We start from the raw sequence: 144,179 nt of genomic DNA, 5'->3' as shown, positions 1-144,179 counted from the left end.
GCAAAATCCAAGACCCCTCTCTTGGGGTCTGGATTGGGACCTTTTCCTATAACACATATGTGAGTATACTAATATCCTCACAGAATAAATTGGAGTTGTTCCATCAAAGAGTATAAAATTATGATAAATATTTTCAGCTATCCTCCATATGTGTTGTATCAATTTATACTTTCTCAAGCAATATGTGAAGTGCACATTTCTCCCATATTCTTCATAACACAATATTATCAAACTTATATATCTTTATCAATCTTTATAGGTAGGTGAGAGAAGTTATTTCAGTGTAATTTTATGTTTTCTTTTTCTCCTTATGATTGAAGTTCAGCACCTTTTCATATTTTTCAGAGTTATGTGTATCTCTTTTTAATGAATTATCTGTTTATATAATTCTCACTTTTTTCTACTAGGTAATTAGTCTTATTTATTTATGGAAGCCTTTTACATATCGGGAAAATTAGATCGGTTTGGTTGCTATATCAGTTACAATTTTTTTCAGTATATGCTTTATCCTTTCTGACTCTGCTTATAATAACCCTCTTTAGTTTCTAGTTGCTGTAGGGGAGAAAAAATAATTTTCCTTACCTTTCATGTTTCTCAAGTGGGACTTCCTCTAACAAAAGATACATTAATAGGAGAAAAACAAACAAATGTATTAACATGTATATTTTTATATGAGACACCTGGGAAATGAGTAATTCTCTAGAGTAGATCTCAGAGAAAAGCATTTAAACTTCAGGCTTATATACCATTGTTCTCTGAAACAAAGACAGAAGGATGTGGGGAAAGGCTTGGTTATGATGAGATGACCAGGAAAAGCACCTTAAACAAAGGTAAGGTTTGTTATTCAGATTTAAGTCAATATCTTCTCCAATTACTCATCCCTTTCTTCAGGGTGCAGAAAGGGAGACACTCTTACAAATAGCGATTTTCCTTATATATGTCAATTTTCTTACAATCAACTTTTCAGAGCTGCTTTTATGCCTGTAGTTTCTCAAAATGATCAATATGCCATAGAGGCATATTTTAGAGTTGCATATTCTGGTCTCTTACAATCGTATTTTGGGATGATGTGTTGTGAGCCCCATCATTGCCTACTTGTTTTGTAACCACCCAACTTGTTCTTCTTGCCTGCTGCCTATATACAGCTGATTTATCAAGATGGGGAAACACAAGACAGAGTTTAATACACATAGAGCCAGCTAAACAAGAGAAAAGAGTTTTATTATTACTCAAAGCAGCCTCCCTGAAAATTTGGAGGCTAGGGTTTTTTAAAGCTAATTTGTGAGGGTTGAAGCTCTTCTTTTGCACCGGTAGGTTCTTGGGTGGGGGCAACAATACCAGATGAGTCAGTTCAACAAAGTGTGCTTCAAATGAAGGGACCAACTAAACAAGCTTTGTGTAAGCAATAAGGCTGTTTATTTACTTGGCTGCAAGCAGGCTGAGTCCAAAAAGAGAGTCAGCAGAGGGTGGTGGGATTGAAGCTGGTTTTACAGGTTGGGGGTAGGTAATGGAAAGTTACAGTTTGGGGAGGATTTTTGCAAGCCAGGGACAGGGGTGTTACAGGGTCCACTGTCGCAAGATTGACCCATCCATTGAGGCAGGAATAGTGGTAAAATGTCACAATGTTGGTTAATCAGGCCACAGGGTCCAGTGTCACAAGGTTGACTTATCAGTTGAGGCAGGAACAATGGTGGAATGTTGCAAGGTCATTTAATCAGACCACAGGATCCAATGTCACAAGGTTGACTTATCAGTTGAGGCAAGAACAATAGTGGAATGTTGCAAGGTTGGTTAATCAGGCACTGCAGGAACTAGCTATTTTTCTCCTTTTGCAGGTTTTCCTGTTACCCTAGACTTTCTGGCTCTGGGAGGCCATCTGAAGGTGTATGTGTGGGTTACAGGGGTCACCATAGCTGTGGACTATGGTGCAGTCCATGGTGCAGTCAGCTGAAAGAACCTTGCACAGTCTAGATGGCACTGGCTGATCCATCAAAATGTAGGGCCTAAGAAATACCACAAACACCAATCTTAGATTTTACAATAGTAATGTTGTTTACAGGAGCAATTGGGGAGGTTGGTGATCTTGTGGCCTCTGGCTGCATGACTCCTGAACCATAAATTCTAATCTTGTGGCTAATCTATCAGTTTTACAAAGGCAGTCTGGTTCCCCGGTGAGGAGGTGAGGTGGGGTTTGTATCGGAAAGAAATTGTTGTCATCTTTGTTTCAAAGTAAAAATATAAATGAAATTCCTCCCAAAGTTGATCTTGCCTACTCCCAGGAACAAGCAAGGGCAGCTGAGAGGCTAAAAGCAAGATGAAGTTGGTTAGGTCAGATCTCTTTCACTGTCATAATTTCCTCACTGCTATAATTTTTGCAAAGGCAGGTTTAATTCATTATAGAACTCACCATATTATGTGATAATTCTTTCTATATTTGCTATCAGACTTTGAGGATCTCAAGAGCAGACATCTTATTCAACTTTTCATGCCTTTGTACATTAGCACAATACCAGATACTAAACATCAACAACAAAGTTTTAAAATGAATTACTAATGTTTGCTTATTTTTTTCTTTTGGACTTAAATTCATGTTAAATTTTTAATGACTAAACATGTGTTACCTACATTTAACCACATTTGTAGCACAGCTTCGTTGTGGCGCTTCTTCTTTTTTGTATTCTACTGATAATGAGTAGAATGAACAATCATGTAGCAGACCAGAATATGCCATCCTGAAGTATGACTCCTTAGCATAAGGATTATTTTGAGCTGGTTATTTGAAGGTACTACAGATCCATGAGAAGTCCTAAACCTATAGAGTAGAGTTTACCCTTTTGTAAAGGGAAATTAACATTTATAAAGAAAATCTCCCTTGGTGAGAGTGTCTTCCTCTCTGTACCAGTGGGGAATGGCTTTAAATCACTAGGGATTCTTATCAATGAGAATGCACTGACTTAAATCTGCATAACAAATCTTACCCTTGTTTTCCATGCTCTTCCTGGTCACCTCCACATTATTGGTCCTCCAAGTCTCTTTTTTTTCAGCAGAGGATGGTATTTAAGACTGAACTGAGCCCCTGTCTTTGAGATTAACTAATTTATTTGAATATTTAGAATGCATATCTAAGCAATAAGGGTTAATAAGCTTCTGTTTGTTTTTCTCCTCTTAATCTTGTTACAGAAGGGACTAGCTAAGAACTAGAAAAGGTAGAGAAAAAATTATTTTCTACCTATGCAACAGAAATTATTCAGCAGATTGGTTTTTATTTGGAGTACAATTTTAAAATATCAGCAAGGAAAGATATGTGTGTGTGTGTGCACGCACATGCGCACGCCTATATGTGTGTGTTCATGTGTATGGGGTGGAGGTGGATGAGGTAAGCTCACATAACCAACCATTTAAGGGTCTAAGTTTCTTTTTAATCCGTAAGATAAATAAGTTCCAGAATAAAGCATCCTAGAACTAGAACATACTGAAGATTTCATGCCAAGATCCCTAGTCCCAGAAAGCTATTTAGAAATGATACTTTGAAGTAAATCAATGGAAAATTCAAGGAAATGAAAGACCTGCCCTTCAAAAAAATCCAACATCAATCAGTACTACTGCTGGGTATTCTTTATTTTCCTCCTTACACATTGTACATACAAGTTTTAGGTTACCTTTTGGTAGAAAAAGGGTAAAAATTATTTAATTTCTGTAACTTCAGCCACTTACTCTCATGCTGTTGTTTCTCAAATGTTTCTGTGTTTGAATGAAAACACAGTAACTCCTCTGCCTGTCTTTAAAACAAAGGTTGTTATATGCCTGGTCTGCAGGGGCAGAGGGAAGGTGTGGAATTTCATACTAAACATTCATCCATAATTTTCTCTTTGCTTCAGACTTTGATGAGGAGCCAAGATGGCCTCTTGCTTTGTTTGGTTTTGAGGTCTTCATGCTAGCATGCAATTGTGTAAGAGCAATTTACCATGACTCACCTTCCCTTTTTTTTTTTTTTTTTGCACAAAAAATAAACAGTTTTTCTGTGGTGCTCAATAGCACTCAAATGTGCCAGGGCAAAGATCTCTTTTTTTAAAAAAGAAAAAAGAAAATAAAACATATGGAAGGAAACTAAGAACTCTTGTCAAAATTATTCCACTGTGAAATTAGTTACATTCCACAAGAAAATATAATCATGCCAAGGGTTTTTTTTTTTCAGTGACTCTCACATAAACTACAGCAGAAAAAAAAATCCAGTGTTCAGCTTCATAAGCTGTCAGTGCCATTGGCTACCTAAACCCATTCATATTTGATTATTTTCAGTCCACTGCAATTTCTATAAAGCCCTGGTGGATATTTCCTTGGTTCATTAAATACAACGTTCACATCAATCTATGATTGTGTTGCTGCTGTCCTTGCTATAATTAACATAGCAACAGATTTAAAAAATACTACTTAAAATAACTGGTGTAGAATTCACTTCTAAACAGAATACACATAAAAAAGATTATCCAAGAGGGAGCTGCCAAATGTACTGTGAACTGGAAGAGTTTCAGGATCCTTTAAACACTCGGCAAGAAGCTAACTGAACCACATCTTTGCTGTCAGCAGAGCATGAAACTCTGAGATTTGTTTCAGTTTCCATCTAGTCTCTGCCAGTTAAAACTAAAGACTTCCACAGGGTAAATACATATTTCCATTTTTACTGGCATTTTCTACTTTCTCTTTGATAATTTTTATGTTTCCCTCTCAGTAATGCTCGAGCCCTCTATGAATGTGACATTTTACAAAGTACAGTGGTCTAATAAGCTTTCCCAAATTTCCTCATCATCCTCATCACCACAAAGCTTTTCTTATATGCACACAGTTGGGAGTTGCATTATGCAAAGAAAATCTAATAGACCCTATTCTTTTTCCTATAAGAATATATCATGGAGAACACACACACACACACACACACACACACACACACACACACACACACACATACACTTATCCAGTACCTAAAGGGAGAGAGAGCTAAATGCAAACAGTAAACTCTGCTCAAAATCCTCCATTGGATTCTTGTTTCTTATCAAATCAAATACGATTTTCTCGGCTTGTCACTCAAAGACTTCTACAATATAAGCCTAGATTATCTTTCCAGCCTACAATTTACCAATCTCCTGAGTGTATCTCCTGTTCCTAGTAAACTAGATTACTCACAGTTCCTGTGTTATATGGTGCTTTCCTATTGTCTGATCCTGACCCCAGACAGGCAGAAAATCAAGGCCCTGGAGTCAACTAGTCTGGAGTGTGGGATGTTCCACACCTGGTCAGGGGGAAAGGAGGGAGGAGAATAGAGAAGAGGTGTCCCTTGTAATCTTATCAGTAGGCAGCTGCTGGGGCATTGGGAAGTGATTCAAGTCAGAGCAACTCTCAAGGTTGCTGATGAGAAAAGTCATGCAGGCTATCCAAATAAGTTGTCAATTTAATAAGTGCTACAAAAATGAGGATTCTTTAATGAAGCTAGGCACACCAAGGGAGGACAGGACACATGCTTCAAACTGGAGAGTATGAGATGCAGACTAAAGCTCTGTAAATAAAAGTAGAAATGAAATGACTTTTCCTATTGTCACTGCTTCTTTGGGGTCTGGGGACAGAGTTAAGGATGTGAACAGAACTGAATGCCACCTGGATTCTTAGAATGATACTATTCTTTCTCCATGGAACACATTTATCCTCTAATTCAAATCATATCAATTCTTCCAGACCCATTTCAAATACGACCTCTTCATGAAACCTTTTCTCTGTCCCTCAAAAGAAGCCATGCTTCCTTCATCTGTACTCTATCAGACATTCTGGTACTTTGTGACAGCCTTTCTTACTATTGTATATTACATTCTTACGTTTATTTGTCTTATACCTTTACTATATTATATGCACCTTAAGTGATGAATTTACTCTTTTTCAATAGCAACTGCAGCAACTACATACTGTGACACATAACTTAATAAATATTGTTAACATTACTTTAACTAACATTTGAGAACAGAGAGAATATTTGCATGATTTATGGAAAAAGAAATGGGTATCAGTATCCAAATATACCTTTGGATACTCTCCCAGTTGGCCAGTATCATTGGCATTTCAATATGTTTTATAGAGATAACTAGATATATTCAGCTTACATTGAATATTTATTTATAATCCCTCATGAACCTAGTCAATCAGTCTGATAATTTATCATAATAACAGTATTTACTGTAATCTGATGGCAAGTGAGAGATGCCAAATCAATATTACCACAGAAATATTCAAATGTCCTCTTTAATATTCTCTTCACTTATTGCTGGTACAGCCAGGAGACATCTCATACCACCTAAAAGTTGGACACCAAAACTAAATTAGGTTATGTTTTGATTAATATTTAGTTTGCTTTCATACTTGATTTAACAATTTTCTGTCACTATTTGGTTCTTTTGTTAAATATACCATGTTGGAAATATATATTTCCTATAAGCTCATAGTAAGATGTGTAAAAAAAATCTTACAGTATAAGGAATAAAATCCTTCTTAAATGTTTTCTGTATTAACATTTAGAAAAATTGATGTCAGATTTTCAACCAAGTTTATTAGATATTATATAATGCATTTTTGTTTAAATGTTACTACTAGGTTTACCTTATTTTTCCTATTTATTTTTCTTTAATTTATTGCTTTAAACAAATTGGTACCTTAATCTTAAAAGCTAGCCCCTTTATATATTTTTAACAATGCAGGGTATAAATAATACATAAAATTAAAGTTACTTAATCTTATTTATACTTTAGTATCCTAAGGTCAAATATGTTGCATAGAAATATAGTATAATATTATTAAATGGAAAGGAAATGACCATTTTAGATGGATTTTCCTGAAAATAGAATGATTTCAAAACTAGCTGGAGGTTTTAGGAAAAATCTGTCTAATTTGTTCCTAACACTAAGACAAATCTCCTAATTTATTCCTAAAACTAAGACAAGCCATTTATTCATTTTTTCTCATTATTTAAAATTATAAATACACAATTTATAATAGTAGAAATTTGTGGTGTTCAATATGATGTTATGATTCATGAATACAATGTGGAATAATTAAACTAGTTAAATCATCCATTTCCTCAAATACTTAACATTTTTTGGTGGAGAGAGCAATTGACATTTACTCTCAGAAATTCTGAAATGTAGAATACTCCATTATCAACTGTTAATATATCTGCCACGCTATGCAATAGATGTCAAAAAAAAACCCGTATTGATCATCATCTCCCCATTGTCCCATCCCTCAACCTCTGTAACCACTTTCTACTCTTTGTTTCTATGTGTTCAATTCTTTTAAGAAACCATATATAATTGAGAACATGCACTATTTGTCTTTCTACACCTGTTTTTTTTTTCTTTGAGACAGTGTTTCACTCTTGTTGCCCAGGCTGGAGTGCAATGGCAAGATCTCGGCTTACCACCAATCTCTGCCTCCTGGGTTCAAGTGATTCTCCTGCCTCAGTCTCTTGAGCAGCTGGGACTACAGGTGCCTGCCACCTCGCCAGGCTAATTGTCATATCTTCAGTAGAAACAGCGTTTCATCATGTTGGCCAGGATGGTCTCCATCTCTTGACCTGGTAATCCTCCTGCCTACCAAAGTGTTGGGACTACAGGTGTGAGCCACCATGCCTGGGCAAAAATATTAATTCCTTCAATCCACAAACATAGAATACCTTTCCATCTATCTGGCTCTTTGATTTCTTTCATCAATGTTTTAAACTTTTCGGTATACACATCTTTTATTTCCTAAGTATTTTATTAAATTTATTCCTAAGTATTTTATTTTTTGTCACTAGTACAAAAGGGCCTGATCTCTCACTTTCATTTTCAGATAGTTTGATATTAGCATGCAAAACTAGTTTTTACATGTTGATTTTTGTATCTTACCACTTTCATGTATTTATTCATTAATTCTAACAGATTTTTATTCTTATTTTTTGGTTGAGTCTGTAAGGTCTTCTATTTATAAGATTATGTCATCAGCAAACAGTGACAATTTTACTTCTTACTTTCCCAATTATATGTATTTTATTTCCTTCTCTTGTCTAATTGCTCTGTCAAGGACTTCCAATACTAAGTTGAACATAAGTGCCAAGAGTGGGCATCCCTATCTTTTTCCAGATCTGAGAAGCAAGACTTTCAGTTTTTCACCATGAAGTATGATGTTAGCTGTGGGCTTCTCATGCATGGCCTTTATTGTGTTGTGGTACATTCCTTTTATACCAAATTTGATGAGTGTTTTTATCATTAAAAAAGTTGAATTTTATCAATGTGGATGGAGCTGGACACCATTATTCTAAACTAACACAGGACCAGAAAACCAAATACCATGTGTTCTCACTTTCTTTTTCTTTTTTTCTTTTTTTCTTTTTTTTTTTTTTGAGATGGAGTTTGGCTCTTGTTACCCAGGGTGGAGTACAATGGCGCGATGTCGGCTCACTGCAACCTCCACCTCCTGGGTTCAGGCAATTCTGCCTCAGCCTCCTGAGTAGCTGGGATTACAGGCACGCACCACCATGCCCAGCTAATTTTTTGTATTTTTAGTAGAGATGGGGTTTCACCATGTTGACCTGGATGGTCTCGATCTCTTGACCTCGTGATCCACCCGCCTCTGCCTCCCAAAGTGCTGGGATTACAGGCTTGAGCCACCGCGCCTGGCCCGTGTTCTCACTTTCTAAGTGGGAACTAAAAAATTAGAACACATGGGCACAAATAGAAAACCAGCAGACACTGGGGCCTACTTGAGGTTGGAGGCTAGCAAGAAAGAGAGGATTTTTAAAATATTTAAAAATTAAAAAATATTCTATTAGGTACTATACTTAGTACTCTGTGTACACTGAACCATATGTACACTGAACTCCTGCGACATGCAGTTTACCTGTATAACAACCTGCACATGTACTCCTAAACCTAAAAGTTAAAAAAATTACTTTCATTGACGTATTCTTTTACTAGTTTCCATGCTATTTATTTCTGCTCTGATCTGTATTAATCATGCTAATTTTGAGCTTTGTTTGTTCTTTTTCTAGTTTCTTGAGGTACAAATTTGGTCATTTGTTTGAGATCTTTCAGTTTTGCTTCATTTTATTTTGTTTTTATTTAGACTTTTATTGCTATAAACTTTTCTCTTAGAGCTGCTTTTTCTGTATCCCATGAATTTGGTATGTTTTGTCTCCATTTTTGTTTCTCTCAAGATATTTTAAATTTTTCCTTTTAATTTCTTTATTGACCCATTGATTGTTCTGGAGCATTTTGTTTAATTGCCATGTAGTTATAGTTTTTTCGAAATTCCTCTTACTGATTTTTAGTTGTAGGCTATTGTGGTTGGAAATGATACTTGATATAATTTCAGTCTCCTTGATTTGTTGAGGCTATTTTTATGCCCTCACATGTGATCTGCTCTGGAGAATGTTCTGTTTGTTCTTGAGAAAAAAAATCCATTCTGTTGTTACTGCGTGGACTGTTTCATTTAGGTCTATTAGGTCTATTTAGTTTAAAGTGTTGCTCAAGTCTAATATTTACTTGTCATTTTTCTGTCCAGATGGTCTTTTCTTTGTTGAAATTGAGGTATTGAAGTCCCCTTTTATCATTGTATTGCAATCTGTCTCTTTCTTCAGATTCTTTACTATTTGTTTCACATATTCATGTGTGCTAATGTTGAGTAAATATATTTTTACAATTGTCATCTTCTCTTAAGGATCTGGATTATTTATCATTATATAAGGCCCTTATTTTGATGGTTTTTAACAAAAAGTCCATTTTGCTTGATAGAAGTAATAGCTATCTCTGCTCTCTTATGGCTTCCGTTTGCATGAAATATCTTTTTCCATCCCTGCACTTTTACTCTGCATATGTCCTTAAAATTGAGGTGGGTCTCTTGTAGTCATCATATAACTGGGTCCTGTTTTTATTCAGTCTGTCACTCTTGTCTTTTTATTAAAGAATTTAACTTCTTTAATTTTTTAATTAAATAAATTATAAATAATATTATTATAAATGATTATAATTATATATAATATATAAATGTATAATAAATATAATTATAAATAAATAAGTTAATGTGATTTAATTATTGATAGATGAGAACGTTTTTCCATTTTGTTAGTTGTTTCTAGTTGTTTGATTAATAAGTTGTTTCTCTCCTTCTCTCTTTCTTTGTGATTTGATGGTTTTCAGTAGTAGTATGCTTTGAATTCTTTCTATTTTTGTTTTGTGCTTCTAGTTACCATGAGGCTTATTTGGAACATCTCTTACTTAAAACAGCCTATTTCAAGCTGATAACAACTTATCTTTGATTGCTTAACTTTGATACAACAATAGTGTATTTGACTCCATTTTTATTTACACTCTTTGAGTTTCTTTAATAACTCATTGGCAACTACTGTTTTCAGCAGCTGCCAGAAGCCCATACAGAAGAGCACCAACGGGGGATCCACCTGCATGAGTCACCTCTAGATGGCCTTACTGTTAGGGATTGGATTGAGGTGCAGCTTAATAACACAAGGAGAATGCAATAGTTTAAAAGTTTTTCATACTCACATATCCTAACAGGGTACATAGCATGCCCAAAGGTTCCCCTCTCCATGCATATACACACAGGTCAGGGGCTGTAAGCAAAGGGAGAAAGAGGGACCTGTGAGTCAAGTCCTTTACTGAATCCACAGGATTACCCACACAAATTTCCTGTGGAGAGCTTTAATCAATAGGTTTATAACAAATAGGCACTAATTTCAGGAGTTCACATTGTGATTGAGAGGTGATCACCTTAAGTTCCTGAGCAAATGTCTAAATAGTCCATTTAAAGGAGGTGGGGAAAAGTGGGGGGTCCAGCCTGCTAGATGGGAGAGATGCCTCTATGTTTTTATCTCTTGTCATTGGCTAGAGGCAATCCCATTCAAGTGGGATATAGTATTGGAAACTGTGTCAAGGTAGCCTTCTAGGGTTCTGCTAACTTTTTAACTTTAAAAGTTTAAAAAGTTAAATTTCTATTTTAAGAAGAATGCTGAAGCAATATAAAATTATTAACACTCAGTGCAGTTTACCTCATGGTGTCTTAGAATCATACCCAAAAGTAAGGTAATTGGAGTTGAGTGGTGGAGATCTATTGACTGTAAGGGAAAAGAGTAGTTGTGATGGTTTTGTATGGAGACACAGGGCAAGAGATTGGGAAGAAAAGCTGGCAAGAAAAGCTGGAGGTAGGTGGTGGTAGGAAAAGATATCAGAGAGTGGGTAAGTCCTCTCCCCAGGGAGTCAAAAGGCTTAATGGCATAGAACTGGTGCCTCTTGGGGAAATAAATAGTCTCCCTTAATTTTAGTAACCTGTACCAGAGTTCTCTTTAGGTATAGAAGTGTGAGGAGGGTATTGAACAGAAAAGAAGAAGTATACCAGGATCACAGGATAACCAGACAGTGAATTTAGAAATATATGTAAAAATGTGCTGGGTCTATTTTCTGCCTTAGGAGAGGCACTCTTTGAGCATCACTTGGTGGAGTTTTAGTGTAAAGGGTGAAGTCATCTAGGATATTGAGGTCTTGGGTTAGGATGATGTCATCTGAGGTAATGTCATCTCAGTGGAGAGCAGGTCAACGTCATCTGGAATGTTGGATTGGGTATCCATTTCAAGTGGGTTCCCATTTGGGTTCATGTAGGACACAGTATTTGGCATAATTGGTTGACACAATCATTTGCTGAAGAATTTGGATGTCTGTTGTAAACCAATAAAAGTACCCAAACCTGTAGTAGTAATAAGACCAATACTCAACAGAATAAAAATGTGCAGCTGTACCTGACAAAGCTTTGTTCAGGGTGAAAGTTTAGGTTGAAATAGGTCCCTGGTTATATGAATAGCTATCTGGTCTGTGGGACAATCTTTCATAATGAGTCCTAGGAGAATATGAGTCCTTCATCTGAATTCCAGTGTTAGTGGGATGGGGGCAAGATAAAAAACATATATAAAAGTAATTAAAGCCTGGGACAAACTGGAGAACCTTAGTTTATTTGTTGTCTTGGAATTTGAAAAGCTTTTTTGAGGGCATCATTGTGTCTCTCAACTGCACCAATTATTTGGGAGCTATCAAGGATGTGAAAATTCTATTGAATGTCTTTTTGTTTTGAGATGGAGTTTCACTTTTGTTACCCAGGCTGGAATACAATGGCATGATCTTGGCTCACCACAACTTCCACCTCCCAAGTTCAAGTGATTCTTCTGCCTCAGCCTCCCAAGTAGTTGGGATTACAGGCATGTGACATCATGCCCAGCTAATTTATATTGTTAGTAGAGGTAGAGTTTCTTCATGTTGGTCAGGCTGGTCTCAAACTCCTGACTTCAGGTGATCCACCTACCTTGGCCTCCCAAAGTGCTGGGACTACAGGTGTGAGCCACCACACCTGGCTCTGTTGAATGTCTTTTTCAAAAACCTAGCGAGATATATTTTAATAAGTGAAATTTGTGCATTTTTTTAGTAGCAGTAATGTTTGCAACTTTGAAGGGAACAAGAAATATCCTAGCAAAGTCTTAGACTGTGGCTCAGTATGTATGGAGATTTGTAATTTTGATTTATTCTTTGGGTGCCTATAAATCAAGAAATTCCCAGAGGTTTTGTTTTGTCTTTCTTTCTTTTTTTTTTTTTTTGCCTTAAAGGGCCAATTTTTAAGTAATGGCCTAATAGCTTATAATAAATGTAAAGAGAACCATTTGTTGACCAAGGCATCTAATGCTAACACAATGGCCCGAAGTTTGGCTAAGTGTGTTGTTTCTTGGTTTCCATCCTTTATTAGAGACTGATATGGTGTGAATGTTTGTCCCCTCCAAATCTCATGTTGAGATGTGATTCCCAATATTGGAGACGGCACCTGATGGGAAATGATTAGATCATGGGAACAGATCCCTCGTAAATGGCTTAGCATAATTCCTTTGGTAATGACTGAATTCTCCCCTCATTTAGTTCACATGAAATCTGGTTGTTTAAAAGAGTTTAGGACCTCTCCCTTGTATCTCTTGCTTCTGCTCTCAACATGTGACATTTTGGCTCCCCATCACCTCTGCCCTTATTGATTGTGAGCTTCCTGATGCCTCACCAGAAGTAGATGCCAGCACTATGCTTAATGTACAACCTCCAGAACCATGAACTAAAATAAAACCTCTTTTCTTTATAAATTATCCAGTATCAGGTATTCCTTTATGGCAATGCAAAAATAGCCTAACATTGAAAATTGGTACCAGAAGTGGGATGTTACTATAAAGACAAAGAAAGATGTGCAAGTGGCTTTGGAACTTGATAACAAGGCAGAGGCTGAAAGAGTTTGGAGGACTCAGAAGAAGAAAGAAAGACAAAAGAAAGTTTGGAACTTCATAGAGATTGGTTAAATGGTTGTGACCAAAACGCTGATATAAATATGGACAGTGAAGACTAGGCTGACAAGGTCTTAGATGGAAATGACAAATGTATTGGGAACTGGAGTAAAGGCCACCCATGTTATACCCTAGGAAAGAGCTTGGCTACCTTGTGTACACACCCTAGGGCTCTGTAGAAGGCTGAACTTAAAAGTGATAACCTAGCATATCTGGTGGAAGAAGTGTCTAAACAGCAAAGATGTGCCCTAGCTGCTTCTAACAGCCCACAATCAGATACCGTAATAAAGAGATGACATATTTAAAAGGGAAGCAGAGTGTAAAAGTTTAAAAATTTGCAGCCTGGCCCTGTGGTAACTAAAGAATCCCAGCAGGCTGTGGAGCAACAACCACTTGCTAAAGAGATTAGCATGACTAAAAGGGGGCCAAAGTGCTAAATCCAAGATAATGGAAAAAAGGCTTCTAAGGCATTTCGGAAGTCTTCAAGAAAGCCTCTCCCATCATAGATTCAAATGCCTAGGAAGATAATGGGGCTAGGCTCAGGGCATTGTTGCCTGCTTAGCCTCAGGACACAGCTCACTTTACCCTGGCCACTCCAGCTTCAGCCTTGGCTCAAGGGAGCCCACCAAGTATAGCTCAGACTGAAGCTCCAGAGAGTGCAATCCATAAGCCTTCCCTGTCTCCCCATGTTATTAAGTCTGCAGGTGCTCCGAATGCAAGTGTGAAGGAGGTGTGGCAACTTCCCTCTAGGTTTCAAAGGATGTTTTGAAAAGCCTGGGTGCCCAAAGAGAAGCATGCTGCAGGGGCAGAGTCTCCACTGATTGAATACTGGCAAATAGTAGTGCCATCAGATACCACCTGACCATCTGATAAGAAAAATAAGTCACCCATTCCCAGTGAGCAGATAATGATATTGTATCCAAGCTTTGACTATAATAATACCTTCTACACCAATTGTTTTGAACAAAACCCTTTGAGTTTCTCTATCAGCTTAGCTGATAGCTATTGTTTTCAGATGTCCAGACAGAAGTGCATCACCCGGGGATTTACTTGCATGAGTCTCCTTTGGGTGGCTTCACAGTCAGGGGTCAGATTGCCAGATGTGACTTCAGTGACACAACCACCATATAATAGTTTAAGAGATTTTAGTACTTACAGACCCTGGAGGGTATGTGCATGTCAGGAAACCATACCCATATAGACGTCAGGGGCCTCTGGCAGAGAGAAAGAGTAGGGACGCAGGTGTTGATGCCTTTTATTGGGTCTAGGGCAGTGTCCAGTTTTCCTGTGGGAAGCTATAACTGGTTTTAAAGCAAGCAGTCTTTATTTCCAGGAGGTCATGCTATGACTGAAAAGTAGACACTTAGAATTCACAGGCAAATATCTGAATGGTCTATTCAAAATAAGTGGCAGAAAAGCTGGGAGCCCAGACTGCTACATGGGAGAGACACCTCTAAGTTCTTATCTCTAGTCACTGGCAGAAACTATTTAGGTAAGTATAGTATAGAAAACTGTGCCAAGGGTGACTGAACCCTGTTTGCTGGTAATAAAAAGTTAAACTTACCTTCAAAACTGGATGACAGGCCAACAGATAGTTATAAGCACTCTCCACTCTCCACCATCCCACATACACATATTTTATGTTTTTGATGTCAAAATTTACATCATTTTATAATGTATATCTCTTGGCAAATTTATCTTAGCTATAATTTTTATTAATAGTTTTATTCATTCTCACACTAGGGATAAAATTTTTTACATGTCATCATTACAGAACTACAGTATTTTGAATATGACTCTGCTCTACATATATCATTTTGTGATTTACTATGCTTCATGTTTTTAATTAGCAGCCTTTTGCTTCAGTTTAAAGAATTCCCTTTAGCAGATCCCATAAGGCAAGCATAGTGGTGATGAACTCTCTAAATTTGGGTGTTTGTGTAAGAAAATGTTTATTTCCATCTCAATATTAAAACATAGTTTTACTGGATAAAGTATTTTTGGTTAGCAGTTTTTCCCCAATTCAATACTTTGAATATATCATTCCACTCTCTCCTGCTTTTCAGGATTTCTGCTGAGAAATCCACTGATCCATTGATAGTCATACTAACATTTTTATATTTGATATGTCTCTTATGTCTTGCTGCTCCCCCAATTTTTATGTGTATTTATTATGTGTTTTAATGTACTCAATATAAGATTAATTTAATTGGTGGTCTATATGCTTCCTATACCTGGGTGTTGGTATCTATCCCCATATTAGGGAAGTCTTTATTTAAATATGGTTTGTGGCCTTTTTCTCTTTCTTATACTCCTAATGCAAAGAGTTTGGTCTCTTGACTGTCCCATAATTCCTGTAGGCTTTCTTCATTCCTTTCATACTTTTGTCTCTTTGCTCTTCTAAATGAATAATTTCAAATGTTCTGTCTTCTAGCTCACTGATTTTCTTTTGCTTGTTTGAATCTGCTATTGAAGTTTTCTGTTAATATTTTTTGTTCAATCTTTGCGAATTTCTATCTGGTTCTTTTTATTGTTTCTAGTTCTTTGTCAATCTTATTGTTGTTTTCATGAATTGTTTTCTAAATTTAGTTAAATTTTCTCTTCATATATTCTTGTAGTTCACTGAACTTCTTTATGAGTATTGTTCTGAATTCTTTGTCAATCATTTCATTTTGTTGCAGTCTAATATTTAATTAAATTAAGTAATTAATTAATTTAGAGTTGGAGTCTTGCTCTAACTCAGGTAGCAGTACAGTGGTGCAATCTCAAAACACTGCAACCCCTGCCTCCCAAATTCAAGTAATTCTCCTGCCTCAATCTCCAAAGTAGCTAGGACTACAGGCTCCTACCCCCATACTTGGCTAATGTTTGTATTTTTGGTAGAGATAGGGTTTCACCATGTTAGTCAGCCTGGTCTCCATCTCCCAACCTCAGGTGATCTATCTGCCTCAGCCTCCCAAAGTGTTGGGATTACAGGCATGAGCCACCGTGCCTGGCCATTATTGAAGTTTTGTTAGTTTCTTTTGAAGGTGTCATGATTACATGATTCTTGGTAATTCTTGCCTTCTTGTGTTGTCATCTGTGCATTTGAGGAAATAACCTCCCCTTTTGGCCCTTAAAGGTGTTCTTTGGCAAAAATAGACTTTCACTATTTAATCTAGTCTCTGATTCTGGAAGGGCCAGCTGTAACAATCCCAGGCAAGCAGAGCTTGTTTTGAGTTCTTTAGCTAATGGGATGCTGCCTGCACCCTAATGTTGGATGGGGCTGCTGCTATCTGGTATGACCACTACCTGGGCTCTGCTGTGAGGCAAAGCAATGGTCTGGGTACTACAAGAGCTTTTGGTCAGGGAAGTTACAAGATATATTTCCTGGACAGGCAATTCAGTTATTTGGGATCTACGTTTGAGTGAGTCTGTAAGTTGGGCTTCAAGTTTAGGTGACAGTGCTACTCAGGACAGGCAGGACCAGAGGCTATGTTCCTTACAAATGTGTGACTAAGGATTGCCACTCTCTTGGGGTGGATCCATGGGGCAGGCTTTTGTATGAGCTGAGTAGCTGACCACTCCGAAGTCAAGCCCATCTAGCTCCTTTGCTTTTCTTAAATCTATGAAAGTGAGAGTCTCCCTGCTTGGGAAAGGTCATTGTGTAGATTTATTTTGTATTCTTTTTGGCTAAATGGAGTTCTGCTTAACTTCCTCGTTCAAGCAGAACTATTCTCTGTGTTTCTCTAAAATACATGACAATGGGAGTCTTCCTGCCTATGTAAGGCCATTGGGTGAAATTGCAGCAGAGTGGAGTTGATGCTTGACTTCTAAGGTCAAGCCAGTCTAACCCCTTCACTTCTCTGAAATCCACTGAGATAGGAGTCTTTTTGCCTAGGCAGAGTTTCTGGGTGGTTTTTATGGTTAGATGGAGCTGTTGCTTGACTTTCTGAATCAAGACAGTCTAGTCCCTTTGCTTCTCTAAAATGGGAGGAGGCAAGTAAGCATCTCCCTGACTGGGTGGGACCATTGGAGTAGGCTCCGAGGCAGGCAAGGAGAATAATAGTCTTGAAAATGAAACTTGCACTAGCTTGAACTTCCCACCATGCTTCTTTGGAAGCTTTGTGGCTGGACTATAAGGTTGACTGATGTCTCTGATCAGGCTCTATTGCTGGCAACAGCACAGAGGCATTAGTAAGATCCATGTGCTGCTTACTATGACTTCTGCCTCCTTTATTTCTACCTGACCCCAGGCATTCTAGCTATGCCATTTTCCCTAGTGTACCCTGTGAGATGAGCGTGGGCTTGTAGAAAACAACTCAGAATGCTAGGAAAGCTGGATGACTACCTCTATTTCTCTTTTCCCCTGTAAAAACTGTGAGCCCAGAGAAATCCTCTCCCTCTGGTATCGTGCTAACTTGGGGGAGGAAAAAGGGCAGCACTGTTAGAGTGAGACCATTCTTCTTATCCTTCTAATTCAGATTTCATTCAGTTCTATGGACCACATAGGTGTCAAAGACTTGTTTCCAAGTGTTGAGGTTTTCAAAAGGATGCTCTAATCTGTGGATAGTTGTTAGCTGAACCTTCTGTGATGGGGAAGTGAAGCCTGAGACTTCACCATCTTGCTGATGTCTCCTGCCTTTTGTTCATTTTTATCTCTTACTTTCTACTCTAAATGGTAAAGTAAATAAAATTCTTACCTGTCTACCCGCCTCACTTTTATAATTCTATCATAAAGTATAAAGATGAGAAATCTTGGCTTTCAAATACCTTCTAATATTTACAGAGTTGGAAGATTGTAAAAAATTCGGAGTGGTCATATTCATTAAGAACTTCACTCTCCAAGGCTACAGGAATGCATCAAAAAAATAAATCATAAATATGATACATTGTTGATTATTCAGCACTCGAAAAACTCTCTTTGAGGACTATACTTTAAAAATGTATAGTTCTTCTACTAAAATAAAATAAACTTAGGATTTGAAGCTGATGAACAGCAAAATCAATGTCAATGTAATGAAACTTTGCCATAATGTTTCTTTTCTGGTTCCACTACTCTTTGTATATATAAATAACACATACAAAAAAGTAAATATATATAATATATATATTTTATATAATATGTATAAATAAATGTATAATATATATTTATATACATTTTATATATTATATATATTTGTTTTTATGTGTATGCTATTTATATATAGCCATTTTTAATGAGAATGTTCTAAAAATTAATATTTTAACTAAAACAATTATTAAAGACTTGTACCAAATGTGTAGTTTGTGTTACAAACAGCAAGTCCACTTTCTTTTGCATGATATATGTAAACAAACTCTCTGTGATGCTTTTTATGAACTCGTTATTTAAATATGTGGAAGTGAGCAAATGTTATTGCTGATTCAAAAGAAGGCAAAAGCACTTGCTGTGTGGGCAGAAAATGTTGAAGCTATTTGTGAAGAAAAGAATATGTCACCTAAATTAATGTGAGAGACTTGCCTCATAAGTCATCTACACCACTCTGCTCTACCACACTGCTGGAAAGAGTAGAGGTCAATATTCTACTCATTTAGAATATACAGGGCCTATTTATCCTCTACGGGACTCATATCTCTTCATGTAGTCAGGGTACAATAAGACTCAGGTTAAAAACAACTTTAAGAAATCAATTATTCAAGATACTGTGTCAGCCATTAAGCTTGAACAAATATTTCAAAATCTTGCTATTTCAAATCGTCCTCTGTTAGTGAATGCCATGACTAACTACACATAAATCTACAGACTCAAATTTCAGCACTGTTAAAGACACTCCTACTTCCACTCAATAACGTGTTTCCTTCCTCATATGTTTATTGAATTCTGGTTCCTTTTCTTTTCTTTTTTTCCCAAAATCCTTTTAAAAGTACATGACATTTCTCTGATCAATTAGACTTCATAACTAGATTTTTTAAATGTAGAACGAGTGCTATATTAAGCGTGGTAGCCATGCTCATAAAAAAATAAAATGTGAGGGCAGGAAGTGAAGAATATCAGACTTAAGGAGGCACTGACAGTGTCTAGAGCAAACTTCAAGTGGTCAACATTTTGTTTCTGATTCTCTTTTTGTGGAAAGTAATAAAATACCATATGTACTTATGATAATGTTTGAAGAGCTACTTCTGAAGATTTAGATTAATAATTGCTACTTATAGAAATTATGATTGGTCATAACAATTAAATGAATATTGAAAAAATGGACTCTTCCTATCCTTGTGGGCCAATTTCCAACAGTAGGCATATTCTTGGTACTGTTTTTTTCCCATGGTTGCATAGAATTATACTTTGGTTTTCTTATTCAGGAAATCAGCTCATTCAGTGTACCCATATGGTGCCCTAGATTCTATTGAAAAGTCAATAAATTATGTTGGTGAATGACAGTGGACCACTTGATGTCCTCATTTTCTTTTCTATTATTTAGTTTGAGTTCATTTTGATTGCTGAATGTTAAGTCTCTGTATCTGCTTAGAATGGATGAGAATTATAGGAGCTGAGAATATGGTGGGAAAAGTCAAGAAGCTAAGTCAAAACTTACAGCTGGTGTGATGAGATTTGACCACCTGGGATGCCCATTTTCTAATGCTCCACAGAGATCTATGTACATTTGACCTTTTCTGCCAGTCTTTGTTTCAAAATCAAACTACTTCTTTAACAACTTTCTTTCAGATTAATTTTTTAAAATACTCACTGAGCATCAATTATCTGTGAAGCACTGTGATAGGTTTGTAAAATTTAAAAAATCAAAAGAATATAATTCATGTTTTCAAGGAGTTCAGGATCCTTGGGAAAATCACCATTAAACCTATACAACTAAAGAAAAACTACTGTAACTGGTGGCATGTTATATGTGCAATAGTAAAGACAAATGTGTGTAAGGAGGTTTGGGACACAAGGGTTAAATAGCAAGAGAAACAAGTAATACTTTCTAAAGGAAGTGACATTGGAGGAGAGCCTTAAAAATTGTGATTGTACTCTTTCCTTAGTATATAGGTAGAAGACTAGAAATTGGTATGCCAAAACAATACCTGCACTCCCATTATTCACAATAGCCAAGGTATGGAAGCAACCTAAGAATCAATCAATAGATTAATGGACAAAGAAAATATTATATATAATATTTTATTATATATATATAATATTTTATTTTATATATATATATATATACACAAAATACTAAACTCGTTTTGTTTTTATAAAAAAAGGAAATTCTGTCATTTACAACAACACAGATGAAATAGGAGAACATTATGCTAAGTAAAATAAACCAGGTACATAAAGACAAATATTACTCCATCTCACTTACATTGCAGTCTAAGAAAGTCAAACTTCTAGAAACAAGGTAAAAAGGTGGTTACCATAGGTTGGGGAGGGATGAGTATAGGGGAGATGTTGATCAACAAGTACAAAATTTTAGTTAGACTGGAGGAATAACTTTTAGTGATCTATTGAATTCTGTGGTGATCACAGTTAATAATAATGTGTTGTATATTTCAAAATTGCTAGAGGTGTACACTTTTCATCTTTTCACCACAAACAAAAAAACTAGTTGCTGGAAATGATGGATATGTTAATTAGCCTGATTTAATCTTTCTGAAATTGACATCAAAATATCACATTGTAGCTTTCAAATATACATAATTGCCATTTGTCAATTAAAATACAATTTTTAAAAATTGTGTTTACAAAAAAAAATGTGAATTTGACAGGTAAGATCTAGAGATCACTGCCTTTGCCTCACCAACTAAAGGTACAATGATGAGGGTCACAGTTTATCCTTCCATCCCATGCACTTTCAGTTGATATACATTTCCATTCCATGTATTGCTAGCAGGTTGGTTAGAGTTTTTGTCGCCATGACTCCAACATCCTTGCTCTTCTTTCATTTCTTTGTGACAAAAAACTCAATTTCTATAAACATGTTTTCTCGTGTCTCTTTTTCTATCATTTTGTCATATTTTAGTCTCTTCCTTGACAGTTTGTAAGTTCTCTAAATTTGGTGAAATGTTGCTCTCCAAAGCAAAACGACAAAGGTATCAGATCTGGAGCAAATCAAAGTTGGTTTTACTTTTCCTCTATGATTTCAAAATAAAACAAAACAAAGAAAACCTGGCTGGGTGCAATGACTCATGCCTATAATCCAAGCACTTTCAGAGGCCGAGGCAGGTGGATCACGAGGTCAGGAGTTTGAGACCAGCCTGACCAATACGGTGAAACCCCGTCTCTACAAAAAATACAAAAATTAGCCCGTTGTGGTGGTGTGCACCTGTAGTCCCAGCTACTTGGGAGGCTGAGGCAGGAGAATCGCTTGAACCTGGGAGGCAGAGGTGGCAGTCCATTAAAATCATTCCAATGCACTCCAGCCTGGGTGACATTTCAAGACTCCGTCTCAAAACAAAACAAAATATCTATGAGATAAATCAGCAAAACCTCACCTAAAATGACTTGCAGAGTAGTTCCTCTTTCTTCAGATTCTTGAGGGAACACTATCATGGAGGAAAAAGCAGAAACTCTGAATACTGGGTGTCTCTCCCACCATTTGTTTCTTGTTTGCACATTATATAATGTGGCCAACCCTTTGGCATCACCTGTATTCAAGTTACATCCATGCACTTGTCAATGTCCTCCCTTCAGGTAGAACAGAGAAGGCTAATTTAGTTGTCATGTGGGAAGAAAGATGTTTAGAAGTGGAGGTGTAGAACAGACAAGAAAGTACGGGAGTTTATGGAGAGTTTTCAGCAACAGGAAGCAGAAGGAATCAAGCAGAGCACAAATGTATCAATCTGGAAGATAGTTGCCTCTATATGTTCAGCATACATTCATCACCCTCTCCCTCTCAGCTCCCTCATTCTTCAATAACCACACCCTAGAAATTGACACTATATCACTTTCATTAGTTATATTTTCATTTGTCTAATTGTTCTCAGGATGGTAGAATGACAACGTCTGGAAAAGTACATTCCATCTTCAGTAGTTTCTTGAAAGGCTGATAATAATTTATTCTTATCGACCTCTTCCAGAAAGTCATAGAAGGAACAGCCCACCATCCAGGAGAAAGGCATTGTTTTCTGTGATTTTAAATGTATGAAAAGAAAAAAAATCGATTGCAGTATTGACTATAAGCTGCACAGACAATAAATTGTTTTGAAGATTGATTAAGCTCCCAAGTGTTGCTGTGATTACATCAAAAACTTACTATTCTACTTTACATGTCATAAACAGAGCAATAGTGAAACATCAACAGGCACAACTACATATGGTTATAACTTGTTCAGGTAATCTTAGAAATCTCATGAAAATGGAAGACAAAGAAGGTATTAGATAGTACAGAAATATAGGCTTTCCCATTTTAATTGTTCCTGTACCAGCAGAGATTAATTTCAAATTGTAACATTTTAGGAGAGACTTTGGTTCATTGCGTGTCCAGTTTTAAAAGACAGTTTTCTTATGTGGAAATCTGCCTGCTATTGCTGTAATTTTTTTTTCTCTCTTTTATGTAACTTTGGGGAAAAAAAACAAACACTTAATTTTAGCCCATTTCACATCCTTTATTTTTCTGTCTACTAGAATAAATTTGAACTGAATATTTAATCTACCCACTTTAGCAAGCATTTTCAATCATCAAAAAGCTGATGCGAAGGTAGCTGAATGTGATGTGAAAAACAGAATAATTCAGTAGAATTACCTTAAATGTGTGTCATTCCAAAGTAAAGAGATCAGTTCTGATCTTTTTTACACTTTTTCATATTGCCTAATTCAGTACGTGGAGTATAACAGTTTCTCAGAATTTCTGGGTAAAATTGGATAAAGATGAATATTCTTATGTTATACAGATACAGTAAATTATATTTGTCACCCACTTCTTACAACATAGTCTCTAGGAAAGCAATGGACCATCCAGCTTCTTAGAATTAAGGCTTGAAAACTAGATTTGCTAGGGTAAATGTCAATAAGGTCAGTTGCAGGATCTAAGTGTTTTAGAGTATGAGACCTGGCCAGCAGTTTAAGTGAAATTGTCTCTTCAAAGTGGAACAAAGCATAGCAGAAAAAACACTAGAGTGAGCGTTGGCTAACAGAATTCTGTCTTATGTCACACAGTGTCACATAATTGTTTGTACACTGGATAAACCTCTTAAACATGCTAGATCTCAATTTACTCAGCTGTAAACTAAAGCAAACTGAACCCAGAAATCTTCTATGTATGTCAAGGTGAATTTCTTTTTTACTAGCCTATTACTTTTACTTTGTAAACCAACTTACATGAGATATATAACAGAAGTCTTTAAAATAAACATTTAATAATTATTTCATATTATTTATTGAAACAAAATCATGGCAAAAATGGGTCATCACATTTGACTCCTTGACTGGAGCATTGGTCTTTCTTTATCATTTTTTTTTCCTTCTGCTTTGCGTGCTGTTAGAATACGTGTGTATGTGCATGCCTGTGTGTGGTCCCTCTTGGCTGACAGGGGTCCTTGGCTCCTTGCATTTCTTTACAAGATCCACTGTGTTTGCTTGCACCAGCATTTTCATGATTTCTTAGTGATAATTTCTTCTAATCTTCCAATATTTTCTTTCCAGAGCTTGACTTCCCCAGTAAGCTCCCACACGTATCTGCAGTATAATTTATTTCACAAATTCTAAAAAATCCCTTTCTCCATGCTCTGTTCCCTTTACTGAAAACTGAAGGATACAATGGCATTAGGTAAAATGCTAACCAGCAATTACGGTCTTTTTTGCATTACCTTTAGTCTCTACCATCAGTCTCCTTATTGCTATTTGACTTTGAACTTCCTTGATATACTAAATAAACAGAATAAATGCAGGATGACTGCAGATCTATATACCTATCTTTTGCCAGGCAGAACACAATGTCTTGACAACTGCTTCCTGCTGTTTGGAGAGTTCTTTGTCCATTCTACAAATAAGAAAATAGAATTAGGGGAGATATAGAAATGTTTCTTGGCCGATCTCATTCTGAGACCATTTCTAAAACTATCCCTAAGGAGAGGAAAGAGGTAGAAAAAAAATGGCTATGAGGTGCAACTCCAGCAATTGTCCTTGAGATAGCTGCTCATTTCTAAATTTATCCTTTCTTTCCTAAAAAAAAATTAAGATGAAATGCAGACAATAATAAAAAACTAAAAAGTAAGCATGAAGGTAATATTTCGCAACTGAAAATCAGTATAAGTATGTGTAAAACACATTTAAGAATAAAACCAAATCCACATTTTGATTGAAAATAGATTTCCAATTGTTGTATGACACAGAAGACATAATCACTGCTAAAGGTGAGGGATGATATGACTGTTCACTGCTTAGAAGACACTCTTCGACCTCTGTGTCCTATTGTTTTTTAGACCATTTCTAAATGGCAATGCCCTACCAAATGCAAAATGCAAAATCTAGAGTTCAAATAACTGTCAGCAGTCATCTGAACTCTTTTTTGTTCCATCTTACATTTCTAAATCACATTTATTTCATAATGTTAAACCCAAGCCAGATGAAATCTCTTGACAAAGGAATCAAACAAGTCCAAATTGATCTCTTAAGTGGATCAATAGAAACTTAACTGAAATGGATTGGGGACTTTATCACACTTGATGTAGTAGAACACTAATAACATCACTTCCAATTCACACATATAGAACTAAATTTTCAGCATAAATTGATCTGATTACTAAGGATGAATGGTCACCTTTAATAATGGATTAAGGTGGAAAAGAATTCTTTTTTTATACAAAAATGCTTTTTTAAAAAAAACTCTTAGAGATTGCTTTAACTTCTTATACTGAATTTTATTTCATTCTTACATGGTTTGACTTACAGATTTGACTCTAGAAACATTATAATTTCTGTGATTTTATCTTCTTTTTTGAGTCAGAAATATCTTCTGAAGTGTTTTCAAAAGAACAGTTTGTTAATAGCCAGAGAAGCATTATAATACATTGTACTGCTCCAATAAACCATAACATATCTAAAAAGCTGTTTGTAAAATAATGCAAATAATAGTTAGTAAATCTGTCAATGTGACAGACAATTGCCTGTTTGAAATGTTCGCTTTGTCCATTTTGTGACTATTAATTTGGTAACTTAGATACATGGGTCTTGGGAGATCCGTAACATGTTAGAATTTATTAAAGTTCCTCATAAAATTTATGTATAAAAGTTTACTGATAAATCTTTTATGGGTTTGGTTTAAAAAATTAACACAGTGATGAATAAAGCCTGAAGATTATATTTCTCTAAGAAACCGAAGTCCTAATCTACCTTCCAATCCACTTAAAATATTAGAAGAATCATTTATCCTAAGATCCATCTCTTCATTTCAGTGTGGAGTGACCAGCTTCTGCATTTGTCTGTAGTGTTGGCTACAGAATGCTCAGAACAAGTTTCACTTTTCTCCAACAAAGAGGGTGTTGTTTCAATAAAATGCTTTGATCCTAGGATATCTTATTAACATTGTGCTAGTGAATGCATGTGGCTGCATACTTATTCTGGACCTTTCCTTCCTAAGATTATGCTCTCTCTCTCTCTCTCTCTCTCTCTGTCTCTCTCTGTTTCTCTCTCCTGTATCTCGCTCTTGAACTCTTTTACTCTGTGGAATCAGTCTCTCCTCACTTTCCTTCTGTTAAATAAATAGACTCCAAAGCAAATCTCTTCTCTACGTATTAGAACCTACCACCCAAAAAAAGCCCAGGTCCAGATGGGTTCACAGCTGAATTCTACAATAAAATGTTCAAAATAAGCAGCCGAGGCTTGAGAAACGGCATCTTGCTTGCACTCTCCTTTCCTTACTAGTTGGTGAACTCAGAATTAGAAATCCTCAAACATATTCATACTTCAATAAGAGAATAACAACACAGGACATGCAGGCAGATTTCTTTGCTTCCAGTTTCTTAGGTGTGCTGAGTCCAGGTTTCTGAACTCCATCTAAAATGTTCTTCATCTTACGGGATAACTCACAAGAGTTCTGCATTAGAGTATTCCTAAAGACCTACAAATTCCTATAGTATATTTTCCCTGGTGTTACCTTTTCTGTTCATTTTTACCAAGAACTACAAAAACAGCTGATTTGCCTGGTATAGATTTTGGATATTTGTGGATCACTAAGACCATACCACCATAAGGTCAAACTAACATCTCTCAACATGAGAACTATGGTAAATATACAAGTAAACAAGCCATTATATAGACATTCAAAGGACTTAGAATTATCCCTGTCTTCCCTGATGCCATTCTCCCCTAGTTTTTCTCTTTACTCCTTACTTTTTCTTATATTGCTTTTCAAAATAATTTGATTATATTGTTATGACTATAGAAGTAATAATGTCCTAATTGTGAAATAAATATTTGGAGGATCTGAAAAACTATAAAATAAAACTTAAAAAACTCATATATAATCCCATGAGCCAGAAACAATCATTATTTATGTTTTAGAAAGAACCTACTGTATATTCAATTCTAAAAGTTCTGGAACTAAATAGTTAAATAGGAAATCTCTTTCTACTTCTAGAACAAAGACCAAATAATAGTCACATGTTCTGCCTATTCAAACCAAGATAAGCCCAACTTTTCCAAAGGGAGCAGAAAAATTCAAGAGATTTAATAGAATAGTTATCTCCATTTTTATTAAGAGATAACTGGTCCTATCTTTATTTCAATCACCCATCCTACCTGGCTATGTGGGAAGGAATCCAAAAGGGAAAGAGAAGGCAAATATAAATGGCCCTATCACCTCTAGGAAGGAGCATGATCCAGGCCACAAATAGTACCTAGTACCAGACCACTCTAGCTCAGCACAGAGAAAGCCCTGCCCATTTACAAGTGGATGACAATGCACCTTTGCCTTTGAACAATGCATCTCCTACAGTTTCACTTAAGTGAAATATTTCCATCACTTCTTGAGTAAGAATTCAAGAGGTTGTGTGAGGAGACAGAATTTCAGCTCTTTTAAGGGGCTAACACTATAATATACAAGATATGACATAAGTATAGAGGTTAAAATGGAGTAGCGGTGGAAACTGTTTAATCTGAGATAGCTGAGGGAATGAGAGATGAGTGTTGCTATTTACCACAAGGTCAAATATTATATTTCCCTTCCTGTATTTTCCCTGTAAGAGTGATGTTTCCATATCCTGACAATGTTGAACTTGGAAATAGATATGCCACTTGTTTGAGCCCATGAAATGTTCATAAAGTGATGTGAGTTGATGAGAGGCAAAAGATTTGAGCCTATATGTAGTCTTCCATGTCTCTTCTCTGCAGTGACACAGTTCCAGAGAGAGAAGGCTCCATCACCCTGAGTTCTACAGGGAATGCAACAAGGAATAGAGCCAGAGCTAGCAAGTGAGGACATTACCATGAGAGAGAAATAAACATTTATCATTGTAAATCAGTACAATTTTTGAGTCATTCGTTGTTGTAGTGTGACATACCCTATTCTGATGGATATAAGCCAGATGCCAAATCTTTCACAAATTGATGGAGGACATAACTGATGATGCCAACAAGTAGTGGCAGAGCACACTACAGCTTTAAGGACCGAGCCACAAAAGAGATTTGTTTTTATGAAAGGGTGAAAGGTAAACTTCTTAAAGTTGCATAAATTCAGATTTTTTTATGGTGTGTATGATTTTGATTTATACATTATATTTACTTAACATAGTACTATGAGTATTTTACTTGTTTTAAACATTTTTGGAAAGTATAATTTCTAATATCTCTCTGCTATCCTGTGTAGTTACTTATCATGTCATTGGTAGTTAGTCTCCTATTTTTCATTGTCAATACAACTGTAAAAATTATTTTCATCCTAATGTTCAAATTTTGAATACAAAATCCTGCAACCTTCATTGGCTATTCATTTTTTTTTAATCTTTTTTGTATTCTCGTTTGCATCCATACTCCTTGTATGCACATATGATGTTTATTATTTCCCCTTAATATCCCTTGATATTTACTCCAGTAAATTATGCAGAGCTAATACATAATAATTATAACTAGCCAACAAACCGAAATGTGCTGTGAACATACTTTAACTCTTATAAAGAAAACTAAAAAAATGGTGGAATAATTTCTGAACAGTATTTGCAGCACAGGTGATCTAACTGCATCAGCATCACTTTGTATTTACAGGAGGGCTAATTCTAGCATGTGAACTGAGTTTTATTATACATTTCATATAGATGGCTAGGCTCTCGTCAGAGTTTAGAAGACAATTTAAGAAAAGTGGCAAAACTCAATATTTTAATATATCCAGATTCCTACTTTCTTCCTTATTGAAGAGTGAAAGCTATTAAATACAACAGGAGTTTGCAAAATCAAAATTGTTACTGATTCAGTTATGAGATAGAACATTACTGGGAATAAAAGAAAAACTAGTCTTTCTAATGAGTCATCCATAGGTGATACACAATCTAGGTAATTCTGAAAGGAGGTAAAGAGAGAGAACTCAGCTTCATTCAAATTATTTTGTGTGCAATACAATTAGAATCTAAATGTATCAAGTAAAATGTGTGTACAGGATATAGTGGGGGAGTTGAAAGTGATAACCAAGTCTCCTGACTTGAGCCATAATTAAAAGGGTAATGCCAATCCCTCAGACAGAGAAAACCAACTTAGGTGCTGAGTCAAGAGGAAAGCCTCACGTAGACATGGACATATAAAGAAAATGTGAGGCCAGAGTGTTTAACATGTGTTTCTCCATTTGTTAGTGTGGTGGCAATTTGCTACACTTAACAGCCTCATTGGTACAGTATCTAATCCTACTCATTAGCTAGCTATTTCCTGTGACATAAACTTACAAAAGAGCAGAAAAGCAGTGGAGAAGAAGGAAATGTTTATCAAGACAGTAAAGTAGTGAAAATGAATGCTTACACAATAATATGCTTTAACTCATTTGGAGTAAGTGCTGGCTATTAAATATAGTCAAAACAGATACCATGCTGTGAATTATAGGGTCTTAAACATCTCCTTCACTGATAGTTGACTTGTTAGAGTATAATGGTGGGTGGAGAGAGGAGTATCACAATAAATAATAGAAGACAAATTCTAGGCCTGTCAGCAATGATTTTGTATGTGTTATTTTCACTTAAACACTGAAGGAAATGACAAAGACATAAATAGAATGAAAGCTAACTTAATGAAGTCTTCTTTATACAGTTCAGCAACACTGAATCTAAACCAGACAAGAAAATTTCAGCACTTAAGTCAGACCCCAGGACTGGTTTGGCAGGATCAAAACAGATGGGCTTCTGGAATTGCCCTAGAGTTAATTAAAAGGGTTAATGTCTTTGTGTCATCTAATTTTTGCATTTTTTCAACTTGGTGGTGCCTGCAAAATCTCTTTAGAATTATAAGGTTTACTCTGCAGTTGATGAAAATGTGCTGTAGACTAGTGACTAGTCACTGAAAAGTATTGAACTTAGCAATAAATCTAAAATTCAAAACAATAAACCTCCAAAGGTTAAGAGGCCTCCAGTACAAGCTAGTCTACCTTTTAGCTTCTAAAGATACTTATATCTGAACTGCAGTTGACCTAAATTTACATTGTCATTGCAAAATCAAAACAAGTCCAAGCTTGTGCTGTGTTAATCTTCCACACACTGATAGTTGTCTATGAACAAAAGTTGCTTCGAGAAAGCCAATTGGTATTGAATTAATCTATTCATTTACCCATTTTATTGAGGATCTATTTCATGTCAGACACTATGTCATGCACTACTATAATTCAAATATTAAGTGTATCTTCCTTCCCTCTCTGTCTCAGGGACCTAGGTATATGGCTTGAATCATAAATTCTAAAATAATAGAAAGGCCAAAACCTTCTTGTATAGCCTTACTTGGTGCCATCTACTTCCAGACCCAGCATAGCCTTCTCCCATTTCTTTAGGTCTCTTCTTATATCGCTCTCCTCTTCTCCCATCTTTCTCATGTCTAAAACCTAAACAATTTTTTTCCTACTTTTATAACCAAAGTTTTTCCTACTTTTAGACATCACTGTAACATTTCATTGGAATGTTCTAACTCAAAACTAAGTCTTCTTTCTAGTTCACGGTACCCAATAATATCTCCAGTCTCTAGAAAAAGATTGTTCAACAGAATTTTCTGTAATAATGGAAACATTCTATATTCATATTGTCCATAGACTAGCCACTAACCATTTATGGCTATTCAGCATTTGAAATGTGGCTAGTGTAACAGGACCAACTTTTTAACTTTCTAAAATTTTAATTAATTTAAATTTAAATAGCTACATGTGGCTAGTGGCTACCATTCAGGACAGCACCACTTTATACAAAGTAATTTCTACTAGACGTTCAAGTACTTGCTTAATAATCAGAGCTTATTTGCAACCATATCACCAAGCATATCTTCATAGACCTCATTTTCTTCATATTAAATATTTCAATCTCTTAACAAAAACTACAAAGGACTGAATTATCAAACCAAATTCACATAAATCGGATATTTTCCCCAGTATCAGGTTTTCATGATAATTTTGATTTTAAAATAATTGATGGCACAGGCAAAGCAAAGCGAAGTCTAGATCCCCGGGTTTAGCTGAACTGGTGTCTTCTCACCAGATCAGAACACTTTCTGGCCCTGATTAACTTAGGTAATCTCTAATAACATATGCAACAACACTACTTACACAGAAGACATATCTTTTATCATGCAATGTCTCCATTTTATACCAAAATAACTTTCATAAAATTCCTTAAGAAATGTTGGCCACACATCCATAGATTTCGTTCCTAACAATTGACACTTTGCCATAAGCAATCATTGACAGACCAGGTACATCTGCTCAAAGCATTCCATAGATAGACTTTACCATTACTAAATACAGTTAGTATGTTTCTCAATAGATCTTTAATTAGAATGTGTATAAGACTCATCTGCATTGCTTTTGTTTTTTTCTTGGGTGCATTTTCCAGGCAAAAAAAAAAAAAAAGAAAATAGATTCTACTGACGCTTAACCATTTTTTTCAAGAAAGTGTGTGTTCATTTATGCTAAGTTATATAGTCAATAGTTAGGCAGCTGTGGTGAGAATGTATTCCTGGCTAAGGGTCATCCAAAATGCAGCTCCATGTTTGTACTAAGTTCATTAATTCCAGAGAAGCACTAAAAATCAAATCTTAATATTGAATGCAGGTTGCCTACACTATGTTCATCTGTATTTTTGATGTTGCAGAACAAGTCCCCTGGTGGCCTTGGCAACCCAGCTTTTCCTCCCTTTCTCACTTTACAATGATAATAGAATGTGCTGGCGATATGTCTTGGAATAAGAAGGAATTGACTAGAATAGCTTGGACTCTGTTCTCACCTGATTCTTGCAATGCTTTAGCTCAGCTAGTCAAGTTATCCTTGAGTATAAAACCTAGGGTAGAGTGCCTTTCAGGGTCCCTCAGCTGTGGTATGACATAGGGCACATGCATATGAGGCTTCATTCCCACTGGATAGTGGTCCTGAGACTTAGGAGACTGGCTTACCATGAACCCTAGGCTTCTATTGTCCCTTGCTGCCCATCTATGAGTCATAAAATTGCTTCACTTGTGTGAGTGTTTCACTGGAATCATGCAGGTGGATTGATACCGTACAAGGAACTAACAAAGTGGTTAGAGCCCTTCCCCAAGACTGAGGCCAGTACACAGCAAACCCGCCTCACCAATGTCCAGTATGGTAGCCACTGGCCACATATGTCTATTAAGCACTTGAAATGTGGCTAATCCAAATTGACATGTGCTGTAAATAAAAAATGCACACCAGTACAACAAAAGAAATGTAAAATATTTTGTTAATAATTTCTATATCAATTACTAAGAAAACAATATTTTGCATATATTGTGTTAAATAAAATATGCTGTTAAAAATAATTTTACCTATTAATTTTAATTTTTTTTTTTGAGACTGAGTTTCACTCTTATCACCCAGGCTGGAGTGCAATGGCACTTTTTAATTTTTATTTTATTTTACTTTAAGTTCTGGGATACATGGGCTGAACATGCAGGTTTGTTACACAGGTATACATGGGCCATGATTGTTTGCTGCACCTATCAACCCATCATCTAGTTTTTAAGCCCTGCATGCATTAGGTATTTGTTAGGTATTGGAGGGTCCCCTTACCCCCCACCCTCCAGTAGGCCCCCGTGTGTGATGCTCCCCTTCCTGCATCCATGGAACACCACTATTCTTAAAATTAAGTACATTGAATACCTGGGAGTATTTTACTGTCTCCCTCACTCATCCCACAACAACTTCATAAATTAATAAATTCTCCCAAATGCTTTTTGAACTAGTCCCTGTGATAGATATAATAATGGTCCACTAAAGATGTCCACACCCAAATCTTTCAAGCATGTGGAACTGTTTTCTTAGGTGACAAAAAAAGACTGCACATGTGACTAAATTGAAGCTCTTGAGATAAGGAGATTATTCTGGATTATCTCAATGAGCCAAACCCAATATAATCACAAGGATCTTCGTAAAAGGAAGGTAGGAGGATCACAGTCAGAGAAGAAGAGAAAGAAGCCAGAGGGACTCAAAAATGAGGCCTTAAGCCAAGGAATGCAGGAAAACTGGAAAAGGCAAAGAATCAGATTCCTTCCCCAAAAGTGGCAAGAAGAAACAGCTCACAGCTCTGCAGCTACCTTGATTTTAGCCCCATGTCTACAGCCTGGGTTAGGTGCGTATCATGCTGTAACCACTCAAAAGAGTTCACCTTGCCCACTGCCTATGGAGACCCAATTTATTGAGGCAGTGAAATTGCAATAGAGAAAGAGTAATTAACTCACAGCTGGCTGTACAGGAAACTGGAGTATTATTATTTTTACTCAAATCAGTTTCTCTGAGCATTAGGGGATCCGAGTTTTTATGAATAATTTGGTGGGTACAGGAAGGCCAGTGAGTCGAGAGTGCTGACTTGTTGGGTTGGAAATGAAATGATAGGGAATTGAAGCTGTCCTCTTGCACTGAGTCAGTTCCTGAGTAGAAGCCACAAGATCAGATGAGCCAGTTTATCAGTCTGGGTGATGTCACCTGATCCATCAAGTGCAGGGTCTGCAAAATATCTCAAATACGGTATTTAGGAGCAGTTTGGGAAGGCTCAGAGTCTTATAGCCTCCAGTTGCATGACTTCTAAACTATGATTCCTAATCTTGTGGCTAACTTGTTAGTACTGCAAAGGCAGTCTAGTCTGTATGCAAGGAGGAGGTTTGTTTTGGGAAGGGCCTGTTACTGTCTTTGTTTTAAACTATAAACTAAGTTCCTCCCAAAGTTAATTCAGCATGCACCCAGGAATGACCAAGGACAGTTTGGATGTTAGAAACAAGATGGAATAGGTTAGGTCAACTCTCTTTCATTGTCTCAGTTATAATTTTGCAATGGTGGCTTCAATGTCTTGCCTAGAGCAATTGCCACAAACTCTTTATTGTCACCCTCCTTATGTGTTGATTCTCTATAATCTACTCTGTTCAAATACTCAGGGTTTTCATAGAGCTTTTACTTGCTTGTCACCCAAAGAAATCATATACAGATTCCTCACCAAGTCCTATATGCTATCATCTGACCTGGTCTTTGCAGCCTGTCTCTCCTCTCTGCCTCTAACACTGCTTAAGACCCCTGTACACTTTGTAAAATATTTTCATTCTGACTTTGCACACATAACCAATACGTACAACACCTGGAATACTTTCCACAATTCAAATCTCCCATATCCCTTTGCCTGGTTAGCTTTTAATGCCTTGTTTATAAATCATTCCCTCTGGAATCTCATCTCTATGCTCCCTAAGTAGGATTAGGTATTACTGTCATGCCTCCACAATGCCCCATTCATGCCTCTATCAGGCCCTTAAAGCACGGTCTTACATCTGTTTACAGATCTCTCTTTCATAGACTGTAAATTACTTGAGAAAAACTGTTTATGTTTGAATGGACAACACTCAATTTGGGACATAGTAGTTGCTTTTTGTTGTTGAATGAGTTAAACTATTGAATTAAAGTATATGATATGGCACATCTATAAAAAAGATCAATTTCTAGAAAAAAGAAGGGAATTTTTTGAAACAAAAAGGGAATTCTTTAACAGCAAATTAAAATAATGTTAAGAAATAGTGAGAGAAACATGTCATCAGTAAAAAAAAGTTAATGCATGTTATAAAATACCACAATTTATTTAGTTATTGATAATCTGGAAAATCCTTTTACAATAGGAAATGTCATATAGAGCAAATCAGGGTTTCAATGGTAAATTTCCAGTTTAAAGATACAAATTGTCATTGTGTTTGCATAATGCAGATAAGAATCATGTTTGATAAATGAGGGAAAACAAATTTATAGGATAAAGCAATGATTTAAAATACTTATTCGTATTGAGATTCAATGAAAATCTCTGGAAGGATCTTTCATTGCCACATTCATTTTACTAAAAATGAATGGCTAAAAAGTTAATAGGTTCATCTCAAGCCTTTTTGTTGTAGCTTCATTTTCTAAAGCATTAAAGGAAAATTGTGGAGAGTATCTTATTTGAAAATTACACTACCTGGACACTGCAAATTAGGTTATAGATTCTGCCAGAAAAGCTCAGAAGTGAGAGAATCTGTTCTATACTTGTTTTTCCTCAAACCTAAAAAATAGTAGTAAATTCTCTGGACAGTGAAGCAGGGAATTGCAATCCTCTATGGGTGAGACAGACTTGCTAACATGGAAACTAGCCATCTTTCTTTTATTTCTTCATTTTTTCCTCTCTCTATTTAAACTTCAGATGCATAAATAACTGAAGAAGCTGTGCTATTTTAAAACATATGCTGACAATTTTCATGGGTACATGCATTGATATCACAGCCTCTTAGTATTATTGTAATTTGCTGATTAATAACACCCCTTTCTTTCTAAAAACTGACTCTAATGGAATACATTATTGCATTTAATATGTGCACAATTTTTATTTTTGTTAATACTACCAAGCATTTCCTCAGTTCATGATCCTTCCTCTGCTGAACCTGTTCAGTCCCTTACCTGGTTGTGTTGCGCTTTTATTTTGTCATCGTTATTTTCCTCCCTGTGGCCACAGCTCCATTCCACCTGCCGTTTAAATTTCCCTCTAAGAACTGCTTTAGATGGAACCTAAAATTCTGGCTTGCTGTTTTTTTCATTATCATCTACTTCTAAATATTTTGTAACTCCTTTTTCTACCCTAAAGATTTAACAGTTTTTTTTTTTTTTTTTTTTGAGCTGGTATCTTGCTCTGTCACCCAGGCTGGAGTGCAGTAGTGTGATCTTGGGTCACTGCAACCTCCACCTGGGTTCAAGCAATTCTCCTGCCTTAGCCATCCTAGTAGCTGGGATTGCAGGCATGCACTACCTAGCTGGGTAATTTTTTTTGTATTTTTAGTAGAGACAAGGTTTCCCCATCTTGGACAGGCTGGTCTTGAACTCCTGACCTTGTGATCCACTCACCCCAACCTCCCAGTAACTGTTGTATTCTTAGTAGAGATGGAGTTTGGCCATGTTGGCCAGGCTGGTCTTGAACTCCTGACCTCAGGTGATCTACCAGCTTCTGCCTTTCAAAGTGCTGGGATTACAGGCATGAGCCACCACACCCAGACAACAGTATATTTTTAAGATGGCAGATATGCAGGATTTTAAGCTATCCTTTTGTTGTTGATTTATAATTTTGTATTTTATTGCCACAGTCTCTCAGATATTGAATTCTTGGAACGTAATTACTTTTCACTGAGTCCCAGAAGCAATTCAGTTTTTGTGAACAGTCCATGGATATTCAAAAACTATATTTGTTTATTAGGTATTAAACACCTATACTAATATATGAGGTAAATATATATAAATATGTATATTAGTAAGCTTAATGTTAAATGTGTCTATACACATTAAAAACATTCTATACTTTCATGTTTTGTCAGTTTGATCTAAACCATTTTTGAGGGTGTGTTAAAATCTCTAACTGAAATTGGAAATGTATCCACACCTCTCTATTGTTCTGCTCACTGTTCGTGCCACTCCTCACCTGACAAAACAGAAACTTCTGAAACCAAGGGGAAAGGGGAATTGTTAATGAGAAGTAAGTAGTAGCTAGTAATCACTTTTACTAGCTATGAACTCACAGCAGGATTGTTGAAATGAGGCCTACTATTTGACTTGAATTGCTTTACTATTTGCTGGATTTTCCCTTGGTGAGAAAATCTCCCAAATTATGATTCATCCTTAACATCCCCCTACAGCTAGGTGAGGCAAATGCCAGGATGCCCTGTGGCCAATGGATAGCTGAAGAACCAAGTAATATTCATCATCAGTTCTCCCATGATAAGAGTTTCTTCTGTTTTTGTCCAAAAAGCAAAAAAAAAAAAAAAAAAATCAATATTTATGAAAAGATTAACAATAAAACACTTGGTGGCCAAAGAACAGGAATAATTTTAAGAGGCTTTTATGTAAAGGTGTCTAAAATGTGCCATACACTTACTGTGTGCCTATGGACAAACTGTTTAACTCCACCTTGCTTCATTATAGTGTAGACCTCATAAAGTGGCATGAGGGTTGAGTGAGTTAGTATAGTTAGTGCTGAGAATGTGATAAAGTCATATTAAATCTGTTTGATGGTCATTAGATATTATTGGCTGCATTTCACTTTTCATATTCTTTCCACCTTCTTGATTTACTCATGTTTTGTGTAACTGTGTATGTGGGGTGTGTGTGTGTGGCATGTGTGTATGTACCTTTTACAGGCATTATAATTTGGAATGAAATCTTGGAATTTTACTTCTTTAAAATCAGTCACCCATCTACTTGTGCAGGGACCTTAGAACAATTTTTGGACTCTATTTGGAGTGAGAACTTAGCATTTGTTACTGTGACTAAAGATTTGAGTCTTCAAGTTGTTCTGTTGATTGGGGAAGATGTATAGCCTTAGGCATTGCAGAGAGAAAGCCAGTGAGTGGAAGAGAGGTATAATACAGTCACCTAGAGACATGGAGATAAGAAATGGAGAGAGAATAATGCCTGGTTTCATATCATTTTCCATTTCCTGATTTTCAGCCCCTCTGAGGCCAGATGGTGTTCCTGACAAAGGGTTTTTCAAGACATTGCTATATTCTTATATATATACTCTTTTTTGCTTCAATTACTTTTTGGTTTCTGTTATTTGCATCTAAAAGGGTATCAAACAATACAATCTAATAGATCATGACAAACTTGGTAAGGCTGAAAATTGTGTCCTTGACTGCTTCTGGGATCCGAAGATAATACAGTGATCATTGTTTGACATCTTTTCACTCACCACATATCTGAAACACAAAGCTCAGGATGTCTGCCAACCATCCAACTTGAACAAATTTGAGAAATAAAAGATGACATCAATGAAGGTATTCTGAAACTACAATAAATTGTTCCATCATCTAAAATAGACATTCACCTTAGATCCAAAGATTCTTAGTAGATGCCCACTGCTCTATTCCCTTTTAGTTCTCCTGCCTCATTTCATTTCCTACCCAGCTCATGCAAGCTTATTCCGTGGGGCTATGCGCTTCCATTTTTACACTCTCACTGATGGAAAGCCATCAATTCACATCATCTTCAACTGGCAATTTCATTTCATCAAAAAGTGTATGTTGTGACTAATATTTTCCAGACACCCTACTTGAGTTAGGTTGTGGCTACAAAGTGCAATCGGCATGGTTTCTGAACCCAAAGTATCGTCTCTCTGCGGAGTATGCCTAAGTGTGATAAGGTGGGGAAGAGGAGATGGTTCTTTTGCCTTGCCTGTTGCTTGCTTTCATTAAGTAGTACATTTAGGAAATATTCTTGGCCTCTTTCTAGAACAGTAGTGTCTTAATCCTATAGGTGAGTTTGGCAGGAAAAAAAAAAGCCCTGATTTTATGTTTTCTTCTTGGGAAGCAGCCTGACCACAGAGGCCTCAATTCTGCTGGGCATTAATTCACACTATAAGTTTTACAGGGTCAAGGATCCATGGGGAAAAGGTTGAATGGTACAAGGCTGCTTATGGTTGGATGGGCAAATTTTTCTAACCCTAGAGTTCAGTGTTAGAAAGTTCACTTGTCCATAGCTATGAGTCATATTCTCCTATGATAGCTGTATCTACATGACAGTGATATTTTGTTATTCTATCTGCCTTATAATTTAGATGTATGTCTTAATTGATTTATAGACCAAGAGGAAAAGAGTGTTATTGGTAAGCCTCCTCAAGAACATTAACAATGTGTATCCGGAATTCTGTTCTCTCACCTGAGCTCTGCTCTGTAATCTAATAATCAGGGGATATATCCAGATGGATTTTTTTTTTTTTTGAGATGGAATCTGGCTCTGTTGCCCAGACTGGAGTGCAATGGCATGATCTCAACTCACTGCAACCTTCACCTCCTGGGTTCAAGCGATTCTCCTGTCTCAGCCTCCTGAGTAACTGGGATTACAGGTGCCCACCACCATGCGCGGCTAATTTTCTGTATTTTTAGTAGAGATGGGGTTTCACCATGTTGGTCAGGCTGGTCTTGAATTCCTGACCTCAAGTGATCCACCTGCCTCGGCCTCCCAAAATGCTGGGATTACGGCCATGAGCCACTGCACCTGGCCCCAGATGGAATTTTAACCACCTCAAATTCAGCACTTCACAAATGGAAATGTGTGCCAATCTCCAATCATTCCATAAATAAAGGGAAATTAGAAGTGTATCACCAAGCATGCCTGTTTCAGTCACATTCTTCCCTAATCATCAACCCATTCAGCTGAAACCTCAGCGTCACCATGACTCATCCTCCTCCTATCCTGGTAAGTTAGGCAGAGAGTCCTATTGGTTTTTTCTTCAGAAATGTTTTACTTCTCAGCTTTCATCACTAATCTCAATCTAAACATCTTCAAGCCTGTTCATTGCAAAAGCTCATCAGCTGTGTTTTGCTGATTCTAGATTTTTCCTTATAATCTCTCCAGCAGAGCTGACAATACAACCTTGCTCGGTTGGCACTCTTACCACATTATTCCCACCAAAAATACCTTCAGTGACTTCCGTCTTCAGATCAAATTCTTTTTCCTGTTTTAAAGGCTCTGCCCTAAGTGAATATAATACAACCAACTTCTTCATATTCGTTATCCTCTATTCTGCTTGGACTTAACTCTTTTATAAACCAAAAGCATGGTCCACTTTTACTATATGTCTTTACTCAAATTGTAAATCAGACGTATATCATCATCTGAAATCAACTTCCACCCCTCTGTCAATCACCTCCAAATATTTACAGACTCAAGCAAAGCCCAGCATCTCTTATCCATTAACTTATTTACAATTGTAACACACAGTTTCACAGTTAATCATACACTGTATTAAACTGTGTATTCCTGTGGTTTTATAGACTCATCTTTATCCAAGCTGAATTACTGTAAGTTCCTGGGGCTGAAGAATCATGGTATATTTCCTACATCATAAAATTAATTGTTAATCATATAGTATATAAAAAGTAATATTTAATAATTGATTGCCTTATAAATAAAACTAAGTAATTACCTTCACCTAAGAGATGGCTTGATTCAACAGTTTGAAATTTGAGACATTTGATAATCAAAATTTCTACTCTGATCTCTGATTTTTTCTGTTGCTCTAGGCAAGCCATTTCAGTTACTTTGGATTCATTTTCTTAATTCAAAAATGGAAGTAAGACTTGCCATCTGTCTTATTCATAGACACAGGAGAGAAGTATCCTAGTCAATACAAAGCACATAGCTAATACAAAGTTTAATAAAAATGATAAATAACATCTATTATCAAATTGAACCATTGTTCAATTTCTTCTGCCCTTTCAGTTCTTTGATTCAATATTCTTTCACTGAAATCAGAGAGCTTTAATTTGAAAAAGTGTTTTACTAATAATTGTAGACTTTCTACATTAGCATTTTTTTATCATTAGGCACACCTGGATAATATCAAATTATTCTTTTAGGGAAATCAATATATACTAAAAATGTGTAGAAAAACATCTGGCAATAACATTTCAGGTAAGGGAAATTTGAGAATGAGAAAACTACATCATAGAATTCCCTGTTTTCTATAGAAACTTTCTTTAAATAATTTAAAATAATATTTTCTTTTTTATTTTTTAATTCCTGAAGCAAAATTATTGTTCTCTTGCTACAGGAGCCACTTTTCTTTTTACTGTGAATTATGAAGAATAGAAAAAACAAAAAATCATTTTCTGGGTCTCTAAAGAATCAGAAAAAGCTTTAAATAATTTTACTATATTGAAGATTTTTGTAGTAAACTATTAAAATCAAATAAATGCCTTTACTCGAGAGACAATAACTTTGTTAATAACACATCATGTTAAGTAGGTTTTGTTTAGTGTTTTCATGTGGGAAAAAAATAGATTTTAGGCTGGTCATGGTGGCTTATGCCTGTAATCCCAGCACTTTGGGAGGCTGAGGCAGGTAGACCACTTGAGATCAGGAGTTTGAGACCAGTCTGACCAATATGGTGAAACCATATCTCTACTAAAAATACAAAAATCAGCCAGGCATGGTGGCATACACCTGTTATCCCAGCTACTTGGGAAGCTGAGGCATGAGAATCCCTTGAACTCCAGAGGTGGAGGATCACAACACTGCACTATAGCCTGGGCAATAGAGTGAGACTCTTCTCAAAAAAAAAAGTAAAGGCATTTATTTGATTTTAATATTTGCCTCAAGTAAAGGCATTTGATTTTAATAGTTTACTACAAAAATCTTCAATATAGTAAAATTATTTAAAGCTTTTTCTGATTCTTTAGAGACCCAGAAAATGATTTTTTGTTTTTTCTATTCTTCATAATTCACAATAAAAAGAAAAGTGGTTCCTGTAGCAAGAGAACAATAACTTTTCTTTAAAACAGAAAGAGTATTTCTTTCCTAAAAAATCACAACTATTAGAGCTAATAATCTGTGAGTGTCCAACAAGGTAGATCAGATATAACCTAACTTGTCAGAGAGGAGGGGAACATGCTAAGGAGAGATGAAATTCCTAGAAATAAGATTTCCCACATTTCTTAATTATATAATTTCTCCATTTATTTTCTCTTTCCAAATATGTGTCTTAAGCCCATTGCAGTTTACAATGGTAATAAGAATTTTTTAAAAAGAAATACAACTCAAATCTTTTTTTTTTTTTACTATTTAAAAGAATTCTGTGTAGACGTGAATTTTTGCTGAATTAATAAACGAAGCACTAAACTTTGTAGATTATTGAGTAACAAATTGTGAAAGGAACATGGCAATGTGAGAATTAAAAGTGAACTTTAAGTAAGCTGAAGGCAGCATTCAGAACATGAAATAAAAATTTATGTGTTCTTAGATTTCAGAAAACAAAATATATGATCATAAAGATATGTTATACAATTACAATGTTAATTACCGTAACAAAAGTAAAATTAGTTTATCCTGTTTTCAATACTAAGGAAAACTAGAGGGAAATAACTTGCCCAAACATCTCTCAGAATTATCTTCAATTACACTTAGTAACTTATTTTATCATAGCTGGAGAGTATTTCAATATTTTTAGTGTTTAGCCTGCATTAACACCTCCAAAATCCTGTTTTATGCCTTTCAGAGATTAATAAATGTTAGAAGCTAAAATTTGTAAGAAATTGAATCCTAATTATATTTTTATTTCTGAATTCTTTCAAACATCAAATACGTTTTAGATCATAGTTTTAGCCACTGCCCACTGGTGACCAGGTGTTCTTAAGCTTAAGCTTTAAAAAAAAAAAAAAGGCCTGACTTTCAAAGTCAGATCTCTAGGGAGTCTGCAGACATAATTGTTAGGGCATGTAGAGACAAAAGCAACAGTACACTTACCCGCCCCTTCAAAGCCTGCTTGTCCCAGCATGCGTAATCATCTGGAATCCTTATAAATTAGACACTGCCTAAAAATCTAAGAAAAAATGTTTAGATGTATTCTCGGAACAAAAGTCTATCTGAACCTGAACCACCATGTTTAAAGCCTAATGACAGTTTAAAAACAAATTACTAGACATTATATATTTTCTTTCAATACATGTCATATTTATTAATTTTTAAATAAATATATCTACCTATCTCATGGATTGTATTTATTTTCAAAACTGTATACGTTTAATAGGTGCCAAAGTCATTGATTTCTTTTCTCATTGTTCTCCGAAAACATTTTACCAGGAAAACTGTTATTTAGTCTTCCACATTATTTCCAAGCAAAATTTGGTCATCAAAAAGTTTAAGTTTCTTTCTGCTCTACATTTCAGACAATTAATTTTTTTCAAGATATATGAAAAAGATACTGACTCTAGAATTTAGGGACCTAAATAATTCATAATAGAAAATTGACCTGAGTATTTCCTTCATCAGGACCTACCTACCAATGGTGGTAGAGAAACAGAGACCGACTCAAACTTCAACTTCCCGGTCAGCTTGCTTTTGTTCTGCAGGTAGGTTTTATAGAAATTCTATTCCCATAAAATCTAATGGATAGCTTAAATTTAGAAGTAACAAAACCTGCTTCTGTGCTTATCATAAAAAAATCTTACACTGCCATCTAATGAATGGCATTCATTCATTCATGGACTTAATGAATCTATACATTTAATAAACATTAATCGAACACCCACTACGCTTCCATTGGCAAAAGAAAAAAATCAGTAAGTTCAGGCAGAAAAGTGAGTCCAGTAAATCAATGACAGCAGGATACAATGAGATCCACAAAAAGGATGTGCTCCAGATGATGAGTTCAGGCGTCAGGTAGTAAAGCAACCTGGGGAATCTGGAAGAGCTTACTTTTGACTTAATCTTAAATGTTGGGTAGAAGTTATATGTGGAATAAGGAGATGGGAGCGGGGGAGGAAAATATAATCCCTGTAAGAGTCTTCAGTGTGTGAAAAGAAAGAATGGTATCATGTTTTGTTACCGTTGCACTACTGAGAACACATTTAATACGGCTGCCGAGAATGTGGAAAGCTGGAGAAAAAAAGGTGGCAGGTGATGGAAACCCCTGTGTGTTATATGGCGGAGTTTGAATTTTATCCATCCACAAAAAATAAATAAATAAATGTGAAACCATTGAAAAGTTTGACCTGATTTGAGTTTCAGGAAGAACATTCTGGGGAAACATGTGCAAGAGTAAAGAGGAAAAATTCTTGTTAAAGGCATGAAATGAAAAGATTCTGAACTTGTACAGGCAGAAATAGAACGGGAGCTAGATATTTCAGACCAGGGGACAGACAGATATAGACCACGAGAAAGAAGAGTGTTTACGGGAGACTGAATCTGCCACCACTTTCAGTTTTTAGTAAACTGGTGTGAGGTCAGATGCTCCAACAAGGTCATGGAACCAGTGATAAATAAATTCAATCATTAAAACTAAGGCCTTCAATTTACGTGAATATGCACTGCTTGAAAAGAAAGCAAAACATGATATGTATTATGTAAACTATCAAATCTTTATTTAAGTTTCCATTTAAAATATTTTCAAGTAAAAATGTGACAAAAATGGTTATAAAAAGGTTGAAGCAACTAGAAGCATGACAGATATAATACATATAAATACAACCAAAATTCAGTTCAATGCAAAGTTGAAGGACATCATATTGCACCAAAATTTATTCCATACAAAAGCACATGCATCGTTTTCATAAGATGAAAACACACTTATTTCATAGCATCTTACCACTTACACAAATAGCCTGTAAACACCATCTGGCATTGTGATTGCTGCACCAGAACTCTCCCCAGAGGGAAATCATTTAGCTAGAGAAGAATCCATTTTATTTCACATATCACATGCTTGTGCAGGCATCAGTGCCAAGGAACCTTAAGAAACACAACACAATCCACAGATGAAAGTCTCTCTGCACCATTTAACTTCATAAATATCTTAGTTCTCTTAATATGATTAGAATGTAGATGCAGAAAGAAAATGTAGTTTTGCTCTTTAAGAATTTATCAGTCAATATAAGACATTGTATTAAATTTGTATAAAATACACACAACCCCTTTACTAAGTTTCATAATCATAATGCCAGAGGGAAGAAGCCTGCTTGAGTTGAGGACCAGTTAGGATACTGAGGATCACTCTTTCTCACCTGGATCTCTCTGTTCTTTTATTTTCAAACCCATGATGCTCCTGCAATTCTGGGAATGGTATAAGGTCGTAACTAATGCATTCCAGATCCAAGTTAGGGATTTAGCTGGTCTATAAATTACAATTTAAGCACAGATCAAACAGATGGCTGCCAGCATAACCCTCAAGAGTAACCTGAGTTCCAAGACTTTCCCACCGGGCTAAATGGATTCCACTGCTGCAAATTATAAATGCTTGTCACAGGATATGAAAGGTATTTAAATACATCCATAGATAGTACCTAATAATATGTTAATATAAACATAACAACACATATATTATTATTCTACCCCTTATCAACTGAAAATGAAGTTACCATTCCTAGGCCAAATTTTTAGACAAAGCTTTCTAAAGCCATTTCAACAAAGTAAATTCAGATATACTTGCAATAAAAAGACATAAAAGATTCATCTTGAGATGAATTCTGAGTCAATAACTACAAACAATTTCTACCAGTGCATCACTACCACATAATCCATTCTACACAAGCTGTACAAATATTGAGTCAAATCCTGTCAGAAAATTAAGACCCAATAAGTTTGCCAAGTATTCAGTACAAAAGGCTGTTTGTCTTGCCTTTTTCTGACATGTGCATTATAAAATCACAGGTAGCTAACATTTATTATCAGTAAAAAACAGCAACATTTGTTCACCCGTTTTGCATAGGGAGAAAAACAATATATTTCGTAGCATTAAGTGATACACTCTTTAAACATATGATGCTTATGTTTGCGAAGTTCCCAAATGTTGAGAAGTACTACTGAAAACTCATTACTATTGTGCAAAGATAAAAATTTGGGGCCGATCTCTGTATTCAAAATAACCAATTTTAAAGCAAAATATATCCTAATACTACTATAGATTCTAGGAACTGTCCTAAGAGAGTAAAATGTCATTTCCTTTCTGAACATGAATAACATCAAAGGAAGAACCCAGTTCTTAAGGCTTAAGTAGGAAATTTATAGAAATTTGATTTATAGCAGTAGTAATAACATTCATAAGGAAAAACTATTAGGTAACAATTTTCTCCAAGAAGAGGATCAGATTACTCAAAATTGTTGGAGAATTCTGGTGGTCTGTGCAATAATCATAATGATTTACATTGCTTTTTTTCTTTCCGAGCAATAAGAAAAGTCTATGGGATAGCACTTGAAATAATTCATATACATAGTCATTTAACATAGATCATTTCTAGTTGAGTATAAGCATACATTCATGGGAACAATCTGTTTCATTCTTCAAAGTATGTTTCTACTTTGGAATGAAAGAGAAATTCTAGGGAAACATTAATTCAAAAATCCTTTGAAATAAGACAGTTCAAACCTAGGACCAGGGAACCACATTGCATTGCCTCCCAGTGTGATATGACTGTGCTTCCAAGGATGCATCTAATAAAGTTAATTAGTAGGAATATTTGAAGTCTAATTTTATAATTCACATTTAAGTCAGACCACTCACAACCCAACAAATGATACAGCTTTAACCTGAAAAGGCCTAATAGGTTTTCCCACAAGATGCTGTACAAAATACGCTGTCACACAAGGTACTCGAAATACAGTCACCACTGCAAAAGAGATACCTCTGCATTACTCATTTTTTCCCCCTCTGGCTTTCAGCACAGCTTTTTGAGGCTTCCACAGGAGGTAATAAGGACTTAGCAAGCAGGTTTCCTAACCAATATCTTAATTCACTTGAAAGTCATACTTTAAAAAAAATCAGTAGTGTACACGTTGAGGGAAAAGAAGCATGTTCACTTCGAAACAAGTGTGGCCCTCGGTATGGCTCTCAGATGCCTGACACCCTACAGTTTTGTGAGAGAATTGTTAGCTGTAAAGCTGTAAGGGCAGTTATAGTTATACTATAAATGTATGCTTGATTCAAGTACACTGAAACACACACATGTAACAGATAGCTATTAGGAGATCGTAACCATCTTCTGCACATTTTAAGGTCAATAGTAACAGAGAGGAGGGAGAAAAATAACTACCAAGAAAATAAAACTAATTGGTAGATTCACACTAAAAAAATCTGGGTAATCATATAAATTCATTGTTATGAGGTTAAGGAAGGACAATTATCTCACAACATATGGAAAATTGGTGAATTTCCTGTGAGATCATGATTTATGTTTTTGTGAATCTACATCTGATCTAAATTTAGACAAAACATTTATTTTTAGACACCAACTAATTTGAAAATACAAGGGAAGAAATAATTATCTCCCCAAATTGACTATTAAAAATCATTTTTAAGAGCAGTACCAATAAACTAAGGACTACCTAAACATCATGCTCTCAGACATTATTTTAAAATCTTTTTAGGTACTGTACTAATAAAATAAGGGGTACCTAGAGATCACACTTTTAGATATTATATATTTTAACACAGATTAAAAATACTGTTTATGGGAAAATTAAGCTTAAATACATATATAGGTAATAATTATTTTGCCCATATACAAGTAATGTAAACAGAAGCTATCAAGGTGACCCATTATCTACTCTAGTTTATATCCACGATGGGCTTCTTCCCAGTTACACAATGCCATATTTTAACTCCTCACTTTGAATGGTTAAGAAAGCAAAATGTAACTCAGTAAACTTGATCAGCACCAACGTACTACATATTATGGAGGGTAAAGTGAAGCAAGAATATATTCAAGTAAAATAAAATGTCTTGACTGATGGGCATTCAAATCCCACATCTCTCTATGTTTCTTTCCTAACTAAGAAAAAGAGCTATAATTAAAATCCCATTTATTGTTTTTCTATAATTCAGAATCAGCATATAAAATATGATGAAGGTGAAAATATCTCCCTACATACCACATCATATATATGATGAGAAAGCCACTTGTTATATATGGATATTCCAATTAACTCATAAGTTAAATTTAAAAAAATATATCCTCCATATTTATTTCTAATAGAAAAAAGTAACAGAAATTATTTTACCGTACTCATGGGGACAAGGCAGATTTTGTGGGACTAGAAGTGTACACAACTTTGCTGGTCTTCTTCAACAAAATTAATATAGAATTCCTGACGCAAAATTAGTTTCAGGAACTCGAACGGAGCATGTCTAAGTGAGGGGCACTGAAGTTTAGGTTTCATTAGCTTCTTGGGATATCCGCCTATGCACAACGGACAACTAATTTTTAATATTTCTCTGACTATATTGCATAACATTAAAATATTATTACCTTCAGTCACATACTATCTTTCATTTCCTGATTCTCTGAACTTCAGTTTTTTATCTTTCATACCCTATACCTCAGTTATAAAAGATCAACTTTAACAAAGGCCAGAGTTACTCCCTTTCTTAGCAGTATATTCATCTGCAAATCAAGATAAAATAATGAGTTTCCTGTAGACTTATTACAGTTCATGAGGAATTCTGTTGTGTAATTATACTCTTGTTAACCCTCTACTGATATATCCAATAGTAGGGAGAAACAATTTTACCAGACACATAAAACAAACAGCAAATCTGTTTCAATCCGAATATTTTAGTGTTAGAGAAACCACCATGCATTGCAGGTGTAACCTAATAAGCTGTCCTAATTTTGTGTCCACAGGGCTGAGGAGCTACAGTTTAAATGCATATGCATGTTTGGAACTGAAGTCAGTCATCTTCCCTAGGACAAATCTTTACTCTTCTAAAGAAGGAAAATAATAGGGTTTATTTTCAGCTAACCATTTCTAATGGCTCAGTTTTCATTTGTTCAAAGGAATATAATCTAATACTTTTAAATGGGGACAAAACAGTACCATGAGGAAAATACGTACTGCAAATATTTGTGATTGTGTAAAAAGAATCATTCTTTTTAAAATCAAATTGTGTTTTAGCTTTAGCAGTCTTTACTCAATCTTTTAAAATCACAATTAAATATTTGAGACTCCATCCCTACAAAATTGAAAAAATAGTAGATTAGTTATTTTAAACACTATTCATTAACTTTGCTTTCCATGTTATAATAAACCTATGTGTATAAACATTTGAATATGCACGGTATAAAGTACAGGTACAGCACATGTAGTAGTAGTATGTGTGTGTATGGATGTGCATATAATATAAAAATATGAGAAAAATTTTACTTATATAAAAATGTACATATAAATAAATGTGCAGGAGAGTTTCTGAACTAGAATCTGCTTTGCATACTGTTTTGAATGAAAATTATGAATACTGATTTCCTGATTAAAGGAACTCTGTGTTTTGCCATGACGTGTCCTAAAAATAAGCCAAAATACAACTTAATCTCCATCACTTTGTTTCTTAATTACTGATTGACTTTTTTCCTGCTTAAAACGGCATTACAAAGGCAGAGAAATTTAATAATGCAAAAACCACTTTTGAAAGTAAGAGAAAGAATAATTCTAGTTACCTTTTAAATTGGTACTTTTAAAGAGAAATTCAAATCAAAAATTAATTAATTAATTAAATGCTGAGACCAATCTGCCACTGTGAATATAAGCACATTAACCCCAGGAATAGCAAAGAACTACACAAACTTTCCATGAGACTTTACCAGTCTTTATCATTTGGCAAGAAAAAGCTCAGAAAACGTTTCTTGTTTAAATTCTATGAACCTAGACTATGGGAAAAAAATAGAAATAAAAAAGAAATTCTTACCTCAAGCAACATATGATAGGGAGAGATGTAGACAAATGAACAATGTTTGCTGGAAATAGGAATTATAAATAAAATTTTGAAAACTCTGTGCTAAGAAAGGAAGGGGTTGTTATAAATTCACTTAAAGACCCAAACATTTCTTTAGGTTTGGCTAAAGAAATGTCAGTCTTGGATATATATGAAATGTTTTCAAGAGCAAAAATTGAAATTACTGACTTGGAAATGCTCCAAATTGTAAGTCATCATTTCTACTTTGGACAATTGTCTATGAACTCTGTTTGCCTTTAATAATTTTAATTGGTATAATTCTTTCAAAACTCCTTATTTTCAAATAGACAAAAATTAAAGGATGAAATATACTTTGGCCATGACTAAGCATTTTATCTTAGATATTTATAAATTACAGTTTAAATAATTTCATCATTATATTTCTCTCATTTATAAGTTTCACAATATTTTCTTTCCTTTTTTTTTTTTTTTTTTTCTTTTAGATAGCGTCTCCTCTGTCGCTGAGGCTGGAGTGCAGTGGTGCAATCTCAGCTCACCACAACTTCCCCTTCCTGGGTTCAAGCAATTCTCCTGCCTCAGCCTTCTGAGCAGCTGGGATTACAGACGCCTGCCACCACGCCCAGCTAATTTTGTATTTTCAATAGAGACAGGGTTTCACTATCCTGGCCAGGCTGGTCGGTCTCAAACTCCTGACCTCGTGATCCGCTTGTCTCAACCTCCCAAAGTACTGGGATTACAGGTGTGATACACAGTGCCCAGCCCACAATATTTTCTAATACTGGCATAAAAACGTCTTCTGAACATAAACGTTCATCCACAGTTTCTCATCCTTTCAAGTTTCTTCTTATCAATTATCCCTTTTGCAAGTTAAATAATAACTAAGGTGTGGAAATTACTGACAAAGCCTAAATATAGAGGTGGAAATTTTCTAGAATCATCAGTTGTAAGTTCTAGTTAGCAGTAACATTTCCTTCTCAATTTTTATGTCAATATATGCCTTTTTCTAATTAATCTGGACAGTTTCATACGAAGAGATATTTTAACAGAATATAAAATGTATCAGGAAAATGCACAAAGTGTCAAAATTCATCATTATGTAAAAATAGTCATAAATTTAAAAAATTGTTCAGAATTACTAACATTGAATGTAGATATGATTATAGATATGGGACTATTGTTTTGGACATTTTCTTTGTCAGTGATTTCTCTCATGTTGACAATGTAATTTGAAGATTTAAAAGTGCGTAGGTTTAGATATAATTTATCAGGGGTAAATTATTAGTGAAACAGGTGGTTGTTCTTAAGAGGATTTAATACCAAACTGACTCTTCCTCTAAGAAGTGTTACATATTTTCCTGATCAAACTGATTGGAAAAAAAAAGACAGATGACTATAAAACTTTCTGATAATGAAGAGAAAACATCTGACATAATAAATTCTCAAGGATTTTTACTCAAGCATGATTCCTGGATGTGTCTCATAAACAGTATCCCCTAGAAACTCCTCTTTAATGTATTCAACATATCCCCTCTGACCTTTGTTCAAATGCTCTGGGTATAATCCATTAAAGCAGGAGTGTTATCTAAATTGGTATCTAAAGGGAAGCAATGCAATGTCAATGTAAAATAAATTTCTTTCTTTCCTCTCGGCCATAATCATGATGTATCCTTTTTTCTTTCAGAATTGAAAACACTTTTCACAGCATAGTCATCTATGATGTATAAACCATGTTTACAAAGCCCATATACACAGAAAAAATCTCAGTCTTCAATGAGAACTTTCTTTGCCATGCTAAGATATATTGTAGAGAATGACCACATAGTAATTGGCTATTCCGTTAGTCTTTTCTCCTAACCCCAATAGGTAGGTATCAGAGACTCAAGAATTGTGCAACTCATAGAACGGCATATTCGTTTTCTGTAACTACATAGCGTTAGAACTAAATTTCTTCGAAATTAGTTTGAATATGCTGATATATATGAATAGAAATAACTGACTCCTTTAGTTTATCACCAAAGTTAGAATTCCCTGGATTTTCAAAAGACGAAGTAAAAATCCCTATTGTGTGTCTTCTCTTGGGCAGATTGCCAAGATCTCATATTCATCAGTTCATAATTTATCTTCTTCTGGTACAACTTCCAGAATTATTTGCAATGATCTGGTTATTCTCTCTACAAAGAAATAAAGAGGAATTAAAAATGCATTAAAATCAGAAATGCATAAAAACAGCAAACTATGTATTATTTTGGGTTGAATACCAAAACACACAACCGCCTATTTCATAGAACACTTTCAAGAATTATTCACTTCATTAGAATCCTATCATGCTCAATTAATTTGTCACTTCTGTAACTTCCCATGATGGCTTCTCAGCAAGAATAAATTAATATTTTGCAGGAAAATAAGGACTTTTATTCATGAACCAGAAGGCTGAAAATATTTTGAGACAATAGGACCAATATATAAATAAATATTTCAAAATACACTTCATATTCAGTTTAAAATTGATTTATTTTTTTTTCCACCTATGAGATTACAACCAGTTCCTCATAAGAATTGGGAGGAGAATCAGAATATAATTTTCATTCTCAAACTTGTAACATATTATTGAGAATATTATCCTATCTCCTAGGGCCCAATTTGCCTAGTCAGTACAATGAGAGTCTAAATCAATGAGAGTTAAAGTGTGGTTCCCAGACCAACAAAATTAGCATCATTTAACATATTAGAAATGCATCTTTCAAGTTCAATCCTAGACCTACTAAATTAGAAACTGAAGATGGGGTCTAGCCACCTGTAATTCTGATAGACACAAAAATGTAGGAACTAAGGGCATCTTGAGAGAGGCTGGCTCCAGGGTGCAGAAAAAGGTCAACCTTTTTTCCTTGAGAACCACTGGGCTAGATGATTTCTAAGGTGATTTTATCTCAGCAGAACTCTAATACCTTGGTTTCTGGGGACATTAGTTCTTGTTTGCCTCTTTTTTTTTTTTTTTTTTTTGAGTAGGAGTTTCACTGTTGTTGCCCAAGCTAGAATGCAATGTCGTGATCTCAGCTCACTGAAACTTCTGCCTCCCAGATTCAAGCAGTTCTTCTGCCTCAGCCTCCCAAGTAGCTGGGATTACAGGCATGTGCCACCATACCTGGCTAATTTTGTATTTTTAGTAGAGACAGGATTTCACCTTGTTGGTCCAGCTGGTCTCAAACTCCTGACCTCAAGTGATTTGCCTGTCTCGGCCTCCCAAAGTGCTGGGATTACAGGTGTCAGCTACCACGCCCAGCTGGTTTGCCTCTTATCTTTGCGATTAATTCCTACACACCTTTTTCCATGCCCTGCTAGTCCTGGAGCAGTCAGGGCCTAACCTCTTGATGGTTTCAGACTCAGATAGTCTCTCATCTGTACATAGAATCTTTCTCCTCATTCATGGCTTGTTATCCATAATAGCTCCTTTCAAGCCATTTTTAATGACATTTAAAAAGATCTTTTTTTCAACCTTTGCTTTCTGTGTTTGTCAAAGATGTTGTTCTCAACACATTAATTTTACAGTCTACATCAATTATAAAGGGCCCAGCATAGTCCTAGCAAATTATAAGTGCTATGTGAATGTTTCCTAAATAAACTGTGTTTTACACGGCCCACTCATTACATTGAGATGTAAATACAGCATAAGGGAGCACCCAAGAGCAATTAAAGCCCATATTTTCAGAAAAAGGAAATGATAAAATTATCCTGTAAAAATAGGCATTTGTGGCTGGGTGCAGTGGCTCACACTTGTAATCCCAGCACTTTGGGAGGCCGAGGCAGGTGGGTCACGAAATCAGGAGTTTGAAGCCCAGCCTGTCCAATATGACGAAACCCCGTTTCTCCTAAAAAAGCAAAAATGGTGCACACCTGTAGTCCCAGCTACTCAGGAGGCTGAGGCAGGAGAATCACTTGAACCCAGGAGGAGGAGGTTGCAGTGAGCACAGATTGTGTCACTGGACTCCAGCCTGAGCGGAAGAGTGGGAATCCATCTCAAAAAAAAAAAGGCATTTGTGGGAAAAGGAAATATTAATGAATAGTTAAAGAAAATGTAGCTTAGGCAGAGAAGGGGCTAGGGATATGTGAAAGTAGGTTAAAACAAACAAAAAAAAAAAACTGAGAGATTTCGGGCATCTGCAACAGCCAAATGCAAAGCAGGGGTATTCAAGAGACAGCCTCTCCAGCCCTGTCTCCCTAAAGAGATCCTGCCCATAGCCTCCTGATCTAATCTCCATAATGACCGCCCTCCTCACCCAACATGAAAGCCTTTTTCAAAAGTGTCTCTCAATATTCAGGGACCCCAGATGTCTGCTGTCTTAGACATCTTGCTCCCCCATGTCATCACATTGCCTCCATTCAGACAAATGAGGAACAACTTAGATCCTGCTGCTTTCCTACTATGTCATTTCTCCTTCTTCAAAGCTTGGTTTGGATCCCTGATTCAGGAGCACATGGCCAAAGAGTTGCTCTTCCACCTTTGCCCACTTTCTGCTATCTTTCATCTTCTTTTGTGTTCAATCAGCGCTGTTGACAATATCCAATGTGTCTTTCTCATGAGAGCCCTCTTGGAATTTCATGATTTGAATGATTGTCATGGTAATGAAGGCTTCTACGGAGTAATTGATTTTGACCATGAGTGCGTGTTGGAGTCACACCAACTTTTCCTTCTAGATTATCTGACAGCGGTGGACCAGACAGGGGAGCTCAAGAGAGGCAAGTTTGTCTTTAAAGAAGCTGCCAGCTTGCCTGGGAAAACTGCAGAGCATGTGGCATTCAGCTGCCATGTCTACATCCGTGTTCAAAAACAGTCTTTCGGCTTTAAGGGTAATCATCCATGGCACTCTCTCTTTAAATAAAGGTGTGTTAATGAGTCTGCGTTCGGTGTTTTCAGTAACTGTAAGGTTCAGGACCAAATAACAGTTGTAGTATTTTTAGCTTTGCCTTTCATGGTCAGTAGTTATTCTTGAAATAATTTGAAACTGACCCTGCAAAATTTGATCTACTCAACCATACCTGGTACCAATATGGGAACTACAGCAGAAATTGCCTATGTTCGTGATGTAGCACAAGGCCATTTTTTTCTGGATGTCATCACAAGAATAATAGTACTTTTTTAAGGCTATAAAATATTTTCACCAGCATGATCTCATTTTATCTTTACAGTGAAGATAGTTTGGGCCCCTAAGAAATGTGGGCAAGTTTAACTAATTTACATTTTACATCACAGTCTTCGTGAAAAGTCTGTTAAATGCGTTATTCAGCTTTCAGTCGCTTATCATAAATGAAGTTATCTTGACCCACTGTATGCAGAATATGCTTTTAGGACTCTGGAGTTGCAAACTTGCTGTCCACAAAGATGCATTACAGTCATTCCGCTGGTGTTTCCCAGTCTGATTTTTTATAATCAACGATTTTGTTCAAATAAGGCTGTCCTCCATCTCTCTCCCTGAGCAAGAGGGACCCACTTCCAGTCACCGCACTCAACTCTGTATAGAGACAGCCAAGTGCAACGGCTGCTGTGAGTCCTGGCCTGGGTCTGCCGGGTCTCGCTACCTTTGTATATTTACATATGTCATTGGGGTATCTGCCCCTTTTTCCTCCCGTGAGAAGCTTGTGTTTCCATAAGAAAATAAATAATATAACCCACCAGGAGAATTAACCACTCTGTCACAGATGGCAGAAAAAAGCTTTCTGTGTATCTCACTATTCCCTTAAGAGCACGTTTTCTTTTCTCCCTAGAAATGCTATCGAACAAAAAGTGGCTCCATACTGGCATCCTGTGGCTGGAGAGATTTATCAAATCTCTGAAAATCTCAGCTCCTCGGATTCTGAACACTCCCTGGCTGTCAGTACTCAGCAGCCTTTCACCATTTTCCAACTGCTATTTGGTTACCTCTCATTTTTCATGGAAAGAACCTAGGTAAGATGTATTTTGATAGACTATCATTTTCACAGGGCTAATCTACTCGTGCATATCAGGGTAAAAATAAACGATAATATAAAGGTGATGGAATTTTGCCAAATGAAAGGACATGATATTAAATCATTGAACAAACTGCTCCAAGCGAAGGCCATTGGTCTCTAAGTCCGCACTGGGTTTATCTCTAACAAAAAGATCATAGAGTAGCTGGGAGAAGGGTCAGGGCACTGCTTCAGGATTCTGTGGTTTGTGTGTCTGCATGTGAATGTTTTGTTTTGGCCAAAGGCTAAGAAAATACTTCCTATTGCAGCAATAAATATTATGAATTTTCTTTATTTTACTACAAGAATGCTGCCTCAGAGAAAAATCAAACAAAATTACAGAGGATTGTTGGTTTTTGCTACTCACTTTCAAGGCAGCTATAAAGATAAAGAGTTACAATGCTCGCAGTTTAAAAGCAGAATTGCCATGCTCCCTGGTAAGACTTAATGGCATTTCTGAGAACCAAATAACCATTATGGGACTACTCCATTGCTGCTGGTTTCACAAATGGCTAACACTAAATTTGGAGGCCTTGGAAATGTTCAAAACATCATTAGAGACAGAAAAATAGCAAAAAGTTAAAAAAATACAAAAACCTTCAAAATTATATGAGCACCAAAAGACATCAATGAAGGATCACACATAAAGACTGCTTGTTGAGATGAACCGATAGAGAAATAATACAAAGCACACACATGTTTGTTAGCAAGAGGAAAGGACTTCTAGAGTTGGCTGACTCCAAACAGAAGGAACAAAATGCCCGCTGAAATGGGACAGAACAGTGGCTTCGCTCTTTCATCGTGCTCCCTCTCATTTCAGGCGAACTCTAGGACCACCAGCTCTTTCTTCCTCAAGGCTCTTAATTTTCTATGCTGCTCAGGGGTTTTAACAGTCTCGGTTAGTAGGGGAGATGGACATGGAGCCCACAGCGATGAGTGCTAATGTCTCCTAAATGTTAGCAATGAATAAAGCAACCCTAATGCTAAATGTTATTTATTAGGCTCCCTTTTCCCTCAGAATAGGCTCTATATTTAGTGTCTAGAACACAGAAAACTTAAAAACATTCCATAGAAAACTAGTGCGATCTGAGAAGAAACAGAGATTAAATACTCAGTTAAGGCAATCAGTGCGCCTGTGCCAGCCATAAACACCTCATTTGTACAGTAACATTTCTTTGGGGAAACAAGAGCCAGATATAAATAGTAGTATAAGATCTAAAGATGCAAAATTCCAGCTGAAGGCTAATAAAAGGTATTAACAAAACTCGGCTTTAAAGGACTGGCTTCTAAATGAGTCTGCATAGCACACTAGAGATTCGATATGCATATCAAGCTTTTTTGTTTGTTTTTCAGTAACAATGAAATTATTTATTAATAATTTAACCAGAAATCCCCCTAAACTTTTAACTGAAATTTTAAAAATTAATTATGGTAAACTAAGTAAATTAAAACAAAGAAGAAATATGAAAGCAACGTTCTAAACTCCCCAAATTCACCAGCAAGAATAGACCTTCCCCACTGGCTGTATTTGTTACCTAGCTACCCCTCTCTCTCTCCCTTCTACAAGAGATCCAGTCCAGAAAGAGCATGAACTTAGAAGTCAAGCAGATATGGGTTCAAATCCCAGTTCTGTGGTTTAAAATAGTACACTCAAAAGTAAATTCTCCATTTTACTGAGCACTAGTTTTCTCATCTGTACTTGAGAATAACAGCACCTCACACATCAACCTTGTTGAGCATTGGTTGTGATGATCACATGGATCACGTAGGGGAAAGGACCAGGAAAGCCTCTGACAGAGAGATATGCTTTCAACACAGGCTGTTCCTAAGAACCCTTCCTACCTAGTGATCGACTATGCTTTCTCCTCCCCCAATTTAGCTGGTCACCAAGTCCTGTTGGTTTTTCCTTTTAGTATATTTCACTTTCCCTCAGACCTTGATGATACCGCCTGTGTTCAGAACTCCCCTCAATTCTCATCAGGATTGCTGCAGTCTCCACCAAACTCCATATTCCGTCTTCAGCCCCAATCTATTTTAATCCACCCTCACAACCCCCAGCGTGATACTTCTACCTTAAAACAGCCTGCGTTTGAATTTCAGCTATTCTACTTTATATCTGTATGACTTGGAACAAGTGACATGAATTCTCTCATGCTATAATTCAAAGCCTATTAAATGGAGATAATAATTATTCCTGCCTCAGCAGGATATTGTAAGAATTAAATAAAGCCTTGCCCCCTCCCTGTTTCCACGTGTTCTCATTGTTCAACTCACACTTATGAGTAAGAACAGGCAGTGTTTGGTTTTCTGTTGCTGTATTAGTTTGCTGAGAATGATGGCTTCTAGCTTTATCCATGTCCCTGCAAAGAGGAACTAATTCTTTCTCATTCTTTTTTATGGCTGCATAGTATTCCATGGTGTATATGTGCCACATTTTCTTTATCCAGTCTATCATTGACGGATATTTGGGTTGGTTCCAAGTTTTTGCTATTGTAAATAGTGCTGCAATAAACATATGTGTGCATGTGTCTTTATAGTAGAATGATTTATAATCCTTTGGGTGTATACCCAGTAGTGGGATTGCTGGGTCAAATGGTATTTCTGTTCCAGATCCTTGAGGAATCGCCACACTGTTTTCCACAATGGTTGAACTAATTTACACTCCCACCATACCACATGTATGCCTATGTAACAAACCTGCATGTTCTGCACATGTATTCCAGAAACTAAAGTAAAACATTTAAAAAAAAAATTAAAGTCAGACATGTGCACACATATGTGGATGCTGCTATTGTTCTCTTCATTGTTCTTTTTATTACGATCCTTCATGAGTCACCCTTCCTTTCCAGGTAGTGTACAGTCACAACAATTAAGACATTTGCGGCCACTGCCTAACTCCCCAATAAATCTCATGTCACTCATCAGGTTACATGTTATGATATAGAATCACCAAACTGTATTCAACTCAGAAGAAAAATAATTGAGTTAGTAAGGGATTCAAAGAGAGATTAAGTCGTTTAGAGAACTACTGATAAAATTTCATCTAAAACAAAGCTATTTCTCCTAAGAAGTGATTACAGAAGCCCAAATGATATCCTTAAAAGATTCAACAGTGATACCTTAAATGTCTTACCTGCCAAAAAGCAGTTCCAATTAAAATGCAATAGTGTTCTCAAATCATCAGTTGTGCCACTTATATTTTGAAATGTCAAGTATATTATGTATGTACACCTTTGTGGGTTTTCTACATGGTCTTGCACAAGGTCCTGAAAGTATTGAAAATTCTTACCTGACATTATCCTAAACCACCTGGGTTTCTTGTCCCATATAATAAAGAGATAATATGCAGGCACCCCGGTCAGAGTGATGACGAAGCCAATGCCTGTGCTAAATGGGTCCGAATAGAGGGAAAGGGCAACCATGAAGAGGCACGTGAAGGAAAACAAAGCTGGGATGAACAGCGGGATCTGGAACACAGAACACAGAAAAAGCCACTTCAAACATGTTCAAGCCACAGAAGCTGGGTCTGAGATGAGCGTGTCAGTCATGAGACACACTTCAGTGATAAGCTGTAGTCATGTGACCAGGTGACAGGCACCAACGTGCCTCACCTTAGTAGCAAAATCTCTTTCATGGTACACAGATAATGTATCAAACATACTCCTTTAAATGTAACTCAACTTAATTTAAATTTTTTTTAAATATTTGGATAGAACAAAATCTAAGGATAAGAAAGGATATTTTTATTAGAGATGTTCTGTTGGAATTATTTTACTAGTTAAACACCATGACGATTTGTGATTTTGATTGAAAAAGATTGGCTCATTGATAATTATGATTAGAACTCACTTTAATGTGGAGTCAAGAGGACTGGCTGCTTGTTACATGTGAAAGTCTTTCAGTGCATATTGATTTTCTGTTGAGATTCACAATAAGAACTGACAGGAATAAAACAGGCCAACTCCTATTCAACCGCTAATAAAGATGCTGCCAGCATTAGGCAATGAATATTATTAGAAACAACTCCTGACAACATGACTGACATCATTATTTATGCTATTTCCTAAAAGCAAATAAATAGTGAGGTCAAATGGATCCATGAGCGTTCAAGTCTGAAGGAGATGACAAGCATCTTCTCCGGTCTCCAAAACGGAAATGCTTACTCATGGTAAATGGGCATTAGGTGGTAAATTTATAGGTCTTCTCTTTCCCTGTATACTTTACATTCCTATTCCTTTTAGAGTATGTAATATAGAGAAAGAGCATTGTAACAAGTCACAGCATTAAGTACTCAAAATGCCTGTTTTGTACAGCAGCCACCTTTTTGGAATTGGCATTAATGAAGTGTCTTCCTTACTCCTTGTCAGCAAGGCTGTCTACAACCCCAGCATAAAGACAGACAGAAGTCGCCCATACTTTGACTCTATCAGGTCATTGAACACATTCATGAAAACCCAACATGCCAAACATTTATTCATACCGTCATTTTTCAAAAATGTGAAAGACCAAGTTCAGCACATCACATAAAAATTTTGATGAACTATACTTTTCCCAACTTAAAATAAATCCAGTAGGAAAGCACTGCCTGAAAGAGTTAAACATTTTGACTCCGTAGGCTGCTGCCCCCAGCCCAACCTCCCCATCATCAAGTTATGACAATCGGAGGACTAGGTATTAGGTGAAAGATTTATGTAAACCCATCAAGATTGCTGAGGTTACCTTGAAAGGACGATGCATATCTGGGCATTTGTATCGAAGATAAATCAGCCCAGCAACTGCCAGCCCAATAAAAAGCCACCTGGCAAAACTGAGGAAATTCAAAAGACTGTCGAGGTCTCCAGAGAAGAGCATTATCATTGTCAAAGGGTGCTGAGGGGGAAAGGGAGAAAGGCCAAGCTTGGTGAATTCAATGAAAACACAGATGATAAATGACAATAACCTCGCTATGCATTATGATCTTTCTAAATGATTATGTATACTGATAAACCATCATTATGGTTAAAACCTGGATTTGACTCATCTATTTTCTATATTCTGCTGTCATAATCCATTTACACACCAGTAACGTTATGAGAGTGACATCGCCATTACACTTTATTCTAGTGGAATTCTATATGAATGTTGGTTCCTTTTGCATTTGAGAGAAGATCATATGTTTTCAAAGAGTAAAAGAAAGGGTATTTGATGACTCAAAATTGAAAGTCTCAAAGATTGGGATGATTAGTAAATAATCAATAATAAACAGTAAAAGAGACCCAACTGGACGATTTGCAGAAAGCTCTGTAAATGCTCTCTGATGAGCGCTTGGCTATCCACACACAGGAAGCACAGACACTCATAGGTGATTCTGTTGGCTCTTGGCAAAACTTGGCCTTTTTTCCTCCACATGTACTCTCCCCATGTGCTTGCCGTGTGTGACCCTCAAGACCACGGAGAAGAATGAAGCGCAGAGATCAGCTTAGCAATCTCTGCAGCTGCACATGCCAAGGACAGCATGACTGAGAGCAGAGGCTTAAAACGAAAGCCCTCTTCACGGAATAATACATTCTGTTCCCACAAGTGATGTTAACGTCCAGATTCTGCACAGAGAGTACGCATACTTTAAAAAGAAATTTCAAGGAAACATTCTGAAACAAATTAAATGCATGAAAAAAAATGTTCAGGGCATTCTATGGTGCTCCTGACAACAGATTCCAGTTGAGAGAAATGTTACAAAATCATCAGTAGAAATGAATATAACATTGCTAATGGGTATTTGAGGACTTTTACACCTTATACAGTCTTTTGTAGCTCACATTCACAAACACTTTTCTCTGCATAAAGAATTTTGCAACTCAAATTTACATTCTGGTGCTTTTATTTCATCATGATGCTGTGATTAAAAGTGAGACATTTGAGAGCAAATGGTAAAAGACATTCGCTCTCAGATGTCTCACTTTAGATCATAGCATCATGGCACTGTCTAGGATTTTATCCATGCTTTCAGTAATTTTGTGTGCTTTTCATTATAAGGTGCCTAGATCATACCTCTGGGTACTTTTTAGACTGTAGCTTTTTGTTCCACTTTCCTTAAGCAATTGGGATTTAATACTCTACATCATTTTCTGTGAGGTGCTACATCTATGAGAGGAGCCAAGCTAGTCATTTTCCTTAGACCTTACACATTTCTGCAAAGGTGAAAGAGAGGTGATGTGATTTTTGCCCCAAAGCATCAAACAGTCATCAGAAACATGGAGTAAAGAAAAGGGATGGAAGATACCCTGCCTCCCAAACTCCACCACAACATGCATTAGCAATGAATGAGAAGTGAAGTACTATCTAATGTCTGTTTGGAATTCGTTTTTGCTAACCTATTATTCAAGGTTATATCTATATATACTTGTTAATATGCATTACCAAAACAATAACAGCTGGCAGAGGAGTGTGCTTGTGGACATGAATCATGGAGAGAATTTCTGGAAGGTGACCCTCTCGAGACGCAACATAGAATAACCTGATGGGAGAGAAATGTGGTTGGAGTTGACTGCATGATTGATCATTTCAAAGGGAAAAATCCAGAAATCCCAGAGAAAACTTGCATCGTTTTCATACCAAGTTGTTCGGCATTTCTTAGGTGACTGCCTAAGTTTCACTTTTCAAATAAGGTGGAGAAACATCATAGGAAATCTAAATTTGAATTTTACAAAATCTGCCAACATTTTATTATTCTTTGAAGAGAAGGAATAGCAATATCTGACTGGGCATAGCTCTCCCTACATATAAACAGCTGATGGGGAATTTAGTTCTAGAGTCATAGTGTTATATGTGTGTCGTGATTCCAATTCAACAAACACACGCATATGCACATCCACAGGCACACATGCACAGGCAGCATTCGCATTTATCTGACTGGGTTTTGATCTTACATTAAAACATAAAGACTTTTACATCAAACTAAACAAAAGAAATACAGATGGTGGGGTGGTGATTTCTGATGTCTCTTACTTTACTTTTTTGCTGGCATCTTCAGAGAAACAGAAAATTATATTACCAGAAATAAAATGCCGTTATTAGACTCTGTGGAAACACTATTTTTAAAAAAGCCACATGTCCATCTTCCAAATAAACTATTAATAGGCAAGCAGTGCCCTCTAGTGGACAGAATAAAAAAATGCTGTTGATACTTACCAACATTTCAATTTTGCATGTCCCTTTAAAAACAACAGGTTTGGAGGCACTATTTCTTTTTAAAGTTACCCTTATCACATCCAATCTCAAAAACAGAAATGTGTTTCTGAAAATACATGAACTCACTCACCTGGAGACAGCAAACACACCACCATTCATGGAGCCAAAGCAGGAGAGGGCAACAAAGATCGGAACTGCTAATGAGAAATTTCCCAGTAGCCGCTCAGAAAAGGTCTAGTGAAAGAAAGAATGAAGCAAATTAATGCTTTGCCAGAAAGCGGAAAAAAATGAAACAATTTAACCCAAACTTGCTTTATGACTTTCTATTAGCCTGGTGATACTTGGATGTTTTATAATTTTTCTCTTTGGTTAGGGTCAGACTAACTCCGTAGACAATAATCAAAAGCAAGGACCATGGCATTGCTTGCTGCAAAACCATAGGCAAAGGTCTAAACAAGCACCTCTCTCTACTTTCAAAAAGCAATGATCCATTTATTGAATCTTTATCAACTATGATGTGTATTGTCTCTGACTCTGGCAAGTGATAAAAGCTCAAATCAGAAATTCGACTTCTAGAGATAGAAATCTTTCTATATAATAACTTCTCTTTAGCCTGGAAAACCATAATTTCTAGTGAAGTACACGGAGAAGTATTACAGATACGTGTTTCATGTACCACTCCCACGATTAGGAGGTAAATAAGATAATTAATGACTTAATAATTTATATCATATACATGATTAGCTCTGAAAATATTTTTCCCAGAAAAATCACACTAGCTAAACCTCTGTTTATAAAGTCACTCCCTCCCCTTTATGTATCTGTCAATTTCTTTTTGTGGTTTTCTATAAAAAAGCTAGAAAAAAAGTCCAATAAGCCACAGAAACTTAAAAGATAAACACAACTTCTAAAATGTTCTTTTATGCCATGATAGGAGCAATATTGCAAATTTCCATGAACGATGTATTTTCAAAAAAAAAAAAAAAGTGTTGGATTCATTAGTTGTCCTTGAAGCAGCTGGCGCTATGTAATTAGTGGGCTACATTATGCCCAAAGAATAAGTGCTGCCCTTTGTCTTGAAAGATGAGATGACTGACCCGACTTCAATAAGCTTTGTATATTTGATTGTCTGGTAGGACTTAGAGCAGTGGTCAAAGTCTTTTTCAATACTGTGAACTCATACACAGGTTCAAATGAAATGAGATAATTTATTCTCTGTAGATGCTGTTGATATGAGGTAATACTAACTATTTTAAAAGGAACTGGCGTCAGATAATGGGTCCTTAATTTTTCACCCTTCATTGTTATGAGGTCAAGAGTGAATGGTCTCTTACTAGCTAAGTTTTATTCAAAATAAAAGTATGTGTCACAGACTAACAGTCTTATGATCTTTGGGGACAAAGATTGTCCAGTGTCAAATACATTTTGAAAAATACTATAAAATTATAAAATGCTCCACATCTTAGGGAGTTAGAACGCATGTTGATATCTTTATTATTCTGAGTAGTATTATAACAACAATATCTGTTTAACTTTGAATAACCCAGTATTTCCTAAATTTATTAATATCCCAGGACTAGTATTCAAAAGGATATACTAAGAAAACCAAATTTATATGGTCCACATCAAAATTCTTAAAGTGACACTTGGGGCAAGGATTTTGAGTTTGCATTTAAAAAGTTCACAAACAGGAAAGTGTACAGAATAAATTATAATTTGCATATAAAAATGCATTTATTTAGATTCAATAACTGTCCACCTGCCATTAAAAACATGCTGGGAGAATAATGCCTTCTATTCAACAAGCCTCGGCAGATTTTCAAGCATGTACGTGTAAAATTGTTTAATGAGAAATTAGAAATAATGGGAAATCATATAGGAATTTAGATGTATCAGTTAAATAGAATATGCTAAGGTATGCTGTAAATTTTTAAAATATTCATTATTATTCAGGTCAAGAAAAGATTACTGAATTTCCAAACACTTTCTGCTGGAGGGAACTACTATAAAATTGCATCAACTCATTAACCTAAATTCCACTTGGCATTTTCCCAATTTGGACTTACCACTGCCACTGCATCTGAAAGCAACAGCTCCTCAGCATTAATGGTCGTAAAGTAGGCCACATTTGTCAGCACATAGCCAATGGTGACAATGACCATGGATATACATATTGCAAGGGGAATGGTTCTGAAATGCACAAAGGAATCACTTATTTGTTATCTTATGTTAGTCATTCTCTGATACCGAAAAAATAACAGCCTAATTCAAATGAAGAATATAACAGCATCTCCAATAATTATAGGCTCTGTTGGGTATGTATACACATTTCATCAGGGCAAAGAACCACATATTCCTTTGCAACTTAATAAGGTCCATGGGGGCAGATACTTCGTCTGTCTATTGCTATACCCCAGAACATATGGATTTATCTCATTCAAGTACTCCATAAATGCTACAGCAGTGTTTCTCAAACTTGAGATGCATCAGAATCACCTGCAGGGCTTGTTAAAACACAGACTGCTGAGCTCCACCCCACAGTTTCTAATTCAGTAGCATTTGCATTCCTCATACGTTCCTAGGTGATTCTGAGGCTGCTGATCAGACCACACTTTAAGAACCACTGTCCTATAAACATTCTAATACTAATTCACTGCCTTGACACCTTTCTAACACTAGTCCTTAAAAACATTTTTCACATTCAATGTTTTTCCCATCAGTAGCTTCCCTTACCACCAAATAAATACACGCTTTCAGAAGCATGATAGTGGGATACATCTACCTTTCTGAATGTGGCAATACTTTTCTATATAACAAAAGAAAGCACAGAAGTGATCATAATGATGACTTTGCACTGCCCTGCTGTGAGTTCAAAGGAAGCTCAAGATTGTGAGTATCTAATAATGCAACAGCACAGATAATCCCATGAAATTAGAGGTGACGTGCTGTGAAGTACAGACGACCGGACAGTGCTGACACAATGTGGCATCAAGAAGTACCCGACACAAACTCAATATTATGTCTTCATTTAATGCACTGGGAAAGCCGGAAAGTTACTGACCCTAATAATTTGATTCCATGTTACCAATACACATTACTTGCTTAACATAATCGCCTCTTCAGACTCTTTCCAGTTCAGGCAACTTAAAGCTTCAACTGCCTGCACAAAGGCTGATCATTTTTCAGCCATAGTGCTTATCAGCCCTCATGGAGCCTTCACCCTGCTGGGTGCCACTAATGAAGACCTTAGTAGAATTTCTTCCATGATGAAAATGCAGCTCAGAATCGGGGACGGGGGGGAGGCACAGTCTGCCTCACTACCCAAGCTGGGTGTGTGAGCACACTAAGTCCCAGCACATTATTCGGAACAGCGATATCCCCTGTTGAAAACATGCGAACCTCGCCAGTCAGCAACTGTCATTCATTATACTGCTTGGAGCCTGACACTTCCCCGGATTCCCAAAGCCTTCAGCCTTGATGGGGAAACACATTGACCTCTAAATCCTGACATCTTAATATGAAAGTAGCAGATGGTCCCCTTCCCCAGCGTGAAGAGGGTCCTGTGGAATTTTCCATTAACACCATAACATGCATTGCTAGTTGTGATTGATAAATGCTAAATTTAAGTAAAGGAAATCACTGAGCCAATCAAATATAAAAGGATGAATGGCATAAAGCAAATTAAAGATGAATTCTGTCTCTTTGTAAGAAGGGCTATTGTAAATGCAAAGGGGTAAGAACAAGAAGGTGTATACACAGCTTTTCAACCACTCACTGTGTTATTTTGACCTTGAATCCTTTCAGCTCTTAGAACATTCTCGTATGGGGAGTAAATATTTTCTATGGAGGGAGGGGAAGAGAAGAAAAGAAGAGAAAAAGACTGTGTTTTTTGCAAGCATATGACTAAGGTATATGAAAGTTCCATTACTAAATAATGAAGTGACATTGACATGATTAATTGCAGGGATAGTACCGTCACATCACACGACGCTGTGAAAGCAGAAAGAAAGAAGTCTGAACTTTGGGACTGTGGCTCTCCCAGCACAGAATTGGTCTTCCCAGTCCAGCTCCTCCAAGTCAGCCTCTGCCTGTTCCCTGTCTAGATATTACAGTCTCTCTGAGGGCTGTTTCCTAAATTGATCTAAGCAGAAGGGATCCTGGAAAATCTAACCTTCTAGGTTGGTTTCCCTTCATTCTGTTTGTTAATAACAAAAACAACAGGAGCAGCTGCTACCATTGGGCTGCAGTGTGTCTGACATTTTATTAGGCACTTTACAGATGTGTCTCATTTTGTCCTTAGAAAATCCTGAGTTAGGAACCATTTCTGTATGAGAAAATAAAGTCTTCAAGAGCTTAAATAACTATTTAAAGATACACAACCGGTAAGTGGAAGCCCCAGAATTCAGGTGCATGTATACCCTACATTGAAATTTGGGCATTTTGACCACCAAAGTGTATTCACTTTCAAGCATGTGGGTCCCTCAACTCTAGCACTTTTAAGGACAATCATAGTTGTTTAATAAAAAATTTATTAGAGCTCTTATGAAGCTAGTATTTCTTACGTATTCCTTGATGCTACAGTTTCATCTATTATAAAGAAGGGGACAAACTTATTTCATGACTTTTATACCTTCTATGTGTAACATGAACTGTAATGTGAAGTGAATGTTTTCAAATAGTTTCACTGTTTAGAAAATAGAATTTTAGAGTCATATATTATTTAAAATAAAAGAGAAGCTCGCAATAAATTTCTCTAAAAATCATTTTTTATACAAAAGGAGGGAAGGTAAGCATGCGTTTGATAAGCAGAAACAGACTAACAATTTTACTATCAGCCAAATATACTATACAGTGGGAAAAATAACAGCTTAAAATATAAACAAAAGGGAAAGTGTCAATCTTGCTGCAATGAACAGCATATCCAGTAATTTCCCTATAATTATTCTTCTTTAAATAAATGTTTTGTTTTGTTTTGTTTTTGAGACAAAGTCTCACTGTGTCGCCCAGGCTGGAGAGCAGTGACACAATCTCGGCTCATTGCTACCACCGTCTCCCAGGTTCAAGTAACTCTCCTGCGTCAGCCTCCCAGTAGCTGGAATGACAGGCCCCCATCACCACATCCAGCTAATAATTTTTTTATCTTTAGTAGGGACAGGGTTTTACCATGTTGGCCAGGCTGGTCTTGAACTCCTGACCTCAAGTTATCCTCCCACCTTGGCCTCCCAAAGTGCCAGGATTACAGGCTTGAGCAACCATGCCCAGCTGATAATTAGATGGAATTAAGCAATGGCAAGTTGGATGGGGTATGGAAAAATAGCCACTGGCTTCCATTCTTAGGTTCCATTTCACTTTGACAGAGGGAAGGGGGTGTGGAGGCTCTCTTGGCTATCTTGGCATAAACTGCCATTATTGACAGAGAAGAGCAGTTTACTCCTTCAGAAGGGCTTGGCCCCCAGACAGTTAACTCTGGGTTTCAAGTATCAAAGTGTAAGAGCCACTGGGTGAGCTGATAAAAGCTATTAGGCCATGCCAGAGCAATCTTTCCAGAGGCTTTAGATGCAGAGAGCAGATAGCATTGCTAGTAACCCAAGATTAAGGCAAATGGCACTTGATAATGAAAGGAATTAGAGAAAGGAACAAGTGGGCCATGGATATTTCAAAGCTTCTGTGTTCTTTTGAGGTTTCTACCAATCTTAAATGCAGCAAAAGCATTGTTTTTAAGCTGAGTAAAAAGGGACTTGTTTGTTTGTTTATTTGTTTGTTTGTTTGTTTGTTTTGAGACGGGGTTTCACTCTTGTTACCCAGGCTGGAGTGCAATGGCGCAATCTCGGCTCACTGCAACCTCCGCCTCCTGGGTTCAGGCAATTCTCCTGCCTCAGCCTCCTGAGTAGCTGGGATTACAGGCACGCACCACCATGCCCAGCTAATTTTTTGTACTTTTAGTAGAGACAGGGTTTCATCATGTTGACCAGGATGGTCTCGATCTCTTGACCTCGTGATCCATCCGCCTCGGCCTCCCAAAGTGCTGGGATTACAGGGCCTACTCTTAATAAAATTAAGTTCTATTCTTTCTCAAATGTTAGTACATGTTTGTTATGACTAATAAAAACCATTTATAAGAGTTACTTAATCCTAAGAGCTTTTTGTCATATATGCTCTTTTCAATTAACAAGCATTTAAGTATGTGAGAGTCTAATATTTTTATTAGTTGCAAATGGTCTTCAGTCAAAAAGGTCTTGGATACTCTTCTTTTCTTATAGGCTTATTTTAAATTGGCACTTATAACCAGTCTATGTCACACATACTTGCTTTCTTTGAAATTATTAAATGGAAGTCTCCAAAACATGTGCTTAGAAGCACTTTCGTTCCGAATGATAGGTCTCCCCAGAAATGAAAATGGCCCCTATACTGATGGCTGGTGACTTATGTTTGTATAATCTACAAAGCACTGAATGGGCAAATACATCTTACTTTATTTTTAAACAGATGTATGTCATTTTAAATCATTTGTGGAATGAGAAACAGCATGAGCAAACAAAATTTACAACAACCCGTGGAAATAGGAAGTAATAGCCACAATTTTAAACAAGAAAACCAAAACTCAGAGAGGTTAAGTGACATAACCAAGGTCACAACAGCAGCAAGTGGGATGGCTGGAACATGAACCCACATCTTCTTGCTCTAAGTTCCAAACACATGGTGTATCTTGTCATGATGTCATGGCTGCTTTGTACCTGCTTTAACTCTAGGGACAAGGTCCCCAGGAACTTTGCATGCTGACAAACATGTATTATATTTTATATAAATGAGGCGAATATTAGCAGACCAATTGTCAAGGTGTGACACATTTTAAGCCAAGTATATTTTTCTACATGCCTAATAGTAGAAATAGCAGAAAAAACATTCACGCCAAAAATAAACTTGTAAATAATGCAGAATAAGGTGCATTTTTAAAAGTGTGCTTTGCAACTCTACCATGGAGCATCAGAAATGACTACCGCTTCCAGTGCATCATTTTCGCTACAAGTGAAAACGAAAATGAGTAAACCTAGCTTGATTCTCCAGAGAAGTCAAGGAAACCTGAAGGCTAGAAGGATTTCTGACATTCAGACCACATGAGTTATCTAAATTACATAAATAATTCTCTAATCACCTGAATTTAGGATATTTCACGATGATTTTATAACATGAATAAAGTCTTCTGAGATTTGTGCAAGTCCAAACAGATCATATACAATCCCCCGTGTTGAATACATATAATGGAGACCACAGAACTCATAGATCCTGGGGCACCTAACCTTATCTTTGTGCTGTAGGCCTGAGCATGATGATAGGCAGTTCTGTTAAAACCTACTCTTGTGTGTTCTGGAGAGAAATGCTTGATGCCTCACATTTCTATTTAAACATTCTTAATATTTTAACGAACATACTTGGCATTCAGAAAAAAAAGTTAAAAAGAACAAGAAATGGCAAATAATATGTAAGGCGCAAAAAATAAAGGGAAAATGGGAACTATTTCTTTACATACAATTGAAATGGAACTGTAATTTATCTCAACATAAAGTATTTATAATTATATTAAGTACCATTTGATTCAGAGTATTTATTTTCTAATCATACTTGTTTCACATTTTCTTTACAGTGACCCTGCAAATACCTTAAAAGCTATTCTGTAGGACTCATCCAGAAATCACTCAAACATCTCTCACTCCTCTCTTTTTGACCCACTAATTTACTTTTTTGCAGAAGTACTCTATTTATCTTATTACCACAGCTGTTAATTTTATTCTATCCTTCAAACTTCAGTCATGTGTTACAGACAAAAAAAAAAAAGTAAATGCGTACATTTCAAAGAAAAGCTATCTGTATTTTCATTCACATGAGTTTTTTCCCACACATTTTGACATACTTTCCCTAATCTTGCTCACACTAAACTCTCCAGAGACCCCTAGACATGGAACTGTCCTATCCGCCTCTCTGATTTCTGACATTTCTAGCAGGGACTGAATTACAAGTAAGTGTTCAAGAAAACAAATAGTTTTCCAGACATGAAAAAAAATGGAATAGTCAGAAGAACATATATTTCTTTGTGTGTTTTCAGTGATTTTGCCTCATTGTCATTTTGTGTTATGGCTGTAACTTTAGTTTTCTACTGAGTGGGAATTGGGCTATTAAAAACATTATAAAAGCCGTGTATTTGAAGAGACGTGGCGCATAGTTGCAGGGAAGGCACAGGTGGTCACTGAAAAAAATATAGCAAGAGGAAGAAAACATTCAATAAGCCTGTTAATGAACATTTTTTAAAGGTCTATGGTTCATGTTCATCCTTAATGACAATTCTGGGCCAAGGCTGCACAAAGTGATGAGCTGAGCATATTGTTACATAAATGTACACAGTGATCCCACTGATTTCCAGCATCAAACACCTGCCCTCTGCTTCTTACCCAACCAAGGCAAGGCTATGGGTGTTTTCACTGAGAAATTTTACATTTCAATACCACTGATGTCTTATCTAAATCTCACCATTATCCATTGTCCACAGATGAAGAACTCCATAAAAGAAGAGAAGACAGAGAGACCTGTAGGGAGATGTAAGAAATGAACAGACAAAGATTAAAAGACTGCAGGGCTAAAGGAAGCTCGTGGAAAAATGTGCAGAGATGCATAAAGGAAGGAGAAAAGTGAGCAAAGCCACATAGAAAAATGGCCAGAAGGGTCATTCTTGACCACCACCACATAGAACAATGAACTAAAATGAAAACTCACGACTCAGAAATACGAAATAATAAGCAATCAGAAACATGAATATTTGCAATTTTATCCATTCATTACTTTATTTTTTATTCTACGATTAGAATAAATTTATGACTGAATAAAATTATTCAGCAAAATGTAGCTTGAGAGTAAATTTTCATTTGCTTGCATTTCATACACACAAAAAATTTGCATTGTCTGCATCTCATTTTTTCTCATTTTCTAAAGATTTAGTGTGTCTTCCAGATATATTAAAGTTATCCATATTTATCATGGATAAACACAAACATATTTGTTGGCAAGTTCTAGTGTACAAAAACGAAATTGGTTTTAAATATAACATTAGCAACTAAATAACTAAGAAGATAAAATATTTTAATAGTAATAAATTCTACACTGATGTTCAATTCGTATATCTCTTAGGTTGTTTTAAATTGTTAACAAAATTAATTATTTTCCTCAGGATTTGCACTACAGAACACTAAGATAATGCAACATTTCAGTGAACCCTTTTTATAATTGTGTTTCTGAGATTCATATTTACAGCTCAGACAACTAACTACTCACCAAAAGTTTGTTTTCTCTTCCCAAAGTATAAGTTTTTTATGAGAAGCAGCTACCAAAACAGACACCACATTTCTCAGCCTCTCTTATATCTAGGAGGGAAAAGTAACTCATTCTTGCAAACAGAATGTGAGTAGATGGGTTCATTGAGACCAAGGTGGTTAAGTGGGTCACCTTGTGACATCCTTTTCCTGAGTGAGCTAGTTGCAAAGAACCTATAGCATGACAAAGCCACATGAGGGAAGGAATATGGGTCAGAGAATAAACGTGTGAAAGACAGCCTACCGGTAGCCAAGAACACCAACAATGGACTATTACATAATTTTTAAAAATAAACTTTTGATTGTTTAAAGCCATTGAAATTTTGTGGCTTGTCTGTTGTAACAGCTAGCATCATTCTAACTAATGAAAGAATGAAGGACCTCATTATATCAAGACTTTTGTAGCTTTTAGTTAATTAGTCCATACAAGACTTAGAACGGGTCCTTATTAAATTGTATTTTACAGTATGTTATTTGTTTTATAAGAGACAAGTACATGATATAGAATTATTAAAATTATGCTCTAAGTTACCGTATCAAATAAAAACTGATTTTCATCTTTAAAAGCTAGGAGAGATAAGTATTAATTATTATTCACACTTCCCCAAAACAGAGCAAAGATAGACCCCACTGTTTGCTATTTTGAAATTTTAAAATATCTTGTACTTCTGAAAATTGCCACTCATTCAACAAAGAACAAAGTCCGACTGTCCCTTGTTTTGCCCAAGGACACATAATAAGACAAGCAACGTTAAGTAAATATACTCTTATGTTAAGAACAAGGCAACAGAAGAGAAATATATACACTTTGGCATGGTAAATGGGAATGAGAGTCAAAATTCCCTTAGACAGTAAACACGTCTTGGAACTGGCAACACTCACACTATACACACATAAACCAGGTCCCATCACAATTCTGCTGCACAATAAGAAATAAAACAAGCAAACATGAATACCTGCAATCGTGACAAATGAACTACTGCTTCTACCACCCAGAAATGACTCCAACATTTCTGACCAACAATGGCAGGTCCAACTAATATTGATCATTTTGATATCTGGTGGTCAACTAAACAACTTGCTTTCAAATAGGGTGCTCTGGGAATTCGAATAGAAGATGAGCAATGGGATTATAGACTACCCTGTTTTCACTTACTTCAACCACATGAGACCTCTTTTACTAGTTTTACGTACTGACATTCTATCAAAGAAAGATGTGCTCCAGTAGTTGAGGTAGGTTTAAAATCACTGTTTTAGATGCTCCAAAGTCATGTCTTTACATCACTTTGTACTCCAATGCTGGCTTCTTAAAGTATAGTTTAAAAAATATATGAATTGGGCTGGGTGTGGTGGCTCATACCTGTAATCCCAACACTTTGGGAGGCTGAAGCAGGCAGATCACCTGAGGTCAGGAGTTTCAGACCAGCCTGGCAAACATGGTGAAACCCCATCTCTACCAAAAATATAAAAATTAGCCAGGTGTGATGGTAGCACCTGTAATCCCAGCTACTTGGGAGGCTGAAGCAAGAGAATCACTTGAACCTGGGAGGCAGAGGTTGCAGTGAGCCAAGACTGCACCATTGCACTCCAGCCTGGGCAACAAGAGTGAGACTTTGTCTCCAAAAAATAAAATTAATAAAATAAAATATATACAAATTGGTTTTACAAAATGCCTATATATGAATGGTTATATAGGTATGTATGTACATATTTGACTCTAAAATTGAAAATAATTTTTCACTGCAAATCTCTATTCATACTTTTAGAGTAATTAAGGGAAAAATAATTTTGGCAAATGAAGCTAATGTTAGTAGGAAAAGTATAAAGTTGTTAGGAAAGCCAATAGCAATGGCCTGGCTTTAGTCAAAGTGGTAAATCCACATGCCAAGGCCACAGAGGACATGACATAGCAGCTTAATGGAGCAGAGGGAAAGGTGGGAAAGAGAAAAAAACTGTTGATGGGCTAAGCACCCTGCCAGTTCAGAGAGATAATATGTCATTGTCAAGAAACTGGTGATGAAGACTCCTGGTTGGAACAGTTGACAGCTTCCTGAAAAGGTCACAAAGGCTCTCTGAATGGCAAAACCTCCTGTAGCCCTCCCTCTCCTCTCCTCAGGCTGTCCATTTATAAAGATTCATATTCCCTGCAGAAATGGAAATGTTGTGATCTTTTATCTTTTAGCTCAAAAGTTAAAACTTTTGAAAAATAAGCTTTTGTGCATTCATTTTATATTTACTAATGCCTTTTCTTAGACTACAAAGATTCATGTCCCTCTCTCTAGGGACATTTTTCTCAAGTCAAGTACCACTATCTAATGGTTCAGGGACTCTTTGCCCAGGGGAAACAAAAGCAGTTCATACAATCATTCATCTCTTAATTTCTCTTTTCTTCCATCATTTCTCTCAGCTTTATGCTCTACATACCTACAACCAAGAAAAATGTCTATATATACCATTTCAGATGTAAACTGTCTTTTGGCAATATCTTTTCTCTGGAGTTCTGACTCTGATATTTGTCTTCACTTGATTTCATAGAATTACGGAAAAGCATCTAGGTTCCAACCTGAAGGCTAGGTCTAGTCATGTCCCTATCGCTAGCAGAAACACAGATCACCAAATCTCTCTGGGCTTACACTTCCCCATCAGTTGAAAAGGGTATAGAATTAATGAAATCTAAAATTCATTTTTTTGAAAGTTCATTATTTAATAATTTTAGCACATAAAGCTAACCCTAAAGTCTGTTGAACAGAATTCTTTGAAAACTCAGTTAAACCCACTTGCTCAGGTAACAGAGCATCCTAAGGAAATTTCTGTGTTTGCCTTGCTCTGTCATTCACAGGAGAGAATAGAATGCAAACTTTATAATCTCTTCTCCTGTCTTCTGAAGATATGATTCTGTCCTCAAGCAGCAGTACAGCACATCAAAGTACCTTCCATCATTATAACTTCAAAGTGTCAGTCTGGCTGAAAAATAATGATCATTACAGAAGATCATTTAAAGGATAAGTGATCTGTTCACTCTTCTGCATTCTAAAAAGGCTGTCTGTGGGATCAGGTTAGACATCTGGAAGGTCACATACATTGACTGTGTTATCTCACATAATGTCTTCGTAAGTCACTATATTTTATAACGTTAGCTTTTACCAAAACCTATTGCAAGAAATGTTTTTAAAACCATTTAAATTTCAGGAGGATATTTCCCATTGCATTTATTAACATTCTTTATATCGAGTTCATTCATTTAATCAATGTTTGTTAAATATCTTCTATATGCTAGACATTACAATAAGCAAAGGGATAAAGACATCAGCTACACACAAGCATTCATCCTCTCATGGAATCTAACATTCAAACAGGACAAGATATGAAGGACTCTGGCATGTGTAGCTGATGGCATGTTCCCTAGATCTTCACATGGTTGCCCCATTTTTCTCAGATCAAAGTCTCCCTCCTCAGAAAAACCTTACCACCCTCTTCTAAGTAGCTCTCCCACCCTAGGACTCTATATTCCCTATTGTTTTTAACATGAAGATAAACAAAACATATTCGAACTCTTCATAGTCTCTTCAAGTATCTTTATTTATGTATTCATACTCACCAATTCCACAAAAATATTAAGACCAGTCAATGAGCATTACTAAGGGCCCTTGAAGTATTTCCTCTAAATCTCTAGTGCAAACATTTTGAGAAGGGTTATCAGGGCTGCTCGTCATCCTCACGGATAACCCTGGCTTTTTTGTGGCTTGTAACCACATGCAGAAAGGATTTCTGGCCTCTTTGGCTTCTTTCATTGTTGTTCTATTATTATTGTTATTATTTCTTTTTAGCAACCTTTTCTTTCCAAGATATCTCCTAAAAAGAACTGGCTCATTAAAACAGAGAGAGACAATAACAACTGTGGAAACTATAACTTGGGATTTAAAAAATGTAACCATTAAATAAAAGCACACTTCCAATAGTGATGGGAAGACACAAAACTTATCAAGTTTAAATTACTTCAACCAAACTAAGCTATCATTTTGATTCTTCATTTTAAGTTATTTTCATAGCCATGAGATAAATCTGAACAAACGTCCCAAAAGGAGACTTTTAAAAAATGGAAGCAGTGAAAAGAAGGGGGGAGAAAAGGAGGAAAGTTAAAAGGCAGCTTAACAGAGAAAGGAAATGTTTATTCCACCAAATCCTCATGTGAAATCTAAATTATTAAATATCAGAGAATACCTGATTTATGAACAGGATAACACTGCCCCTAGCCAAAATTATTTTTAATAAAAAGCAGGGAACCTCCTGAAGTTCATCTCAGATTTAATATCAAACACAGCAACCACACATGAACATTTCTCCATAAAACATGAAAACAGCATGGTGTGATCAGCTGGCAGCCAGCAGTGGGAAGTCGGGTACAAACAAACGGAGTGTGAGTGCCATGGAAAGGATCAGGCCTCACTAATCTAGAGACACCAGCCAATGAAGAATAGTCACAAACTGAAATAATGTCAACACTCGGAAGGGAAAGGGGCACAAGGAAGACTCACTTCTAAATATAAAATGGCCAGCTCACATTCCTTGTCAAAATACTGAGCTCCCTCACTGACTACTGAAGTTGAAAGAGAAACACAATGTGTTTTGTGGATGCATATTTAGAATATGCCAACTGAGGCTGAACCACCATGGGGGAAAAAGACTTGGAATGAAATAGGCTTACACTGATATTGCCATTTTGGAAGAAAGGTACCAAACATCTCATAAGAGTTTCATTATCTTGCATTGGAACTGAATCATATTCTGAGTAAAGAAGAAAGGAAAAAAAGAGTTTCATTAAAATTTGATTCAAATAGTTTTCTACAGATACTCGGTTCAAAGAGAAGAAAGATGTCAAGGAAAAGATATCTTATTTTTAGACTTCTGAGGTAATGTGTTGATTACCATTTTTATAACATATGCAGTGAAGGATTCTTTCTTAAGATTATATATTCAACTATTTGAATACATATGTAACAATTAAATTTATTCATGTTTAATCAAGGGCAATTTCAACACTTATGAAGATCATAAAGAAATTTTTGCATGTTTCCATTGATACTTCCTTTAATATTTTGGCATTTGTTTTGTTGTTAAAAACTACTTTGGCAGTTACTTTAATTACTTAATATTTTTTAAATCTAAAAGAAGAAAAATAAGTCAATAAATAATAAACTGTAGTACACAGAAAAAGAAATTTTTGGACTTTAAAAGACTCAGCCATATACATGGACTATATCTTTATATAGAACAAATGTTATATGAGAGTTAACACTACCAAGATAATTTGAAACACCACGAGCTTTTAATTTAAAAGCATTATCAGATTCTCTTCATCCACATCAACAGTTAAGAGGAAAAACTACCTCTATGCAAATATAAGTTACACTCAGTGTTGACTTATTCAGAGAAAAATAATAATTAAAAAAGAGTATTATAAACTTTTAATAAAAAATTATATAGTAATTGGTTGATATATCTATAGAAAGGCAAGCGGAATATATTACCTCAAAAAACAACTTAGTATATAACATAAAATATATTAATATCATGACAAGTATCAAGATTTATAATGTACATATTATAAACTAAGGACTAATATAACTGTTTCTTAATACTGGGATATTGAGAAATTTCAGCGAAAGTCAAGAGCCTACATTATATCAGGCTTAAAAAAAAATCCATTCCAGATAAGGGAAAGAGTGGGCTCTAAAAAAGAAACCAGGAAAAACAAACTAACAGAAAATATGGGTGAGATGAAAATGATCTAGGGATGTAAACATTGTAGGATCCCAAAAGCAATACAGAAATTGAAAACTGGTTATTATTTCTAACTACAAATTATACAAACAAAACTATAAATTTCGTAAGCTGGACTCAAAAAGAAAATTGAGTAATGTGAAAAACTGGTATGAACTTTTTACAAATAATACAATAGATAAAGAATCAGTGCCCGTAATATACAAATAATTCTGGTGAATCACCAATATTCATGCTCCAAAATGGTAACCACATGTAGCAACTAAAAATGATGGAAGTACCGAGCCTCACTGGTGATCAAATGAATGCAGTTTCAGACCATGAGGGGTAACTTTTGTCTTTCAATTAACCAGAATTTTAAAAAATAAAGACACTCACCACTGTAAGTATTCTTAGCTACTGCTATTGGGAGAGGAAATTAACATACCCGCTTTGAAAAACAACTTGTTAATAGACAAACTTTTTAAAAGTTTTTTAAAGTTCTATTAAAAAGTTAATATACATACTTTTTTAAAGTTTGTGGCTTTGACATAGTAATTCTCTTCTAGCAATCTATTCTAGGAGAATAATTGGATATATAAAGATTTATATATGAAGTGTATAATCCAGCATTATTATTTTTGCACCAATTTAATACATTAAGAAACATTAGGAATGATTTCAATTTTCAACAAGAAAATGAGCACAAGAATATTGGCACATCCCCCCCAAAGAAATATTATATGACTATTAAAAATGTTCTTTACTAAGATCTTAGTGATATAGGAAAATATAATAAAATGACATGAAATGAAGACAGTGAGACAGATTTATAGCACATAAATACAAAAAGCTGGAGTTGAGCTTAAGATGCAGCAAATCTAAATGGCAAGGCACACTTGGTGGTGCCTTCCAGCTGTTGGGGATACAGCAGTAGTGATACAGACAAGGTTCTGACTTCAGGAACCATACAACAAACAAACAAGTAAATACATTATATAACACCAAAGTTAGGAAGAAAAATGCATACGTACATTTACCTCAATCAATATAGTGCAATACACAGATGCCACACAGACAGTGGGGGAAAACAAAATATCAAAATAATAACAGTGAGTACTTTTATTTGATGTGATTAATATATTACAGGTGATTTAAAATTTCATCATGATTTTTTGGCATTTAAAATTTATCTATTATTATTAAGGAGGAAATGCTATATATTATTACTGAAAATACCACAATCATAAAGGTTTACTTTGACTTCCAATAAGGTACAAAATGCATATAAATTTTCCTTTTTTCATTTATTAAATGGCCATCAACCACAACTACTAGGTAGACATTTGTGTTTCTGTCATTTAAAAATAGAATAAATAATATGTGTCCATTATAAGAAATACTGGAACACAATAATCAGGAAAGCCCGTGTTTCTAAGTGCCTATAGATCAGAGGCAGGGAGTGGAGGAGGCAGGGTTAAGCGGGGAGGGAGTTCCACCCAGGTATTGCTATAGAAATGGCAACAACAGAGCAGAAGGAGCATTATCTTTTAGAGAACAGGAAATACCGGTTTTGCCTAGCACCATAAACTCAATGGTCTGAAAAGCACCTACGTATTCAAACTGAAGCTTTCTCCCTTGCTGCAGTTCAGAGTTCGCGTTATGACTTGGCATAAAGAAAATTCCGTAGCTCAGAGAAAGACATCACTGAGTTCAATTTCTAATGGCTTTCTCCCAAGATTTGCCACTTGATCACTTCTCCTTGGCAAGAGGACACTGCACTATGAGGATTAAATAGCTAAACACTTACATACATTTAAAACACATTTAACCTTTTTCCACAAGACCCAAAGCAGCTACAGAATAGTATCTTAAAATCATGACTTCCACTCGCTGTCCATCTCACTCATTTCTTTTGTCAGTTTCTGGCTGAAAACAAAAGTTAATCTTGCTTTCTATATCAATTTCTCTTTTTCTTGCCTCAGGCCAGAATATAGAAAGTGAGACTTTGACAATATCAATAACAGAAAAATTAAATACTGCCCCCTCAAATGATATTTAACTTATTTTAAGAGCCAGTGTATCTGTAAAGATGTTTAAGACAATAAAAAGCAGCTATTTCCTTATAATATTATAACATTTCAGCATTTCCTAATCATAAAGTTTCTATTTTAATCTTGTAACCAAATGACCTTCAGTAAACGACCTGAAATGGATTACTTACTTCAACTAGCCTAGCACCCTCTTTCATTATCTATTTGAATAACAGCTTTACAAAGTCAAACACAGGCAAATTTTAATGCTCTTACACACTTTTAAAAGCAGTTTTGTTCTATTCTCATATGACATAGAGGTCAGTTCTAATGATTACATTTTCCCCAGCTAATCTCAAGGCTAAAATGTTGCCATAGCCATCCGTCTTAGATTTGTATTCAACAACACTAAGCATTTGGAAGGAGTACTAGAAAAGGATTAGGATTTTAACTTATAAATATAGACAAATTAATCCATCTCTGTGCCTTCTATTTCATTATCTTCACAATAAAAGGGTTGTGAATTTTAATGGTTCCTCACCTTCTATCGCCAACATCACAGGCTTTGGTAATTTATTTTCTCAAGGTCCAATTAACTGTGGCTTTAATTATGACAATGAGTCTAATACACTAAGCCAAGGCAATGTGGGAATAGAATAAGGTAACCAAGTAGAGGATGATTTGTCTACACAGGTAATATAATCATTGAAACCATTTTGAAATTTAGAGACATTACTGTAATAAATCCTTTGCTATTTGTCCCTTAGAGAATGACCATAACAGTAGAATATCAGGGAGGAAGAAGAAATAGCATCATGAAAAGCCAATAAATGAGATGCTTTGGAGGAGGTGAGACTTCGAATATCATGAAAAGCATTGTGTGAGGCGCAGTCTTCCAGGACCTAGAAATGACTTTGCTCATGAAATCACGCATTCTATTCTTTAATACCTCATTTTGTGTTATACGGCTAGATATCGTAAGTTTTAGTTTTTACATAGTATGGCCTAATAGTGCTATAGTACTATGCCATAAACTTGATATCATAAACTACTTTTCACATAATATTGTACAACTTAATATATAAAACAGTGGTCTTTGTACTTAATCACTGCATTATCAGTAATATTTATCAGTATGAGTTATTGTTTAAGCTTTTGTCACAGAAAGATGTATTTCTTCCACTTCTATCATTTTAAGAGAAAGCATATAAAAAGGGAAAGGGGGATAATATGGTACAGCACTAAATAGCCAGGAAAACCATGTGATTTAAAAAACTATGAGCCTGCCTCCTGAGAAAACCAATTATAAAAGTATTATATGTTCTTGAAAAACAACCTCTGGCCTTGGGAATTAGAAATGCTCCAACTCTGAGACTGAGATCATTGTCATTTCCTATGGCCAGGTGTTTCAAGTAAGGGTGTCTTTTCGTTTGTGAGAATGGGTGTCAAAGTCAACACTCAAGCAGTACAGAAGAAAAAATCAGTTTACTCAAGTTCACAAATCCTGATCTGACAATGCCTATGGGTGACAAATGAACTAATGACATGATGTTTAATACCAATAAAAAGCAAACCATCTGCCATTAAATAAGCACCTACTTTGAGCAAAGCATTGTCAGACACAGCCATAAATTATATCTAATTCTCACAAAACTCTTAAGATAAGCATTAGAATACCCTCTTAGTTGAGAAAAGAAATGAATGAATTTACACTTTTGAAAGTCATTTTAAGTCATCCTTAAAATGCACCCTCTCTTTCTTTATGTAGGCAGCATATGGCAAATATATAAATGCAACCCTAACTGGATTATGGGGAATGTCTAATACTGAAATGTAAGAGACCCATCAGAAAAGATTCCTCTCAAATAATTGCCACTATGGATACTTGTGAGCACTCCCCTATGTCTGTGCTCTTGAGAAAAATAATGACTCACATAATAAAACTCTATTATAAACCTTCTGCACCACAGAGAATACAGACCATTTTGTAGCTTCTGTGGGCATATATAGTAAAAGTAGTAAATAGGATTAGGGATTCAACATCATACCACATTAATGGTGCCCTTAACAAGCAATTTTAAAATCTATATTTCTCCTGGTACATTCCGTATGTCACAAGACACTCTACTTGAGGTGATACCATTGAATTCAATTCTATAGATTGGATATGATCCTAGATCTTCAGATCTAATCACTAAACTCTCACTTTGAAAGGGTGCCAATTTGGACTTATTTCATCCATTTACCCATTCAAACTACTTAACATTTTCTGAGACAACTGAGGAAACTTTTGTCATGCCTAATCTAATCATCATGAGATCTGGAAAATGGCATAGAATCTCTTTCTCTTTATTCATCTTCTTGACATTTTTTCTTAAGGGTCTCTAAGACAGATATTCTGTTTCCATTTCCACCCTTTGGCCATGCTCCCATAGTGAGGTACTCTCCTTGTCAAACTAGGTACTCATGTGTCATCTACAAGAATCATAGAACATGCTAGAGTTGAAGGGAGACTCAGAATTTGCTACTCTACCGTTTCTCTTCTGCAGCTGATAACCTCAAGGCTCAGAGAGGACAAAATATGTGGGTAAGGACATAAAATCAAATATTTACAAAACAAGAGCTAAAACTGTAGCCACCTGACTCCAAGTTCAGAGCTACCTTCTCAACACTAGTGTGACTCTCCCTGTGCCTGGCAGTCCCCAGGCTGACTCATATTAAGCACTGGCATTGCTATTTCACTCTCTTCCTTATACCTGCCCTTCACTTAGAATACTAAATGAGTAAAATCAATTTTTTAATACATCTTATTTAAAATATTTAGAAACTCTGACCTAAGATTTCTTTTTTTTTTTTCTTTTTGAGACAGAGTTTCACTTTTGTTGCCCAGGCTGGAGTGCAATGGCATGAACTCACCTCACTACAACCTCCGCCTCCCGGGTTTAAGCGATTCTCCTGCCTCAGTCTCCCAAGTAACTGGGATTACAGGTATGCGTCACCACACCCAACTAATTTTTATAGTTTTAGTAGAAATGGGGTTTCTCTATGTTGGTCAGGCTGGTCTCAAACTCCCCGCCTTGGCCTCCCAAAGTGCTGGGATTAGAGGCGTGAGCCACCGGGCCTGGCCTGACCTAAGATATCTATTTGACCTTACTGTACTCGTAAGAAAAAGAAAAATCTAACTAAGGGTTTCCTTTATCTTACAAGTACATGCCACCTTCTTCCCCTCCCCACCTGAATAAAATAGGCCAGTAGTGTAAGGTGTGCTTCCCCACATTGGTTTCTATATATTCAGTAATCTAAAGAGATAACTATAATCTTTTAGAGCTAGAAAAAAATTTAGGCAATAGTCTATCATGTTTTCAACCTGAATATCCCCCAAATTGTGGCTAAACAATAATCTTTATCTCATTTCGAGAATTCCAATGCCTAACCTAATTCTCATTTCAATGCTTCTGAAATATAAATTTAATTGTAAAATGAGCTATATTCTCATTTAACAAAATTCCAATTGTTCTTTCATTGGCAGGGAAAATAAATGATAGTATCTTTTTCATTAAAAGAAGATAGATCTATATCTTTACATATATGTAAACACTATGTTGATGCATCCTTCTCTAAGCAGTTTAATCCGTATCTTTGGGCTTGGCCAGTGTGGAGATTGTGGTGCTGTTTGCCATAATTTCTGCTACACGATTTATCACATTTTCTGACTTTAGCAATGATGCAGGTGCATGAGGCAATTAACAGAGTTACTTGCTTTTATTAAAAATAAACATGGACGCTGGGCACGGTGGCTCACACCTGTAATCCCAGCACTTTGGGAGGCTGAGGTGGGCAGATCACGAGGTCAAAAGATTGAGACCATCCTGGTCAATGTGGTGAAACCCTGTCTCTACTAAAAATACAAAAATTAGCTGGGCATGGCGGTGTGCACCTGTAGTCTCAGCTACTCAGAAGGCTGAGGCAGGAGAATCGCTTGCACCCCGGAGGCATAGGTTACCGTAAGCTGAGATTGCGCGACTGCACTCCAGTCTGGCAGCAGAGCGAGACTCCATCTCAAAATAAATAAATTAATTAAATAAACATGCAAAATAAGACTAAAACATATCTTCAGGGACTATAGCTTTTTAAAAACTGCTTGTGTGTCACAAGAAGAAAATCGACTACAATTACGATAAAAATAATAGTCTCCAAACACTGTTTCCCATACATCCACAACTTGGAACAGTTTCCCCATCCTCCATTCCATCATTGGCTACTGGATAAGATACAAAATTCTTATAATAGAGGCTAAGAGTGGCTGTATCCCCTCATCTATATCCTACTACTATCTCGATTTTGACTTCTCTTCACAATCCTTTTCTTTAGCCAAAATAGTCTACATATTATTCCCTAAAACCAAGAATTCTTCTATGGCTATATGTATGCTCAATCCCTGCCTGAGACAGCTCCACTTCTTTGTTCTACTCTTCTAGGTTCTCCTCTTCCTCCAACTTTCTCTTCCATAGAAAAATTCTTCCTTAGCTCTTTAACCACCTTGTACCCTCATGGATCAGTATTGTTTTATTTCCCAAAGACCAGCTGTCATGTTAGAAAAAGTATGAGCTCTAGAACCAGGTAGACGTGGATTGCAGTTCTGGTCTTCTCATTGGCTAATTACATGGACACAAGAAAGTACTTCACTGCTCTGAATTTCAGCTTTGTCCACTGCAGAATGGAGATAATATACATCATGTTGTTAAAAGTAATCAGAGGTGCTACTTTTATACTGCAATCAATCTACTTGTCAGAAAACAGATGCTGTTTGTAATTTTAATAATGGGCTTATATTTTTAAATTAAGCAAAAATTCATAAAATCATCTGAGAGTGAACTTGTATTTGTATATTCTTCTGTTTTGTATCAATCCAATAACTCCTTTTCTAGAAAAAGTAAAAATAAAATACATGATGTCAGCCACTCAGATCAAGACCTTGTTTGTCAGATTTCATAAAAGAGTTTCTTGGTAAGATAGCAAACCTAAAACTAGGTGACTTCAGTAGAAACACAAACAGTCCATCCATTATATCAGCACAACCAGCCAACAGTGAAAATGACAATATGGGTGTGAGCATACAAATATTTGGTTCAGAAGGAAGAAAAAAATCTGCCAGGAAGTCATTCTGACTATGATGTGTGAGCATATTATCACATGAGGGAGGTTAACAGACTATAAAATAAACAGCGATTCTCATCATCTTCTGAACCTTTTAACTACTAATAATTGGGCACTTTGCTGATGATGCAGAACAACTTTTCAAGCTGATTAATAGGTCACATATGTAAAAAGGCACTCCCCGCTCATAAAACAATTATGTTAATCCTCTAATTTTTTTCAAAGATTATGAAATATTCTAATCTTTGAAGAATATAGGTTTTGGTTGCAGATGGTGTTTGTATATTACTTGTGGAGCTCATTAACATTTTAAAATTTCACATATTTTATCCTCACAATCCCATGAGAACCATAATATAGGGATTATCATCTTCCATTTAAAACTGGTAAACAAAGATTCAGAAGCAATTTAGAGGTCTATCCAAGGTCAAACAGCTAGTTAAAAAGAGACAGGGTTAGAATTTTGATTTCCTTAATCAGTGTTATTTTCAAAGACTCGGCAAGTAGATGTTTTTACAGGTCTTAGAAGTAAAGAAAATATTTTTTCACTGCAAAGTCTCAACTTCGTTTGGTTCATTTTAGATGTTTACACTGGTAATAATACAGTTTTAGCTTGTGCCTGTACAAATTCAAAAGTTGCTCATTTTCCTGAGTAGATCAATAATCTAAGTCAATGTTTGAATATGACTAGAATAAAGGTATCAAAAATGATTTCAGTGCATGGTGAGTGTAAATATAATAACCTGAATGCATCTTGTCTCTACCCTTAGTGAACTACAAGTGACGTGATTATATTTCAGTGAGAATCTTAAACAACATTGCATCTGCATGAATGCCCAAACAGCAGCAGGTCTTGGACTAGATTTTAGTTGTCTAAGAAGTTTTTCAGCAAGTATGACACAGAATGTAAACTTTACCCATTTTGGGCACAATCACCTAACTTTCAAATTCAGACATAAAGAAGAAAACAAGGGTAGCTTATGCACATACATAAGAATATGGATGAGGGGAGTATGTAAGTGTGGACTCAAAAGCTGGAGACAATCTAATGGCTAACTTAATGCTTCTGATTATGAAAGGTATTTCTTTTCAGATAACAGGATTCTAACTATGGAATCTCTGCTGTATGTTATTTAACTCTCATTTAGGTCCTATCTATTGCAGTCAAAATATTTGACTCATCCTTTATGCCAGTTTGAAATAGTCATAGCAATTAGCAGGTTGCTAACCAACATAAGCAAGTAAAAAACGCTGATAGCCCAGTTCAAGGAAGTTATATTAATTGTTAGTTTCCCAATTCATCATACATTAATTATTGCTGTGTAAAGATATTATAGAGAAGATCTCTGTATCTGGTTAAAAAGGGTTAGATAGTCTTCAAGGTATCCTTTAATTTTGAAATTCTGTGTTTCTATCACTCTACTTGTCATACCACTTGTATTTTGTCTCTGTCTCTGTCTCTCTCTCTCTCCCTCCCTCTCTCTCAGCTAGATAAAGGGGACAGAAACATAGGATAAAATTAGACTAGCCAATGTTCTTGCTCCTAAAATAAGAGTTTATTGTTCTAGCCTCAAAATATAAACTTCAATAAGATTAGAATTAGAACTTTGAAACAACTATTATGAACGAAAGTAAAGCATTGCCCTTCAAATTGTTCCTCATAGTAGAATTGGAATCCTTACAATTAAAAAAAGAAAGAAAGCTAAATGGCTTCCACAAAGCACTTGAAGGATTAATATCTGTCTTCTTTGATTACCCCATGATAAAATATTATAATATAATCCGATAATTTCTGCACCACTTATTTGACACTTCGGCCTTATATGAACAAACTGCCTTTGGGCCAAATGTATTTTTTATGCATATGTGAAGCTGAGAAATGCAAGAATTTTGATCCCAAGGTACATCAACCACATGTTCTATTAGTGAGAAATTTTTAGACTGAACAAAAGCAAGGGAGAGCAATTTTGTGACCTTGTTCTTTGAACACAGAATCATCTCTTCTCTGTGACATCTGGACAAATACTGACCTTTTGTCTGCCTCAGTAGCTCAACTAGCACAATTCTATTTCTACTTTGAAACATTTAAAAACAGATTCACCAAACTTTATGTATATTTTCAAAAGAAAAACAAAAAACAGAAGGATTCTAATGTAGGTATCAATTATTTCAACAATTGAAGAAAAGCAATGTCACATTGTAAGATAATTCTAATAATGTCATATTGTCATTAGTAAAGAGATGCCTCATTTTGCCAAAGGGAAGATCTTAATAAACTTGGAAATAAATTCAATTTCACAATTTAACTCTATTCAGAGACTTCATTTTTAAGAGATGCATTTGGCAAATACTTTTTATAAATTACATCTGTTTTGTAATCCGGATTTTCCTGTATACATTTATTAATAGTGAGGTAACTTTCTATGAAAATCTGTTTACATAACTTAAAAACATATAACTTGATTATTTGTAATAGGAACCTTAGAAATATTCTTGAAAATAATATTTAATGTTGTCTAAGAATGTAGACAACATTGCCTTGTAATATAAAGATTACAAATATAATATTTCTGTAATCTGCACATATATAGTTAAGATATTATATGTTATTTTCTAGTAACTATTAAGTTAGAAAGCTATAAAGCATATAAGGAGGAAGATTTGTCTTTCATGGAAAGATGCAATCTTGGCTGAGCATCGTGGCTCATGCCTAATCCCAGCACTTAGGGAGTCTGAGGCAGGTTGTTCACTTGAGATCAGGAGTTCGAGACCAGCCTGGTCAACACAGTAAACCCATTACTACTAAAAATTCAAAATTAGCTGGGCATAGTGGCGCATAGCTGGGCATAGTAGCCTCCAGCTGCTCAGGAAGCTGAGGCAAGAGAATCGCTTGAACCTGGGAGGCAGAGGTTGCAGTGAGCCGAGATCACAGCACTGTAGTCCAGCCTGGGCAGCAGAGTGAGTGTGACTCTGTCTCAAAATATAAAAGAAAAAGAAAGCTGCATTCTTAAGTTGTTAAAATACAAGATAAAATATTTCAATTAACCTTTAGTCTTTAGTCATGTAACTTTGCTACAACACATTTGGGCAAGATATTTTGTCTATTTTTTTTTCTTATGTTTTTTACTCAGGTTAACAGTTATAAAAGTATCCTACAAGCAATAGGTCTTATAAAACAGTATTGTAAAGAATTACACAATCAATAAGGAATTAAAACACATATACTAAGAATTTCAGATTGCGACATCTGAACTGAATGTAAATAACATGACCGTGGGCCATTTGTAGACCAATCCAGTTGATTACACTGCCTTAAAGGTCTTTGGGCATTTTTCTGAAAGCAAGTTTCACTTCTTCGAAGTTATCATTGGTATAAGGTGTGATGACATTGAGGCATCAATTAATATAAATTGGAAGTAGACAAAGTATTAATTAAACATGACACTCTGATTATTTAAACCTGCTATTAAAGTTGATTATTCAGAGCCTGTTTCTCAAAAATGACTAATGAGATCAAGCTTTACTGACTTCCTCTAAGTCTACTATTTCCAGCTCTTCAAAACAGAAGGAATAAATGAAGTGAGAAGAACACTGGAAAAGGCTAATACACAAACGGACTAATCTCAGACCCCCAAGGTCAAAGCAAGGCAATTCATTTCTTGGCTTTCATCAACACAAGACATGACTGATCAATCTAGGAGCAGGATTACAAACATTATATATCTCAATGATATGTTCTTTGCACTGTGTAACTTTTTGAACAATGATAGATGGCATAGTCACCACAAAAGTCACGTCATAAGGCAAAATTCATTACATTTGCACAAGCACTATGATTTTTTAAAAAATGAATGTACACATTAGCAATTATTATTACTAAGCATGCCATTTTGGGGAGGTAAGTCTTTTAAAAAATCAGATAGTCCTCGGTATTCTATCATCTTCATGGTCCAAACTTCGGACATTCATGTCCCTCAAAATTGCTCTAACACATTAATTTGTGGAGTATGCTACCATGTTATAGATAATTAGTAAAGGCAATATTCTTATGTTATTATAAAAGTTCAATAGCAATTGTTGTGTTTGAAAGATTGCTACTTCCATAAATTCAGAGCTATTCTTGGAGAAGAAAACATTGTAAGAAAGATCACGGGGAAATTACTTAACATTATAAACATAATCACACAAATAGGAATTTTGCCCAACTTTGTCTCTCATTTCATATAACACTTAAGGAACTATCCTATGAAACATACTAATAGCAGCTCTGAAGTTATTCCACAGAGTAATGGTAGATAATTTGAAAGATTTCTCAAAATGAAATTACATGTAAAGTGTAGTCAATTGAGATTATAGAAACTTACGCTGCATTCTATATATTTTAACACACATTAGTATTTTTGCTAATCTAAATTAATTATCATCTTTCTATTAGGTCACAAATTTAGGAAAGTTTTATTGTCTAGGTGGAGGAAGACCGTAAAAGGTGTTGTATCTTCAGTGGATGATTCATTTCACCAGCTGCCAGAAAGTTGCATGTTGCAGCACACCTGGACACATGCATCCATGACTAATTGGGAAACACATTTATCTTGGCACATCACAAAGGAGATGGAATTATAATTATTCTCCCTTGTAACTAAAGGTATTTTGGAGCTGTATCTACCTAAAAAATAATGCAAATTACACATCTGGACTTGGTCCACATAATTTTACCATCTGTGGTTGATATTCACCCATAAATATTTCTGGAAGCATTCTCTGGGTTTAAAACAACTTCAGTAAAGTTTCAGGATTCAAAAATCAATGTGCAAAAATAGTAGCATTTCTATACACTCATCACATTCAAGCTGAGGGCCAAATCAAGAATACAATTTCGTTTACAATTGCCACACAAACAACAACAAAAAATACCTAGAAGTACATCTAACCAAGGTGAAAGATCTCTGCAAGGAGAACTATAAAACATTGTTGAAAGAAAATATAGATGACACAAACAAATGAAAAATGATATCATGCTCATGGCTTAAAAGACTAAATCTCATTAAAGTGGCAGTATGGCCCAAAGCAATATACAGATTCAGTGCTATTCATATCAAACTACCAACATCTTTTTCATACAACTAGGTAAAACTATTCTAAAATTCATATGAAACAAAAAAAAGAGCCAAAATAGACAAAGCAACCACAAACAAACAAACATAAAAAAAAAAAAGCCAGAGGCAACACGTTACCTGACGTCAAATTATACTATAGGGCTACAGTAACCCAAGCAGAATGATACAAATAAAAAACCAGACAAATACACTAATGGAACAATTTGGAGAACCCAGAAGTAAAGTCACAGACCTAGGACCATCTGATTTCCAACAGAGTCAACAACAATAAGCAATAGGGAAAGGACTCCCTATTCAAAAAATGGTGCTTGGATAACCAGCCAGCCTTATGCAAAAGGATGAAACTGGACCCCGATCTTTTATCATATCCAAAACTTAACTGAAGATTAATTCAAGATTTCAGCGTAAGACCTCAAACTCTCAAAACCGAGAAGGAAACCTAGGAAATAACATTCTGGACATTGGCCTTGGGAAATAATTTATGACTAAGTCCTCAGAAGCAATTGCAACAAAAACAAAAATTGACAAGCGAGACCTAATTAAAGAGCTCTACACAGGAAAAGAAAGTATTAACAGAGTAAACAGACAACCTACAGGATGGAAGAAATTACTCACAAACTATGCATCTGACAAAAGTTTTATATCCAAAATCTATAAGGAACTTAAACAATTTCAACAAGCAAAACCCAAATAATCCTATTAAAAAGTGGACAAAAAACATGAACAGACATTTGTCAAAAGAAGATAAACAAGTGGCCACCAAACATAAGAAAAACTGTTCAACATCTGTAATCATCAGAAAATGCAAAACAAAACCACGATAAGATACCGTCTCACATCAGTCAGAAGGGCTTTTATTAAAAAGTCAGAAAATAACAGATTTTGGCAAGGTTGTGGACAAAAGGGAATGCTTATACACTGTTGGTGGGAATGTAAATTAGTTCAGCCTTTGTGGAAAGAAGTTGGCAGATTTTTCAAAGAATTTTTGACAAAACTACCATTTGATTCAGCAATTCTATTATTAGGTATATACCCAAAGGAAAATAAGTAATTCTGTGAAGAAGACACATGCACTCATATGTTCTTTGCAGCACCATTTACAATAGTAAAGACATGGAATCAACCTAAGTGCCCATCAAAAGTGGATTGGATAAAGAAAATGTGGTAATATACATGACGAAATATTATGCAGCCATAAAAAAGAATGGAATTATATCCTTTACAGCAACATGAATGCAGCTGGAGGTTATTATCCCATGCAAATTAACAGAGGAACAGAAAACCAAATACTGCATGTTCTCACTCATAAGTAGGAGCTAAACATTGGGTACTCATGAACATAAAGATGGAAACAATAAATACTGGGGACTACTAGAGTAGGGAGGGCCAGAGGGCAGCAAAAACTGAAAACTATCTACTTGGTACTATGCCTACTACCCAATAGCAACAGGATAATTCATACCCCAAACCTGAGCATCATGTAATATATCCATGTAACAGATAAAACAACTTTTATTTTAAATTCAGGTACTACACATGTAACCCCTGAATCTAAAATTTACTGTTGGTGGGTTATGGAGAGCAATAAGGAGGCTCTCAAATCACTAAAAATAGAACTCCCATATGATCCGGAAATCCCACTGCTGGGTATGTAACCAGTAGAAAGGAAATCAGTATACCAAAGAGGTATCTGCACTCTCATGTTTATTGCAATACTGTTCACAACAGCCAAAACATGGAATCAATCTACATGAAAATGTGATATATACATATATATATGAATACTATTCAGCCAATAAAAGAATGAAATCTTTCCTCTGTTATTTGAAGCAGCATAGAATTACCTGAAGGACGTTATATGAAGTGAAGTAGGCCATGCACAGAAAGACAAATATTGCATGTTTTCACTCATGTGTGAGCTAAAAAAAAAAGTTGATCTTGTGAAGGTAGAGACTAAAATGATAGTGAGGCTAGAAAGAACAAGGAGAAAGCAATGGAGATAAGTTGGTTATTGAAAACAAAGTTAGATAGAATATGTCCTAGTGTTCAGTGGCACAGTAAAGTGACGGTAGTTATCAAAAACATTGTATGTTTTAGATTAGCTGAAAGAGAGCATTTGGAACATTCTCAATACACACACAAAAATGATAAATGTTTGAGGTGATGAGTATCCCAATTATCCTGATTTGATCATTACACATTGTATGCATGCATCAAAGTAGCATAGATATCCCATAAAGGTATTTTATGGATCAAGAATGCATAATAGAGACCAAAACTGCACATTCAGCTTTGACACTGAAAGTCTAAACAGTAAGCTTCAAACTGCTATAACTTTTCACATTGCTTTCAAAAGCTCTGAAGAAAAATAATTGCTTGGAATATTGAATTCTAGAAAACACTATTGTGTGAATAACATTTTACTTTGCTCTAATAAAGTATATAACAATAATAGTAGTAAAGACAAACAAACAATTACGTAGAAATTAAAAAGTGACAGTCACTAATCTCAGCACTTTATGCATATTAATTCATCAATACAGCCCAGTGAAGTATGTGCTATTATTATTTCCATTTTTGAGATAAGGGAATTTCTTTGCAACAGAAAAAAAAAGGCACTAAGTTAATACACTACCATAACCTGTTCCTTAGTATTTGTGTGCACTACATCATGGACATTATCTGTGGTGTGAAACTAAGGCCTTTCAAATAAAGAGAGGAGAGAATCCTTAATTGGAACACTAGTCTAGTGGAATATGTCAGACATTTGGGTTGAAGTAATAATGGCATAAGTGGCTTAAAGATATGCTTAATATGCACAATAATATTACTGTATATGTGGCAAACAAAAATCATGCTTAAACTGTTAAATAATATTAAAGAGAATATGAACTAGATCTACACCACTGACGCATCCTATAATAAATGTAATGTTATAGGTCTTGTCTGCAACCCTACAATTTGCCATTTGCTTGTAAGAAATATTCTCTTACGTTAGATTCTAGTAACTGATGTCTTTAAAATGTCTGTAGACTTAACAGACACAGTTACAAACCATAGTAATTTATTTCCCATAATAGAAATTCAATAAATATTTTATATTACATCCAGTAAGAACTGCCTTTTCTCTATGCTGCCACTTATATACAAATAATTCTCTAAAACTAAAAAGACAGACCAATCCATTTATCTCTGTAATCAATGGGTTTACAGTCATAAGGTAGCTTATCATTTCCAAGTAATGCTTAGAAAGAACTAGCTCTTGGTAAATATGTGTTCTCTACCTACAATTCATTCCAGTTATAAATATGACAATACTGGCATAAAGTGGTCATATTTCTTAATAAAATAGGCTTTCACATGTTTAAATTACATATTGATTTGCATAGGAGTTGAATCAGATACCAATTGCTGGCTTATGTGTTCTAAACTCTGACATTCCTGGTACTTGGTCATATCTAATCAGTTTACCATCTCCCAAGATGCCAGGTGCCAGAATTTCTTAGTCTATCTTAGTGTGAATTGTCAACCTGTAGGCATATCCTTTGATGTCCAGGCTATTTCATACTAATGCACCTTTGTACTTGTTCTTTTTCCTAGAAATCCGTGTGTGTGTGTTTCTCCTCTATCTCTCTCTTTCTCTTCCCACACTCCTCTTCTTTCTCATTTTTACCTAAGGAACACGTACTCATCATTTAAGACTAATTATAAACATCTCCCTAGATTCACTTAAGTATTTCCTTCTTTTTTTTTTGCCAAACTGGAAAAACAATCTGTTTTTGTACCAATCACAGTGTTACATTTACTTGTTCAAACATTTGACTCACTGACTAGTCAATAAAATACTTCAAGACGAGTCTTATGCATCATGAAAGCTGTTCCCAGCACAATGGCTGGAACACAGCAGATGTTCAACAAAGTAAAATGAATTAAATAACTTTATGATTTAGTCTACATTTTATACTATACTCTAGTTCCTAAATTTTCCCTCTTTGCCCATGAATTGATTTTTTCCGTAAAATATCCAATGTTTATGAACAACTCATATGAATAATTCATTTTTCTCTAAGTTAGTTCATTTTGAAAATACTATATAAATCATCATCAAATTATCTACTTATCAAGTTGTTATCTAGAAAGAGTAGAAATTATCCAGCTTCCAAAATTTATAAGTTCCTCTAACATTCTGCAGGTATTTCTAGGCTTTCATAAGTAATCGTCCATTAATTACATTATCCACTTTAATTCAACAGTTATGAAAAAAGATTATATGAATTGTTAGAAGTAATTAACTTTTTAAGTTCAAGCTACCCTGTGGATAGCTGAGAGTCCCTATTAAGTTATATGTATGTGTTTATATGGAATAGGCTACCTAAAATATAACTTTATTCTTTTATGTTTTTAGGTTAAAGACAACCTAGTATTGAATGTAGAATATACAATTAAGCTATTTATATATAATTATGATATATTATTATGTATATAATTTATGATAAAGTCAAATAACTCTTATCTGCCTAAGAGAATTATAGTGATGATGGTGATGTTAAGGCTGACTAGCCCCCACTGAATTTCTTCGTCAGGTCTACTTTTTAAACTACATAATCGTAAATTTTATTCTTCAGGAAAATTTCAGGGTTCATCTGGCTACTTACTTTTCAGGGTTTTCTACTTCTTCAGTTACAAAATTGAGGTAAAACCTAAAAATAGATAAATAAATCACAAACTATTAATGTATTTTGCTGCTATCCAAAGTCTCAAATTTAAATTATTTGAAATTGAACTTAGAATTACAAAAACTATAACAACACTTATAGTAAGATGAAAATAGCTAACCACCAAATGCTCCCACAAATCATTTTTCTATGAAGCCACATTTACGGAGTGCTTCTCACGTCAGAGACATGCAAGTGGTAAGCCCATAGTCTCAGGAGCTCATAGTGCAGAGAATGCCCCACAGAATAGTATGATACAGCGCAGAACCAATGCTGAGCAAATACATGGGAGCCAGAGGGCAGGTCTAGCCCAACCTGGAAGGTCAAAAGAAGTTTTCTAGAGGAGGCATCACCCAACTTGAACCTTTAAAAATTGCTTTCTCTTTAGCCTTGGTGAGGTGGTGTGAGCCCATTCCAGACTGAGAATAGCACATGAGCACAAAAGTGTGGCAGAGGGGTTAGGCACAGGCAAATGAATATTCGCTTAGTATTCTGCAGTACAAGTGTGGCAGATGGATTACTATAGAAAAGAACCAAACATAGGAAGGCAAAGTTTCCTCTACCTTTTCCTTTTATATGCTCAGAAATTTTTTTGTGAAATAAAAAAAATCATGTTTTTAATATAATCTTCTATTATTTTCTTATTATTTAAAATAACTTTTTACATAGGTATGCAGGAGAACAGGTTCATAGGTACAAATTCTCTAAAATCTAAAATCAAGTGGCTGGAATATTAGCCCATCAACTCTTAGCATACTTTAAGTATCTCACCAGTTAAAACAAAGATGAAGAAATCTGTCTTGCTCCATCTTTATCAAACCATCTAAATTCACAAGTAGTCAGTCGATGTTCAAGGTTAAAGTGTCCACAATTTTAAGGACTGTTTTAAGTGGAAACAATTGAAAAGCTGACAGAACAGTAGCAATAATGGTGATCTAAAAAGTCAGGAGCCAAAGATTGTTTTAATGACTAGAAAATAAGTTTCTAAAAATAGAGATTGTAGTTACACCATGAAAGCCAGCAACAATCAGTCCTTATATCTGCAATATGCACTCCAGGAGGGGTTTGATGTGTTTGCTATAAGCCTGAGGCAGTGGAAAGTAGGGGAAGAAAAAAGAAAGAAACACACTCATGCCAAAAAACAAAAACCATCACCAGTGAAAAATCACACACACCAAGAAATATTTCTACGCTTCTCATGTCAAAACTAGCCAGTTCCTTCCTAACAGTTGTTTTAGAAAGTAGTCTTTTCCAACAATGTTAAAGCAATAAATAAAATATTTATGAAAAAAAAAACCACAATTTCAAAATTTTCCGTAGCTCCAGGGAGTAGACAAAAAGGAAGGGCTGGGAGCAGGGTGGTGGGTAGGAAGGAGAAAGCTTCTGGTTTTAGTCTAAACATTCACACATCCTGTGGGAAATCCACCTTTAGGTTTTAGTCTCCAGAAATGAGTCCATGGCATTCCCTTTGGCTTACAACACTTCAAGTCCTCTAGAGAATGCTCATATGATCTATTATTTCAGCTTTTCCGTGATTGTGCATAAAAGGTACTGCAATGTTGGCAATACATTCCAATACCCAACTATGTGAATTATTTTAGAAATAAGCTTATTCTTTAGATTAGATTTGACACAATAGTACAAAATAATCCCAGCAAGTGCTTTAGAAAGACTAAATCCATTGAGAATAGGATTTAAAAGGAAGAGAAAAAGACACTGAAAACTATTTTCTATGGCACAATTAAAAAAAAGAAAGAAAGAAAATAAAAAAGAAAATCCTACCAAGCAATGTTTAGCTTTGGACCAGGATATGGGACTGAGTTCCCCATGGCCACAGGAGGACTGGCAGATGTATTTCTCTGAATGCAGACATTGGCAATGTTATTAACATTGCTCTGACCCAGCTGTGTGACCTGGCTAGGCTGATGATTTCTTTTTCCCCTAACTAAGCTTCTGTGAAGTAGCTTTATCATTCTAGAAAGGTTCTGCATTCTTCAGGGAGAAAAGCCTCCTCTATTCATATTCCCCCCTGGGTTTGGTGGTATCTTTATTCTTACTAGCAGAGCAAGGTCTCCAGGACAACAATGGTCTTGATGCTTTTTCTTACAGGCTAACAGGCTGGGCAGTAAGCTCTAATGACAATAGCTGTTTTGCCTTTGGCTTACTCATTTTCAATGCCGCCACCTTTTAGTAGGGGGCTGTCAAACATTGTCATAGCAGCAGCATAGAGAGTGGAGAATCCTTTACAGTACCCCACTGATAATTCTACAACCCAGGCTTGTAATTATATCTTGAAACAGAAAAAGGTCAGAAAGGCAGGGATCACATTTGGCAAGTGAATAAATGCCCCTCTCTTTGGGAATTCTTTTAGCCTCCATCTTGTTTCATTCACATTCAGTAATAACTTTTCCTCTGGAACTCCACACCAACAGACTATATTTTTTTCTAAACACAGCATCCTTTTTCTAAGACTGATGACCATAGATTAACAGCCAGATTATTTCTGCGTCTTCACTAAGCAGCATTCAGGTAGCACAACAACCTGTTACAGAAACAGTTACTTATCTGTCCCCTACATAAGTCACTTGTATCAGATAACATTCCATTTTAAATCCTGGACCTATTTTTCAATACTGTGATTGAACCTAAAAGGATATAAAGAAATCAATGGTTTCTTGGTCTTTCAAATCAGGAGTAGACATGAGGTTTATATGGGTAAAAGTATTAAATAAGGTTCACGTAAACCCCTTTTACCTTGTAATTAGAGTAATATTTTGGGGTCAGCATCAATAAAGTTAAATATTAATAAGATAAATCAAAATGAAAAGGATCTTCATCCTTGGAGAAATTCATCAGCTCTCAAAAGCCTACATAAATGGGGAAGTTTTGCTCTACATAAAGCAAGTGACCTGAATTTTGAGTTCTGGGTATTGGAAAAGTGAGGGGGTGTAAAAGGATATTTTAAGATTGCATGGGAACAGATCTATGGTATTCACAAGCAAAAGAAATTTCATTCAACAGAATTAATCAAATCTCCCTTGTGACTATCCTCACATTCCACACTCCTGGTTGCGTATTGCTGGGCTCCCAACACTTGGCTGTAGCTGAAAGCTTTCTCTACCTCCCCGCTTTGCTCTGGTGTCTCCCAGTGACCCTCCCAGTAGCTTGGCTGCAGCCCCAGGGCACAGAGCTCTGATCCAGGCTGAACAGCCATAGAACAGTTGATTCTGCTTTAACCCTGTGATCACGCTCAGTTCTTTTGTCTGTCTAGCACCACATTGTGCTTCGGACAAAAGCAAAAAGACTTCAAAAGCACCGAGTGATTCAAACCTGATGCTTACATATAATGGTTATAAAAATATTCTGGGAATACACAAATATTTTACACTGATCTCCTTAGAGCTACAATCTTCTAACATTCTTCAAACATATTTTGCCTCAAAGGCCACGTTAAGGTTTTAAGTTCCCATAACTCCCTAATTATCCTCTAATACTATATTTTCATAATTCAATGAGATTATTAGGGTGAATACTCCATTCGTTTTGAAATACATCTATATTCTATGCCTTAGCTAGAAGGTAAGATCTTAAAAACTAAAGAAACAAAAGGAATTATATTTGTGTTGGAAATGCATTCATATAATTTTTGAGCTAGTATTGTTTCCTAATATTACTTTCAGGCTCATAGATCATTCTCACAGCTAAAGCTGTATAACAATGAGTTTTATAAATAATTTAAAAATAAATATTGCCTTGATTTACCCCATAACAATGAAATTTAATCTTACTATAATAATTTTGATATTTAAATAATACCTCATAGGCTTTCTTACAACGATCATCTCTACTAAATCTTACTAGGTCAATAAAATTTACTGAGGAAAAATCCTACTCTCATCCATAATTACTGTTTTTCAAGTATCTGAACAATACAAGGTACAAATACAAAGTTTTAGTGCCTTAAACAGAACGGTAGGTATCGCAGATGGACATGCATCAAACGAAATATATCTGTGGCATCATGATTTTAATCATCTTTGCTTTTTTAAATTTTCTGATATTGGGGAAATTTTAAGGAGCATATCAGGTCCTTTTAAATGTAACAGATTGTCTAGTAGAGTTGACTGCATTATCTTGGTTTCTCTTTCTCTGCCTTTAGAGTACCATTAACTCCTGGGAACGTCTTACTTATTTCTACATCTGAGTTATTTCTCTATCTCATGAGAAGCTGGAAAAAAATCAATTAATCACTATTTGTAAATACCTTTGGAGCTTTCGCTGAAAAGCCTTTTGACAAGTGAAGTATTATTCTTCAGTACCTTATGGCACTATTATGTCCTTACTGATACATACTTATAAGTAATTTTTATTGGATCTTAAGACCCAGCATTTGTTTGTTTTTTTAATGACATTGGGCTGAATCTAGTAGTTACCTTGACTGGAAATCTGTTACGTTTGCATTGTCATGTGCAAAAGAATTGGCCTGGTAGAGGTGACAATACCTTATTTCTCATTTCATGTAAAGCCTATCACACTGGATTATGGCTATTCACATGTGTCTGGAACCCTGCTTAGCCCTTAATTTGAGCACATAATGGGATTAATGAACTACACAAACTGCCAGATCTGGAGCTTTCAACTTACCAGCCAGCATAGGCATACATTCCGTAATAAAAAGCCAGGGGCAACCGTGTAATACTGGAATCTCTTCCTGAAAAGGCGTCTTTAAAGTTCTGCGTTTGACCTGTAATTAAAATAGACTGATGTTAGGATTTTTCAAAGAATTGGTATTCACTCTTAATCAGAAACATGGGGGTGTGGAGAACCATACTGTTTTAAGTCTAGATTTCTTACTCTGTGTTGATTACCATCTGTATCTATTTCTTGTGCCCATTCTATAGATGGGGTCCCAAAAGAGATCAAAAATTGTTAGTAATCAAAAATTGATCACTAACACTATTTCACATTTCTCTTTTAATAAATTTATAACAAAGATGAAAATGGCATTGAAAAATAATCCTTTGTTTGAGTATGCCTCTATTGTGACCATAAAAGAAGACTAAAGGGTTTTCTGTAAATTATAATCTTGACGAATATGGTAGAATTCTTAAAAGTAAAGACAATGTATTGCTGGGCAAAAAAACACAGAGAGGTATCTAAGGGTCTACCCTTAATGATGAGATGAAAATAAATCTCAGGACCCCTTTCCTATATCATTTACCTTCTGTTTTCTGTTTATCCTGTGTAGTTCATTAGATGCCTACCTCCTAGAACAGAAGTTGGAAAACCCTGAGGACCGTATCTGCCTACCTAAACTGCAAGCCTTTCTTGCAGAGTTTTCTTTATCTATAAGATAAAGATGCCCATTCAGGAAGTACAGACTATGGCTGATTTCAGCCTATAGTAGCAGAATTGAGACTATATAGCTTGGAAAATTGAAAATATTTATCATCTTGTCCTTTACAGAGAAAGTCCCCTCACCCCATGACCCTGTCCTAGAGAATATTTTTTTTCTATAAATATTGAAAAGATATTATAACAAACTCTAAAGTAAATAGGTTTCAACAAATTTTGCAGCAACATGTGAACTGAATGCTTTTATTCCTCACATTTTTCTCTATTTTGTGAATCACAATGGAACTTGTTCCTATATATCTTTTGAATAGTTTTAAAAGTTAGAAATTCAGATTTACTTTAGTCAGTGAATATTCAAGCTTAAGTAGAAACAATGTTTGTATTGCCCAAAGGAAATAGCAAATGAGATTAGCCAAATGGGAAGTGAGAGTTTGTTTTAAAATCAAACTTCATGTAAATAAACAGAAGGGGGCTGGGGGTAGATGATGTGTACAAGGCACTCACTCTCCCAAGTCAAATCTCAGTTGTGTCCTGCATTGTCCAGGCACAACATATATATAAATCTAATATGTGTGAATATGAAGACCAAAAATGGAGAATGCTAAGTTATATATTACAACAATTTTTTCTTCAAAGGAAATGATTCCTAAACAGAGCTCACGTTTTACATGATACGATAAATTCAGAAATGCCCATTTTACTAAAACATCTCTGCGTCCTTCAAGAAGAAAAATATAAATAGTGGAATTCAGATAAAAACATCTGTTGAATATTCTTTTATCATGATCTGTGGTCTCTGGCATAAAGGCACAATATTTCTAAGAGTGCAGCACCAAATAATCAATAAGAAAAACCAAATCCTGTAAAGACTGGGTCACAAGCACAGAGCTTCAAAAGTGCCATTTTGAGAATATTACAAAAAAGAGGCAATTTTGTTTCTAAACTTCAGAAATACTTTGGCTATATAACAGAGGTCTCAGGAAGATTAAAGTCATAATATTCAAAGGAAAGTTCAACAAATCCTCACAAGTGAATATATAACATACAACTACTTTGAGGATATGATTAGAACAAAAATAAAAGCACAATCTATATTAACAAGGTCTCTTACTAGAGTTTCAGATTAATGTGTAAAATGTGTGATCATGTTAGAGATGAAGAAAAATCACAATTTTATAGTAATAGAGCAAATATACCTGCTAACAATGACCTCTAAAATGTCAAAACTTACATTAGATGTGGTAATATTCTCAGGGAATTTCTCTCTTGAGTGAGATCTCTGAAGAAGCCTGTCACATGTAGCATTGATATCATAATTATTAATTAAAGTGTCTCTGTGTTGTAGCCACCAAAAAAAATCTCAAGATATATCATGACCTCTGCTCTCAAGGAATTTGTAATACAGTGACATTTGGGCAACCAAACCCTTCCTCATATACATATATAAATAAGTGGTAAAAATTGAACACAGTCTATAATATTACCTATAATGTCTTAAATTACACCAAAAAAAGAAAATAAATCTTAGTCTCAAAGGATAGCATATCATCTTTTGGAATCTAAACTAGTATCAAAGAGCAGCCAATGACCCAGAGATTCTACACTTTTCAAGTACTGAAAAAACTCTTTACAGAAGACTGAAGCATTAACACAGAAAAATAAAGCACTAACAAAACAGATTATTGTGCCTACATTCCTAATGAGTAAGATAGAATATGAGCAGGCTAGCTCTGTGGAGGCCAAGGCATATTAGAAGAGCAAGCTCCTGTCTTCTCTTCAGTGCAAGCTCTAATGGTCAAAATCTTCACCGTGTTTATCCTGTGTTGGCTGTGGTTGCTGGATTTAATAAAAGCATTTCCGCCAGCAGGGCTCTAAAGTCTCCCACTAGGCTTATTACATGGGCAACAGCAGCTCCCCTTCCCAGCTACAGAGTAGCTGATCTTTCAGTGTTTGTTACTGTTGAATACTTCTACCAACAGTGATGATTTTACCAAACTTTGGCACTTCCTTTTGCCTTGTGTAATTCTTTTCCTGCAGTGTCATTAAATTTCTCTATAAATTCCCTTTCTTGGAACAGACAATATCAATGTAAACATTAAATACTTAACATGCCCAAGTTATGTCATTCCTTTAAATTTCTCCTCACTTTCCTATTTCCTGCTATATTCCTGTTGCTAATTACATAACTCATGTGGATCTCTTTCCTCCAACAATTTCCACCGAGTCCAAGCAACTGCATGTGGCTTCTTTCCTGAAACAACTAAACTCTAAATGATATCACCTCTCAACTTCTTTTTTCGTATTAAATGTTAAACTCTATAAAGCAAATAATCCCAGAAAATGTTACATTTCAGCAGAAATGCAAATTTTACATGAAAAATAATGTAACAATAGAAATTAAGTTTTTACGACTACTTTAATGTGGTAATTTTGGTGTTTAGGAACGCTGTTCTCATATTGACTCCTCTTTTGAGGATATCAGTCTCAATTTAAAAGGAATAATAACCAGAAAGTAAAAGAATTATTGATCATATTTCATTATTTTCCAGATCCCTATTTCTTCGTAATTTTTATTACGATTATTGGACAATTTTAAGGTTAAAATATATTTATCTGTAATTAAAACTAACTGGCAGATTTTTTTTTTCCACTTCAAGTTTTCACTCCAAACCATTATACCTAGAAAATTCACTGATGCCTTATTTTGCTGCTTGGCCCAGTCTTAATCCTCTCGCTGCCATTCAACCGTAAAAACCAACTCACTTAGAATGTAGCAGCCTTTCAAATCAATTAGATGACAATATAGAGTTTAAGTTCCACAAGCAAAGACTAACTAAGGATTCTGCTAGTACAAGCAAAAATTAGTGTTAAAAAAGACCAAAAGCAGATAAGTATTTTAAAAAGCATTTACTTTTCAGTCCATACCTTTAATTAGCTGCATAACTCCAGGGACTATAATTATCAGAATTGCTGTGAGCTTGCAAAAGGTTAAGACAATCTGGATCCGGGCACTCCAGCTGACACTCATGCTATTTAGGACCATCACCACAGCTGCAAACAAATAGATGAAGTTACAAAAGGTGAATCCTCACTGGCACAAAGACCTTTTAGGTCCTTGTTGCTCAAAGGGCAATCTACAAGGCAGCAGTGTTGACGTTACCTAGAAGTGTTTTAGAAATGCAGAATCTCAGGCCTTGCCCCAGACCTAATGAATACAAATCGACAGGTTCTCCAGCTGATTTTTATGCACATTAAAGTTTGGGAAACATGGATAAAACCTCTGGACAATGAGAATTCTTTGTATATAAGAGTGGACATATATTGTAGTACTCTAACAATCATATAAAAATGTCTCCTAACCAAACCCTGCCGCCATCACAGAATCCAATCAAATGGCTGAATTTGACACTCCAGCTTGACGTGGCAACTCTTTTCTATCTCAATGATGGTATGCCTGCCAACGTGGATTACACTCAGTAAAGGACAAGACATTTAGAAGTCGGCCAAGATCTTATCTTTTACTCTCAGGACTAGAGTCAGGCAGCATTTTTCTTTCGGTTTTCTTCTTTCTAATTCGCATATCAAGGGATGACTTTCAACATACCGTACAAATATAGTCTTTCAAGTTATGTTTTAGGGCTTGAGTACAACATTCTAAAAGATGAATACAAAAAATTAAACAGGCTAGGATGCACATTGGGTTCAAAGCCAGCAGGATTTCTCACTCTTTCTGATGCTGTCTACAATTTCCCAAGCAGCAATAACTATCCACCTTCTACACCTTGTGGACCATGAAAACCTCAAGGATAGAGAATGGGTTATTCATCACTGTATTGCTAGTGTCCAGCTCCATGCCTGGTCCAGGTAGCTTAACACATTTTTGTTGAATGAACGAATGAACTGGGTCCTTAGTTAAAACATCTAAGGGACAAGAAAAATGGTGACGTTCTAAAACTTTTCTCCACTACTCTGTTGGATGACAGACGTTATTCTGGACAGTGGATTTCAACTTTATGCTCTTTCCACAACATTATGCTTAGTGTTAAAAATCCAAAACATTACTTTATTCCTGACATTTACAATTATTAACTATAACCTTTATTTTTATAAAGGTATACTCTCCCTAAAAAATGTATATATTTCTCAAAGAATGAAACAAAACTACAGAATTCTTATTATTCAAGTTGCAATTGGAAGATTTCCTTATGTTTATAATGAGTCTGCCTCATAGTTTTCATTGCCTGATAGTTACCAGCTCACTTCAGAATTTAACAATGCAAATGTTGTCAACACGTAATATTAAAAGGCAAAAAAAAAAGTAAAACAGCTTAAAGCCCCTAAAGGAAGACTAATTAACTAATATCATTTTAATAGTTTACAAGCAGCCACTTAAAATTATAAGGCAGTTAAATATTTATCACAAGAAAGGATATTCATGATATATTACTGACCAATATAGCAAGTTAGAGGGATGGAAGGAAGGAAGGAAGGAAGGAAGGGAGGGAGGGAGGGGGGGAGGGAGGGAGGAATAGAGGGAGGGACAGAGGGAGGGAAGATACAGAACTGATACAGAGAGATATAAAAATATCTGGAAATGTATTTACCAAAACATCAACAGCAGGTGTTCACAGGTGATAGAATACTGAATAATTATCAGATTTTTAAATTTATTTTTTGGAACAGTTAAATAAATTTTATAATGAACATATAGCATTTTGGTGACTATACTTCCAAATACTCAATTGTATCCTTGAAATAAATGTTCTCACCACAAAACAAAACAGAGGTAACTAAATGAAGTAGTAGAAGTGTTAACTAACTTGACTGTGATAATCATTTCTCTACAGATAGAAAATCATTACATTGTCCACCTTAAAATTACAATTTTGTCAAATATACATCAATAAAGCTGTCAAAAAATTAAAAAGTAAGTGAAGCAATAAAACACATTTTGTTTTTAAAAAAAATTCCAAGATGAGAAAAATAAGGGATCAGAAGATCTCATACAAAGTGAAATAGGGGGTTACTAATGAAGAAATATTTCAAAGGAGTAATTATGAGAATGCCAAATCCCTGAATAAGCTACAGGGGCACCTAAGAGGGGATATTTTATCTGTGTTGGAAGCTGAAAACATGAAGAGATAGACAGGTCTGTTGTCAGTGACAAAGTACATTATTTTATCTGAGGAATCACAAAAATAAAATTCTCTCTCCCCAATAGAAGGCACTTATATATGGAAATAAGTTAGTGCAACTCTGCTCCCAGCTCCATCATCCAGTGGTTCTTTTCCTTTTCTAAGCAAACGACTTCATGTTAATTACATGATAATTACTGTTTTAATTAAGGAAGTTCAACATTGGCATAAAAGTGAAAAAAAACTGTCTCATGTGGCCACCAGCAACAAAAGGGCAGTGTTTTCTTTTAAATAGGGCTCCTAAAACCCAAAGCACGCTCTATTTATGAAAGTTCTTTCCACAATAGAAAAGAGTTGTTATATAGAGAGAAAGGAGAAAAAGAGAGAGGAAAGGAGAAAGATAAAAAGGAACAGATGCAGGCAAGGAGGAAGGAAAGAGAGAGGCATTCTTATTTTTGTAACAACTATGTTACTTCCATGAAGAATATAAGTACCTAATGCCTATTGAAATAGAAAAAAAAACTGGTTATTCAGGATTTTTAAAAATACTTTGTAAAGTTTGCTTAGGCAAATGGAAGACAAAATCAAACAGGTATTATGAACTGATCAATTCACCTTGCTTTCCTCTCAGCTTTACAAAAATTCTTATTAAGATGCAAGTACAGTGCTAGTAGAAATCTAAATTAGTACAGACACTATAGAAAACAGTATGGCAGTGCCTCAAAAACTAAAAGTAAATCTATCATATGATCCAGCAATCCCATTGCTGGGTACTTGATTGTGGTGATAGTTTCAGAAGTGAATTCATACATCACACTTTATCAAACTGTACATTTAAAGCATGTATGATTTATTGTATGACAATTACACCTGAACAAAACTTTTAAAGAAGAAAAAAGATGAAATTTTTTTTCAAAGGTTTCTCAAAACCCTGCTTTATCTGAGCATCCAGACATTGTACTCATTATTTGGTACACCAAATTCCAGCTGAGATGCACCTGTATTACCCTGAAGGCATAGCTTAACAAGTAACAAGGCAGCCAGTGAGAGGCACAGTGAAGGTTCTCCAGTGGCTATAACTTCTGTTTCATCATGTGTCTTTACGGTGAAATTTATGTCTATGTAGTTGCTTATCCAACAATATTGAAAAGGGATTTGGGATTCACTAAATGCAAGAGCTTTCTGAGTTTCTGAAACAAATAATATATACTTAAAAAAAAATACTACCTACCCTCATTGCAATAATTGAAGAAATCTAAGTCAGGTCTCTGGTCCTAGTTTTAATTCTTTTGAAGAAAAGTTGCTAATTTCACACATGAGAAAACAATTACATCAATTTTGGCAGTTTTTTGTGTGCTCGCCTTAAGTTTTACCAAAATAAAAGTACAGGGACATACAGTTTTTATTTACTTATTTATGATGCAGCTTCCTAAGAACTGAAATGCGGCAATGGAAGCTATATCTATAAATCCTGGAGATAAGAAGTACATATTTGAAGGAAGCTATATTTGAAGAGGATGTTTAAGGGAAAGTTAAAGACTGAAGCTGTGATTTAAGGACTGGCAAGTATTTCTTTCTGCACTCTGTGTAATTCAAGTCTGTCTTTGGGTTTTGAAGAGTGAGATTACAGAGTCTAGATATATTGAGTTTTCTCCCAGGTTCAAGTTCTTCTTGGCTTCTGAATTCTGAGTACTTTGTGCTAAACTGATAAAAATATATGGATGTTGTGTATATATGTTTCATGTTGAGATAAAGTGGGTTGTTTCACTGCTGTTTGTAATGGCTGCCTGAATTCCTTTTATCTTTTTATTAGCATTTGTTTCCTGGATGCATTAATTTTAGAGAAGATATGTAGCAACAAACACTTTAAAAAGTAGGGTGACAGTCTATATCTAGGATTTCACTATTGGGAATAAAAATGTTAAGTGATACATAAATATACACTATTTTGGCAGACATTTTACAGAGACTTTACAAGAATAATGTTATTTAATCCTCACATCTCTATGACATAGTTATTTTATTGGCTTTATTTTTCAGATGAGCAGCTGAGACTCGAGATATTATTTAACTTGCCTATGTTTACACAGCTAGTAAGTGTGAAGACTGGAGCCCAGGTAATGTAACTCTGGAGCCCACACTTCTACCATTAGTTCCCAGGTAACAATGAGGAAGTAGTTCAAAAGACATACGTGATCCCATTATGTTTAAATAATAGTGTACCTAGTTCTTTTAAACTTGTGATGGCTCTTTCCCTCTCTAAAAGGTCATATTTATTAGCTTGGATTTCAGGAACCTTTGATTCCGCATTTTACTTGTCATCTTCCTAAAGTATATGATAGTTGCTCTGCAGTACTTGTATATTTTAATACTATGCGTATTTACCTAAGAATTAATTGTATTGGTAATTTAGTTATGGTAGAAAAGTAGTAGATACAGCTAGATGTCACAAGATTCACACGGAGCCACTTCATATGCTATATTTGACGTCTTAACACAGAAATAGTCCTAGATTTTCTTTTATGTAATTTATTGGTGCCAGGACAATACAAATGTCAAACAGAATATAAAGTGATACCTTTGTAGAACTGGCTAATTTTTTTTTACAATGAAGTTATAAATGTTATTTTGCTTGTTCCTCCCAATTACTCTCATAAGTTTGAGAAATAGGATGGAGCTCTTAACTCATCTATATAAAATAAATTAGCAAGGAAATTGATATTCAACAATTGATGGTGTTAGGGATGGATCTAGGACTGGATCTCATATCTTAAAGAGAATGTTTTTATTATGTTCTGACATTTAAGTGTGTATATAGATACCTATATACTTGAATATATATATATATACACACACTTGAATGTCAGTACATAATACAAACAATTATTCAAGTGTACATCTATATGTAAAATATATAATAACCTTATATAATTATACACTTGAATGTCAGAATATAAAAAAATATTCTCCTTAAGAGAATAATTATATTCTGGGATTCAAGTATATAATTATATTGGTTTCAATTTCAGGAAAACAGAGCAACAGATAAATATTTTAAATATTGAGCATGCTTTAATGCTTATTGTATCTATAAGAGCAGAGAAAATTCATGAACTTCTATAGAAGGTGAAGAAAGTAATTATAATATTGGGATATAAAAGAACAGCCAAATGTGAATCTATAAGATTTTTCATCTAAACATCCATGTACCTGACATGTTTACTGGAATGGATGAAATTTGTATAAACAAAAGCTTTTTATCTTCATTAAATTTGACAGAAATGAAATATAGTACTTAAAAAAATGGGAGTGAATTAGCACTCAGTTAATTTCCACCCTTATCCCATTATCATCTCTCAAATGGTTGGTTAACATTTCACAAAATTTGAAATTCTTTTTTTCTGTGATGTAGCAAGACCCTTCAGGTTTGCTCTGTTTCTACGCTTAACTAGAGATTTCAAATGACCACAAACTGTTTCCTTCCCCAAGGATCACAGGGAAGCAATTCATGCAATTAAACTCTATTTTCTACATCTTGGTAACCTTCCACCCCTAACAGTTAGAAAATCACCTAGACTCACTTTGAAGAAAACAGGATGTGAGAGATTTGCCCCTAGATAAATTTCTCCTTCTCTATTTCCATCTCCACCCCCTGTTGCTCCATTAAAGCTAAATTTTTCTTAAAGACAGTTTGACTTTCCCAGTTAGGGCACTGATTTACATTACCTACCACTGAGTAGGAAGGATATCCAGTTATCTTTTTAGCTGTTGCTGATTATGGGAACACATTTCTTTCTCAGAATTTCAAGCTTGCAGAAGGAACATCAAAATTTAAAAATGAACAGTGTAACTCATGATAACAATAGAAGGAAATGTCTGGGTTCATCTGAGATTTACTCAGGCTCCTTGTTAACTATTCCATCACCAATGTCTGCTACGGAGGTTTTATAAATCCCAACCTAGTTATTCTTTTCCATAACTGTTTTAAAGTTTAGCTTGACCAGTTTCCATTTAATTCCCTGAAATACATATTTTTCCTTTAAAATGTTTGATTGAATTGGGATGAATAAAGAGAGAGTTATATAGACTTACAAAAATATAAATATAGCATTATTCTTCACGTAAGTTTAACTCCAAAGTGACCAAAATTTGTGGATTTATGTTTACATACAGTCCACTTAGTCTTCCCATTATAGTTTTTAATTAGTAACTATTATTGTTAATTTACAGAGCTCTCAAAAATGCCATCCCTGCTCTTCTCTTTTTTAAATGTAATTGTGATATGATTCTGCCTCAGTCATTCAAGGGACAAGAAAATGGTGAATATAACAATGGCTGATAGTCCGATCCCTTAGTGGAACAGTGGACTTATCAAGGACTTTCTATAGGTAAAGAGAAAGACCTTCAAAAATCTGACTTTGATCATGTCTTTTGTGGGAACATGGATGGAGCTAGAGGCCATTTTCCTTACCAAACTATGCCAGGAACAAAAAACCAAATACCGCATGTTTTCACTTATAAGTGGGATCTAAATTATAACAACTCATGAACACAAAGGGGCGCAATAGACCCTGGGGCCTACTTGAGGGTGGAGTTTAGAAGGAAGGAGAGAATCAGAAAAAAGTATCTTGGATACTAGGCTCAGTACATGGGTGATGAGACAATCTGTACACCAAACCTCCATGACACGAGTTTACCTATGTAACAAATACGTAAACTCCTGAACTCAAAATAAAAGCTGAGAAAAGAAAAAATTTAAAAGAATATGACCTTAACAAAACACTGACTTAATTTAATCTTCCTTCAGCCATTCAAGATATTAATAGACTACCTTCTCATAGCCATTTTCCCAATAAATAAAACTGAGGCTTAAATACATTTAAAAACTAGCACAAGATCACATAGTAAGAATTGTAACACCAAGTTTCAGTTTCAGGTTGTTTGCCTCCAAAGCCTAAGCAGTAACCACTATTCTAAAATGGTTAATCTCACAAAACCTTAGGCTGCTAGACCTGAACATCATATGAAGCAATCTATTTCATTTTTACCATTTTCCCACTGCCTGAAAATACTGAAGATATCTAATCCTCCAAGTTAACAAGTAAACAAACTATAAACTTTTCTGCTAGAGAAAAAGTTCTTAGACTTCTCAGAAAGTCAGTCAACAAATACTTATTGAGCACCAACAATATGCTAGGAGCTGTGTGAGGAGCTGGAAATATAGCAATGAATAGGTTGCCAGTCTCATGGAACTTCAAATGCTGTTTCTCCAAAAGTATGAATAGCTACCATTTTGATTGTGTTCACAATAAATTGAATAAAATCATGTGTTTTGTGCATGCAACATGGATGGAACTGGAAGTTGTTATTTAAGTGGAATAACAGAAAAAGAAAATCAAATACTGTATGTTCTCACAACTGGAAGTTAAATAATGTATACACATCGACATAGAGTGTGAAACAATGGACATCAGAGACTCAGAAAGGTGAGAGGGGAGGAGGAGGACGAGAAATGAAAAATTACCTAATGATTACAAGGTAAACTATTTGAGTGATGGTTACACTAAAAGCTCAGACGTCACCACTACACAATATATTCAAGTAACACAACTGCATTGTGCCCCCTAAATCTACTTTTTAACTTTAATTAAAAATAAATAAGTAAATAACAGCCAATATCCTAGGCATTATCCTGTTGAAACTCAGCCATACAAACCAAAAATTCTTCTATGATTATGCAATTCAGTTATTCCTGTGTAGCTTTCTATGTATGAATAGTTAAAACTTGGTTAAATTTGATTTTATTGATTCTTAAGACAGTGATTCAAATAGCACTGAGATTAAGTTATCCTTTCCCATATTTAAGGATTCGGAACCTGGCATCTTTGGGGAGTTAAAGTCATATATGGCTTCATATCACTCATGTAATTTTGTACATGTTCTTTTTGTTTCCTTTTTAAATAAAAAAATATTTGTGCTCATTGATAAAAGATGAACACCTTCTCAACTTGGAGACTATAAGGAAATCCAGTTGAGAAATGCCACTAATAATCAATCTTGAAAGAATACTCTTTGCATGAGCAACAACAGGCAGCTAACATTAAAACACTGGGAGTGACAGCTGCTAGCGCTATAAAATGTATGAACACAACTTACACACCCAGCATATAAATGTAACTCCATTATTACATGAGATATAATTCAATATATAGTTAGTTTCCAATTCAAATAATCTATAAAATAATTGGGGTTCATCTTTAAAAGTCTTATTCATATATAATCGACTTAATATTTTACTAATAAGGTAATTTTTACTATTTAAAAAGATTAGCCATTTGGTATCTATTGACCAAATACACAACTAGCATGGAATACAATATTGGATGCCACTCCAAACCAGTTTCTTTATTTTCCAGCACAGATTTGGAACTGTAAGCAAAAAGAACATGATGTGAGAAGCAATCCCATAACGCAAAACATCTAGAGAAACTTTGTCTTCAATCATTTTTGTGTTATTCTTTCCTTTTTTACATTTATAGCCGTAATACTCACTTATGCCCACAGCTGTAATGAGCTTGATTGCAAGTGCAGGGATTTCACATTGAATAAAAAATGGTTCCAGAATGTAGCGTCCAAACGCCAGGGATATCACAGCAGTAGCTGCAGGGCTAAAAACAATGTATATATTTAGGTTAGCCACAGGGGAAAAATAGCATTTTCATTAATTTTTTTCTACCTTGAGTGTATTTAGCATATGGAACATGGTTAAATATGAAAGTCTGTAATTTTCAGAACCTATACTTGATTAGGTTGCCACAGACCTTCCAAATGAAATGTTTCCTGTAACATCGGTGGCTAGTTTTTAAACTTCATTTATTCTTGGGAACAAGAGCAAGTACTCTCAACTTTTCCCCTGCTCTCCTGTATTTGACTTTTCCTTAAAAATCTGGTTTATTACATGAGATCTAGACAGAGGTAGGCCTATGCAAGTCTGTGCAATTATCTAATTTCTTATGCCAAACTCCCTTTTTAGCTTCTCTTTCTTCTTGTGGTTATACAACACTCATGCTAGATCCATAGATTATCAGAAAACCAACCACCAATGTATGTTCCCAACTTCAGCCAGCTGATACTGGAGAGCAGAATAAGGTTTTCGATTATCTTCTTTTCCCAGACTCCCTTCCATCTTCCCCCAAACAAAATACTATTTTCCTTCATTTATACGATTTTTCATGTATAATTTAAAATCTGGGGCCGGGTGCGGTGGCTCATGCCTGTAATCCCAGCACTTTGGGAGGCCGAGGCGGGTGGATCACGATGTCAAGAGATCGAGACCATCCTGGTCAACATGGTGAAACCCGTCTCTACTAAAAATACAAAAAATTAGCTGGGCATGGTGGCGCCTGCCTGTAATCCCAGCTACTCAGGAGGCTGAGGCAGGAGAATTGCCTGAACCCAGGAGGCGGAGGTTGCAGTGAGCCGAGATCGCGCCATTGCACTCCAGCCTGGGTAACAAGAGCGAAACTCCGTCTCAAAAAAAAAAAAAAAAAAAAATCTGATTATGCCATTTTAGCACTTTCAAAATATGGTCAGGATATGGAAAAATCCTTCCCATTGCATTCAAGTCTCCATCTGGTCTAAGCTCTTCCTCTGTACCTCTTCAGTTAGTTTCCTCCCACTAGAATGATATGAATCTTCTCTGCCTGCAGCCTCTGCAACTGATGGACTATGTTTTATACCCAAGATCTTGATTCAATTTTCCTTTGCCAGGGGAAGCCTCTCCAACCTCTGACTGGGCCAGATCTCTTGGACCATATTCTTGCTGAAGCCCTTAGCCTGTCTTTCACATTGCTTATCACTGTAGCAATTTTATATTTACCTATGTGATTTGTTGATTGATAATGATTTCCTCCCACTTGACTCTGAGCTCTAGGGGTAAAAAATTGTATCTATCTTTGTCACAATTTTACCTCCAGTGTCTATCACATAGCAGAAACCCAATATATACTGAATATACAGTGAATACACAAATTTGATTTAATGACCCCTGCTATGTACTGAGAGGTGGTATTTCTCTCGTTGAAATCTATGTTTTACTGATGATTTTTAGCAATACTGACTTAATCTACAGGTATAATTTTAATGGGAAGAACTTAAGAACTATGGGTATTAGTAAAAAAAGAGGTGTTTAAATACTTAGCTATCTTGTGCCTCTTCATGTCATTGGTTACTCTGCCTATTTAAAAGGCCAACTAAGCAATATGAGTATGTTATGACAAAGAGATATATGAACATATTTTAAAAGCTTCTAGAATACATAGGTACTTTCCTCTTTCAACACACACACACACACACACACACAAGCAGTTTTAACATTTGATTATCAACTACCTGGGAGCAGAAATCATGGCTGATTTCACTTTAGATATCTTTTTCTTGCCATTTACCATTCCGTAGCAGTTTGTGGAACAAATAAATGAATATATGAATATTTTGCCTTTGCTACTGCAAGATATAAGCTATATTTACATGGATTGATCATGCTCATTATAACATCAAGTAATAAGCCAAAGTTACACTACTAGTACATGACTGAAGATGGAGTCAAGTACAACTACATCAAGCTCCAAAGCCCAGCAGCCTGGCAGGCCAGCAGTCTAAATAAGTACTACATGCATTTGAATGTTGAGTATGTCATACTCAATATATGCTAATGCTAAACTTTCAATTACTCATTCAAAAATAATTTAATACCTAACTAAAATTGAGCACTGAATTAAGTAGTATAAGGGTTACAAAAAGATCTTATCTCTATGTACTTGAAATGTTGGCAGTTTTAACAGGGAAACAAGATGTAGACACCTAAAATATTAAGGAAGGATAGAAAATATCATGTTTAATGTCAAATGAGAAGCAGAGACTGCATTTTCCAGAAGACTTCAGAGATGAAAGAAATAACATAAATTAGAATAAACAGGAAATTAATTGTGGGAAAGGTAGGATTTAAGATGACCTTTGAAAAGCAGGTAAAATTAAGATAATCAAAAAGAGCAGAAAGTACATTCCCCATACAGGGATTTTAGGAAAGGAAAGAAAATACTTCTTTATTATTATTTGATTATAACAATTTTGAGTAATGCAGAATTGTTTAAAATGAAAACAGACTTCATGAAGTATTCTGATACGATACATGACACTACTTTGAAGGTCTTTTTATGTAAATTTAAAAAAAGGCTTCTAACATCTTAAAAGTCATAATTAGTGTTAAGTCAATTCTTATTAGCACAGTATTTGCCACTTAGCCATAAAAGCTCACATGAGCTCTCAATCATATATGTTTAATATGAGCAGATTTCCCCAGTAATAGCCATTAAATTCTGTAATCAGAATGGGCATGTCACATTTTATCCCAGTAGTTACCCTTAAGAAACTATGATACTCTGAAATGCTCATATGACATCAAAAGCTTCCCACAAAGTTGAAGGAAACTAGATATTCAGAGTGACTTAGCACTATTCAGTTTGATTTTAAACCAAGACAATCAGGAATGTGAACACATTCTTACAACAACAAAATCAAAAAAGACCTTTGCCACTATAGTTCCTGATTTGTTTAATGTGAGGAAATGAGTCACTTGACTCTGTCATGCAAACTCGGTTTTTTATGAAATATAAGACTTACTAAGTTGTTAGGCACAGAAGTGTCTTCATCACAATGACTAAAGTTAAATGACATAATGGTGTAATCTACAATAAGAAAAAACTCTAATTCCTAGTGTAATATTTAATTTTGTCTAGTCAGTCAAAAGGTATCCAGGTGAACTTTCATGTTCAGATCCTTTCAAGTAACAATCTTTCTCCTAGAAGTGTCAAACAGAATAGCTGAGGGTTAAAGAAAGGTAAATACTTTTAGAAGTTTGGCGAACTGCTTGCTTGACAGTGACAAAATTGCATTACAAATATCTTAATCCAGAAAGGTATTTTATCACAGGCTTTATATCCTCAGGTAAATATGCTTATCACACAGTCACACGACATTCATATTTCTGACCAGTTAAAAATAATCAATGTGATTCATAAGAATTAATTGGTTTATTTTTTCTTAATTATTTCTACTATGCTCTTACCGTATTACGAGCAGTTCCACCCAGACTCGTACAAAAGCTGGTAATGGACCAAAGACTTCCAAAATATATGTGTAATGACCTCCGGATTTCTTTATACTTGTTCCCAATTCAGCATAAGACAAGGCTCCTGTGAAATATTTGTCACAAAACGGTACCAATTTAATACATTTTCAAGAGGCCTAGCATTAGAATTGATACAATAATGTTTATGTTGCCTAAGATGTAACTACCTGCTTTATTCTGAATGGCCTCCTTATTCAAGACAAATAACAGTCATCTAATTGCTAAGACCCACCGTTTATTCTATCTGAACACTGTAATTTTACTTGAAATGGTAAAGACACATGTCTACAATATCATGTGTTCCAGAATTTTGAGCTTAAAACCTAGAAACGGGGCAAAAAGAGAAAAGAAATGCCAATAGTATTGACCTATTTTTAGAATAACATACCTTACACCAAGACAAGGCATTAGTCCAAATGTTTGAGTTAGCTTTTAATTTTTTTAAGTTTTTTTTTTTTTTTTTTTTGAGAACCCTTTTAGTAAGTATGTTCTGTGGCAAATAAAAATAAACAAGCTGTATCCACTCTTTTTTTTTGTCACGGCATCTTACTGTGTCACCAGGCTGGAGTGTAGTGGCACAATCTCGGCTCACTGCAACCTCTGCTTCATGGGTTCAAGCTATTTTCCTGCCTCAGCCTTCCAAGTAGCTGGGACTAAAGGGGAGCACCACCACGCCCAGCTCATTTTTGTATTTTTAGTAGAGACAGAGTTTCACCATGTTGGCTAGGATCATCTCAATCTTTTGACCTCATGATTTATCCTCCTCGGCCTCCCAATGTATCCACTCTTTAGAAAACTAGGGACTCTACGTCTTGCAAGATTTCATTTAATCTGTAGGATATATTTTGTCAACATAATGAATTCTGACATAGTCTGTTTCTATAAAAGGCTATCTTGGATGTTTTTTGAAGTGTACATTCTAAATGGTTGGAATAATATACATTTTTTTTTTTTTTAGATAGAGTTTCTCATCACCCAGGCTGGAGTGCAGTGGCAATCTCCTCTCACTGAAACCTCCGCCTCCTAGGTTCAAGTGATTCTCCTGCCTCGGCCTCCCGAGTAGCTGGGATTACAGGTGCCTGCCATCACACCTGGGTAATTTTCATATTTTTAGTAAAGATGGGGTTTCACCACGTTGACTAGGCCTGCCCACCTTGGACTCCCAAAGTGCTGGGATTACAGGCATAAGCTTCCACTCCCGGCCAGAATATACTTTTTAAAATGAGGTGCAATAATTTATATTTGTGTATATTAGATCAAATTAACTATAAGCTAAATTTTTAACATATAACAATACAACTCACATAAAATTAGACAAATATGCAACCCCTCAAAACCTCAGTTTCACTCTCCGTAAAATAGAGATCGCAATTTCTACCTCATAAGGGAGTTAGTTGCATGCATAAATGTGGCAGTGGGTACCAGAGACAGTACATGGGCTGACACATGGGAAGTACCACATGAAATATAGCTATACTTTATTAATTTGAGTAATTAAAAAGAAAATAAAAAGTATATCTTGTCATTATGTGAAAAGTTCTCTCTGTACTGTCAAGTGCTCAAATGTAAGAACACAATTTTTGCTCAAGCTACTTCTGAAAATAGAAGTGTAGAAAAGTATTACTGACAGAACAGTCCAATATAAATATAATTTGGATATTCAGTGAAATCTTTGTGTCACCTATTTTATATCTGATTTCTAAACTTCTCATGACAACTAAGTCACCTTGGCGTAACTTTTTGTGACTTTTTGAGATAGGGTATCATTCTGGCACCTAGGCTGGAGTGCAGTGGTGCAATCTTGCCTCACTGCAGCCTCCACCTCCCGAACTCAAGCAATCCTTCCACCTCAGCCTCCCAAGTAGTTGGGACCACAGGCCTGTGCTCAGCTAAATTTTTTGGTATTTTTTGTAGAGACAGGGTTTCACCATGTTGCCCAGGCTTGTCTGGAACTTCTGGGCTCAAGGGTTCTGTCTGCCTTAGCCTCCCAAAATACTGAGATAAAATGCATGAGCCACCAGGCCTCATCTGGGAATAATTTTTAATTCAAAAACACTCAAATGAAAAACAGACTGTAATCAAGACAGTATAGATTTTCTACCAGAGAAATTCAAGAATCTCTGTCATTTTAAAATTTGCACAAATTAATTCTAAAGTAACTAGTCTGCAGACTGATATCTGGGGAACACTGATATATTTCCTCCATCTATAACTACTCGTAATTAGTTGCAACTCACTCTCCATGGGGAAACATTCGCCATGTTGGTAGGCTGTCCAGAAAAGGATCCAATATAAAATGTTATTGGAAGGAGTCTTAAGTACCTCAGAATTTATTGTCAGAGAATCAATACCTAGACCTCTGTATGCTTTGCTAAAACTCCAGGATGGTTGCCTTAGGTTTAAACTGGGTTCTGGGGGAATGATTTTCATTTAAAGGTCTCAAGCTTCATAACCATTTTGCCCAGATGGAAAAAGGTCAAAACAAGATGTAAAAATCCATATATTGACCCTTCACTTAAAAATATGCACACAAATATATTTATTTATTTAATTATATAATATATTATATATTTATATATAACCAAATATACAGATTCTTTACACTTGTTCCCAGAGTTCTAGAATCTTTTCAAAAAGAAGGATTATATTTTCTTTACATTTTGCTTTGCCTGCTGTTAGGGAGGCACTCCCGTCCAAAAGCTTCTGGTAACTTACGTGACAAATGCAGTGTAAATATAGATAAGTAGATTAATACAATAGCACACTCCCTGCAATTACTAATCAAAAAAATACCAACTTAAGTGTAATCTTAGCTAGTCTCCTTAGCTGTTTCCTCTTTTTTATGTTCTTTTGAGCTTTTTAAGATGATATATAATATGCATACACATATTTTCATAGCGCAAGTCACCATCACTTTATCTAGTTCAATACTCATAGTAATCTATTTTATTACATCTGAGTAATCCTTTATTATGTGCAAAAAGTGAATCACATAGTAGAAGCTGCATGCACATAAGTATGCAAAGTCTGGTAAACTGGTTGTGGTTCTTCTGATTAGCTGTTGATTTATTCTGAATATATAAAGTGCTCTAGGAAGATTTAAAGGCTAAGGGTGCACAAAGTCATTTAAGATGATCAACAATTAGGTTTCCCCTTATCCATAAATGCATACACCAGAGCTATTTTAATATTAATAGTGGCTAAGGGTACTATTAGAGTTTTTCATACCATATTACTCCAAATTATTTCATAAGAATGGAAAGTAATACTGAGAAATAATACTGGCACACAATTGTTACTTAATATTTAATAAAACACAACTTAGTCATATAAATATGACTCACAAACTCTTTCTTAAAAACACAAAATAATTCCTCTATAAATCTTTCTATACTATGACCTTGTTTTAACAAGTGTTATTTAAAATAACTTCTTCCTAAAAGTGGAATTTGAGAGCCAGGCACAATGGCTCATGCCTGTAATCCCAGCACTTTGGGAGGCAAAGGCAGGTGGATCACGAGGTCAGGTGATCAGGACCATAGTGAAATCCTGTCTCTTCTAAAATTCAAAAAGTTAGTCCGGTGTGGTGGTACATGCCTGTAATCCCAGCTACTCAGGAGGCTGAGGCAGGAGAATCGCTTGAACCCAGAAGGCAGAGGTTGCAGTGAGCTGAGATTGCGCCACTGCACTCCAGCCTGGGCGACAGAGCGAGACCCCATCTCAGAAGAAAAAAAAAATGGAATTTGAGTTCTCTAGATAAGTGTCAAACCAATGATTTAAAATATCACAGGGCCTGAATAGAAAGAATAAATGGATTGGTACACATAGTATCAAGAGTTAGTACGTGTTAGTCCTAGTTAGCGTTAGTACTTGTTAGTTAGACTTAGTCCCAGAGTCAAAACAAAGCAACTTTTAAGTGTAGAATCTTTCCCAAGAAGAGTAAATACATCCTTATAGCATAAATCAAATTTAATATTTTTTTGACAATTAGCCAGTTTTTATCATCTTTACAACAAACTCAGGTAGCTTTCTAGTAATTTGTCTATCTCATAAGGGCCATTTATTTACCTCTTTACTGTTAATTCTCAAATTAATAGATGAGACATAAATTTTGAAGAAAAATTAGTAATTATACTTCTACTAGTTCCCTTCAGATTAATTCATTGAACAGGTGGACAAATTATCTGTGTCTCTGGAGAGCAAGCGAAATATAGATGAAAATAACAGATCTGGGCAAGCACAGCAAACTAACACCCAGCTTTTTAAAACCTGTATTGCAAAAGTGTATGGGTGGTGAGGAGTGATGAAAGGTTGAAAAATAATTTGAAATATGCTCAGGCCATTGCAATATGCCCCTTTATGATAGGGATTGAGTTATGCGCCATCATAATCTCTCCAGGTCAAGGACTTTTGAAAGAATATTAAGATCTGACAAGCACATGAACTTACAAAATATTCTTAAAAAGACTGTCACCCATTTGTTTTGCTATTAAAATGTCAGTAAGACTTCTGCTGAACACTCTGTTCTATGTCTAAATAGCCCATGCCAGGTTCCACTCCATAGGTGTCTCACTCAGCATGCCAGCTGCCAGAATGCCCCAAACTAAGCACAACTGCCCTGCACAGAAACTGTGCGTGTTTTTTACTGGGTCATAAAAGTTAGCCTTTGCTTGCATCACCACGGGTAAAAGTCAGAAAATAGCCTGTATTAGGAAAAGAAAGTACAGCCTGTAGGAAGCAATTTGAGGAGTTCCAGATCACACCAACAGTGGATGTTGCGTCTGGGTAGTTCATGTACCTGAACAAAAATTTTAAAAATGTGGTGTGGCCTTTGCCATCCATTCACTCCTCCAAAATGACCATTTGCTTTCCCAGAAAGCAAGCTTCCCAACCCCACAGCCACGCCCCCCCCAGAGAAAAAGTCGCACTCACCAAACAGTGACAGGACCCCACACACTGTCCAGATGGTCAGAGACATGCCCACGCTGCCTGTGTTCTCCAGCACGCCCTTAGGAGAAATGAAGATTCCTGCTCCAATGATGGTGCCAATGATAATGGAGATTCCCCTCAGTAAAGTGACTTTCCTCTTCAGCTGCACTTTCTCCTTCCCAGGTGGCTCCTTGTTGCCCAGGGAAGGCAGCCTCCCGTTAACATTTCCCTGCAGGTAACTTCCTTTGGAGATGGTGGACACAACAGGCTTTCTGACCATAGTAGGGACACACAGGGTTGAAATAAACCAGAGGGAAAGAAAACAAAACTTTCAACTTTGGTGTCTCTTGGTGTTACTGATTGATGTCTTCCTCTTTGCTTTCAGACTGTCTCTCTCAGAGCTACTTCGTTCACAGGTAACAACTCAAAGGTGTGCTTTGTCCTTCACAGCGATCTAATTACTACTCAGAAACACCTGTGTACGCATCGTGCTCTCAGTTCTCCACCTCCTCGTTCTACCACTCTGCTGCTGCTGCTGCTGCTGCTCCTGCTGCCGCCCTATCATTACAAACCAGCTCAGCTTCCTCATGGGCTTGTATTTAAGCGCCTGCCTGTCACACCAACTTACTACAGCTAAATGATGATGCAAATTCTCCAGGTTTGCATCAGCCACACGAGAAAGCTCCAGCATTACTCAGCCTTTTTTCTAAAAAAAAAAAAAAAAAATACGAAAACAGGAGCAGCTTGTTGCTCAACTGACCTAAGCCTTTTAGAGAACAAAGCACACACTTTAAAGAGATTTTAGCCAATCCAGAAGTAGTAAATTCGGAACAGATCTTCCCAGAGATTTAAAGCAACTCTTAGTGAGCAACAAAAGCTCTTCAACGAAAAGAAAATCAAAACTGAAACAGGAAATAGTTACTTCATTTTAAGGAGTTTCTTTTTTTTAATGCATGTATAAAAACATTTTACACATGACTGTTTTGTGAATAGAAAGTATCCTAAAGCGGCACTGTTTATAACAAACAGTTTGAATTTCATAATTTGTGTAATGCTTATTTTTATTTCGAGTGTCTTTTAAGGCAATACAGTCAAATCTAATATTTACAAAACTAAAAAGATTCTACACTTTATAGCTGCAGTCACATACATGCAACTGTAAGCCTTTCTCAACATTAAAAGACAAAATTATTCTTACAACTAATAATAAAACAGCATTTAAAATCACCATCTGAGTGTGACAAATATAAAATTCACCATGACTCAGGAAAATCGTCTTTTTCTGATTCTTATCAGCACTAGGTGATTTTTTTGAACTAAGTGAAAGATACATATTCTTCGTTGTCATGTTGTTCCTTTGAATTATCAACAAAGATTCTAAGTTCAAAATTACATAATGACAATTATATAAAAATACGCACATAGCAAAAGCCTGTAAAGGAAAACACAGAATAGTAATTACAGAAAGTAATGATATTATGTATGACTGTTTTCTACATGACATAAACTATTGTTATATTATGATGATATATGTCAAATACATTAAAAATGTAAGCTAAGATTAAGATATTTACTTTGCAATAGTCAAAAAGACAAAACATTTTTAAACCCTTCTAACTTTCTCAACCAAGTGCCAAGAAAAAACAAATACTAAGAGAAAAGAAATCCTAGATATCATTTTTGGCTATAGTTATATGTGGTTTGGATTCAGAGAGAAGCATTGAATGTTATCATTACCCTGCAGCTACCTTTATACACACCATTAAATATGCTTCTGAACCTTTGAACAAAAAAAACAAAAAGCCTGTGTGTGAGAGGCTGGCATGGAGAGGGGTCTGAAGGGAAGAAGGGAGTCAAGTACTGTCAGGATGATCAAAGAGAGAAATAAGAAATAGCCATTAGGAAAGCAGCATGGAAAAGGTCAGAACCATTTTCTGTTATGTTGGCACCTGAGAAAATTACACTACCTCAGTGCTTTTCTGGCCAAATAATTGAGGCTACATTTTATTCCTATTTCAATCATCTATCTAAATTCTATATAATTGGCTTCAGCTATACCAACTTGGCTTTAACTTTATACCAAGTTAAAGTTTTTATAAAGCCAAAACAAATGTTTTTTTTTTCTCAGCTGCTATGTCTTCAGAAAACAAAAATAGGTCATTTTCCTCATGCAATCTTGCTAAAACTCCTAAAGAAGGAAGCTAAAGAGATACTCTTTTCTTTCCAGTTCTCTTCCTCCTCCTCCATCTCCTTTCACTCACACAATTCTCCTGATTAATGTACCTAAGGGGGAGAGGCTTTTGTTCCCAATAAGGGAAACATATTAACTCTGAAAAAATGTGAAGTAAACGTAGGACACTTGGAATCTCAGGGAACAGCAACTTTCTCTCTCTAATTAACACAGTGTCACACTTTAATTTTAAATTTTGTTATAATAACTGAACTAACAAGTTGAGCCAAAGACCTCACTCAGTTAGGAAGCTGAATGAATTCTAAAGGAATATCAATATTAAATAACATTGTCTTCCTCACAGTATTTTTTTTAATTGCCAAGAAAAATGGCTGATATTAGACTAAAAACCAAAAGGATTGTACTGTCATGAAAGACAGAGGCTACTGCTCAGAATTTTTGCAACGCTGCATATTGCTACTAAAGACACCAGTGTACCTCTTCTGAGCACCCCAAAACCCGTAGAAAATGCCGTTTATAAAGAAAATGTTGAATTGACTCTAATGTTAATGAACTCTAAAATCACCAGTTCTAAACTTGTAAACTAAGAGTTTGTATGGTCCTCAAATACTTGTGTATCATAAAAATGAGTTCAAAGCAAGTGACTACGTGTTGTTTGTCCTGTGCTAGGCCTTACTTTAAGCATAGCTGTCAAATTATGGGACTATCCTTGTGCTATTCGCAAATACTTATTTCCTGCTTACTGTGCATGAGAAATAGTCCCAGCTTCATCACATCATCTCATAGTAGAAATAGACATAATGTATAATGGTAGCTACCATTTTTCTGGTAACAATTTCTGTGCCACAGTTATAAATATAGGCATATAATCTAGACCCAGCCAAAAATAATCCATTGCTCTGGCTGCAGAGTATTGGAATATTACCTGAGCTGGAATATTTCTAAACAGAATTAGAATTAGCTTTTCTCCTCTCTTGCTGGAGATTGTAAAGATGTGACCTGAGAAAAACAGGTGGCCATGTTCCTTGCCATGTTGCAAATGTCCTCATGGAATAAGAGAATATGCAGAAATAAGAATTCATAAAGTCCTAGTACGATCAAGCCCTATCTTAGTTCCTAAGGTACCCAGATTGGCTCGGGATCCTGAAGATCTTCCTTTGCTTCTTGAAGCTACCTAGTTTCCTTGCTAGGTATGCTACCTAATTACACACACAAAAGTCAATTGCACAAAGATGGTGGAGCTAAATGTGAATGGCGCATCACGCACCCTTCTAGAAATGGGTCACCCAATATGATAGTGATTAGTCACTTGTGGTTATCAGCTCTTGAAATCTGACTAAAACTTGAAGTCTTAAAGAAAAAGAACAAAAAAGTTACTAATCATTTTTATTATTCATATTAGTTTTACCAATTTTATTTTATATTATGGCTACCAAAAATTAAGATCTTATCTGTGGTTCAAAGTTGTCACATACATTATAATTCTAATGGATAGTGCTGATTTAGGAACACGCAGAATATATTTCTAAACTTTGTGTAAGCAGGGATTTCTTAAAATGGACACACAAAGCCCTAATTTAAAAAAAGAGAAAAATCCAGTGTAATATATAAAAATTAAGAATTTTAGTCTATCAAAATATATTATTCGATTATAAAGTGAATCTTAAAATGGGAAAAAATATTGGTAATTTGCAAAGATCTCATATCCAGAATAAATAATGAATTTGAATAAATCAATAGGAAAACGATAGAAAACCCAATAGAAAATGGCTAAGAAATTTGAACAGATGCTCAATAAAGTGGCCAATTCATTTGTGAAAAATCGCTCAACAGTATCAGTTATTGGGGCAATTAAAGCTGAAGCCACAATAAGACATCAGTTCCCACTGAGAGTGGCTCGCATGAGAAAGACTGACAGTACCAGGAGTCCTGAGAGCATGCAGCAACCAGAACTCTTATACTGCTGGTGCTGGGGCACGAATTGGTGCATCCATTATGGAAAGCTGTCGTGTGCTATCTTTTAAAGTCAGACACATACCCTTTGACCAAAAAACCCTATTCCTGGGAATATGCCCAATAAAAATGCAGGGCATCTATATGCCAAAGAGCATGGATGAGAACATTCCCAGTACTTTTATTCATTTGAAAATAACCCGAATGTCCATAAACGGTACAATGGATATATGTATCATTGTATTTATTCAATGAAACACTGCAATGCAATAAAAAATAGGATGAACAATAGTGATACTAAAAACAATATGAATGACTCATATAATGTTAGAAGATAGAAGCAAAAAGCATGGTTCAATTTACGTAAAGCTTAAAAACAAGTGAAATGATTCTATAGTCTGAGAACTCTTCTGGTTATCTTTGGAGATAAAGGTTTCTAGTGATCGAGGGGAAAACAAAAACAATTCTAAAAACCTGGTATTGTACTATTTTATAACCTGGGTAGTAATGACCTGAATGTTTTAACTTTTGACAATTCACTGAGCTTTACATTTATTTTATTTTATTTTATTTTATTTTATTTTATTTTATTTTATTTATTTTTTGAAACAGAGTCTTACTCACCCTGTTGCCCAGGATGGAGTGCAGTGGTGCAATCTCAGCTCACTGACTCCTGGGTTCAAGTGATTCTCCTGCCTCAGGCTCCCAAGTAGCTGGGATTAAAGGGTTGTGCCACCATGCCCAGCTAATTTTTGTATTTTTAGTAGAAATGAGGTTTTGCCATGCTGGCCAGGATGGTCTTGAACTCTTCACATCAAGGGATCCACTCACCATGGCCTCCCAAAGTGCTGGAATTAAAGGCAGGAGCCACTGCACCCAGCCTCCATTTATATTGTTTTATCTTTATGTATTTGTGTCATAACTCAATGATGAAAAAATAAGCATAACAGTTGAATATTTGTGATATTCTTTCAAAAACAGATTGCTCAAGCAGACCAATAAGCAAAACTGTAGAAAATTTGGAGAGAATAATTAATAAGCTCAAGACCATTACTTTATAGAGAATTTCCCATCCACCAAATACAAAATAAAGATTATATTCAAGCACATATAAAACATTAACAAAACTATCCATATTAAAGACAAAATAAGTTCCAAAGAGTTAACATTATGTAAACCACACTCTCTTACTATAAACATGCAAAAAAAATAGAAGTTTATAGTTATAAAACTAATAAGATAAATCTTGTATGTCTGGAAATTAAAAATCATATTACCAGCTGGGCGTGGTGGCTCATGCCTGTAATCCCAGATAAGGCTGAGAGGCAGGATAATGCAGGAAAATTGCTTGAGACTGGGAGGCAGATGTTGTAGTGAGCTGAGATAGCGCCACTGCACTCCAAGCTGGGTGACACTGGAAGACTCTATCTTAAAAAAAGAAACCATACTACAAACTTATCTTTAAATTAGAAAATAGGCCCTGAGAAAAAAGTCACAAAATACTTAAAACTGAATTACAATGAAAACCATATGTTCAAATCTGTTGAACTAGATTAAAGAAAACTTAAAGGAAAACCTAAAGCTTCAAGATACATTTATTAGAAAATAAAAGAGGAAATAAACTCAATATCAAACAGAAAATTTTAAGTAAAAAGAATATAGTCAAAGAAGAAAAAAAGATAATTCCAGAAATCAAAAAATTAAGAACAAAAAGGGAATGGAAAACATCCCCAATTGCAAACTCTAACTATTTAGAAAGAGTAATAATTTAGGCAAAGGTCTGGCAAATGTGAGCAATAAAAAATTAGGAAATATATTAAATGTGAGGTTAAAAAAGAAAATATTTTAGAGAGCTAGAGAGAAATTTTAAATAATAATGAAGCACAGTGATCTACTCTACTGAAAATAATATGAAAACTTAGAACAAAATGGATGCATTTCTGAAAAATGAATAGATTCTATTATGTCACTAGAAAAAAAAAAACAGAAAAACTGAATGGAAGGACAACTGGTCATGGTGTTAATCAGGATATCCTTGGCTCAAAAAAACAAAACAAAACAAAAAACTAGATTTTATCTGTTTTACAGGTAAGACCTACCAAATTTTTATGAAATAAATAATTTCCTCCTTAGAGAAATTATTTCAGAAAGTAAAAAAAAGAGGAAACACTGAGGAACTCATTTTTGTGAGTTTAGTGCAGATATTGGCAAACTTCTTATAAAAGGCAAAGTAGCAAAAATTTCAGGCTTTAAGTATACACATTGTTTCTGTCCATGTTCTCTGTGTGTGTGTGTGTGTGTGTGTGCGTGTGTGTGCGCATGCATGTGTATGTTATAGCCCCTTAAAAATATAAAAATTTTTCTTGGCTTCTGTGTGGTTTGCCAACTCTTAGTTTAGCAATATCTTAACTGCAAATAGGATAAGGCATTATGAGGTCAGTGCAATGCGCTAATGAAAGGAAGATTTATAAATAAAGTTTTACTAGAACATAGCCATGCCCACTCACTTATATATAGTCTATGGCTGCTTTCATACTACAATAGCAGCGTTGAGTAACTGCATAAGAGGCTGAATGGCTGCTAAATAAAAAGTGTTTACAATTTGCCTCTTTACAGAAAAGTTTGCTGACTTTGGCTTAAGAGAACATACAAGAATTGACCATTTATTTCCACTTTAATCTTCTCTCTTACTAGCAACTCTCCTTGCATATTCAGTGCTTGCTATTCCTACAAGATAGGCATGCTCCAATCTTTAGGCATTTGAAATTGCTGTTCCTACTGCCTGAAATTCTACTCCCTTAACATCTACATGTGACATCCTCTTACCTACTATACTAACTTCTATTACAATATGAATTACATTGCAGATTCAATTTCTGTTAATTTTCTCTGTCCATCATTAGAGTGTGAACGCCCTGATCTTGAATGGCATTTTTATTTTTACATCTCAAAATTCCTAGCCCATTATCTGGTAAAAAATAGTAAGTATTGATTACATGTTATAATCAATAACCCCCCTCCCCCAAATATAAACTGTAGGAGATCTGTCAGAATGGTGGGAGAAATAATAGAAAATGCAAACCTTCTTGGCAGACTGGAAGATTTTGTGAAAACCTTGGGAAAGATGTTATGGCTGAAGGTGGGTTAATCCTCTTACCTTGAGCTAATAGCTAGGAGTACATACAAAGGAATGTAGGTGAGTTTATCTAAATAACTGTTTACTCATGTGGTCCTAAGGCCCACCTTTATCATCCCTGGGCACATGACTGCTCTCTACCCTAGGGTTATCAACCTTAACTATCCTCTAATGGTGTTTACTTGAGACCTTTGTCATTTAATCAGTACTAAATAAATGCGAACATTGACAGCTTATGGGGGCTGCTGACTGTCCCCTGGCCACACTAACTGACAAGCCTATGTCAATGTATGTTTTTCATAAATCACTCAATCAAGTCTGCCAATCAGACTCAATAATAAACATTATTATATAACTCTATTGCAAGTGAAAGAAGTACATTGTGGGCAGGGAGGAGTAGTAAGAGAGCTAAGTAATCATCTTTCATAGTACAAAGTTGATACATAACTTACAAAAACAGAACTCTAAAATAACAATATAGGCACAGTATTTAAAGCTATAAAGCCAAAACACAGTAAAATGATGTTAAGAGAGAGAGTTTGCTTCTGGGAGTTAAAAAAAGGGGGGATCCTGAAGGCGTAGAGAGTAATATTAAAAAAATAAGGACACCTGTTCTTGTTACAAGCTTTGTAGGATAACTTGAATTTTCAAACTATGTTCCTGTTCTTTAACAAAAATAAAACTAACGATTAAGATGAAAGAAAGTATAGCTAAATTTTAGATACAGTAACACAAATTAAAAAGTAATTAAAGTAAGAATGTAAAGGTCCTTGCATTTGGAGAGGGCAGGGTAGAGGTAATAATTCATTTAGACTACGTAAAGCTATTTATTCATGTTAGTAACTTAAGAGTAATCATATAAAGGGAAGGAAGGGAGAGAGGCAGGGCAGAAGAGAGAGAAAAAGAAAGGGAGAGGTAAAGTATAGGGAAGGAAAAAGGAAAGAATGAAAAGAAAAGAAACAAGCCAGAAAAAAAGAAAATGAAAACCTCAATCATTCCAAATTGTAATCAAGAAAAGAGAAAATGGACAATGTAAAGGCAAGTAAAATAAAATACATAAAGTAAAACAAACCATATCTGTACATATATATCAATAATATTAATAAATTTAAATGGATTAAAAACAGTTAAAAGGCTTAGATTTCGATGATTTATTTTAAAAACCTAAATGCATTGAGGTTCTATTTACAAAAAGTACATGGAGTTAAAACAAAAAAACTTTAAGGCAAAAACTATTATGTATGAAGAGAGTCACTGTGCAGATAAAACATCATGCATCTAGGAACACAGCACGAAATATGGAAGCAAATAAACTAAAATGACAAGGAAAGTTTGATAAGCAATTGTTGGAAATTCAGCACACTTCTCTCATTCAGTCAATAAGAAAAAACTTTATCAACTGTAGGTGATAGTTGATATAATATAGAGATTTTCTCATATAACTTTTCTTATTTCTGGCTATTTGTTCCTTCGCTTGTGTTTTTGCTTAAAAAGGCATACCTGGCTAAGCTGGTGGCTCACACCTGTAATCCCAGCACTTTGGGAAGCCAGGATGGGTGGATCACAAGGTCAGGAGATCAAGACCAGCCTGACCAACATGGTGAAATCCTGACTCTACTAAAAACACAAAAATTAGCTGTGTGTCATGGCGTATGCCTGTAATCCCAGCTACTTGAGGCAGGAGAATCACTTGAGCCCATGAGGCAGAACTTGCAGTGAGCCGAGATCCCACCACTGCACTCCAATCTGGTGACAGGGCAAGACTCCATCTCAAGAAAGAGAGAAAGAAAAGAAAGGAAGGAAGGAAAGAAAGAGAAAGAAAGAAAGAGAGAGAGGAAGGAAGGAAGGAAGGAAGGAAGGAAGGAAGGAAGGAAGGGAGAGAGAAAGGGAGGGAGGGAGGGAGAGAGGGAGGGAGGGAGGAAGGAAGGAAGGAAGGAAGGAAAGAAGGAAGGAAGGAAGGAAGGAAGGGAGAGAGAAAGGGAGGGAGGGAGGGAGAGAGGGAGGGAGGGAGGAAGGAAGGAAGGAAGGAAGGAAGGAAGGAAGGAAGGAAGGAAGGAAGGAAGGAAGGAAGGAGAGAGAGAGAAAAGAAAGAAAGAAAAAGAGAGAGAAAGAAAGAAAGAAAGAAAAAGAAAGAAAGAAAAGAAAGAAAGAAAGAAAGAAAGAAAGAAAGAAAGAAAGAAAGAAAGAAAGAAAGAAAGAGAAAGAAAGAAAGAAAGGCATACCTCGACTCTCCTCAGAGCACTGCCCTTAGATTAATGGAGTCAGTTTTCCCATGGGGCAGAGAGTAGGAATGCCCGGGAGTTTACATCCCTTCGCAATGTTAAGGGATGTTAACCAATCACTCCTTGATTTGAGAATATGACAGTACAACATTCTTGCCCTGAGTGAGATAAACTCTGAAGTATATTTTGCCCTCCGGAGGTGTTTTTCCAACCTTCAGGATCAGGCTAGGAGTTTACCTGAAATTTTACCTTTGTCTTTCCCCTCCGTGTTCTGCTTCCTGCCCTCCCTCAACAGTATTCATAGAAGCATTTCCTTATTTCGTGGTCTTTTTCTAGGGAACCTGAATTAAGACAGTTGAAATTGAAAGTAGTCTAGAGTGCAGACAAAAAATCTGTAGTTTACTCACTCACCTGCAAAATGGCAGTAACAAACCCAGCTCCATTGAGGAGCAGAGTATAGGACAGCTCTTGTCAGACTGCTGTATTGTGGTTACTAAGACTTTCACCTGGGATGAACTGGGATAGCATACAGTTGAATATGGATTAACTGCTTTGTGCAACCTCTAGTGTTTGGGAAGATTACAGTATTAGTTCTTAATGTTAGAGATAAGACAAAGAAATATATTGTCCCTCCTATCATTTAACATTATGCATTAACTAGTTGCTAAAATTAGACAAGAAAAAGCATGAAAAATGAAAAAGGGAACACAAAAACTCATTATTTTATGATTAATTACCTGGGAAACATAAAACATTCAATGACAACAACAAAAATCTCCCCACAATGAATTAAACTATTTTAAGGTAATGGTTACAAATAAATTTCCAAATCAGTAAGCTTTACATATACAAACAAGTTACATGAAATAATGAGAGACATCATACCATTTACAATAGCACCAAAAATTTAAAAGCTAAGAATAAAATTAATAAGACATTTATAAGTTGTATACTTTTTAAAAACAGCTTGACCAGATAGAAAGATATGTCATGCTTTCAGATAGGAATACTTATAATATGTCAGATTTTTAAGTTAATGGAAGATAATACAAATAAAAATGCCAAGAACATTTTTAATTAGGAAAAGTAATTCTATAGTTACATGAAAATATTAAATTTTATGACTAAAAAACAAATATTGAGAAAATACAAGGTCATCAAAATATAATACAATTCTTAAATAATTAAAATCTGGTTATGTAGGTACATAAAAACAGAATCTAAAGCCCAGAAATTTGACTAAATAAATTCAGAATTTTATCAAATGCTGAAAGTATCATCTTAAGCCAGAGGGAAAAATATGAACTACTTAAAAATGATGAGGGGGTTGGTTATCACCATGGACTACTATGCAGCTATATAAAAAAGAACAAAATCATGTCCTTTGCAGAAGCATGGATGCAGCTAGAGGCCATTATCCTAAGTGAATTAATGCAGGAACAGGAAAGCAAATACCACATGTTCTCATTTATCAGTGGAAACGAACCACTGAGTACACACAGACATAAAGATGGGAACAACAGATACTGGGGACTACTTTAGCAGAGAGAAATGGAGGAAGTGGGGACTGAAAACTACCTATTGGATACTATGGGTGACAGTTACTATCTGGGTGACAAGATAATTAATTCCCCAAACTCCAGCATCACAATATACCCACAATTTACCCATGTAACAAACCTGCACATATAACCCCTGAATCTAAAATAAAAGCTGAAATTATTTTTTAATAAATGAAGTGGGGAAACCTGGTTAAACTGTTAAAAAAACATAAAGTTGAATTAATTGTTCATACCATACAACAGAAATAAAATCATAATAGATTAAAGGCGTAAATGTAAAAACAAAGTCACAAAAGTGCAGAAGAAAACATGGTAGAAAGTACTATAATAGAACATGGTAGAATTCCTTTAGAATCTAGAGTGCAAGAGGTTTATCTAATTGACACAAATTCTAGAAGCCATGGAAAAAAGGATCACTTTCAAAAGATAAACTTTTGAAATCTTTGTGGCAGAAAAAAATCATAAAGTCCACACATAAAGTCACAATGTCACAAAAATATGATATATTTAATACCACAGCCAAAGCCCTAGTCTTTTTAAATTTAACAGCATTCATACAAATCAGTAACAAAAAGATGAGCAACCTAACTGAAAAATGAGCAAAGAATATTAATAAATTATTTAGAGTAAAAGAAATACATATAGCTTTTATACATTTGTAAAGATGCTCAATCTTAATCATATTGAGAGAAATGCAATTTCAAAAATCTAGAATATTCTTAATAATAAATAGAGTTGATCAAAAGGAGAAACTTTCTTAAAGCAGCATATACTGACCAAACTTAGAATAATCTGAGCTCCAAGAAAGATAATGATTGCAGTGAATTATAATACATTTTTTAAATGATGAGTGTAGTTTTATTAGGAGAGAGAAGAGAGAAAGAAAAGAAGAAAAAGGATGTTCTTTAAGGAATCACAGCTAATAAATGTAAAAGGAATGAAAGAATTAGAAAATCAATGATTTTGCAATTCTATGCAATAATTGATTCAGACAAGGATCATAATGAGTGTGGAAACCACTGGGTGAAATCTTATTGAAATATAAAATGTTCATATACTTTTGAATTATTCATGCAAAGATCACTTATAAACTTCAGAGGAAAATGTACCTTTATAAAAGGGAGATCTGGTTGTCACTGCCTTAATTAAATGACCAAAGCAAACATCATCAGCAATACCAGTTAACATAACCAATATTGATAATGCAATATACCTTATGTAAAATTCTTGACAAAAATGCTTACCCTTTATCCAGTGATAAGAAAACAAAACAATCAGAAAATATCCAGAATATGATCAAATCTATGCAACACTTGGCCTGGAATTTTCTTTTTCTTTTTTCTTTTCTTTCTCTCTCTCTCTCTCTCTCTCTTTTCTTTTTTTTTTTTTTTTTTTTTTTTTTTTTTTTTTGAGACAGAGTATCACTCTGTTGCCCAGGCTGGAGTTCAGTGGCATGATCTCCGCTCACTGCAATCTCCACCTCCTGAGTAGCTGGGATCACAGGAGCCAGCCACCATGGCTGGCTAATTTTTGTATTTTTAGTAGAGATGGAGTTTTGCCATGTTGGTCACGCTGGCCTCAAACTCCTGACCTCAGGTGATCTACCAGCCTTGGCCTCCCAAAGTGCTGGGATTACAGGCTAGAGCCACTGTGCCCAGCTTGGCCTGGAATTTTCAAGAACTCAGTGTAACAAAAAATAAAAAGGGAGGGAGAGAGTGTTCTAGATTTAAAAAAACTAAAGGGACACAACCTAGTGCAGTTTGTCAAATTTGATTGAACCTCAAATTTCTACATCTATATAATATATTTGGAAAAATTAAAAAAATATGAATGAGAATTGGATTTTAAATTATATATGGAATTGTTAATTTTCTTAGATGTGCAAATAAATTGTGATTGCACAGCGTATCATCTTTCAGTGATGCATGTGAAATATATATGGGTGAGGTGTCGTATGTAATTTGTTGCCAAATGATTCAGCAAAAATAAGTGTAAAGAGAAGTCAGATGCAGTAAACTGTTACCCCTGCATCAGAGTTTACCATAGTGAAAGTTTCGAAAAAATATCAATATCCATCAAAAGGGAATAGTTAATAATTATCCAAATATACAATGAAATACTAACCAGCTTTAAAAAAATTTTTAAATCTCTTAATATAGTGGTATGGGTAAATTTCTAAAATATGACATAGCTGATATTAAGTAACAAAAGAAGGGTAATAATTGTGTGTGTACATAAGGACAACTGTGTAAAATCTCTGCATAGAAATTGAGCAGATGGGGGTAAAAGTAGGAGAGATCTTTTTAGTTCATACTTCTTTATAATGCTATTTAACCTTTGTGAATGAATACCGATTTAATAACAACCACAAAAAGTTAACAAACGAGTCAAGTACAACGAATGTAGAGAAAAGGTAGATAATGTGATAACAGAAATAGATTTAAACATAATGATGAGAAACAACAAAAGCAACAACTATTTTTCTAAAAAGCTAATAAACTTAAGCATGCTTTTGGCAAGATGGCTCAAGATAAAGACAGACAGGCATAAGTAAATCTTAAGAGAAAAATACAGGCAATAATTAGTAACGAAATACAGGTTTAAAAACCACAATAAAAGGCCCAAATTCAGGACAATTTATTTTAAAAGTCGGATTAAATGGGCAATTTTCTAGAAAAACCAGTACTACCAAAATTGTTCAAAACTAAATAGTAAATTGGAATGCATTTTTAAATAGTCAGAAATTAATCAACAGTTAGAAACTACATTCAACAAATAACCAACAAAATGTAGACAGGTATTTTATAGGAGACATCCACAAACATTTAAAGGACACAGAATTTCTAACTTTTGCAAACTATTGCCAAAGTAGTAAAAGTAAGAAAACTCTTTTTTATTAAGCTATTATAATTTTGATATCAAATAATAGAAAAAGACAGTAAAACCATGGAAAATCCAGCCTTACTTTAAATATAGATAAATGCATGCTCAAGTATTAACAAAAATACTTAAAATATTGGCAAATCATATTTAATAATGTATTTAACAATTCATAATAATCTAATCTGATTTTTGAGAATAGAAAGGTAATTGAACAATAGAAAATAAGCACAGTCCTTTAACGATGTATCATTTATATTCAATTTGCTTGTGTGTGTGTGTGTGTGTGTGTGTATGTGTGTGTATATATATATATATATACACACACACATGTACATAATATGGAATTTACAATTTTTTAGAATCCTTTAATTGTGTAATTTTATGACTAAAAGATGCTAAAATGATAAATTAATATATTTAATATGGTCTCTTCTTTTTATATATGCATATATAATAAGATCTATATATACATATGCTATTAAACATTTTATTAAGAATTTATTAGAAATTGGCCAGGCATGGTGGCTCATGCCTGTAATCTTGCCACTTTGGGAGGCTGAGGTGGGCAAACCACCTTAGGTCAGGAGTTCAAGACCAGCCTGGCCAACATGACAAAACCCTGTCTCTACTAAAAATGCAAAAAGGAGCCGGGCATGGTGGCAGGCACCTGTAATCCCAGCTACTGGGGAGGCTGAGGCAGGAGAATTGCTTGAGTCCAGGAGGTGAAGGTTCTGTCACCCACATCCCACCACTGCACTCCAGCCTGGGTGACAGAGCAAGACTCTGTCTTAAAAAAAAACAACAACAAAAATAAAATTTTAACCAATAGAAAAGGACAAGAACAAAAATAAATAAAATGGCTAGGAATTGTAAAAAAAAAAAGTATATAAATAATTTTTGTCATTCACAGATAGATGTCTAAATAGGAAGTTGAAGAGAATCTACTAACAAATATATTTAAAATAATATACTCATTAGTATGCTCTATAAGGTTGCTGAATTTCAGATAATTATATCAAAAAAACTTATATTTCCAAAACCAAAATGGTATAAAATATTTTTAAAAAGTATTAAAAGTTGAAAAATGTAGATTACCTAGAAATAAATGAAAACTTTAGAAAATATTACAATCTTCACTGAAGGATTTATAGTAGACTTAAATTCATAGAGATCTATGCCCTTTCCTGGATGACAAAACTCAATAGCTTGAAGATGGCAATCCTCATTAAATGAACTGAGACATGAAAATAAAAATATTATAAAAATTGTTTATAAAACTAGGTAAGTTCATACTCAAATATGTATTTTAAAATAAAAATCCAATAATAACCAGCACAAAATAGAAAATAAAAACTAGCAAGAAGAGGAAGAGTAAACTGGAAATCAAGACATATTGCAAAAACACAGTAATCAAACTAGTGCTACTGGTACACAAACAAATAAGTAGACCAACAGAGCAGAATAGAAAGCTTACTTTAAAAGGTTCAATTATATATAAAGCCAAAGGTGGACAACAGGCAGCATTATAAAACAGTGGAGACAGAGAGGCCTATGTAATCCATGATACTAAAATAGTTGCTTTTCCGAACAGAAAAAGTTCAGATTAGAGTTACCTCATAGTATACACAAAAATATTTTAAACAGATTAAACCTGAATATGAAAAGCTGATTTTTAAACTATTTTACAAGAATGTATAGGAGTAAATTTTATGTCATCAGAACAGTGAAAAATTTTTAAACAAGACAAATATCTACATGGGTTGCTCCCTCTCTTGCCTATCAAGTTCTCTGTTCTAATCAAAAAGGCCTGCTTTAGGCCATCAGATATAAATTATAAGCCTCCATACTTACTTAATGCTTACCATTCACTGTATCATTTCCCTGTTTTACTTTCCTTTATATCAGTTATTATCAATGTTAAGAAGGGAATAGGCACTTTGTCTATTGTGTTTGCTGCTGTATTCCCAGATCTAGTACCTGGCATATAGTATTCTCTGAATAGAATATTTAAAGAATTGCAAAAATGAAAAAAGAAAGCGAAACTGTAAAGAAAAGCATTTGTAAGTCTGTGACATTAAACTAAAAATTTTCTGTACATTAAAACTACTATACACATAGAAACAGTCCATATCCAAGTGACCATATTCGTTTTACATATAAGAGAAAGTTGTAAAGTCCAGAATATGTGTGTGTGTGTGTAAATGTATAAGAAAAGCAAACATGTCAAGATAGAAAGGACAAAGAATTTAACCAGATTATTCAAAGAAAAGAAAACTTAATTGGCAGAAAACAGGAAAAAGCTACCTTAGGTATGATAGCAACAGGGGATAGACAAATCCCTAAGCAGACAAAGAGGTTCCCCAGTGAAATCGGATCTTCAAACCAAGAACAGCCTGAAGCCTGAAAACCTGAGCTTCCAGTTCTGGGTAGATGCCACAACTGGAGTGAAAACTTCCCCCATACCTTTTAGCCAAGTGAATGCTGCTTTTTCCAGACCTGCCCATGGATCAATCAGTATGCACTTCCCCATTCTGAGCCCATAAGAATCTTGGGCTCATGCTCACAGAAGGCTACCCATTTTTGGGCCCCCTCTCACACAGAGGGATACCCACTTTGGATCCCCTCTTTTTGAGAGCTTTTCTGTCACTCAATAAAATTCTTCTCTGCCTTGCTCTCCCTCTGCTGTCCACTGTACCTCATTCCTCTTGGTCATGAGACAAGAAACCAGAACTTGTGGAACAGCAAGTGCAAAAAGAGCTGTTACACACACTCCTGCTTGTCAAGTGTTAGAGTGAAAAAACCATTGAGCGCCACACATCCCCATTCTTCAAGCTGCAGGTGGTAGGACCAAATGAGATTTGACACACCCCTATTCACTTAGCTACAGAGAGCAGGAATGAAAGAGAACTGTAACACTTCCTTGGGACTCAGACTTTGGGACTCCCTGAGAAAAAGCTGTAACACCCCTTGGGAACTCCAAAGTTGCTAGCATCTCTGAGTTTCAAGGTGCACTGCCTCCCTCTCCCAGATGCTAGTGCCCAGAGGCCCCAGTGAAGTCTGGGCAGAGGCACCACTGGCCATGGAGAATTGTGACTGGTGAAACAGCAATGAAAGAATCCTGTGTCAGCTACACAACCACTTTGTTGACATTTGTCAATAATAAACATTGATTGGGACTGCTTGTGGAAATCAAGTAGTGTTTACTTACCTAAAGCACAAAGAGAAGAAAGCAAATGCAGTCAAGGTACACCACAGAGATCTAAGCTACAGCTACATTCTTTGGCACAGATGGTGTTTCAACTTCATCACTTGCAGACCATAATGTATAAGAAAGATGCGTGAGATGGCCAAGACTTTCTGTTACCATGACATTCTCTTTCTATATCTGAAAGCAATCTACATGCAGCAAGCAAATCTGATATATGTCAGCATCTCATCTGAGTCAGGTTTACCTCATCAATCTCAAAAGTACAATCCACAATTCAATTACAAGTTATACTGCATTATATCTAAATATTAACATAGTTCCTCATCTGTTCTCTTCCAAAGTAAAAAATTAGAAGCAAGCAATAAGCCCAAGAAAAGTTAAGAAAATGAGATAATTAAGATAAAAAAGATGAAGATAAAATGGAAAATTTCAATAAATTCTAGCTATTTTAAAAGTAGAAGAATAAAACCAAACTTGTGTTAACAATGATGAATAAAAAGAGACAAAAAATGCAAATATTATTAATCACAAAGTAGACAGTACTAGTGATACAACTGAAATTATAAAGATAACAAGTAAATATCAATAACTTTGTTCAAATTAGATTGAAAACCTAGGTAAAATGAACATATCTTTGTTAAAAGTTAACCTAAGAAAACTAACTTGTAAGAACATAGAAGACCTATAATTATTTCACTCATCTAAGTCTAAATTCCAACATGAAAGAGGAAAGAAATTTTGGGAAGAGTACTCAGCCTTCTGTAATACATTTTAAAGTTTTAAGAATGTAAAATAATTTGTTAAAATTAGATTGTTTTCAAAATTCGTTTATGTTAATAAATATTTGAATTAATTTTACTAAGAAAATTCTCTTTATACTTGCACATCCTTAGGAGGCATGTAAATGATATACAATCCATAAATTTTATCTATTTGACAATTACATATACCTGATTGACAATTAGTCCTTAGGTAAGAATGTTCACTTTGGACAAGCTGGGTCAGTTCCTTGACCTCTTCAGTCTATGTGTCTCCCTGTGCATCTGTCAATTTATTCCTTCTTTAGGCAAACATTTAATGACTGTTTACCATGTTCCAGGCACTATACTGGGTTGGAATATATAGTGGTTAATAATAACACTAATAAGAATGTCTAAGTGCCTACAATTGTATAAGCAACTTGCAGTCCCTGCCATCATAAAATTTGCAATGTATATAGAAGAAGAAACTAATAAATTGATTCCAATCGTAATAAGAATAAACAAGGAAGCCTATGGGAGTCTAAATAACAGGGAAATAGTTTGAAAGGCAGGGTTGGTGTCCTTGAAAAAGGAAAAGAACACTAACAGTTTCCACCAATTGCTTATTACTTTGCCCCAGTTGCCCCATACTACTTTTTTTCTGAAAAACAATGCTATGTTTCTAAAGACTTTATTAAGCCCTTTCCTCATTCTTACCCACTTTTCTCCCATGTCTGACAAGCTCTTCACTAAGAAACCCACACTTGGCCCCCATATTTTAGTAAATATACTTCATCCCACTGAAGATTCAGAGAGTCATATGGGCACTCATTCACCATTAGTTTCATGCATGATGTTAGTAAAACCAAAGAGAATGCAGGTGCTGCTGATTAAAGCTGCCTTTCTCCAAAATTGTTATATATCATTTCTACTGCAATCTGTTTTCTTTCATTGCCAGGAAGACAATGAGAGCAGGAGGGCAGAAAAGAAGGGAGAAATAAAAGAAGGTATATTAGTCTGTTTTCACACTGCTATATAGAACTACCTGAGACTGGGTAAATGATGCAGAAAAGAGGCTTCATTGACTTACAGTTCTGCAGTCCTAACAGAAAGCATGACTGGGAGACCTCAGGAAAGTTATAATCATGGCAGAAGGTGAAGGGGAAGCAAGGACTTTCTTCACATGGTGGCAGAAGACAGGCAGACCAAAGGGGGAATGTGCCACACACTTTCAGACCATCAAGTCTCATGAGAACACACTCACTATTGTGAGAACAGCATGAGGAAAATCCATCCCATGATCCAATCACCTCTCACCAGGCCCCTTCTCCAATTCAACACGATATTTGGGTGGGGACACAAATCCAAACCATAATAGAAGAGAAAAAGAAGAGAGGATAAGAAGGAAGGGAGGAGGAGAGGGGGCAGTAGAAGAAAGTTCATGCTCTCCACATGAAGAGAACTTTGACACATCTTTTTCCTCTCTTTTTTCTTCTTTGTCTTCTCTTTACCACCCTCCTCCTGTTTCTTCTTATCGCCTTTGGTTAAAAATATACATAAATATACAATTTAAAGCAGATATCATGGAATATCCTCAGAGCTCTTTTCTAAATCCAGCTTATCTTATAATGCAAAAATCAGCCCCTGGATGCAATAAGCATGCCACAGTATTACAGTCATTTTATTTATTTATTTATTTTATTTTTATTTTATATATATATATATATATAGAGAGAGAGAGAGAGGTATATATTATTGCATTTTAGGTTCTGGGGTACATGTGAAGAACATGCAGGATTGTTGCATAGGTACATACATGGCAATGTGGTTTGCTGCTTCCATCCCCATCACCTATATCTGGCATTTCTCCCCATGTTATCCCTCACCAACTCTCTACCCCCTGCTGTCCCTCCCCTAATCCCCCTCCAACAGACCCCAGTGTGTGATGTTCCCCTCCCTGTGTCCATGTGTTCTCATTGTTCAACATCTGCCTATGAATGAGAACATGTGGTGTTGATTTTCTGTTCTTGTGCCAGTTTGCAGAGAATGATGGTTTCCAGGTTCATCCATGTCCCTACAAAGGACATAAACTCACCTTTTTTATGGCTGCATACTATTTCATGGTTTATATGTGCCACATTTTCCCTGTCCAGTCTATCATTGATGGGCATTTGGGTTGGTTCCAGGTCTTTGCTATTGTAAACAGTGCTGCAATGAACATTCGTCCATGTGTCCTTATAGTAGAACGATTTATAATCCTTTGGATCTATACCCAGTAGTGGGATTGCTGGGTCAAATGGAATTTCTATTTCTAGGTCCTTGAGGAATCACTTCACTGTCTTCCACAATGATTGAACTAATTTACACTCCCACCAGCAGTGTAAAAGTGTTCCTATTTCTCTACATCTTCTCCAGCATCTGTCGTCTCCATATTTTTTAATGATTGCCATTCTAACTAGTGTGAGATGGTATCTCAGTGTAGTTTTGATTTGCATTTCTCTAATGACCAGTGATGACGAGCATTTTTTCACAATGATGAGCAATTTTTCATGAGCATTTTGTTGGCCTCATATATGTCTTCTTTTGTAAAGTGTCTGTTGAGATCCTTCACCCACTTTTGAATGGGTTTGTTTGTTTGTTTCTTGTAAATCTGTTTTAGTTCTTTGTAGATTCTGGATATAAGTCCTTTGTCAGATGGGTAGATAGCAAAAATATTTCCCCATTCTGTAGTTGCTGGTTCACTCTAACGATTGTTTCTTTTGCTCTGCAGAAGCTCTGGAGTTTAATTAGTCCCATTTGTCTATTTTGGCTTTTGTCGCCAATGCTTTTGGTGTTTTAGTCATGAAGTCCTTGCCTATTCCTGTCCTGAATGGTTTTGCCTAGGTTTTCTTCTAGGGTTTTCATGGTGTTAGGTCTTATGTTTAAGCCTTTAATCCATCTGGAGTTAATTTTAGTGTAAGGTGTCAGGTGTCAGGAAGGGGTCCAGTTTCTCCTTTCTGCCCAGGGCTTGCCAGTTTTCCCAACACCATTTATAAACAGGGAATCCTTTCCCCATTGCTTGTTTTTGTGAGATTTGTCAAAGATCAGATAGTTGTAGATGTGTGGTGTTGCCTCTGATGTCTCTGCTCTGTTCCATTGGTGTATATCTCTGTTTTGGTACCAGTACCATGCTGTCATTTTAAATAAAGCTAACAAACCTCACTTCTCATATTTGCTACAGATTTAGAGTGAGAAGTGGTGGCACTTAAATTTCTGCCAGCCACCGTTGGCACTGAGACGTTACTTTTGCTGAAGTTTATATCACTACCCTGCCTTTGCTTCTTGCTTATGCCTTTGATTTTCCTCACCTCTTCACCCACTGTACACCACCTCCAATCATTTCACACCCCCAAATAGCAACCACTCAGAGTTGTATATTTATCTATGACTAGCAGACTAGTGTGAAGTTTTGGTGCAAAGGGAATTGGAGAACGGGTGTTTCCATATTATACTAACATAGAGAACAACTCGGAATTAAAAATTCATTATATCTGATTTTAAAGTATCTTAGCCATTTCTGACAGTGGAGACTTCATCCTTCTTTAATATAGAATGTCAACCATTGCCTAAGTTTCTGGATGTCTGTCGTTCCCATCTACTTTCCTCTTCTTTCTTGTTCTTAGGCTGCCTAGAGAAGTTCTAAATGCTTCTCACATGACCATTCATAGACATATGTTCCCTTTGCCTCACTTCTCACCCAGTCTATTCCTATGCTGAAAGACAGTCATTGTTCAACCAACCAGATGGTCTACCATGGTGCTGGTCTCGAGAAACACATTCATTTCACCTAAGGGGAATTATTTTTCAGTTCTTAAATTAACAGATTATTTTTTCTTCTTTCCTACAATTTGAACGCAGAGTTGCAAAAGAAAAGTAAACATTAAAAAATAATGCACAAGCAAACCAAACAAAATTTACAAGAAATAATATTGAAAGGTAAAATATACTAGAATAAATGCTTTAAAAGTCCTGACTAGTGCCTTCCAATAACACTGTTTTGTTGAAGCCATCATAATGGAATTCTCTCCAGCAAATAGCACAACTTTTATTCAGTTTGTATGAACATATATGTGTGTGCATCCATCCATTTCCAGAATTGTAGTAAAAATCTAAATATATGGTATAATGCAATGTGAGGACGAAGAAAAAAGAACAATAAGACTTTGGCTAACTGGCAAACTTTATTAGAAGAAACCAAAAACGCAGGCATGATTATGACCCCTGAAAATCAAATCAATTGTGCACATCTGTATGGGAAGTTGAGGTGAGGATGAATGGGGTTGAGCTGAAAAAATGGGGAAAATGAATATGACTGGTGAAGTTGAAAATCTCTAAAGCAGCCACTCAAATGACAAAATACATCAATATGTACATTTGTTCTGCCTTTTACTAAAACTTTGAACTGATCATTCTGCCAAATAAATGAACAAACTGAAACTTAGCAGTCTGTCCTATCCAGCCCTACAATGATTAAACGCATAACAGCTTGTGAAAGAACCAAAAAGGAAAGCCAGACTAGAGCTAGCCAACAACATGTATCATGTGGAGGGAAAGTGTCAATGAATACAGAACTAACATTTTTTTTTAAATAAGTGAAAAGAAAAGACACTTGACAGTTGTTCATGAGAAGGCTGAGAAGGAGGGGGAAAATGCTAAGTAAAGCTGACTCAGAAAGCACATGGGTACAGTTTTGAAGTACAGCAGGTAGTTATGCTATGCTTGGTGATTACACACTCAAATACAACATGACAGACAATAACTTCATTCTGAAACCTCTATGTTAAAAGCGAGTCCTGAATTTGGCAATGAGTACTTTATCTTCCACTAGTGTCAAGTCAGAGTGCAGCCATTTCAGTTGAATGCCCAGCTGCAACATTCAGTGCATTTGTCATAGCTAGTTACTTAACCACCTATTTGTAACTTACTTTTTCTTGATAAGAATAGTAGTAAATTGGACCAGTTTTTGCTTTGAAGTCTTCATATTCAACATGCCAATGAAATAAGGTTCATCTTGTACCTATTAATATCACACATCTTTGCCTAGCAAACTGAGACAACACTGGTTTGCATTTTTTTTAACTGGTATAAATTTAAGGGGTAGAAGTACAGTTTTGTTACATGAATATATTATACAGTGGTTAAGTCTGGGCTTTTAGCATAACTGTCATGTGAACAGTGTACATTGTACCCATAGAGTAATTTCTTATCTTACCCCTTCTCCCTTCCCTACCCTTCCAAGTCTCCAGTGTCTATTATTCCACACTCTATGTCCATGTGTATACATTATTTAGCCCCCACTTGTATATAAGAACATGCAATATTTGACTTTCTGTTTCTGAGTTGTTTCACTTAAGATAATGGCCTCCAGTTAAGAAAAGGAAAGAAGGAAGGTGTGTTAGCCTGTTCCCACAGTGCTATAAAGAACTGCCGTAGATGGAGTAATTTATAATGAAAAGAGATTTAACTGACTCACAGTTCCACATGACTGGAGGGACCTCAGTAAACTTACATTCACAGCAGAAAGCACCTCTTCACAGGGTGGCAGGAGAGAGAAGCAGACAGAGGATCTGCCAAACACTCATAAAACAACATGGGGGAAACACCCTATGATCTGATCTCCCCCAACAAGGACTCCCCCTCAAAACCTGGGCATTATAATTCAAAATGAGATTTGGGCAGGGACATTAAACCTAACTAGATCAGAAGGTAAGGAGAGAGAGAAGGAAAGAAGGGAGAAAATAAGATATATAGGTAGGGAGTGTGCAACGAAAAGGAGCCATTAAAAAAAACAGATGTGCATAGCTAAGTGTTTTATAGACATTTTAACTGAGATATGCTATGGTCTGAAGTATATGTCCTCTTAAAATTCATACATCGAAAGATTAATCACTATGTGATGGTATTAACAGGTGGGCCTTACAGAGGTGAATAAATCACAAGGGCGGAGCCCTCCTGAAGGAGATTCCTGTTCTTATAAAAGAAGCCCCAGAGAGCTGCCTTGCCCTTTCCATCACATGAGGACACAGCAAGAAGGTGCCATGTATAAAGGAAGAAATGTGCTCCCACCAGACACCAAAAATGCCTGCACCTTGATCTTGGACTTCTCAGCCTCCAGAACTGTGAAAAATAAATTTCTGCTGTTTATAAGCTAC

At 35.6% G+C, this 144,179-nt stretch overlaps 1 protein-coding gene and 1 long non-coding RNA gene across 3 annotated transcripts in view; both read right to left on the bottom strand.

Moving 5' to 3' along the window:
* Window positions 1-43,850: 43,850 nt before the first annotated feature.
* Window positions 43,851-120,666, bottom strand: SLC7A11 (solute carrier family 7 member 11). The gene is made up of 12 exons (XM_002745351.7): window positions 120,097-120,666; window positions 115,102-115,228; window positions 111,528-111,643; window positions 102,766-102,891; window positions 99,130-99,229; window positions 94,426-94,470; window positions 64,411-64,534; window positions 62,475-62,578; window positions 61,574-61,670; window positions 59,897-60,046; window positions 58,467-58,644; window positions 43,851-51,366 (listed from the first exon to the last, which is right to left on the bottom strand). The coding sequence occupies exons 1-12, from the start codon at window positions 120,371-120,373 to the stop codon at window positions 51,305-51,307; spliced, it is 1,506 nt and encodes a 501-aa protein (XP_002745397.1). The 5' UTR covers window positions 120,374-120,666; the 3' UTR covers window positions 43,851-51,304.
* Window positions 120,667-141,824: 21,158 nt separating this feature from the next.
* LOC103791834 (uncharacterized) overlaps window positions 141,825-144,179 on the bottom strand; it is a 22,589-nt gene continuing 20,234 nt past the window's right edge. For both annotated transcript variants that reach the window (XR_008480044.2, XR_004740643.3), the window contains one exon: window positions 141,825-144,179. This exon is cut by the window's right edge and continues 8,750 nt beyond it. This is a non-coding gene — a long non-coding RNA (uncharacterized LOC103791834).

The sequence above is a fragment of the Callithrix jacchus genome, chromosome 3 (genome assembly GCF_049354715.1).
Source record: "Callithrix jacchus isolate 240 chromosome 3, calJac240_pri, whole genome shotgun sequence".
Classification (NCBI taxonomy): Eukaryota; Metazoa; Chordata; class Mammalia; order Primates; family Cebidae; genus Callithrix; species Callithrix jacchus.
This window is presented reverse-complemented; position numbering and strand designations above follow the sequence as displayed.

Excerpts from the sequence above, each read along its gene's own strand:
- SLC7A11 (XM_002745351.7), bottom strand. The coding sequence starts at position 120,373 with ATGGTCAGAAAGCCTGTTGTGTCCACCATCTCCAAAGGAAGTTACCTG. Across the intron at positions 102,892-111,527 it reads CATTACAGCTGTGGGCATAA|CTGTGGTGATGGTCCTAAAT; the intron begins GTGAGTATTACG and ends ATTTGTTTGCAG. Across the intron at positions 99,230-102,765 it reads AGTTATGCAGCTAATTAAAG|GTCAAACGCAGAACTTTAAA; the intron begins GTATGGACTGAA and ends TTTTAATTACAG.